The sequence below is a fragment of the Corythoichthys intestinalis genome, chromosome 10, assembly GCF_030265065.1.
Source record: "Corythoichthys intestinalis isolate RoL2023-P3 chromosome 10, ASM3026506v1, whole genome shotgun sequence".
NCBI classification, from domain to species: domain Eukaryota; kingdom Metazoa; phylum Chordata; class Actinopteri; order Syngnathiformes; family Syngnathidae; genus Corythoichthys; species Corythoichthys intestinalis.
Window position 1 is genome coordinate 17473 of NC_080404.1, and position 144179 is coordinate 161651.

The window sequence follows — 144179 nt, forward strand, 5'->3', positions numbered from 1 at the left end:
AAGAAAATTGAAATCGACCTCGATTTGGGCCTAAATTCGCACCTGACCCCATGACCTTTGGCCCTTGAGAAGGTCGCACAGGTCTGTCTTTCGGTTCCCTTATTCCTGGGATACTCCTATTGCGTAATACCGAAAATCAAACGGCTAACACAAACTTACCCTCCAAAATTGAGCAACAGGCTGTAAATTGAGGCCTAAGGCTATAACCGAGGGAATGGCCGAAATCGCTCATTTCTGACGGAATAAATAAGTAACGTTGACAACTAACAAATGCAGGTGCCTTTCTTTTGACCTACTGATCCATAATTTTTGGGTGAAAATTGAAAATGGCCTCGGATTGGGCCTAAATTCACACCTGACCCCGTGACCTCTGACCTTTAGCAGGGTCGTACAGGTCTGTCCTTTCACACATGTGATCATGGACCACTTCTGTTACGGAATACCAAATTTCAGCCGCCTAGCGCCTGGGCAACTCCCGGTGTGGCCGCAAATGGAGTGGAAATAGCGTTAGTGACCCATTTTTTCACCAAGTGTGTTTTATATGGCCCAGTCACATGATGTGGATACTCTTTCAAACCGTCTCGCGATGACGAATTCGGGGATCATGGTTTTATAACACTCGGACCTTCCTGTCCCGAGTTATCGACGAAAATAGTTGATTGGTCGGGGAGTTAAAGGGACGACCATTTTAATTTCTTACTCAAGCTTCCGTTTGGTGGATCGCCATGAGGAGGCCACTACTGGATGCGGAAGGCTATACTTTTGTGCTAAATCATTTGCCCGATCGCTTCTGCGATCTCGGGAATAGGAGTTATTGTGGATAAACTCCTGATTGGCTACGAGTTTAAAGGGACGAGCCCTTTAAATTTCTAATTCGGCTTCCGATTGGTCCTTTGTTATATAACTTACATCGTTGGATGCGGAAGGGTATACTTTTGTGCGAAATCATTTCTCCGATCGCTTCTACGTCCCCGAGAATTTGAATTATGAGGAAAAATCGCCTGATTGGCCGGGGATTTAAAGGGACGACACTTTGCATCTCTAACTCGACTTCCGATTGGCCGTTCGTGATGATTTATATATCAACGGATGCGGAAGGGTATACTTTTATGCGAGATTGCTCGTCCGATCGCTTCTACGACCTAGGGAATTTGAATTATTAGGGGAAAACGTCTGATTGGCTGAGCGGGAATCATGGGACTTTCTGTCTGCGACCTTCGTCGTGCGTTTATAGCACTTTAATTTATCAAAAACTCGCATGTGATACCTTTTTCGGATAGTGCTTTCAATAAGGAAACCGAATTTAGGGGTTTTGGACTGATGTAAATTTTCACGACCGTAATGATAGAAGGCGTCGATAGTTATGACCTCGGCGAAATTTTACTGGGAAATTCAATTCGACGACGAAGAATCCTCTTCCTGCTCTGGGTGAGTGACTCCTCCTCCTTCATGCTACAAGTTTCTTCGAGAGGCAAGTTTCCTTCATCGTTGGACCGGACCGGATCTTCATGAAAAGCCCTTTTGAGGGCTCCTGCACATGAAGACCACCGTCGATTCGACTTCCAGCATTTGGACGCTGGAGAAGACGGCTCCGAGAGGCATCGGGATGGGCGACAACGCAGAACGGCATGCAGCTAGCGCGACCAGACCCTCTTCCACCTGGTAGGGAGTACGAAATCGCTGGCTTTACGCCACCGAAAGTACTCTCCCTATCCGGGGCGCCTCGGGAAGACGGCCACCGGTCTCCGGACCACCGGCCGCCAGTACCGGGTCCGCTCTGTGGGCCCCGAGTACGCTCGACGCCAGCCGTTGGGCCGCTCGGTCTCCCTAGGTCAGAGGAGCAGGAGCAGGAGTTGGGCGAGATCCCTTCTCTCTCCTGGCCAGCCCGAAATTCCGACGGCCTCGGTGGAGTGGGACGGCGTCACCCTTCGGGGCGGCGACGGTACCGCTTTCACCCAGAGCGCACACGAAAAGCGGCGTCCGATCTCTGACCGGACGACGACGAATAGTGGATAGCTCTGAATGTTCCTGTTGCTCGTGGACCTTCTGGTCCTCTGAACACTGGAACTTAAGGCGGGATCTGAGGATGGTCCAGTACCTGGACATCCTAAGCGGCTTGCTCTGGGAGTTAGATGCCTCCTGCCACTACCCGCGTCCTCCTTCCCCTTCGGGCGGCGGGGAACTCGGATTCCCTTCGGGGAGCCGACAGTACCTTCCCCCGTCTGGGAGTGCCTTCTCGTGGGTTCGGCTTCCGACATTGCTAGGATGGGCGCCTGGTGGACGCCGTCGGTCCGCGACACACCGCGACCGCCGGGTCCGGGTCCATCGGCTCGCGATCGTCCGCCTCGTCGGACCGGGAGGACGTCGTCCCGAGGGGGACAGCGTTAGTACCGTTCCGACCGGGGACGTCCGGGAAAGCGTCGGCAGGTCTACGGGCTCGCCGCCGTGAGTACGGGACCGTTCTCCGTGGGCGACGGGAACACGGCGGTCTGAGGACCGTCGGTATTACCGTCTCCCTGAGCGCGACGCCGCGATTCGGTGCCCGGCCGGTCGGACGCCGGTCCCTGCCGCGCCGACGATCGCCCGCCTGACCTACGGTTTCCGAGAAAGCGGCCGCCCTCGCGGTGGTCGATAGTATCGGAATCCGGGGAGGCGTTCGGGCTCCGGTCCGCCGTTCGGTCGGGGACCCGAGGACTGGCCTGGTCTGGGCGGTCTTTGGTTTCCTCTTGCCGAGTAACGGTCCGGTTCCCTCTCCCGTCGATAGCGTCACCTGCGGTCCCTGACCCGTTGTGGGCTTAGCCCCCTCGGGACCCAAACCGCCTCGCCTCTACCGCTCCGAACCTGGATCCGTCGCTGAAATACGCACGGTCTTTACGGAAGGTGGGGGAAGGTGACGACCTAGGCTAGGCCGTTTCAGCTCTCCGGTCCGGCCCACTGCGCTTCGGCGCGACGACGACCTTCACTTCAAGCCTATCCGGGCTGGCCGGGGTAACCTTGCGGTGTTAACAAACGGCCATGTCCTGTGTAGGCGGTACGTATGCGGCCCCCCTGGGTCCCGCCTATAGGGACAGCACGCAGGGTGTGGTGGTCCGGGGCATCAGGACCTTGATCGTAGCCCAGTCTTCTACCGAGGGTTAGCCTCAACCATGCACCCAGCCCATTTGCACCACACTTGCACCACACGCGCTGAAATTTCGACTCGGCCAACCGAAATGAAAATTGGACTCCTTCAAATTACCACCTTCCCTCAAATTTACGTCCCCCGGTCCGTTTAGGGACCAGGCCGCGGACGCACCGGGACCTAGGCGCCTTTCATTCCGACCGTTACCGTAGTGACATTTTTTGTTTTCATGGTAAGTACCCGTAGTTATGGACCTAATTAGAATCCCGCTTAAGTCGGGTCCTCGCTACGGCGGGGGTGTAATATAGCAAACGTGGGGACACGTCCTCATCAAAATAACTTTTAAATTAGAGGCCATCAGGAATTAAAAATTGACACAAAAATTCGGTGACGACGACTCATGTGACTTAGCTTGACTGACGCTCACTAAAAACTTCGCTAAAAAATTCTCGAGGCTCTAAAATAGGCTTAAATGATCAATTGGACACTGGACACACACTGGAGCATGATCACTCCGGTGGGCCGTCCTTGGGTGAGGGTGTATAGACGTAATGGCCGAAACACTCTGTGAACCCGAGGTTTTCTACTGATGATGTGTCCAGAAAAGCGTAATAGGGCCAGATTTCAGCTCAGGGACCTAAAAATGAGACCCAAAATTAGATGGCTGAATGGTCTCCCAAAATCATGAGTATAGCAAAAATCAAATAGGCACTAGCTTCAAAAATCATTGGACCGGTAGCCACGTAGTAAGCCGTGCAGCACCGCTACGCGGCGCACCGTCGCTCCGCGACGACCGCCGCTGCGCGGCGGCTTGCGGTCGTAATTTCCTACGTATTTCGACATTAATAACTCATTATAACTTAATGTTAAATTGCACGACACATTGTGCTAGCCCGCATAGTCAAAATGAGGGGGTTCTGGGAAGTGTCGGGAAAGAGACGAAGAGGAAGTGATGAATTGGTTTAATTAGTTAATTACTTATTTAATTAATTAATGATTACCCTGTTGGGGAGGAGTCAATGAAAAAGAACTCTCAGGGAGATCACAGGGATTGTAAAAATCCGGTCCGTAATTGAGATTAGTCAAAAGCTTTAATGGCGCGCATTCCGATTTTTGGACAAAAGTAATGACCGTTTGGTTGTTTGCCATTGAAATTTATTCTCGGAATAAGCACAAGGATTGTATAAACCCGGAAAGTGATTGATAGATGTCAAAATGTACGGACGAGATAATTACCTGTTGACGGTCTTATCATTAAAAATTTGTATTCCTGGAGGTCACGAGGATTGTAAAAATCCAGTTCGTGATTGACGGTAGTCAAATGATTTAGTGGCGCATATTCCAAGGGTTGGACAGAATAATGGCCGTTTGGTTGTTTGCCATGGAAATTTATTCTCGGAATGTGCACAAGGATTGTAAAAATCCAGAAAGTGATTGACGGAGGTCAAAAGGTGCGTAAATCCAATGTTTTGGACGAAATAATTGCCTTTTGGCGGTTTTGCCGTTAAAATTTGTATTCCTGGTGATCACGAGGATTGTAAAGATCCGGTCCGTGATTTAGTGGCGCGTATTCCGATGTTTGGACAGGGTGAGGACCTGTTGGTAGTTTGCCATTGAAATTTATTCTCGGAATGTGCACAAGGATTGTAAAAATCCAGAATGTGATTGACAGATGTCAAAATGTGCGTAAATCCAATGTTTTGGACGAAATAATTGCCTTTTGGCGGTTTTACCATTAAAATTTGTAATCTTGAGTTCACGAGGATTGTAAAAATCCAGTCCGTGATTGACGTTCGTCAAACGATTAGTGGCGCGTATTCCGATCTTGGACAGAATGAGGGCCTGTTGGTCATTTGCCGTAGAAATCCATTATTGGAATAGGAACGAGGATTGTATAAATCAAGTCGATGATTGACATATGTCGAAACACTCGGATAGGCGTAATCCAATTCTTGGACATAACAATGACCGTTTGGGTCGTCCGCCATCGAGTTTAAATCTCATAGGCGCTTTGCCTGCAAAAAATATCCCGTGAAGGATTGAGTATATCCGTTTGGATGCTTGGGACATACAGGACCCAATTGTTGGACAGTGCATTGCCTTTGGTACCTACTCCAAACTATGTTCTGGGACATGGGGGTATCTATGAGTACCTACTCCAAACTGTGTCCTCAGGCATAGGGGTACCATCGAGATAGAATTCCCAAACCTAACCCAGCCCGTGCCCGTTGGTAACGTGTGTCCCGATAATACCGATAGGTCTGACACAAGTCTCAATCTCTCGCAGGGGGTGAACATGGCCGGCCGGACCAACTTTCAACGTCTTACGAGACTGTTCCTGAAGCTTATAAAAGCATCCCACCACATGGAATTTACCAAAAAAACAGAAATGCCAAGAGGCATCAAGAATTTGGAAAGAACTGTGACCGTGGGAGTTCTTCCAGCATTGAAATCCGATAAAACGGATCTTCTGAAATCTGGAAACGCCAAGAACTGGTCATACAACACAATGCTAATACTCAAGGATCATTACTCGGACATACGCACGGAAATAGTCAACCAAATCCCGACAATAGCCATGTCCGATTGGTCTGCGGCCTTTGACGTAGCATCTATATGGGCGAAGCAAAAAATTCCATCTCTCTCCAGAGAAACCACCGAAATGGTGAGGAAGGAAATTAAGAACCTCCTGGGAAAGTCTGTCTTAAGAAATCACGAGGAATCGGATCAAAATTCAACGTCATCAAGTACTGAGAAACAGTCTTCAGTTCCAACACGAACGGAAAATGCTCTGAATAACGATCCGCCACTGGGGAATCTACCGGGCATAAGACCTGTATTGGGCACTGATCCGGATCCGCAACCGACACAAACGGGGATTATTCCGTCTATGAGCTTACCACGGATGGCTCTCCCGGATAAAAACCTCGAGTTAAACACGAGCCCAAGGCCGCATGCGGCACAGGCGGAAAAGACCCCAACTAAAAGCCTACCAGGGTGGGTTCATCCAGTTAAGTGTCCTGAATTAAACATTGAACAGAGACCAAAAACGGTTAGGTCAGAAGGGGTTCCGATTGCAAGGGATCCGTTAAAGATTCTCCCCAACATGAGGCCGGTCTCAAACATTGCTTCTGGGACACGACCGTCCGAACCAACAGTGGTGATCGAATCTATTTCTCAACAAACGAAAGCTCAACCTATGATGGAAGAGTGTGGCAATATCCCTAAAAATAGTCGACTGGAGGTACAATATGAAGGCCAATCGACAACCAAAAAACCTAGGATTACTATGTCGACGTCTATAACCCCGGCCGGGTCAGACAAAACCGGAAATGGAGAAACCCCCGCATCAGCACTGCAACGGAAGAAACCTCAAAGCTCGGAATCCTTTCAAATTACACCAGGGACAACAACTTTGGTTCAAGGACCGATGGAAATGCCGAATTTGATGCAGAAACGGACGCAATCCGCGGTGGAAAAGTCACCAAACTCCAAAGAATTGGAGGCATTCTTGGCAAAACACAGGTACGGATCTGTCAAAGAAAACATGGGACCCTGCAGTACGGGGACTTCCATCACCTTGCCAACACAGGACCTATTGGAGTCAAGACCTAATCCTAATATACTAATTGAAGGCCGCAGTAACAACTTCTCACGCCATGAGCATAAAGGGGATAAATATGGTCAATGGAACATGAAGGCAACTAAACCCTTCATTGTTATGGGGGACTCAAATATCCAAGGTTTCTCTGCCTGGAACTACAGGGACTTTCAGTTTGATTGTTTTCCGGGTGCTAAATTGATCCACGCTGCCCACATTCTATCAAAGGTGACCCCATCGAATGACGTAGCTAGGGTTGTATTGGCATTTGGTCTCAATGATAAAGAACAGGGCAATACTTCCATATTGGAGACCAATCTGAGAAAAATGTACAATGCAGCAAAACGGGCTTTTCCCCATGCTTTGGTGCACATACCCCTAATTTCGTATTCTAAATTCTTACCAGACAAATATAAAACTAACGTGGAGGTATTGAATGACCTCATTGTGAAGATATGTGACAACCACATTCCAAAACTAAGGGACAGCCTGTTTTGGACCAAATCGGATAATATTCATTGGTCCACGGACACCTCCGGGATGATGCTAACTCATTGGCGGCGTTTTTTAGGGTAGAGTCTCCGGGGTCTACCCCGGAGGACCGAACGACCGATAAAGATATCATTAACCTGTCGCAATACCTTACACTGACCACCCCGCAAACGACTCTTTTGAAAAAGGGACTGTCTTTCGTCCCAACCCCATCTGATACCGGGGAGTTGAGATCATCCTGGAAGTTCCACTTAGCGGAATACCACCGCAGAGTAAAATTGAACGCTTATTTTGGCCCAACGAGATTAAAATTTGAAAAGCGATTTGTTCAAAGGTCAAACTGGGAACCCGATCCTTCTAAAGTTCCCGAACCGATTCTAAATTTGATAGATGAGGATCTGGTAATTTCGCCAAATTTCGGAATAAGGGATGTTCGGAACAATCTAACGCCGGAAGAACGTCAGGCTCTTTCAGAGTTGAGAAAGAATCACTCGATAGTTATTAAACCGGCGGACAAGGGAAGCGCGACGGTTATTATGGACCGCATTGATTATGTCAAGGAGGCATTACGCCAATTAAACGATGTCAATTATTACACCCCCCTGCAGAAACCCATTTTTATGCACACTGCTAAACTGATCAGCGACATATTGTGTAGATTGAGACAACAAGGCAAATTGTCAAGCAAACAGGTCGCTTACTTGAAGGGTGCGCCAGATCCGAGACCGAGGTACTTCTATTTACTACCAAAGATCCATAAGGCGCCGGACACCTGGACGGTCCCTTATAGGATCCCACCGGGAAGACCAATTGTCTCAGATTGCGGTAGTGAAAGTTACGAGGTAGCCGAATTTATCGATTCCTTCCTGACCCCGATTTCAGTAAAACATCCTAGCTATATTAAAAACACGCCGGACTTTGTCGATAAAATCAGGGCCTTGTCTGTCCAGGAACCGTGTTTGCTCTTCACCATGGATGTGACCAGCTTGTATACGAATATTGACACGGACCTAGGACTACAGGCTGTGAAAAAATTCTTCGACAAATATCCGGATGAGGGTCGACCGGATAGGGAAATTCTCAACTTATTACGCATCAGCCTGACAAGGAACGATTTTCAATTTGACGGGAAATCTTACCTTCAATTAAAAGGAACGGCAATGGGGAAGAGGTTTGCTCCCGCATACGCCAATATTTATATGGCGGAGTGGGAGGAAACCGTTTTCCTAAAATGCCCCAAACTACCTACTCAATACGTCAGATATCTGGATGATGTCTGGGGTATTTGGCCCTATTCCATGAATGATTTTAACGATTTTGTGCGAATTTTGAATGATCACCACGCCCTGATCAAATTGAAACCAACAACCAATGATAGGGAAATTGAATTCCTGGATACAGTGGTTTATAAGGACGTAGATTTCCAGGAGACAGGTCGGCTTAAGACAAGGGTGTATTTCAAACCCACGGACACCCATACGCTTTTGCATAAATCGAGCTTCCATCCGCCACACACCTTCCGTGGTCTGATTAAGTCCCAATTGATGCGATTCGAAAGAATTTGTTCGGAGTCAAAAGATAGGGATAAGGCGGCATTTACTCTTTTCAATTCCCTGAAAAAAAGAGGATACGGCAGGTCCTTCCTGAGGAAGATTTGGAGAGAAACCTTTAAGGGACCCCGAAACCCAAATTCGGTGGACGAAAAAATTGCAATCCCTCTTACTTCCCTTTATTCAAAACAAACCGTGAACGCAGTTCGACGGATCAGAGAGAATTTCAATAGGATATTGACGAACACACCAATGGCGGGCCAATATAGGATGATCGCGGCCTTCAAGCGAAATCCGAATCTGACGGATATATTGATATCAGCTAAATTGGGGAACCCGAGAACATCCAACACTGTGAGAAAAAGGAGACTTGATACCGCCAAGGACCCAGTGTCAGGTAGAATATATGCTCTGCCTAAAAACATTCCGTTACGTAGTAGTAACTGTGTTTACTTGATTCGCTGTAGGAAATGTGAAAAATTGTATGTGGGGCAGACTAAAAACTCCATAGCTTCCCGTCTGAGTCAACATCGGTACAACATTTCTACGGGGAGAAAAAGCAATACGTACCTAGTTCAACATTTCCGTGACCATGGAATTAGGTTTCTGACAATCAGGGGATTAGAACAGAACGATATATGGTCAACGGCACAACGGTTGAGGGCAGAGAAACTTTGGATAGAGAGACTTCATTCCGTTTTCCCCCTGGGACTGAATCAGCAATCCGGATCAACGGAACAGCAAGGTCGCGTTATGGACACTTGATTTTCGGTTTCGACTTGTGATTTGAGTTTCATTCCTGTTCTTCGATTTCTATGGTTCATCTGTGTGAATTGTTGACAATAAAAAATGAGTGGGGAACGAAAATGAAGCCGAACTGATTCTTCCCAATTATCACTCATTAAAAATCGGATGGAAAATAGGGAGGGAATGGTTGTGTAACCACTGAGGGGGCTGATTCCTTATATGGACTAACCCTCGGACCTCCTTAGTCCGTCCTAGGTAGGCCCTCTGGAAGTCCCTGGATTCCAAATAATGAAGAATTACTTTTTATCCTCTCCCGGTGACGGGAGCAGGGTGGCTGGTACGGTTGTATCACAGCGGTAATCCAGGCTTGGTTTGAGTCGGACCCGTTGAGCCCACCCTTTTCCTCTTTTCCTCTATGAGGGTTTCACTCACCTGGAGGTAGATTACGAGCTTGTTATGCGATTGACGGATCACTGGTTTAATAGTTACAACGACATTCATGCGTTTGTTGTGCACGCACCTCAAAATAACCCCCCCCCCCCCCCCCCCCCCAAAATAATACCATTCATTTTTTACACACGCACATACCCGCATCCTAACATATTCTTATCTCAACTTTCTCTCTTACACGCGCGCACACACACACACGCACACTAACCCATTCTGATCTTAACCCTCTCTTTGACACACACACACACACCCAGACGCATACTAATCTCAACACATTCTCTCTCTTACACACACATACGTGCACACACACACGCGCACACACACACACCCTAAATCGTCCTAATCTCAACCCTCTCTCTTACACACGTTCACTCGCACACACACACACACACACACACTATCGCATCCTAATCTCAACCCTCTCTCTTGCGCACGCGCACACACACGCACGCACACGCACACACACGCACACACCCTAACGCATCCTAATCTCAACCCTCACTCTTACGCACGCACACTCACACACACACACGCACACTCACACCCTAACGCATTCTAAACCCCCTCTCTTACACACTCACGCACACACACCCTAGCAAACTCTAATCTCAACCCTCACTCTTACACACACATACACACGCACACACAAAAAAACACACACACACGCACACCCTAACACATTCTAATCTCAGCCCCCTCTCTTACACAAACACACACACACACCCTAACACATTCTAATCTCAACCCCCCTTCTCTCTTACACACACACATGCACACACACGTCATACCCTGAACCCTAACCCTAGACCCTAACACACTGACCCTGACGTTCATTAACCCTAGCACGAACACACATTTCCCCTAACCCCAAGGACGTCACTCCCTGATTCACGCACCTACTCACTCGCCCTATCACGTCCTAACCACAATTCTCACGTTCTTTGTCACGCACACACTCTCTCACACACATATACACACGTTTTCCCTATACACCTCTCTCTAAACCTAACCCACGCACTCTTTCACGCACACACATTTGCACTCACACACTTACCCAACACATTCTAACCCTAACACATTCTAACCCTAACACACTTGCACACACACATACACATACACACACGCGCACGCACTTACCCTGACTATTCCTACCCCTGACCTATTCTTTCTCTTCCTCTTTCATATGAGTTCATGCACATAATGCTTTTTGACTTGACACGCATTCTAAACTCGACGCACGCACACACGTTGAATAACGCACTCGTGAACGCCGCTAAACAGGTCATGCGCTTTAATGAATAAGTAATGAAGTCGGCTCACAAATGTGGGTGCCTTTATTTTGACCTCCTGACCCTTAATTTCTGGAGGAAAATTGATATCGACCTCGATTTGGGCCTAAATTCGCACCTGACCCCGTGACCTCTGGCATTTATGAAGGTCGCACAGGTCTGTCTTTTGGTACCCTTATTCCTAGGATACTCCTATTGCGTAATACCGAAAATCAGCCGGTTAACACAAACTTACCCTTTTAAATTGAGCAACAGGCTGAAAATTGAGACCGAAGGCTTTAACCGTGGGTATGGCCGAAATCGCTCATTTCTGGCGTAGTAAATAAGTAACAACGACAACTAACAAAGGCAGGTGCCCTCTTTAGACCTCCCGTTCCATTAATTTTGGAGGAAAATTGAAAAAGGCCTCGATGTGGGCCTAAATTTGCACCTGACCCCGTGACCTATGACCTTTAGGAAGGTCGCACAGGTCTGTCTTTTGGTACCCTTATTCTTGGATTACTCCTATTGCGTAATACCGAAAATCTGCCAGTTGGCACAATCTTACCCTCCAAAATAGAGCAACTGGCAGTAGATTAAGGCCTGAGGCCATAACCGTGCGAATGGCCAAGCTTCGTTTGTTTCTGACGGGATAAATAAGTCATATTGTCGGCTTACTTATGTAGATGACTTTATTTTGACCTCCTGACCCATAATTTCTGGAAGAAAATTGAAATCGACCTCGATTTGGGCCTAAATTCGCACCTGACCCCATGACCTTTGGCCCTTGAGAAGGTCGCACAGGTCTGTCTTTCGGTTCCCTTATTCCTGGGATACTCCTATTGCGTAATACCGAAAATCAAACGGCTAACACAAACTTACCCTCCAAAATTGAGCAACAGGCTGTAAATTGAGGCCTAAGGCTATAACCGAGGGAATGGCCGAAATCGCTCATTTCTGACGGAATAAATAAGTAACGTTGACAACTAACAAATGCAGGTGCCTTTCTTTTGACCTACTGATCCATAATTTTTGGGTGAAAATTGAAAATGGCCTCGGATTGGGCCTAAATTCACACCTGACCCCGTGACCTCTGACCTTTAGCAGGGTCGTACAGGTCTGTCCTTTCACACATGTGATCATGGACCACTTCTGTTACGGAATACCAAATTTCAGCCGCCTAGCGCCTGGGCAACTCCCGGTGTGGCCGCAAATGGAGTGGAAATAGCGTTAGTGACCCATTTTTTCACCAAGTGTGTTTTATATGGCCCAGTCACATGATGTGGATACTCTTTCAAACCGTCTCGCGATGACGAATTCGGGGATCATGGTTTTATAACACTCGGACCTTCCTGTCCCGAGTTATCGACGAAAATAGTTGATTGGTCGGGGAGTTAAAGGGACGACCATTTTAATTTCTTACTCAAGCTTCCGTTTGGTGGATCGCCATGAGGAGGCCACTACTGGATGCGGAAGGCTATACTTTTGTGCTAAATCATTTGCCCGATCGCTTCTGCGATCTCGGGAATAGGAGTTATTGTGGATAAACTCCTGATTGGCTACGAGTTTAAAGGGACGAGCCCTTTAAATTTCTAATTCGGCTTCCGATTGGTCCTTTGTTATATAACTTACATCGTTGGATGCGGAAGGGTATACTTTTGTGCGAAATCATTTCTCCGATCGCTTCTACGTCCCCGAGAATTTGAATTATGAGGAAAAATCGCCTGATTGGCCGGGGATTTAAAGGGACGACACTTTGCATCTCTAACTCGACTTCCGATTGGCCGTTCGTGATGATTTATATATCAACGGATGCGGAAGGGTATACTTTTATGCGAGATTGCTCGTCCGATCGCTTCTACGACCTAGGGAATTTGAATTATTAGGGGAAAACGTCTGATTGGCTGAGCGGGAATCATGGGACTTTCTGTCTGCGACCTTCGTCGTGCGTTTATAGCACTTTAATTTATCAAAAACTCGCATGTGATACCTTTTTCGGATAGTGCTTTCAATAAGGAAACCGAATTTAGGGGTTTTGGACTGATGTAAATTTTCACGACCGTAATGATAGAAGGCGTCGATAGTTATGACCTCGGCGAAATTTTACTGGGAAATTCAATTCGACGACGAAGAATCCTCTTCCTGCTCTGGGTGAGTGACTCCTCCTCCTTCATGCTACAAGTTTCTTCGAGAGGCAAGTTTCCTTCATCGTTGGACCGGACCGGATCTTCATGAAAAGCCCTTTTGAGGGCTCCTGCACATGAAGACCACCGTCGATTCGACTTCCAGCATTTGGACGCTGGAGAAGACGGCTCCGAGAGGCATCGGGATGGGCGACAACGCAGAACGGCATGCAGCTAGCGCGACCAGACCCTCTTCCACCTGGTAGGGAGTACGAAATCGCTGGCTTTACGCCACCGAAAGTACTCTCCCTATCCGGGGCGCCTCGGGAAGACGGCCACCGGTCTCCGGACCACCGGCCGCCAGTACCGGGTCCGCTCTGTGGGCCCCGAGTACGCTCGACGCCAGCCGTTGGGCCGCTCGGTCTCCCTAGGTCAGAGGAGCAGGAGCAGGAGTTGGGCGAGATCCCTTCTCTCTCCTGGCCAGCCCGAAATTCCGACGGCCTCGGTGGAGTGGGACGGCGTCACCCTTCGGGGCGGCGACGGTACCGCTTTCACCCAGAGCGCACACGAAAAGCGGCGTCCGATCTCTGACCGGACGACGACGAGTAGTGGATAGCTCTGAATGTTCCTGTTGCTCGTGGACCTTCTGGTCCTCTGAACACTGGAACTTAAGGCGGGATCTGAGGATGGTCCAGTACCTGGACATCCTAAGCGGCTTGCTCTGGGAGTTAGATGCCTCCTGCCACTACCCGCGTCCTCCTTCCCCTTCGGGCGGCGGGGAACTCGGATTCCCTTCGGGGAGCCGACAGTACCTTCCCCCGTCTGGGAGTGCCTTCTCGTGGGTTCGGCTTCCGACATTGCTAGGATGGGCGCCTGGTGGACGCCGTCGGTCCGCGACACACCGCGACCGCCGGGTCCGGGTCCATCGGCTCGCGATCGTCCGCCTCGTCGGACCGGGAGGACGTCGTCCCGAGGGGGACAGCGTTAGTACCGTTCCGACCGGGGACGTCCGGGAAAGCGTCGGCAGGTCTACGGGCTCGCCGCCGTGAGTACGGGACCGTTCTCCGTGGGCGACGGGAACACGGCGGTCTGAGGACCGTCGGTATTACCGTCTCCCTGAGCGCGACGCCGCGATTCGGTGCCCGGCCGGTCGGACGCCGGTCCCTGCCGCGCCGACGATCGCCCGCCTGACCTACGGTTTCCGAGAAAGCGGCCGCCCTCGCGGTGGTCGATAGTATCGGAATCCGGGGAGGCGTTCGGGCTCCGGTCCGCCGTTCGGTCGGGGACCCGAGGACTGGCCTGGTCTGGGCGGTCTTTGGTTTCCTCTTGCCGAGTAACGGTCCGGTTCCCTCTCCCGTCGATAGCGTCACCTGCGGTCCCTGACCCGTTGTGGGCTTAGCCCCCTCGGGACCCAAACCGCCTCGCCTCTACCGCTCCGAACCTGGATCCGTCGCTGAAATACGCACGGTCTTTACGGAAGGTGGGGGAAGGTGACGACCTAGGCTAGGCCGTTTCAGCTCTCCGGTCCGGCCCACTGCGCTTCGGCGCGACGACGACCTTCACTTCAAGCCTATCCGGGCTGGCCGGGGTAACCTTGCGGTGTTAACAAACGGCCATGTCCTGTGTAGGCGGTACGTATGCGGCCCCCCTGGGTCCCGCCTATAGGGACAGCACGCAGGGTGTGGTGGTCCGGGGCATCAGGACCTTGATCGTAGCCCAGTCTTCTACCGAGGGTTAGCCTCAACCATGCACCCAGCCCATTTGCACCACACTTGCACCACACGCGCTGAAATTTCGACTCGGCCAACCGAAATGAAAATTGGACTCCTTCAAATTACCACCTTCCCTCAAATTTACGTCCCCCGGTCCGTTTAGGGACCAGGCCGCGGACGCACCGGGACCTAGGCGCCTTTCATTCCGACCGTTACCGTAGTGACATTTTTTGTTTTCATGGTAAGTACCCGTAGTTATGGACCTAATTAGAATCCCGCTTAAGTCGGGTCCTCGCTACGGCGGGGGTGTAATATAGCAAACGTGGGGACACGTCCTCATCAAAATAACTTTTAAATTAGAGGCCATCAGGAATTAAAAATTGACACAAAAATTCGGTGACGACGACTCATGTGACTTAGCTTGACTGACGCTCACTAAAAACTTCGCTAAAAAATTCTCGAGGCTCTAAAATAGGCTTAAATGATCAATTGGACACTGGACACACACTGGAGCATGATCACTCCGGTGGGCCGTCCTTGGGTGAGGGTGTATAGACGTAATGGCCGAAACACTCTGTGAACCCGAGGTTTTCTACTGATGATGTGTCCAGAAAAGCGTAATAGGGCCAGATTTCAGCTCAGGGACCTAAAAATGAGACCCAAAATTAGATGGCTGAATGGTCTCCCAAAATCATGAGTATAGCAAAAATCAAATAGGCACTAGCTTCAAAAATCATTGGACCGGTAGCCACGTAGTAAGCCGTGCAGCACCGCTACGCGGCGCACCGTCGCTCCGCGACGACCGCCGCTGCGCGGCGGCTTGCGGTCGTAATTTCCTACGTATTTCGACATTAATAACTCATTATAACTTAATGTTAAATTGCACGACACATTGTGCTAGCCCGCATAGTCAAAATGAGGGGGTTCTGGGAAGTGTCGGGAAAGAGACGAAGAGGAAGTGATGAATTGGTTTAATTAGTTAATTACTTATTTAATTAATTAATGATTACCCTGTTGGGGAGGAGTCAATGAAAAAGAACTCTCAGGGAGATCACAGGGATTGTAAAAATCCGGTCCGTAATTGAGATTAGTCAAAAGCTTTAATGGCGCGCATTCCGATTTTTGGACAAAAGTAATGACCGTTTGGTTGTTTGCCATTGAAATTTATTCTCGGAATAAGCACAAGGATTGTATAAACCCGGAAAGTGATTGATAGATGTCAAAATGTACGGACGAGATAATTACCTGTTGACGGTCTTATCATTAAAAATTTGTATTCCTGGAGGTCACGAGGATTGTAAAAATCCAGTTCGTGATTGACGGTAGTCAAATGATTTAGTGGCGCATATTCCAAGGGTTGGACAGAATAATGGCCGTTTGGTTGTTTGCCATGGAAATTTATTCTCGGAATGTGCACAAGGATTGTAAAAATCCAGAAAGTGATTGACGGAGGTCAAAAGGTGCGTAAATCCAATGTTTTGGACGAAATAATTGCCTTTTGGCGGTTTTGCCGTTAAAATTTGTATTCCTGGTGATCACGAGGATTGTAAAGATCCGGTCCGTGATTTAGTGGCGCGTATTCCGATGTTTGGACAGGGTGAGGACCTGTTGGTAGTTTGCCATTGAAATTTATTCTCGGAATGTGCACAAGGATTGTAAAAATCCAGAATGTGATTGACAGATGTCAAAATGTGCGTAAATCCAATGTTTTGGACGAAATAATTGCCTTTTGGCGGTTTTACCATTAAAATTTGTAATCTTGAGTTCACGAGGATTGTAAAAATCCAGTCCGTGATTGACGTTCGTCAAACGATTAGTGGCGCGTATTCCGATCTTGGACAGAATGAGGGCCTGTTGGTCATTTGCCGTAGAAATCCATTATTGGAATAGGAACGAGGATTGTATAAATCAAGTCGATGATTGACATATGTCGAAACACTCGGATAGGCGTAATCCAATTCTTGGACATAACAATGACCGTTTGGGTCGTCCGCCATCGAGTTTAAATCTCATAGGCGCTTTGCCTGCAAAAAATATCCCGTGAAGGATTGAGTATATCCGTTTGGATGCTTGGGACATACAGGACCCAATTGTTGGACAGTGCATTGCCTTTGGTACCTACTCCAAACTATGTTCTGGGACATGGGGGTATCTATGAGTACCTACTCCAAACTGTGTCCTCAGGCATAGGGGTACCATCGAGATAGAATTCCCAAACCTAACCCAGCCCGTGCCCGTTGGTAACGTGTGTCCCGATAATACCGATAGGTCTGACACAAGTCTCAATCTCTCGCAGGGGGTGAACATGGCCGGCCGGACCAACTTTCAACGTCTTACGAGACTGTTCCTGAAGCTTATAAAAGCATCCCACCACATGGAATTTACCAAAAAAACAGAAATGCCAAGAGGCATCAAGAATTTGGAAAGAACTGTGACCGTGGGAGTTCTTCCAGCATTGAAATCCGATAAAACGGATCTTCTGATATCTGGAAACGCCAAGAACTGGTCATACAACACAATGCTAATACTCAAGGATCATTACTCGGACATACGCACGGAAATAGTCAACCAAATCCCGACAATAGCCATGTCCGATTGGTCTGCGGCCTTTGACGTAGCATCTATATGGGCGAAGCAAAAAATTCCATCTCTCTCCAGAGAAACCACCGAAATGGTGAGGAAGGAAATTAAGAACCTCCTGGGAAAGTCTGTCTTAAGAAATCACGAGGAATCGGATCAAAATTCAACGTCATCAAGTACTGAGAAACAGTCTTCAGTTCCAACACGAACGGAAAATGCTCTGAATAACGATCCGCCACTGGGGAATCTACCGGGCATAAGACCTGTATTGGGCACTGATCCGGATCCGCAACCGACACAAACGGGGATTATTCCGTCTATGAGCTTACCACGGATGGCTCTCCCGGATAAAAACCTCGAGTTAAACACGAGCCCAAGGCCGCATGCGGCACAGGCGGAAAAGACCCCAACTAAAAGCCTACCAGGGTGGGTTCATCCAGTTAAGTGTCCTGAATTAAACATTGAACAGAGACCAAAAACGGTTAGGTCAGAAGGGGTTCCGATTGCAAGGGATCCGTTAAAGATTCTCCCCAACATGAGGCCGGTCTCAAACATTGCTTCTGGGACACGACCGTCCGAACCAACAGTGGTGATCGAATCTATTTCTCAACAAACGAAAGCTCAACCTATGATGGAAGAGTGTGGCAATATCCCTAAAAATAGTCGACTGGAGGTACAATATGAAGGCCAATCGACAACCAAAAAACCTAGGATTACTATGTCGACGTCTATAACCCCGGCCGGGTCAGACAAAACCGGAAATGGAGAAACCCCCGCATCAGCACTGCAACGGAAGAAACCTCAAAGCTCGGAATCCTTTCAAATTACACCAGGGACAACAACTTTGGTTCAAGGACCGATGGAAATGCCGAATTTGATGCAGAAACGGACGCAATCCGCGGTGGAAAAGTCACCAAACTCCAAAGAATTGGAGGCATTCTTGGCAAAACACAGGTACGGATCTGTCAAAGAAAACATGGGACCCTGCAGTACGGGGACTTCCATCACCTTGCCAACACAGGACCTATTGGAGTCAAGACCTAATCCTAATATACTAATTGAAGGCCGCAGTAACAACTTCTCACGCCATGAGCATAAAGGGGATAAATATGGTCAATGGAACATGAAGGCAACTAAACCCTTCATTGTTATGGGGGACTCAAATATCCAAGGTTTCTCTGCCTGGAACTACAGGGACTTTCAGTTTGATTGTTTTCCGGGTGCTAAATTGATCCACGCTGCCCACATTCTATCAAAGGTGACCCCATCGAATGACGTAGCTAGGGTTGTATTGGCATTTGGTCTCAATGATAAAGAACAGGGCAATACTTCCATATTGGAGACCAATCTGAGAAAAATGTACAATGCAGCAAAACGGGCTTTTCCCCATGCTTTGGTGCACATACCCCTAATTTCGTATTCTAAATTCTTACCAGACAAATATAAAACTAACGTGGAGGTATTGAATGACCTCATTGTGAAGATATGTGACAACCACATTCCAAAACTAAGGGACAGCCTGTTTTGGACCAAATCGGATAATATTCATTGGTCCACGGACACCTCCGGGATGATGCTAACTCATTGGCGGCGTTTTTTAGGGTAGAGTCTCCGGGGTCTACCCCGGAGGACCGAACGACCGATAAAGATATCATTAACCTGTCGCAATACCTTACACTGACCACCCCGCAAACGACTCTTTTGAAAAAGGGACTGTCTTTCGTCCCAACCCCATCTGATACCGGGGAGTTGAGATCATCCTGGAAGTTCCACTTAGCGGAATACCACCGCAGAGTAAAATTGAACGCTTATTTTGGCCCAACGAGATTAAAATTTGAAAAGCGATTTGTTCAAAGGTCAAACTGGGAACCCGATCCTTCTAAAGTTCCCGAACCGATTCTAAATTTGATAGATGAGGATCTGGTAATTTCGCCAAATTTCGGAATAAGGGATGTTCAGAACAATCTAACGCCGGAAGAACGTCAGGCTCTTTCAGAGTTGAGAAAGAATCACTCGATAGTTATTAAACCGGCGGACAAGGGAAGCGCGACGGTTATTATGGACCGCATTGATTATGTCAAGGAGGCATTACGCCAATTAAACGATGTCAATTATTACACCCCCCTGCAGAAACCCATTTTTATGCACACTGCTAAACTGATCAGCGACATATTGTGTAGATTGAGACAACAAGGCAAATTGTCAAGCAAACAGGTCGCTTACTTGAAGGGTGCGCCAGATCCGAGACCGAGGTACTTCTATTTACTACCAAAGATCCATAAGGCGCCGGACACCTGGACGGTCCCTTATAGGATCCCACCGGGAAGACCAATTGTCTCAGATTGCGGTAGTGAAAGTTACGAGGTAGCCGAATTTATCGATTCCTTCCTGACCCCGATTTCAGTAAAACATCCTAGCTATATTAAAAACACGCCGGACTTTGTCGATAAAATCAGGGCCTTGTCTGTCCAGGAACCGTGTTTGCTCTTCACCATGGATGTGACCAGCTTGTATACGAATATTGACACGGACCTAGGACTACAGGCTGTGAAAAAATTCTTCGACAAATATCCGGATGAGGGTCGACCGGATAGGGAAATTCTCAACTTATTACGCATCAGCCTGACAAGGAACGATTTTCAATTTGACGGGAAATCTTACCTTCAATTAAAAGGAACGGCAATGGGGAAGAGGTTTGCTCCCGCATACGCCAATATTTATATGGCGGAGTGGGAGGAAACCGTTTTCCTAAAATGCCCCAAACTACCTACTCAATACGTCAGATATCTGGATGATGTCTGGGGTATTTGGCCCTATTCCATGAATGATTTTAACGATTTTGTGCGAATTTTGAATGATCACCACGCCCTGATCAAATTGAAACCAACAACCAATGATAGGGAAATTGAATTCCTGGATACAGTGGTTTATAAGGACGTAGATTTCCAGGAGACAGGTCGGCTTAAGACAAGGGTGTATTTCAAACCCACGGACACCCATACGCTTTTGCATAAATCGAGCTTCCATCCGCCACACACCTTCCGTGGTCTGATTAAGTCCCAATTGATGCGATTCGAAAGAATTTGTTCGGAGTCAAAAGATAGGGATAAGGCGGCATTTACTCTTTTCAATTCCCTGAAAAAAAGAGGATACGGCAGGTCCTTCCTGAGGAAGATTTGGAGAGAAACCTTTAAGGGACCCCGAAACCCAAATTCGGTGGACGAAAAAATTGCAATCCCTCTTACTTCCCTTTATTCAAAACAAACCGTGAACGCAGTTCGACGGATCAGAGAGAATTTCAATAGGATATTGACGAACACACCAATGGCTGGCCAATATAGGATGATCGCGGCCTTCAAGCGAAATCCGAATCTGACGGATATATTGATATCAGCTAAATTGGGGAACCCGAGAACATCCAACACTGTGAGAAAAAGGAGACTTGATACCGCCAAGGACCCAGTGTCAGGTAGAATATATGCTCTGCCTAAAAACATTCCGTTACGTAGTAGTAACTGTGTTTACTTGATTCGCTGTAGGAAATGTGAAAAATTGTATGTGGGGCAGACTAAAAACTCCATAGCTTCCCGTCTGAGTCAACATCGGTACAACATTTCTACGGGGAGAAAAAGCAATACGTACCTAGTTCAACATTTCCGTGACCATGGAATTAGGTTTCTGACAATCAGGGGATTAGAACAGAACGATATATGGTCAACGGCACAACGGTTGAGGGCAGAGAAACTTTGGATAGAGAGACTTCATTCCGTTTTCCCCCTGGGACTGAATCAGCAATCCGGATCAACGGAACAGCAAGGTCGCGTTATGGACACTTGATTTTCGGTTTCGACTTGTGATTTGAGTTTCATTCCTGTTCTTCGATTTCTATGGTTCATCTGTGTGAATTGTTGACAATAAAAAATGAGTGGGGAACGAAAATGAAGCCGAACTGATTCTTCCCAATTATCACTCATTAAAAATCGGATGGAAAATAGGGAGGGAATGGTTGTGTAACCACTGAGGGGGCTGATTCCTTATATGGACTAACCCTCGGACCTCCTTAGTCCGTCCTAGGTAGGCCCTCTGGAAGTCCCTGGATTCCAAATAATGAAGAATTACTTTTTATCCTCTCCCGGTGACGGGAGCAGGGTGGCTGGTACGGTTGTATCACAGCGGTAATCCAGGCTTGGTTTGAGTCGGACCCGTTGAGCCCACCCTTTTCCTCTTTTCCTCTATGAGGGTTTCACTCACCTGGAGGTAGATTACGAGCTTGTTATGCGATTGACGGATCACTGGTTTAATAGTTACAACGACATTCATGCGTTTGTTGTGCACGCACCTCAAAATAACCCCCCCCCCCCCCCCCCCCCAAAATAATACCATTCATTTTTTACACACGCACATACCCGCATCCTAACATATTCTTATCTCAACTTTCTCTCTTACACGCGCGCACACACACACACGCACACTAACCCATTCTGATCTTAACCCTCTCTTTGACACACACACACACACCCAGACGCATACTAATCTCAACACATTCTCTCTCTTACACACACATACGTGCACACACACACGCGCACACACACACACCCTAAATCGTCCTAATCTCAACCCTCTCTCTTACACACGTTCACTCGCACACACACACACACACACACACTATCGCATCCTAATCTCAACCCTCTCTCTTGCGCACGCGCACACACACGCACGCACACGCACACACACGCACACACCCTAACGCATCCTAATCTCAACCCTCACTCTTACGCACGCACACTCACACACACACACGCACACTCACACCCTAACGCATTCTAAACCCCCTCTCTTACACACTCACGCACACACACCCTAGCAAACTCTAATCTCAACCCTCACTCTTACACACACATACACACGCACACACAAAAAAACACACACACACGCACACCCTAACACATTCTAATCTCAGCCCCCTCTCTTACACAAACACACACACACACCCTAACACATTCTAATCTCAACCCCCCTTCTCTCTTACACACACACATGCACACACACGTCATACCCTGAACCCTAACCCTAGACCCTAACACACTGACCCTGACGTTCATTAACCCTAGCACGAACACACATTTCCCCTAACCCCAAGGACGTCACTCCCTGATTCACGCACCTACTCACTCGCCCTATCACGTCCTAACCACAATTCTCACGTTCTTTGTCACGCACACACTCTCTCACACACATATACACACGTTTTCCCTATACACCTCTCTCTAAACCTAACCCACGCACTCTTTCACGCACACACATTTGCACTCACACACTTACCCAACACATTCTAACCCTAACACATTCTAACCCTAACACACTTGCACACACACATACACATACACACACGCGCACGCACTTACCCTGACTATTCCTACCCCTGACCTATTCTTTCTCTTCCTCTTTCATATGAGTTCATGCACATAATGCTTTTTGACTTGACACGCATTCTAAACTCGACGCACGCACACACGTTGAATAACGCACTCGTGAACGCCGCTAAACAGGTCATGCGCTTTAATGAATAAGTAATGAAGTCGGCTCACAAATGTGGGTGCCTTTATTTTGACCTCCTGACCCTTAATTTCTGGAGGAAAATTGATATCGACCTCGATTTGGGCCTAAATTCGCACCTGACCCCGTGACCTCTGGCATTTATGAAGGTCGCACAGGTCTGTCTTTTGGTACCCTTATTCCTAGGATACTCCTATTGCGTAATACCGAAAATCAGCCGGTTAACACAAACTTACCCTTTTAAATTGAGCAACAGGCTGAAAATTGAGACCGAAGGCTTTAACCGTGGGTATGGCCGAAATCGCTCATTTCTGGCGTAGTAAATAAGTAACAACGACAACTAACAAAGGCAGGTGCCCTCTTTAGACCTCCCGTTCCATTAATTTTGGAGGAAAATTGAAAAAGGCCTCGATGTGGGCCTAAATTTGCACCTGACCCCGTGACCTATGACCTTTAGGAAGGTCGCACAGGTCTGTCTTTTGGTACCCTTATTCTTGGATTACTCCTATTGCGTAATACCGAAAATCTGCCAGTTGGCACAATCTTACCCTCCAAAATAGAGCAACTGGCAGTAGATTAAGGCCTGAGGCCATAACCGTGCGAATGGCCAAGCTTCGTTTGTTTCTGACGGGATAAATAAGTCATATTGTCGGCTTACTTATGTAGATGACTTTATTTTGACCTCCTGACCCATAATTTCTGGAAGAAAATTGAAATCGACCTCGATTTGGGCCTAAATTCGCACCTGACCCCATGACCTTTGGCCCTTGAGAAGGTCGCACAGGTCTGTCTTTCGGTTCCCTTATTCCTGGGATACTCCTATTGCGTAATACCGAAAATCAAACGGCTAACACAAACTTACCCTCCAAAATTGAGCAACAGGCTGTAAATTGAGGCCTAAGGCTATAACCGAGGGAATGGCCGAAATCGCTCATTTCTGACGGAATAAATAAGTAACGTTGACAACTAACAAATGCAGGTGCCTTTCTTTTGACCTACTGATCCATAATTTTTGGGTGAAAATTGAAAATGGCCTCGGATTGGGCCTAAATTCACACCTGACCCCGTGACCTCTGACCTTTAGCAGGGTCGTACAGGTCTGTCCTTTCACACATGTGATCATGGACCACTTCTGTTACGGAATACCAAATTTCAGCCGCCTAGCGCCTGGGCAACTCCCGGTGTGGCCGCAAATGGAGTGGAAATAGCGTTAGTGACCCATTTTTTCACCAAGTGTGTTTTATATGGCCCAGTCACATGATGTGGATACTCTTTCAAACCGTCTCGCGATGACGAATTCGGGGATCATGGTTTTATAACACTCGGACCTTCCTGTCCCGAGTTATCGACGAAAATAGTTGATTGGTCGGGGAGTTAAAGGGACGACCATTTTAATTTCTTACTCAAGCTTCCGTTTGGTGGATCGCCATGAGGAGGCCACTACTGGATGCGGAAGGCTATACTTTTGTGCTAAATCATTTGCCCGATCGCTTCTGCGATCTCGGGAATAGGAGTTATTGTGGATAAACTCCTGATTGGCTACGAGTTTAAAGGGACGAGCCCTTTAAATTTCTAATTCGGCTTCCGATTGGTCCTTTGTTATATAACTTACATCGTTGGATGCGGAAGGGTATACTTTTGTGCGAAATCATTTCTCCGATCGCTTCTACGTCCCCGAGAATTTGAATTATGAGGAAAAATCGCCTGATTGGCCGGGGATTTAAAGGGACGACACTTTGCATCTCTAACTCGACTTCCGATTGGCCGTTCGTGATGATTTATATATCAACGGATGCGGAAGGGTATACTTTTATGCGAGATTGCTCGTCCGATCGCTTCTACGACCTAGGGAATTTGAATTATTAGGGGAAAACGTCTGATTGGCTGAGCGGGAATCATGGGACTTTCTGTCTGCGACCTTCGTCGTGCGTTTATAGCACTTTAATTTATCAAAAACTCGCATGTGATACCTTTTTCGGATAGTGCTTTCAATAAGGAAACCGAATTTAGGGGTTTTGGACTGATGTAAATTTTCACGACCGTAATGATAGAAGGCGTCGATAGTTATGACCTCGGCGAAATTTTACTGGGAAATTCAATTCGACGACGAAGAATCCTCTTCCTGCTCTGGGTGAGTGACTCCTCCTCCTTCATGCTACAAGTTTCTTCGAGAGGCAAGTTTCCTTCATCGTTGGACCGGACCGGATCTTCATGAAAAGCCCTTTTGAGGGCTCCTGCACATGAAGACCACCGTCGATTCGACTTCCAGCATTTGGACGCTGGAGAAGACGGCTCCGAGAGGCATCGGGATGGGCGACAACGCAGAACGGCATGCAGCTAGCGCGACCAGACCCTCTTCCACCTGGTAGGGAGTACGAAATCGCTGGCTTTACGCCACCGAAAGTACTCTCCCTATCCGGGGCGCCTCGGGAAGACGGCCACCGGTCTCCGGACCACCGGCCGCCAGTACCGGGTCCGCTCTGTGGGCCCCGAGTACGCTCGACGCCAGCCGTTGGGCCGCTCGGTCTCCCTAGGTCAGAGGAGCAGGAGCAGGAGTTGGGCGAGATCCCTTCTCTCTCCTGGCCAGCCCGAAATTCCGACGGCCTCGGTGGAGTGGGACGGCGTCACCCTTCGGGGCGGCGACGGTACCGCTTTCACCCAGAGCGCACACGAAAAGCGGCGTCCGATCTCTGACCGGACGACGACGAGTAGTGGATAGCTCTGAATGTTCCTGTTGCTCGTGGACCTTCTGGTCCTCTGAACACTGGAACTTAAGGCGGGATCTGAGGATGGTCCAGTACCTGGACATCCTAAGCGGCTTGCTCTGGGAGTTAGATGCCTCCTGCCACTACCCGCGTCCTCCTTCCCCTTCGGGCGGCGGGGAACTCGGATTCCCTTCGGGGAGCCGACAGTACCTTCCCCCGTCTGGGAGTGCCTTCTCGTGGGTTCGGCTTCCGACATTGCTAGGATGGGCGCCTGGTGGACGCCGTCGGTCCGCGACACACCGCGACCGCCGGGTCCGGGTCCATCGGCTCGCGATCGTCCGCCTCGTCGGACCGGGAGGACGTCGTCCCGAGGGGGACAGCGTTAGTACCGTTCCGACCGGGGACGTCCGGGAAAGCGTCGGCAGGTCTACGGGCTCGCCGCCGTGAGTACGGGACCGTTCTCCGTGGGCGACGGGAACACGGCGGTCTGAGGACCGTCGGTATTACCGTCTCCCTGAGCGCGACGCCGCGATTCGGTGCCCGGCCGGTCGGACGCCGGTCCCTGCCGCGCCGACGATCGCCCGCCTGACCTACGGTTTCCGAGAAAGCGGCCGCCCTCGCGGTGGTCGATAGTATCGGAATCCGGGGAGGCGTTCGGGCTCCGGTCCGCCGTTCGGTCGGGGACCCGAGGACTGGCCTGGTCTGGGCGGTCTTTGGTTTCCTCTTGCCGAGTAACGGTCCGGTTCCCTCTCCCGTCGATAGCGTCACCTGCGGTCCCTGACCCGTTGTGGGCTTAGCCCCCTCGGGACCCAAACCGCCTCGCCTCTACCGCTCCGAACCTGGATCCGTCGCTGAAATACGCACGGTCTTTACGGAAGGTGGGGGAAGGTGACGACCTAGGCTAGGCCGTTTCAGCTCTCCGGTCCGGCCCACTGCGCTTCGGCGCGACGACGACCTTCACTTCAAGCCTATCCGGGCTGGCCGGGGTAACCTTGCGGTGTTAACAAACGGCCATGTCCTGTGTAGGCGGTACGTATGCGGCCCCCCTGGGTCCCGCCTATAGGGACAGCACGCAGGGTGTGGTGGTCCGGGGCATCAGGACCTTGATCGTAGCCCAGTCTTCTACCGAGGGTTAGCCTCAACCATGCACCCAGCCCATTTGCACCACACTTGCACCACACGCGCTGAAATTTCGACTCGGCCAACCGAAATGAAAATTGGACTCCTTCAAATTACCACCTTCCCTCAAATTTACGTCCCCCGGTCCGTTTAGGGACCAGGCCGCGGACGCACCGGGACCTAGGCGCCTTTCATTCCGACCGTTACCGTAGTGACATTTTTTGTTTTCATGGTAAGTACCCGTAGTTATGGACCTAATTAGAATCCCGCTTAAGTCGGGTCCTCGCTACGGCGGGGGTGTAATATAGCAAACGTGGGGACACGTCCTCATCAAAATAACTTTTAAATTAGAGGCCATCAGGAATTAAAAATTGACACAAAAATTCGGTGACGACGACTCATGTGACTTAGCTTGACTGACGCTCACTAAAAACTTCGCTAAAAAATTCTCGAGGCTCTAAAATAGGCTTAAATGATCAATTGGACACTGGACACACACTGGAGCATGATCACTCCGGTGGGCCGTCCTTGGGTGAGGGTGTATAGACGTAATGGCCGAAACACTCTGTGAACCCGAGGTTTTCTACTGATGATGTGTCCAGAAAAGCGTAATAGGGCCAGATTTCAGCTCAGGGACCTAAAAATGAGACCCAAAATTAGATGGCTGAATGGTCTCCCAAAATCATGAGTATAGCAAAAATCAAATAGGCACTAGCTTCAAAAATCATTGGACCGGTAGCCACGTAGTAAGCCGTGCAGCACCGCTACGCGGCGCACCGTCGCTCCGCGACGACCGCCGCTGCGCGGCGGCTTGCGGTCGTAATTTCCTACGTATTTCGACATTAATAACTCATTATAACTTAATGTTAAATTGCACGACACATTGTGCTAGCCCGCATAGTCAAAATGAGGGGGTTCTGGGAAGTGTCGGGAAAGAGACGAAGAGGAAGTGATGAATTGGTTTAATTAGTTAATTACTTATTTAATTAATTAATGATTACCCTGTTGGGGAGGAGTCAATGAAAAAGAACTCTCAGGGAGATCACAGGGATTGTAAAAATCCGGTCCGTAATTGAGATTAGTCAAAAGCTTTAATGGCGCGCATTCCGATTTTTGGACAAAAGTAATGACCGTTTGGTTGTTTGCCATTGAAATTTATTCTCGGAATAAGCACAAGGATTGTATAAACCCGGAAAGTGATTGATAGATGTCAAAATGTACGGACGAGATAATTACCTGTTGACGGTCTTATCATTAAAAATTTGTATTCCTGGAGGTCACGAGGATTGTAAAAATCCAGTTCGTGATTGACGGTAGTCAAATGATTTAGTGGCGCATATTCCAAGGGTTGGACAGAATAATGGCCGTTTGGTTGTTTGCCATGGAAATTTATTCTCGGAATGTGCACAAGGATTGTAAAAATCCAGAAAGTGATTGACGGAGGTCAAAAGGTGCGTAAATCCAATGTTTTGGACGAAATAATTGCCTTTTGGCGGTTTTGCCGTTAAAATTTGTATTCCTGGTGATCACGAGGATTGTAAAGATCCGGTCCGTGATTTAGTGGCGCGTATTCCGATGTTTGGACAGGGTGAGGACCTGTTGGTAGTTTGCCATTGAAATTTATTCTCGGAATGTGCACAAGGATTGTAAAAATCCAGAATGTGATTGACAGATGTCAAAATGTGCGTAAATCCAATGTTTTGGACGAAATAATTGCCTTTTGGCGGTTTTACCATTAAAATTTGTAATCTTGAGTTCACGAGGATTGTAAAAATCCAGTCCGTGATTGACGTTCGTCAAACGATTAGTGGCGCGTATTCCGATCTTGGACAGAATGAGGGCCTGTTGGTCATTTGCCGTAGAAATCCATTATTGGAATAGGAACGAGGATTGTATAAATCAAGTCGATGATTGACATATGTCGAAACACTCGGATAGGCGTAATCCAATTCTTGGACATAACAATGACCGTTTGGGTCGTCCGCCATCGAGTTTAAATCTCATAGGCGCTTTGCCTGCAAAAAATATCCCGTGAAGGATTGAGTATATCCGTTTGGATGCTTGGGACATACAGGACCCAATTGTTGGACAGTGCATTGCCTTTGGTACCTACTCCAAACTATGTTCTGGGACATGGGGGTATCTATGAGTACCTACTCCAAACTGTGTCCTCAGGCATAGGGGTACCATCGAGATAGAATTCCCAAACCTAACCCAGCCCGTGCCCGTTGGTAACGTGTGTCCCGATAATACCGATAGGTCTGACACAAGTCTCAATCTCTCGCAGGGGGTGAACATGGCCGGCCGGACCAACTTTCAACGTCTTACGAGACTGTTCCTGAAGCTTATAAAAGCATCCCACCACATGGAATTTACCAAAAAAACAGAAATGCCAAGAGGCATCAAGAATTTGGAAAGAACTGTGACCGTGGGAGTTCTTCCAGCATTGAAATCCGATAAAACGGATCTTCTGAAATCTGGAAACGCCAAGAACTGGTCATACAACACAATGCTAATACTCAAGGATCATTACTCGGACATACGCACGGAAATAGTCAACCAAATCCCGACAATAGCCATGTCCGATTGGTCTGCGGCCTTTGACGTAGCATCTATATGGGCGAAGCAAAAAATTCCATCTCTCTCCAGAGAAACCACCGAAATGGTGAGGAAGGAAATTAAGAACCTCCTGGGAAAGTCTGTCTTAAGAAATCACGAGGAATCGGATCAAAATTCAACGTCATCAAGTACTGAGAAACAGTCTTCAGTTCCAACACGAACGGAAAATGCTCTGAATAACGATCCGCCACTGGGGAATCTACCGGGCATAAGACCTGTATTGGGCACTGATCCGGATCCGCAACCGACACAAACGGGGATTATTCCGTCTATGAGCTTACCACGGATGGCTCTCCCGGATAAAAACCTCGAGTTAAACACGAGCCCAAGGCCGCATGCGGCACAGGCGGAAAAGACCCCAACTAAAAGCCTACCAGGGTGGGTTCATCCAGTTAAGTGTCCTGAATTAAACATTGAACAGAGACCAAAAACGGTTAGGTCAGAAGGGGTTCCGATTGCAAGGGATCCGTTAAAGATTCTCCCCAACATGAGGCCGGTCTCAAACATTGCTTCTGGGACACGACCGTCCGAACCAACAGTGGTGATCGAATCTATTTCTCAACAAACGAAAGCTCAACCTATGATGGAAGAGTGTGGCAATATCCCTAAAAATAGTCGACTGGAGGTACAATATGAAGGCCAATCGACAACCAAAAAACCTAGGATTACTATGTCGACGTCTATAACCCCGGCCGGGTCAGACAAAACCGGAAATGGAGAAACCCCCGCATCAGCACTGCAACGGAAGAAACCTCAAAGCTCGGAATCCTTTCAAATTACACCAGGGACAACAACTTTGGTTCAAGGACCGATGGAAATGCCGAATTTGATGCAGAAACGGACGCAATCCGCGGTGGAAAAGTCACCAAACTCCAAAGAATTGGAGGCATTCTTGGCAAAACACAGGTACGGATCTGTCAAAGAAAACATGGGACCCTGCAGTACGGGGACTTCCATCACCTTGCCAACACAGGACCTATTGGAGTCAAGACCTAATCCTAATATACTAATTGAAGGCCGCAGTAACAACTTCTCACGCCATGAGCATAAAGGGGATAAATATGGTCAATGGAACATGAAGGCAACTAAACCCTTCATTGTTATGGGGGACTCAAATATCCAAGGTTTCTCTGCCTGGAACTACAGGGACTTTCAGTTTGATTGTTTTCCGGGTGCTAAATTGATCCACGCTGCCCACATTCTATCAAAGGTGACCCCATCGAATGACGTAGCTAGGGTTGTATTGGCATTTGGTCTCAATGATAAAGAACAGGGCAATACTTCCATATTGGAGACCAATCTGAGAAAAATGTACAATGCAGCAAAACGGGCTTTTCCCCATGCTTTGGTGCACATACCCCTAATTTCGTATTCTAAATTCTTACCAGACAAATATAAAACTAACGTGGAGGTATTGAATGACCTCATTGTGAAGATATGTGACAACCACATTCCAAAACTAAGGGACAGCCTGTTTTGGACCAAATCGGATAATATTCATTGGTCCACGGACACCTCCGGGATGATGCTAACTCATTGGCGGCGTTTTTTAGGGTAGAGTCTCCGGGGTCTACCCCGGAGGACCGAACGACCGATAAAGATATCATTAACCTGTCGCAATACCTTACACTGACCACCCCGCAAACGACTCTTTTGAAAAAGGGACTGTCTTTCGTCCCAACCCCATCTGATACCGGGGAGTTGAGATCATCCTGGAAGTTCCACTTAGCGGAATACCACCGCAGAGTAAAATTGAACGCTTATTTTGGCCCAACGAGATTAAAATTTGAAAAGCGATTTGTTCAAAGGTCAAACTGGGAACCCGATCCTTCTAAAGTTCCCGAACCGATTCTAAATTTGATAGATGAGGATCTGGTAATTTCGCCAAATTTCGGAATAAGGGATGTTCAGAACAATCTAACGCCGGAAGAACGTCAGGCTCTTTCAGAGTTGAGAAAGAATCACTCGATAGTTATTAAACCGGCGGACAAGGGAAGCGCGACGGTTATTATGGACCGCATTGATTATGTCAAGGAGGCATTACGCCAATTAAACGATGTCAATTATTACACCCCCCTGCAGAAACCCATTTTTATGCACACTGCTAAACTGATCAGCGACATATTGTGTAGATTGAGACAACAAGGCAAATTGTCAAGCAAACAGGTCGCTTACTTGAAGGGTGCGCCAGATCCGAGACCGAGGTACTTCTATTTACTACCAAAGATCCATAAGGCGCCGGACACCTGGACGGTCCCTTATAGGATCCCACCGGGAAGACCAATTGTCTCAGATTGCGGTAGTGAAAGTTACGAGGTAGCCGAATTTATCGATTCCTTCCTGACCCCGATTTCAGTAAAACATCCTAGCTATATTAAAAACACGCCGGACTTTGTCGATAAAATCAGGGCCTTGTCTGTCCAGGAACCGTGTTTGCTCTTCACCATGGATGTGACCAGCTTGTATACGAATATTGACACGGACCTAGGACTACAGGCTGTGAAAAAATTCTTCGACAAATATCCGGATGAGGGTCGACCGGATAGGGAAATTCTCAACTTATTACGCATCAGCCTGACAAGGAACGATTTTCAATTTGACGGGAAATCTTACCTTCAATTAAAAGGAACGGCAATGGGGAAGAGGTTTGCTCCCGCATACGCCAATATTTATATGGCGGAGTGGGAGGAAACCGTTTTCCTAAAATGCCCCAAACTACCTACTCAATACGTCAGATATCTGGATGATGTCTGGGGTATTTGGCCCTATTCCATGAATGATTTTAACGATTTTGTGCGAATTTTGAATGATCACCACGCCCTGATCAAATTGAAACCAACAACCAATGATAGGGAAATTGAATTCCTGGATACAGTGGTTTATAAGGACGTAGATTTCCAGGAGACAGGTCGGCTTAAGACAAGGGTGTATTTCAAACCCACGGACACCCATACGCTTTTGCATAAATCGAGCTTCCATCCGCCACACACCTTCCGTGGTCTGATTAAGTCCCAATTGATGCGATTCGAAAGAATTTGTTCGGAGTCAAAAGATAGGGATAAGGCGGCATTTACTCTTTTCAATTCCCTGAAAAAAAGAGGATACGGCAGGTCCTTCCTGAGGAAGATTTGGAGAGAAACCTTTAAGGGACCCCGAAACCCAAATTCGGTGGACGAAAAAATTGCAATCCCTCTTACTTCCCTTTATTCAAAACAAACCGTGAACGCAGTTCGACGGATCAGAGAGAATTTCAATAGGATATTGACGAACACACCAATGGCTGGCCAATATAGGATGATCGCGGCCTTCAAGCGAAATCCGAATCTGACGGATATATTGATATCAGCTAAATTGGGGAACCCGAGAACATCCAACACTGTGAGAAAAAGGAGACTTGATACCGCCAAGGACCCAGTGTCAGGTAGAATATATGCTCTGCCTAAAAACATTCCGTTACGTAGTAGTAACTGTGTTTACTTGATTCGCTGTAGGAAATGTGAAAAATTGTATGTGGGGCAGACTAAAAACTCCATAGCTTCCCGTCTGAGTCAACATCGGTACAACATTTCTACGGGGAGAAAAAGCAATACGTACCTAGTTCAACATTTCCGTGACCATGGAATTAGGTTTCTGACAATCAGGGGATTAGAACAGAACGATATATGGTCAACGGCACAACGGTTGAGGGCAGAGAAACTTTGGATAGAGAGACTTCATTCCGTTTTCCCCCTGGGACTGAATCAGCAATCCGGATCAACGGAACAGCAAGGTCGCGTTATGGACACTTGATTTTCGGTTTCGACTTGTGATTTGAGTTTCATTCCTGTTCTTCGATTTCTATGGTTCATCTGTGTGAATTGTTGACAATAAAAAATGAGTGGGGAACGAAAATGAAGCCGAACTGATTCTTCCCAATTATCACTCATTAAAAATCGGATGGAAAATAGGGAGGGAATGGTTGTGTAACCACTGAGGGGGCTGATTCCTTATATGGACTAACCCTCGGACCTCCTTAGTCCGTCCTAGGTAGGCCCTCTGGAAGTCCCTGGATTCCAAATAATGAAGAATTACTTTTTATCCTCTCCCGGTGACGGGAGCAGGGTGGCTGGTACGGTTGTATCACAGCGGTAATCCAGGCTTGGTTTGAGTCGGACCCGTTGAGCCCACCCTTTTCCTCTTTTCCTCTATGAGGGTTTCACTCACCTGGAGGTAGATTACGAGCTTGTTATGCGATTGACGGATCACTGGTTTAATAGTTACAACGACATTCATGCGTTTGTTGTGCACGCACCTCAAAATAACCCCCCCCCCCCCCCCCCCCAAAATAATACCATTCATTTTTTACACACGCACATACCCGCATCCTAACATATTCTTATCTCAACTTTCTCTCTTACACGCGCGCACACACACACACGCACACTAACCCATTCTGATCTTAACCCTCTCTTTGACACACACACACACACCCAGACGCATACTAATCTCAACACATTCTCTCTCTTACACACACATACGTGCACACACACACGCGCACACACACACACCCTAAATCGTCCTAATCTCAACCCTCTCTCTTACACACGTTCACTCGCACACACACACACACACACACACTATCGCATCCTAATCTCAACCCTCTCTCTTGCGCACGCGCACACACACGCACGCACACGCACACACACGCACACACCCTAACGCATCCTAATCTCAACCCTCACTCTTACGCACGCACACTCACACACACACACGCACACTCACACCCTAACGCATTCTAAACCCCCTCTCTTACACACTCACGCACACACACCCTAGCAAACTCTAATCTCAACCCTCACTCTTACACACACATACACACGCACACACAAAAAAACACACACACACGCACACCCTAACACATTCTAATCTCAGCCCCCTCTCTTACACAAACACACACACACACCCTAACACATTCTAATCTCAACCCCCCTTCTCTCTTACACACACACATGCACACACACGTCATACCCTGAACCCTAACCCTAGACCCTAACACACTGACCCTGACGTTCATTAACCCTAGCACGAACACACATTTCCCCTAACCCCAAGGACGTCACTCCCTGATTCACGCACCTACTCACTCGCCCTATCACGTCCTAACCACAATTCTCACGTTCTTTGTCACGCACACACTCTCTCACACACATATACACACGTTTTCCCTATACACCTCTCTCTAAACCTAACCCACGCACTCTTTCACGCACACACATTTGCACTCACACACTTACCCAACACATTCTAACCCTAACACATTCTAACCCTAACACACTTGCACACACACATACACATACACACACGCGCACGCACTTACCCTGACTATTCCTACCCCTGACCTATTCTTTCTCTTCCTCTTTCATATGAGTTCATGCACATAATGCTTTTTGACTTGACACGCATTCTAAACTCGACGCACGCACACACGTTGAATAACGCACTCGTGAACGCCGCTAAACAGGTCATGCGCTTTAATGAATAAGTAATGAAGTCGGCTCACAAATGTGGGTGCCTTTATTTTGACCTCCTGACCCTTAATTTCTGGAGGAAAATTGATATCGACCTCGATTTGGGCCTAAATTCGCACCTGACCCCGTGACCTCTGGCATTTATGAAGGTCGCACAGGTCTGTCTTTTGGTACCCTTATTCCTAGGATACTCCTATTGCGTAATACCGAAAATCAGCCGGTTAACACAAACTTACCCTTTTAAATTGAGCAACAGGCTGAAAATTGAGACCGAAGGCTTTAACCGTGGGTATGGCCGAAATCGCTCATTTCTGGCGTAGTAAATAAGTAACAACGACAACTAACAAAGGCAGGTGCCCTCTTTAGACCTCCCGTTCCATTAATTTTGGAGGAAAATTGAAAAAGGCCTCGATGTGGGCCTAAATTTGCACCTGACCCCGTGACCTATGACCTTTAGGAAGGTCGCACAGGTCTGTCTTTTGGTACCCTTATTCTTGGATTACTCCTATTGCGTAATACCGAAAATCTGCCAGTTGGCACAATCTTACCCTCCAAAATAGAGCAACTGGCAGTAGATTAAGGCCTGAGGCCATAACCGTGCGAATGGCCAAGCTTCGTTTGTTTCTGACGGGATAAATAAGTCATATTGTCGGCTTACTTATGTAGATGACTTTATTTTGACCTCCTGACCCATAATTTCTGGAAGAAAATTGAAATCGACCTCGATTTGGGCCTAAATTCGCACCTGACCCCATGACCTTTGGCCCTTGAGAAGGTCGCACAGGTCTGTCTTTCGGTTCCCTTATTCCTGGGATACTCCTATTGCGTAATACCGAAAATCAAACGGCTAACACAAACTTACCCTCCAAAATTGAGCAACAGGCTGTAAATTGAGGCCTAAGGCTATAACCGAGGGAATGGCCGAAATCGCTCATTTCTGACGGAATAAATAAGTAACGTTGACAACTAACAAATGCAGGTGCCTTTCTTTTGACCTACTGATCCATAATTTTTGGGTGAAAATTGAAAATGGCCTCGGATTGGGCCTAAATTCACACCTGACCCCGTGACCTCTGACCTTTAGCAGGGTCGTACAGGTCTGTCCTTTCACACATGTGATCATGGACCACTTCTGTTACGGAATACCAAATTTCAGCCGCCTAGCGCCTGGGCAACTCCCGGTGTGGCCGCAAATGGAGTGGAAATAGCGTTAGTGACCCATTTTTTCACCAAGTGTGTTTTATATGGCCCAGTCACATGATGTGGATACTCTTTCAAACCGTCTCGCGATGACGAATTCGGGGATCATGGTTTTATAACACTCGGACCTTCCTGTCCCGAGTTATCGACGAAAATAGTTGATTGGTCGGGGAGTTAAAGGGACGACCATTTTAATTTCTTACTCAAGCTTCCGTTTGGTGGATCGCCATGAGGAGGCCACTACTGGATGCGGAAGGCTATACTTTTGTGCTAAATCATTTGCCCGATCGCTTCTGCGATCTCGGGAATAGGAGTTATTGTGGATAAACTCCTGATTGGCTACGAGTTTAAAGGGACGAGCCCTTTAAATTTCTAATTCGGCTTCCGATTGGTCCTTTGTTATATAACTTACATCGTTGGATGCGGAAGGGTATACTTTTGTGCGAAATCATTTCTCCGATCGCTTCTACGTCCCCGAGAATTTGAATTATGAGGAAAAATCGCCTGATTGGCCGGGGATTTAAAGGGACGACACTTTGCATCTCTAACTCGACTTCCGATTGGCCGTTCGTGATGATTTATATATCAACGGATGCGGAAGGGTATACTTTTATGCGAGATTGCTCGTCCGATCGCTTCTACGACCTAGGGAATTTGAATTATTAGGGGAAAACGTCTGATTGGCTGAGCGGGAATCATGGGACTTTCTGTCTGCGACCTTCGTCGTGCGTTTATAGCACTTTAATTTATCAAAAACTCGCATGTGATACCTTTTTCGGATAGTGCTTTCAATAAGGAAACCGAATTTAGGGGTTTTGGACTGATGTAAATTTTCACGACCGTAATGATAGAAGGCGTCGATAGTTATGACCTCGGCGAAATTTTACTGGGAAATTCAATTCGACGACGAAGAATCCTCTTCCTGCTCTGGGTGAGTGACTCCTCCTCCTTCATGCTACAAGTTTCTTCGAGAGGCAAGTTTCCTTCATCGTTGGACCGGACCGGATCTTCATGAAAAGCCCTTTTGAGGGCTCCTGCACATGAAGACCACCGTCGATTCGACTTCCAGCATTTGGACGCTGGAGAAGACGGCTCCGAGAGGCATCGGGATGGGCGACAACGCAGAACGGCATGCAGCTAGCGCGACCAGACCCTCTTCCACCTGGTAGGGAGTACGAAATCGCTGGCTTTACGCCACCGAAAGTACTCTCCCTATCCGGGGCGCCTCGGGAAGACGGCCACCGGTCTCCGGACCACCGGCCGCCAGTACCGGGTCCGCTCTGTGGGCCCCGAGTACGCTCGACGCCAGCCGTTGGGCCGCTCGGTCTCCCTAGGTCAGAGGAGCAGGAGCAGGAGTTGGGCGAGATCCCTTCTCTCTCCTGGCCAGCCCGAAATTCCGACGGCCTCGGTGGAGTGGGACGGCGTCACCCTTCGGGGCGGCGACGGTACCGCTTTCACCCAGAGCGCACACGAAAAGCGGCGTCCGATCTCTGACCGGACGACGACGAGTAGTGGATAGCTCTGAATGTTCCTGTTGCTCGTGGACCTTCTGGTCCTCTGAACACTGGAACTTAAGGCGGGATCTGAGGATGGTCCAGTACCTGGACATCCTAAGCGGCTTGCTCTGGGAGTTAGATGCCTCCTGCCACTACCCGCGTCCTCCTTCCCCTTCGGGCGGCGGGGAACTCGGATTCCCTTCGGGGAGCCGACAGTACCTTCCCCCGTCTGGGAGTGCCTTCTCGTGGGTTCGGCTTCCGACATTGCTAGGATGGGCGCCTGGTGGACGCCGTCGGTCCGCGACACACCGCGACCGCCGGGTCCGGGTCCATCGGCTCGCGATCGTCCGCCTCGTCGGACCGGGAGGACGTCGTCCCGAGGGGGACAGCGTTAGTACCGTTCCGACCGGGGACGTCCGGGAAAGCGTCGGCAGGTCTACGGGCTCGCCGCCGTGAGTACGGGACCGTTCTCCGTGGGCGACGGGAACACGGCGGTCTGAGGACCGTCGGTATTACCGTCTCCCTGAGCGCGACGCCGCGATTCGGTGCCCGGCCGGTCGGACGCCGGTCCCTGCCGCGCCGACGATCGCCCGCCTGACCTACGGTTTCCGAGAAAGCGGCCGCCCTCGCGGTGGTCGATAGTATCGGAATCCGGGGAGGCGTTCGGGCTCCGGTCCGCCGTTCGGTCGGGGACCCGAGGACTGGCCTGGTCTGGGCGGTCTTTGGTTTCCTCTTGCCGAGTAACGGTCCGGTTCCCTCTCCCGTCGATAGCGTCACCTGCGGTCCCTGACCCGTTGTGGGCTTAGCCCCCTCGGGACCCAAACCGCCTCGCCTCTACCGCTCCGAACCTGGATCCGTCGCTGAAATACGCACGGTCTTTACGGAAGGTGGGGGAAGGTGACGACCTAGGCTAGGCCGTTTCAGCTCTCCGGTCCGGCCCACTGCGCTTCGGCGCGACGACGACCTTCACTTCAAGCCTATCCGGGCTGGCCGGGGTAACCTTGCGGTGTTAACAAACGGCCATGTCCTGTGTAGGCGGTACGTATGCGGCCCCCCTGGGTCCCGCCTATAGGGACAGCACGCAGGGTGTGGTGGTCCGGGGCATCAGGACCTTGATCGTAGCCCAGTCTTCTACCGAGGGTTAGCCTCAACCATGCACCCAGCCCATTTGCACCACACTTGCACCACACGCGCTGAAATTTCGACTCGGCCAACCGAAATGAAAATTGGACTCCTTCAAATTACCACCTTCCCTCAAATTTACGTCCCCCGGTCCGTTTAGGGACCAGGCCGCGGACGCACCGGGACCTAGGCGCCTTTCATTCCGACCGTTACCGTAGTGACATTTTTTGTTTTCATGGTAAGTACCCGTAGTTATGGACCTAATTAGAATCCCGCTTAAGTCGGGTCCTCGCTACGGCGGGGGTGTAATATAGCAAACGTGGGGACACGTCCTCATCAAAATAACTTTTAAATTAGAGGCCATCAGGAATTAAAAATTGACACAAAAATTCGGTGACGACGACTCATGTGACTTAGCTTGACTGACGCTCACTAAAAACTTCGCTAAAAAATTCTCGAGGCTCTAAAATAGGCTTAAATGATCAATTGGACACTGGACACACACTGGAGCATGATCACTCCGGTGGGCCGTCCTTGGGTGAGGGTGTATAGACGTAATGGCCGAAACACTCTGTGAACCCGAGGTTTTCTACTGATGATGTGTCCAGAAAAGCGTAATAGGGCCAGATTTCAGCTCAGGGACCTAAAAATGAGACCCAAAATTAGATGGCTGAATGGTCTCCCAAAATCATGAGTATAGCAAAAATCAAATAGGCACTAGCTTCAAAAATCATTGGACCGGTAGCCACGTAGTAAGCCGTGCAGCACCGCTACGCGGCGCACCGTCGCTCCGCGACGACCGCCGCTGCGCGGCGGCTTGCGGTCGTAATTTCCTACGTATTTCGACATTAATAACTCATTATAACTTAATGTTAAATTGCACGACACATTGTGCTAGCCCGCATAGTCAAAATGAGGGGGTTCTGGGAAGTGTCGGGAAAGAGACGAAGAGGAAGTGATGAATTGGTTTAATTAGTTAATTACTTATTTAATTAATTAATGATTACCCTGTTGGGGAGGAGTCAATGAAAAAGAACTCTCAGGGAGATCACAGGGATTGTAAAAATCCGGTCCGTAATTGAGATTAGTCAAAAGCTTTAATGGCGCGCATTCCGATTTTTGGACAAAAGTAATGACCGTTTGGTTGTTTGCCATTGAAATTTATTCTCGGAATAAGCACAAGGATTGTATAAACCCGGAAAGTGATTGATAGATGTCAAAATGTACGGACGAGATAATTACCTGTTGACGGTCTTATCATTAAAAATTTGTATTCCTGGAGGTCACGAGGATTGTAAAAATCCAGTTCGTGATTGACGGTAGTCAAATGATTTAGTGGCGCATATTCCAAGGGTTGGACAGAATAATGGCCGTTTGGTTGTTTGCCATGGAAATTTATTCTCGGAATGTGCACAAGGATTGTAAAAATCCAGAAAGTGATTGACGGAGGTCAAAAGGTGCGTAAATCCAATGTTTTGGACGAAATAATTGCCTTTTGGCGGTTTTGCCGTTAAAATTTGTATTCCTGGTGATCACGAGGATTGTAAAGATCCGGTCCGTGATTTAGTGGCGCGTATTCCGATGTTTGGACAGGGTGAGGACCTGTTGGTAGTTTGCCATTGAAATTTATTCTCGGAATGTGCACAAGGATTGTAAAAATCCAGAATGTGATTGACAGATGTCAAAATGTGCGTAAATCCAATGTTTTGGACGAAATAATTGCCTTTTGGCGGTTTTACCATTAAAATTTGTAATCTTGAGTTCACGAGGATTGTAAAAATCCAGTCCGTGATTGACGTTCGTCAAACGATTAGTGGCGCGTATTCCGATCTTGGACAGAATGAGGGCCTGTTGGTCATTTGCCGTAGAAATCCATTATTGGAATAGGAACGAGGATTGTATAAATCAAGTCGATGATTGACATATGTCGAAACACTCGGATAGGCGTAATCCAATTCTTGGACATAACAATGACCGTTTGGGTCGTCCGCCATCGAGTTTAAATCTCATAGGCGCTTTGCCTGCAAAAAATATCCCGTGAAGGATTGAGTATATCCGTTTGGATGCTTGGGACATACAGGACCCAATTGTTGGACAGTGCATTGCCTTTGGTACCTACTCCAAACTATGTTCTGGGACATGGGGGTATCTATGAGTACCTACTCCAAACTGTGTCCTCAGGCATAGGGGTACCATCGAGATAGAATTCCCAAACCTAACCCAGCCCGTGCCCGTTGGTAACGTGTGTCCCGATAATACCGATAGGTCTGACACAAGTCTCAATCTCTCGCAGGGGGTGAACATGGCCGGCCGGACCAACTTTCAACGTCTTACGAGACTGTTCCTGAAGCTTATAAAAGCATCCCACCACATGGAATTTACCAAAAAAACAGAAATGCCAAGAGGCATCAAGAATTTGGAAAGAACTGTGACCGTGGGAGTTCTTCCAGCATTGAAATCCGATAAAACGGATCTTCTGAAATCTGGAAACGCCAAGAACTGGTCATACAACACAATGCTAATACTCAAGGATCATTACTCGGACATACGCACGGAAATAGTCAACCAAATCCCGACAATAGCCATGTCCGATTGGTCTGCGGCCTTTGACGTAGCATCTATATGGGCGAAGCAAAAAATTCCATCTCTCTCCAGAGAAACCACCGAAATGGTGAGGAAGGAAATTAAGAACCTCCTGGGAAAGTCTGTCTTAAGAAATCACGAGGAATCGGATCAAAATTCAACGTCATCAAGTACTGAGAAACAGTCTTCAGTTCCAACACGAACGGAAAATGCTCTGAATAACGATCCGCCACTGGGGAATCTACCGGGCATAAGACCTGTATTGGGCACTGATCCGGATCCGCAACCGACACAAACGGGGATTATTCCGTCTATGAGCTTACCACGGATGGCTCTCCCGGATAAAAACCTCGAGTTAAACACGAGCCCAAGGCCGCATGCGGCACAGGCGGAAAAGACCCCAACTAAAAGCCTACCAGGGTGGGTTCATCCAGTTAAGTGTCCTGAATTAAACATTGAACAGAGACCAAAAACGGTTAGGTCAGAAGGGGTTCCGATTGCAAGGGATCCGTTAAAGATTCTCCCCAACATGAGGCCGGTCTCAAACATTGCTTCTGGGACACGACCGTCCGAACCAACAGTGGTGATCGAATCTATTTCTCAACAAACGAAAGCTCAACCTATGATGGAAGAGTGTGGCAATATCCCTAAAAATAGTCGACTGGAGGTACAATATGAAGGCCAATCGACAACCAAAAAACCTAGGATTACTATGTCGACGTCTATAACCCCGGCCGGGTCAGACAAAACCGGAAATGGAGAAACCCCCGCATCAGCACTGCAACGGAAGAAACCTCAAAGCTCGGAATCCTTTCAAATTACACCAGGGACAACAACTTTGGTTCAAGGACCGATGGAAATGCCGAATTTGATGCAGAAACGGACGCAATCCGCGGTGGAAAAGTCACCAAACTCCAAAGAATTGGAGGCATTCTTGGCAAAACACAGGTACGGATCTGTCAAAGAAAACATGGGACCCTGCAGTACGGGGACTTCCATCACCTTGCCAACACAGGACCTATTGGAGTCAAGACCTAATCCTAATATACTAATTGAAGGCCGCAGTAACAACTTCTCACGCCATGAGCATAAAGGGGATAAATATGGTCAATGGAACATGAAGGCAACTAAACCCTTCATTGTTATGGGGGACTCAAATATCCAAGGTTTCTCTGCCTGGAACTACAGGGACTTTCAGTTTGATTGTTTTCCGGGTGCTAAATTGATCCACGCTGCCCACATTCTATCAAAGGTGACCCCATCGAATGACGTAGCTAGGGTTGTATTGGCATTTGGTCTCAATGATAAAGAACAGGGCAATACTTCCATATTGGAGACCAATCTGAGAAAAATGTACAATGCAGCAAAACGGGCTTTTCCCCATGCTTTGGTGCACATACCCCTAATTTCGTATTCTAAATTCTTACCAGACAAATATAAAACTAACGTGGAGGTATTGAATGACCTCATTGTGAAGATATGTGACAACCACATTCCAAAACTAAGGGACAGCCTGTTTTGGACCAAATCGGATAATATTCATTGGTCCACGGACACCTCCGGGATGATGCTAACTCATTGGCGGCGTTTTTTAGGGTAGAGTCTCCGGGGTCTACCCCGGAGGACCGAACGACCGATAAAGATATCATTAACCTGTCGCAATACCTTACACTGACCACCCCGCAAACGACTCTTTTGAAAAAGGGACTGTCTTTCGTCCCAACCCCATCTGATACCGGGGAGTTGAGATCATCCTGGAAGTTCCACTTAGCGGAATACCACCGCAGAGTAAAATTGAACGCTTATTTTGGCCCAACGAGATTAAAATTTGAAAAGCGATTTGTTCAAAGGTCAAACTGGGAACCCGATCCTTCTAAAGTTCCCGAACCGATTCTAAATTTGATAGATGAGGATCTGGTAATTTCGCCAAATTTCGGAATAAGGGATGTTCAGAACAATCTAACGCCGGAAGAACGTCAGGCTCTTTCAGAGTTGAGAAAGAATCACTCGATAGTTATTAAACCGGCGGACAAGGGAAGCGCGACGGTTATTATGGACCGCATTGATTATGTCAAGGAGGCATTACGCCAATTAAACGATGTCAATTATTACACCCCCCTGCAGAAACCCATTTTTATGCACACTGCTAAACTGATCAGCGACATATTGTGTAGATTGAGACAACAAGGCAAATTGTCAAGCAAACAGGTCGCTTACTTGAAGGGTGCGCCAGATCCGAGACCGAGGTACTTCTATTTACTACCAAAGATCCATAAGGCGCCGGACACCTGGACGGTCCCTTATAGGATCCCACCGGGAAGACCAATTGTCTCAGATTGCGGTAGTGAAAGTTACGAGGTAGCCGAATTTATCGATTCCTTCCTGACCCCGATTTCAGTAAAACATCCTAGCTATATTAAAAACACGCCGGACTTTGTCGATAAAATCAGGGCCTTGTCTGTCCAGGAACCGTGTTTGCTCTTCACCATGGATGTGACCAGCTTGTATACGAATATTGACACGGACCTAGGACTACAGGCTGTGAAAAAATTCTTCGACAAATATCCGGATGAGGGTCGACCGGATAGGGAAATTCTCAACTTATTACGCATCAGCCTGACAAGGAACGATTTTCAATTTGACGGGAAATCTTACCTTCAATTAAAAGGAACGGCAATGGGGAAGAGGTTTGCTCCCGCATACGCCAATATTTATATGGCGGAGTGGGAGGAAACCGTTTTCCTAAAATGCCCCAAACTACCTACTCAATACGTCAGATATCTGGATGATGTCTGGGGTATTTGGCCCTATTCCATGAATGATTTTAACGATTTTGTGCGAATTTTGAATGATCACCACGCCCTGATCAAATTGAAACCAACAACCAATGATAGGGAAATTGAATTCCTGGATACAGTGGTTTATAAGGACGTAGATTTCCAGGAGACAGGTCGGCTTAAGACAAGGGTGTATTTCAAACCCACGGACACCCATACGCTTTTGCATAAATCGAGCTTCCATCCGCCACACACCTTCCGTGGTCTGATTAAGTCCCAATTGATGCGATTCGAAAGAATTTGTTCGGAGTCAAAAGATAGGGATAAGGCGGCATTTACTCTTTTCAATTCCCTGAAAAAAAGAGGATACGGCAGGTCCTTCCTGAGGAAGATTTGGAGAGAAACCTTTAAGGGACCCCGAAACCCAAATTCGGTGGACGAAAAAATTGCAATCCCTCTTACTTCCCTTTATTCAAAACAAACCGTGAACGCAGTTCGACGGATCAGAGAGAATTTCAATAGGATATTGACGAACACACCAATGGCTGGCCAATATAGGATGATCGCGGCCTTCAAGCGAAATCCGAATCTGACGGATATATTGATATCAGCTAAATTGGGGAACCCGAGAACATCCAACACTGTGAGAAAAAGGAGACTTGATACCGCCAAGGACCCAGTGTCAGGTAGAATATATGCTCTGCCTAAAAACATTCCGTTACGTAGTAGTAACTGTGTTTACTTGATTCGCTGTAGGAAATGTGAAAAATTGTATGTGGGGCAGACTAAAAACTCCATAGCTTCCCGTCTGAGTCAACATCGGTACAACATTTCTACGGGGAGAAAAAGCAATACGTACCTAGTTCAACATTTCCGTGACCATGGAATTAGGTTTCTGACAATCAGGGGATTAGAACAGAACGATATATGGTCAACGGCACAACGGTTGAGGGCAGAGAAACTTTGGATAGAGAGACTTCATTCCGTTTTCCCCCTGGGACTGAATCAGCAATCCGGATCAACGGAACAGCAAGGTCGCGTTATGGACACTTGATTTTCGGTTTCGACTTGTGATTTGAGTTTCATTCCTGTTCTTCGATTTCTATGGTTCATCTGTGTGAATTGTTGACAATAAAAAATGAGTGGGGAACGAAAATGAAGCCGAACTGATTCTTCCCAATTATCACTCATTAAAAATCGGATGGAAAATAGGGAGGGAATGGTTGTGTAACCACTGAGGGGGCTGATTCCTTATATGGACTAACCCTCGGACCTCCTTAGTCCGTCCTAGGTAGGCCCTCTGGAAGTCCCTGGATTCCAAATAATGAAGAATTACTTTTTATCCTCTCCCGGTGACGGGAGCAGGGTGGCTGGTACGGTTGTATCACAGCGGTAATCCAGGCTTGGTTTGAGTCGGACCCGTTGAGCCCACCCTTTTCCTCTTTTCCTCTATGAGGGTTTCACTCACCTGGAGGTAGATTACGAGCTTGTTATGCGATTGACGGATCACTGGTTTAATAGTTACAACGACATTCATGCGTTTGTTGTGCACGCACCTCAAAATAACCCCCCCCCCCCCCCCCCCCAAAATAATACCATTCATTTTTTACACACGCACATACCCGCATCCTAACATATTCTTATCTCAACTTTCTCTCTTACACGCGCGCACACACACACACGCACACTAACCCATTCTGATCTTAACCCTCTCTTTGACACACACACACACACCCAGACGCATACTAATCTCAACACATTCTCTCTCTTACACACACATACGTGCACACACACACGCGCACACACACACACCCTAAATCGTCCTAATCTCAACCCTCTCTCTTACACACGTTCACTCGCACACACACACACACACACACACTATCGCATCCTAATCTCAACCCTCTCTCTTGCGCACGCGCACACACACGCACGCACACGCACACACACGCACACACCCTAACGCATCCTAATCTCAACCCTCACTCTTACGCACGCACACTCACACACACACACGCACACTCACACCCTAACGCATTCTAAACCCCCTCTCTTACACACTCACGCACACACACCCTAGCAAACTCTAATCTCAACCCTCACTCTTACACACACATACACACGCACACACAAAAAAACACACACACACGCACACCCTAACACATTCTAATCTCAGCCCCCTCTCTTACACAAACACACACACACACCCTAACACATTCTAATCTCAACCCCCCTTCTCTCTTACACACACACATGCACACACACGTCATACCCTGAACCCTAACCCTAGACCCTAACACACTGACCCTGACGTTCATTAACCCTAGCACGAACACACATTTCCCCTAACCCCAAGGACGTCACTCCCTGATTCACGCACCTACTCACTCGCCCTATCACGTCCTAACCACAATTCTCACGTTCTTTGTCACGCACACACTCTCTCACACACATATACACACGTTTTCCCTATACACCTCTCTCTAAACCTAACCCACGCACTCTTTCACGCACACACATTTGCACTCACACACTTACCCAACACATTCTAACCCTAACACATTCTAACCCTAACACACTTGCACACACACATACACATACACACACGCGCACGCACTTACCCTGACTATTCCTACCCCTGACCTATTCTTTCTCTTCCTCTTTCATATGAGTTCATGCACATAATGCTTTTTGACTTGACACGCATTCTAAACTCGACGCACGCACACACGTTGAATAACGCACTCGTGAACGCCGCTAAACAGGTCATGCGCTTTAATGAATAAGTAATGAAGTCGGCTCACAAATGTGGGTGCCTTTATTTTGACCTCCTGACCCTTAATTTCTGGAGGAAAATTGATATCGACCTCGATTTGGGCCTAAATTCGCACCTGACCCCGTGACCTCTGGCATTTATGAAGGTCGCACAGGTCTGTCTTTTGGTACCCTTATTCCTAGGATACTCCTATTGCGTAATACCGAAAATCAGCCGGTTAACACAAACTTACCCTTTTAAATTGAGCAACAGGCTGAAAATTGAGACCGAAGGCTTTAACCGTGGGTATGGCCGAAATCGCTCATTTCTGGCGTAGTAAATAAGTAACAACGACAACTAACAAAGGCAGGTGCCCTCTTTAGACCTCCCGTTCCATTAATTTTGGAGGAAAATTGAAAAAGGCCTCGATGTGGGCCTAAATTTGCACCTGACCCCGTGACCTATGACCTTTAGGAAGGTCGCACAGGTCTGTCTTTTGGTACCCTTATTCTTGGATTACTCCTATTGCGTAATACCGAAAATCTGCCAGTTGGCACAATCTTACCCTCCAAAATAGAGCAACTGGCAGTAGATTAAGGCCTGAGGCCATAACCGTGCGAATGGCCAAGCTTCGTTTGTTTCTGACGGGATAAATAAGTCATATTGTCGGCTTACTTATGTAGATGACTTTATTTTGACCTCCTGACCCATAATTTCTGGAAGAAAATTGAAATCGACCTCGATTTGGGCCTAAATTCGCACCTGACCCCATGACCTTTGGCCCTTGAGAAGGTCGCACAGGTCTGTCTTTCGGTTCCCTTATTCCTGGGATACTCCTATTGCGTAATACCGAAAATCAAACGGCTAACACAAACTTACCCTCCAAAATTGAGCAACAGGCTGTAAATTGAGGCCTAAGGCTATAACCGAGGGAATGGCCGAAATCGCTCATTTCTGACGGAATAAATAAGTAACGTTGACAACTAACAAATGCAGGTGCCTTTCTTTTGACCTACTGATCCATAATTTTTGGGTGAAAATTGAAAATGGCCTCGGATTGGGCCTAAATTCACACCTGACCCCGTGACCTCTGACCTTTAGCAGGGTCGTACAGGTCTGTCCTTTCACACATGTGATCATGGACCACTTCTGTTACGGAATACCAAATTTCAGCCGCCTAGCGCCTGGGCAACTCCCGGTGTGGCCGCAAATGGAGTGGAAATAGCGTTAGTGACCCATTTTTTCACCAAGTGTGTTTTATATGGCCCAGTCACATGATGTGGATACTCTTTCAAACCGTCTCGCGATGACGAATTCGGGGATCATGGTTTTATAACACTCGGACCTTCCTGTCCCGAGTTATCGACGAAAATAGTTGATTGGTCGGGGAGTTAAAGGGACGACCATTTTAATTTCTTACTCAAGCTTCCGTTTGGTGGATCGCCATGAGGAGGCCACTACTGGATGCGGAAGGCTATACTTTTGTGCTAAATCATTTGCCCGATCGCTTCTGCGATCTCGGGAATAGGAGTTATTGTGGATAAACTCCTGATTGGCTACGAGTTTAAAGGGACGAGCCCTTTAAATTTCTAATTCGGCTTCCGATTGGTCCTTTGTTATATAACTTACATCGTTGGATGCGGAAGGGTATACTTTTGTGCGAAATCATTTCTCCGATCGCTTCTACGTCCCCGAGAATTTGAATTATGAGGAAAAATCGCCTGATTGGCCGGGGATTTAAAGGGACGACACTTTGCATCTCTAACTCGACTTCCGATTGGCCGTTCGTGATGATTTATATATCAACGGATGCGGAAGGGTATACTTTTATGCGAGATTGCTCGTCCGATCGCTTCTACGACCTAGGGAATTTGAATTATTAGGGGAAAACGTCTGATTGGCTGAGCGGGAATCATGGGACTTTCTGTCTGCGACCTTCGTCGTGCGTTTATAGCACTTTAATTTATCAAAAACTCGCATGTGATACCTTTTTCGGATAGTGCTTTCAATAAGGAAACCGAATTTAGGGGTTTTGGACTGATGTAAATTTTCACGACCGTAATGATAGAAGGCGTCGATAGTTATGACCTCGGCGAAATTTTACTGGGAAATTCAATTCGACGACGAAGAATCCTCTTCCTGCTCTGGGTGAGTGACTCCTCCTCCTTCATGCTACAAGTTTCTTCGAGAGGCAAGTTTCCTTCATCGTTGGACCGGACCGGATCTTCATGAAAAGCCCTTTTGAGGGCTCCTGCACATGAAGACCACCGTCGATTCGACTTCCAGCATTTGGACGCTGGAGAAGACGGCTCCGAGAGGCATCGGGATGGGCGACAACGCAGAACGGCATGCAGCTAGCGCGACCAGACCCTCTTCCACCTGGTAGGGAGTACGAAATCGCTGGCTTTACGCCACCGAAAGTACTCTCCCTATCCGGGGCGCCTCGGGAAGACGGCCACCGGTCTCCGGACCACCGGCCGCCAGTACCGGGTCCGCTCTGTGGGCCCCGAGTACGCTCGACGCCAGCCGTTGGGCCGCTCGGTCTCCCTAGGTCAGAGGAGCAGGAGCAGGAGTTGGGCGAGATCCCTTCTCTCTCCTGGCCAGCCCGAAATTCCGACGGCCTCGGTGGAGTGGGACGGCGTCACCCTTCGGGGCGGCGACGGTACCGCTTTCACCCAGAGCGCACACGAAAAGCGGCGTCCGATCTCTGACCGGACGACGACGAATAGTGGATAGCTCTGAATGTTCCTGTTGCTCGTGGACCTTCTGGTCCTCTGAACACTGGAACTTAAGGCGGGATCTGAGGATGGTCCAGTACCTGGACATCCTAAGCGGCTTGCTCTGGGAGTTAGATGCCTCCTGCCACTACCCGCGTCCTCCTTCCCCTTCGGGCGGCGGGGAACTCGGATTCCCTTCGGGGAGCCGACAGTACCTTCCCCCGTCTGGGAGTGCCTTCTCGTGGGTTCGGCTTCCGACATTGCTAGGATGGGCGCCTGGTGGACGCCGTCGGTCCGCGACACACCGCGACCGCCGGGTCCGGGTCCATCGGCTCGCGATCGTCCGCCTCGTCGGACCGGGAGGACGTCGTCCCGAGGGGGACAGCGTTAGTACCGTTCCGACCGGGGACGTCCGGGAAAGCGTCGGCAGGTCTACGGGCTCGCCGCCGTGAGTACGGGACCGTTCTCCGTGGGCGACGGGAACACGGCGGTCTGAGGACCGTCGGTATTACCGTCTCCCTGAGCGCGACGCCGCGATTCGGTGCCCGGCCGGTCGGACGCCGGTCCCTGCCGCGCCGACGATCGCCCGCCTGACCTACGGTTTCCGAGAAAGCGGCCGCCCTCGCGGTGGTCGATAGTATCGGAATCCGGGGAGGCGTTCGGGCTCCGGTCCGCCGTTCGGTCGGGGACCCGAGGACTGGCCTGGTCTGGGCGGTCTTTGGTTTCCTCTTGCCGAGTAACGGTCCGGTTCCCTCTCCCGTCGATAGCGTCACCTGCGGTCCCTGACCCGTTGTGGGCTTAGCCCCCTCGGGACCCAAACCGCCTCGCCTCTACCGCTCCGAACCTGGATCCGTCGCTGAAATACGCACGGTCTTTACGGAAGGTGGGGGAAGGTGACGACCTAGGCTAGGCCGTTTCAGCTCTCCGGTCCGGCCCACTGCGCTTCGGCGCGACGACGACCTTCACTTCAAGCCTATCCGGGCTGGCCGGGGTAACCTTGCGGTGTTAACAAACGGCCATGTCCTGTGTAGGCGGTACGTATGCGGCCCCCCTGGGTCCCGCCTATAGGGACAGCACGCAGGGTGTGGTGGTCCGGGGCATCAGGACCTTGATCGTAGCCCAGTCTTCTACCGAGGGTTAGCCTCAACCATGCACCCAGCCCATTTGCACCACACTTGCACCACACGCGCTGAAATTTCGACTCGGCCAACCGAAATGAAAATTGGACTCCTTCAAATTACCACCTTCCCTCAAATTTACGTCCCCCGGTCCGTTTAGGGACCAGGCCGCGGACGCACCGGGACCTAGGCGCCTTTCATTCCGACCGTTACCGTAGTGACATTTTTTGTTTTCATGGTAAGTACCCGTAGTTATGGACCTAATTAGAATCCCGCTTAAGTCGGGTCCTCGCTACGGCGGGGGTGTAATATAGCAAACGTGGGGACACGTCCTCATCAAAATAACTTTTAAATTAGAGGCCATCAGGAATTAAAAATTGACACAAAAATTCGGTGACGACGACTCATGTGACTTAGCTTGACTGACGCTCACTAAAAACTTCGCTAAAAAATTCTCGAGGCTCTAAAATAGGCTTAAATGATCAATTGGACACTGGACACACACTGGAGCATGATCACTCCGGTGGGCCGTCCTTGGGTGAGGGTGTATAGACGTAATGGCCGAAACACTCTGTGAACCCGAGGTTTTCTACTGATGATGTGTCCAGAAAAGCGTAATAGGGCCAGATTTCAGCTCAGGGACCTAAAAATGAGACCCAAAATTAGATGGCTGAATGGTCTCCCAAAATCATGAGTATAGCAAAAATCAAATAGGCACTAGCTTCAAAAATCATTGGACCGGTAGCCACGTAGTAAGCCGTGCAGCACCGCTACGCGGCGCACCGTCGCTCCGCGACGACCGCCGCTGCGCGGCGGCTTGCGGTCGTAATTTCCTACGTATTTCGACATTAATAACTCATTATAACTTAATGTTAAATTGCACGACACATTGTGCTAGCCCGCATAGTCAAAATGAGGGGGTTCTGGGAAGTGTCGGGAAAGAGACGAAGAGGAAGTGATGAATTGGTTTAATTAGTTAATTACTTATTTAATTAATTAATGATTACCCTGTTGGGGAGGAGTCAATGAAAAAGAACTCTCAGGGAGATCACAGGGATTGTAAAAATCCGGTCCGTAATTGAGATTAGTCAAAAGCTTTAATGGCGCGCATTCCGATTTTTGGACAAAAGTAATGACCGTTTGGTTGTTTGCCATTGAAATTTATTCTCGGAATAAGCACAAGGATTGTATAAACCCGGAAAGTGATTGATAGATGTCAAAATGTACGGACGAGATAATTACCTGTTGACGGTCTTATCATTAAAAATTTGTATTCCTGGAGGTCACGAGGATTGTAAAAATCCAGTTCGTGATTGACGGTAGTCAAATGATTTAGTGGCGCATATTCCAAGGGTTGGACAGAATAATGGCCGTTTGGTTGTTTGCCATGGAAATTTATTCTCGGAATGTGCACAAGGATTGTAAAAATCCAGAAAGTGATTGACGGAGGTCAAAAGGTGCGTAAATCCAATGTTTTGGACGAAATAATTGCCTTTTGGCGGTTTTGCCGTTAAAATTTGTATTCCTGGTGATCACGAGGATTGTAAAGATCCGGTCCGTGATTTAGTGGCGCGTATTCCGATGTTTGGACAGGGTGAGGACCTGTTGGTAGTTTGCCATTGAAATTTATTCTCGGAATGTGCACAAGGATTGTAAAAATCCAGAATGTGATTGACAGATGTCAAAATGTGCGTAAATCCAATGTTTTGGACGAAATAATTGCCTTTTGGCGGTTTTACCATTAAAATTTGTAATCTTGAGTTCACGAGGATTGTAAAAATCCAGTCCGTGATTGACGTTCGTCAAACGATTAGTGGCGCGTATTCCGATCTTGGACAGAATGAGGGCCTGTTGGTCATTTGCCGTAGAAATCCATTATTGGAATAGGAACGAGGATTGTATAAATCAAGTCGATGATTGACATATGTCGAAACACTCGGATAGGCGTAATCCAATTCTTGGACATAACAATGACCGTTTGGGTCGTCCGCCATCGAGTTTAAATCTCATAGGCGCTTTGCCTGCAAAAAATATCCCGTGAAGGATTGAGTATATCCGTTTGGATGCTTGGGACATACAGGACCCAATTGTTGGACAGTGCATTGCCTTTGGTACCTACTCCAAACTATGTTCTGGGACATGGGGGTATCTATGAGTACCTACTCCAAACTGTGTCCTCAGGCATAGGGGTACCATCGAGATAGAATTCCCAAACCTAACCCAGCCCGTGCCCGTTGGTAACGTGTGTCCCGATAATACCGATAGGTCTGACACAAGTCTCAATCTCTCGCAGGGGGTGAACATGGCCGGCCGGACCAACTTTCAACGTCTTACGAGACTGTTCCTGAAGCTTATAAAAGCATCCCACCACATGGAATTTACCAAAAAAACAGAAATGCCAAGAGGCATCAAGAATTTGGAAAGAACTGTGACCGTGGGAGTTCTTCCAGCATTGAAATCCGATAAAACGGATCTTCTGAAATCTGGAAACGCCAAGAACTGGTCATACAACACAATGCTAATACTCAAGGATCATTACTCGGACATACGCACGGAAATAGTCAACCAAATCCCGACAATAGCCATGTCCGATTGGTCTGCGGCCTTTGACGTAGCATCTATATGGGCGAAGCAAAAAATTCCATCTCTCTCCAGAGAAACCACCGAAATGGTGAGGAAGGAAATTAAGAACCTCCTGGGAAAGTCTGTCTTAAGAAATCACGAGGAATCGGATCAAAATTCAACGTCATCAAGTACTGAGAAACAGTCTTCAGTTCCAACACGAACGGAAAATGCTCTGAATAACGATCCGCCACTGGGGAATCTACCGGGCATAAGACCTGTATTGGGCACTGATCCGGATCCGCAACCGACACAAACGGGGATTATTCCGTCTATGAGCTTACCACGGATGGCTCTCCCGGATAAAAACCTCGAGTTAAACACGAGCCCAAGGCCGCATGCGGCACAGGCGGAAAAGACCCCAACTAAAAGCCTACCAGGGTGGGTTCATCCAGTTAAGTGTCCTGAATTAAACATTGAACAGAGACCAAAAACGGTTAGGTCAGAAGGGGTTCCGATTGCAAGGGATCCGTTAAAGATTCTCCCCAACATGAGGCCGGTCTCAAACATTGCTTCTGGGACACGACCGTCCGAACCAACAGTGGTGATCGAATCTATTTCTCAACAAACGAAAGCTCAACCTATGATGGAAGAGTGTGGCAATATCCCTAAAAATAGTCGACTGGAGGTACAATATGAAGGCCAATCGACAACCAAAAAACCTAGGATTACTATGTCGACGTCTATAACCCCGGCCGGGTCAGACAAAACCGGAAATGGAGAAACCCCCGCATCAGCACTGCAACGGAAGAAACCTCAAAGCTCGGAATCCTTTCAAATTACACCAGGGACAACAACTTTGGTTCAAGGACCGATGGAAATGCCGAATTTGATGCAGAAACGGACGCAATCCGCGGTGGAAAAGTCACCAAACTCCAAAGAATTGGAGGCATTCTTGGCAAAACACAGGTACGGATCTGTCAAAGAAAACATGGGACCCTGCAGTACGGGGACTTCCATCACCTTGCCAACACAGGACCTATTGGAGTCAAGACCTAATCCTAATATACTAATTGAAGGCCGCAGTAACAACTTCTCACGCCATGAGCATAAAGGGGATAAATATGGTCAATGGAACATGAAGGCAACTAAACCCTTCATTGTTATGGGGGACTCAAATATCCAAGGTTTCTCTGCCTGGAACTACAGGGACTTTCAGTTTGATTGTTTTCCGGGTGCTAAATTGATCCACGCTGCCCACATTCTATCAAAGGTGACCCCATCGAATGACGTAGCTAGGGTTGTATTGGCATTTGGTCTCAATGATAAAGAACAGGGCAATACTTCCATATTGGAGACCAATCTGAGAAAAATGTACAATGCAGCAAAACGGGCTTTTCCCCATGCTTTGGTGCACATACCCCTAATTTCGTATTCTAAATTCTTACCAGACAAATATAAAACTAACGTGGAGGTATTGAATGACCTCATTGTGAAGATATGTGACAACCACATTCCAAAACTAAGGGACAGCCTGTTTTGGACCAAATCGGATAATATTCATTGGTCCACGGACACCTCCGGGATGATGCTAACTCATTGGCGGCGTTTTTTAGGGTAGAGTCTCCGGGGTCTACCCCGGAGGACCGAACGACCGATAAAGATATCATTAACCTGTCGCAATACCTTACACTGACCACCCCGCAAACGACTCTTTTGAAAAAGGGACTGTCTTTCGTCCCAACCCCATCTGATACCGGGGAGTTGAGATCATCCTGGAAGTTCCACTTAGCGGAATACCACCGCAGAGTAAAATTGAACGCTTATTTTGGCCCAACGAGATTAAAATTTGAAAAGCGATTTGTTCAAAGGTCAAACTGGGAACCCGATCCTTCTAAAGTTCCCGAACCGATTCTAAATTTGATAGATGAGGATCTGGTAATTTCGCCAAATTTCGGAATAAGGGATGTTCAGAACAATCTAACGCCGGAAGAACGTCAGGCTCTTTCAGAGTTGAGAAAGAATCACTCGATAGTTATTAAACCGGCGGACAAGGGAAGCGCGACGGTTATTATGGACCGCATTGATTATGTCAAGGAGGCATTACGCCAATTAAACGATGTCAATTATTACACCCCCCTGCAGAAACCCATTTTTATGCACACTGCTAAACTGATCAGCGACATATTGTGTAGATTGAGACAACAAGGCAAATTGTCAAGCAAACAGGTCGCTTACTTGAAGGGTGCGCCAGATCCGAGACCGAGGTACTTCTATTTACTACCAAAGATCCATAAGGCGCCGGACACCTGGACGGTCCCTTATAGGATCCCACCGGGAAGACCAATTGTCTCAGATTGCGGTAGTGAAAGTTACGAGGTAGCCGAATTTATCGATTCCTTCCTGACCCCGATTTCAGTAAAACATCCTAGCTATATTAAAAACACGCCGGACTTTGTCGATAAAATCAGGGCCTTGTCTGTCCAGGAACCGTGTTTGCTCTTCACCATGGATGTGACCAGCTTGTATACGAATATTGACACGGACCTAGGACTACAGGCTGTGAAAAAATTCTTCGACAAATATCCGGATGAGGGTCGACCGGATAGGGAAATTCTCAACTTATTACGCATCAGCCTGACAAGGAACGATTTTCAATTTGACGGGAAATCTTACCTTCAATTAAAAGGAACGGCAATGGGGAAGAGGTTTGCTCCCGCATACGCCAATATTTATATGGCGGAGTGGGAGGAAACCGTTTTCCTAAAATGCCCCAAACTACCTACTCAATACGTCAGATATCTGGATGATGTCTGGGGTATTTGGCCCTATTCCATGAATGATTTTAACGATTTTGTGCGAATTTTGAATGATCACCACGCCCTGATCAAATTGAAACCAACAACCAATGATAGGGAAATTGAATTCCTGGATACAGTGGTTTATAAGGACGTAGATTTCCAGGAGACAGGTCGGCTTAAGACAAGGGTGTATTTCAAACCCACGGACACCCATACGCTTTTGCATAAATCGAGCTTCCATCCGCCACACACCTTCCGTGGTCTGATTAAGTCCCAATTGATGCGATTCGAAAGAATTTGTTCGGAGTCAAAAGATAGGGATAAGGCGGCATTTACTCTTTTCAATTCCCTGAAAAAAAGAGGATACGGCAGGTCCTTCCTGAGGAAGATTTGGAGAGAAACCTTTAAGGGACCCCGAAACCCAAATTCGGTGGACGAAAAAATTGCAATCCCTCTTACTTCCCTTTATTCAAAACAAACCGTGAACGCAGTTCGACGGATCAGAGAGAATTTCAATAGGATATTGACGAACACACCAATGGCTGGCCAATATAGGATGATCGCGGCCTTCAAGCGAAATCCGAATCTGACGGATATATTGATATCAGCTAAATTGGGGAACCCGAGAACATCCAACACTGTGAGAAAAAGGAGACTTGATACCGCCAAGGACCCAGTGTCAGGTAGAATATATGCTCTGCCTAAAAACATTCCGTTACGTAGTAGTAACTGTGTTTACTTGATTCGCTGTAGGAAATGTGAAAAATTGTATGTGGGGCAGACTAAAAACTCCATAGCTTCCCGTCTGAGTCAACATCGGTACAACATTTCTACGGGGAGAAAAAGCAATACGTACCTAGTTCAACATTTCCGTGACCATGGAATTAGGTTTCTGACAATCAGGGGATTAGAACAGAACGATATATGGTCAACGGCACAACGGTTGAGGGCAGAGAAACTTTGGATAGAGAGACTTCATTCCGTTTTCCCCCTGGGACTGAATCAGCAATCCGGATCAACGGAACAGCAAGGTCGCGTTATGGACACTTGATTTTCGGTTTCGACTTGTGATTTGAGTTTCATTCCTGTTCTTCGATTTCTATGGTTCATCTGTGTGAATTGTTGACAATAAAAAATGAGTGGGGAACGAAAATGAAGCCGAACTGATTCTTCCCAATTATCACTCATTAAAAATCGGATGGAAAATAGGGAGGGAATGGTTGTGTAACCACTGAGGGGGCTGATTCCTTATATGGACTAACCCTCGGACCTCCTTAGTCCGTCCTAGGTAGGCCCTCTGGAAGTCCCTGGATTCCAAATAATGAAGAATTACTTTTTATCCTCTCCCGGTGACGGGAGCAGGGTGGCTGGTACGGTTGTATCACAGCGGTAATCCAGGCTTGGTTTGAGTCGGACCCGTTGAGCCCACCCTTTTCCTCTTTTCCTCTATGAGGGTTTCACTCACCTGGAGGTAGATTACGAGCTTGTTATGCGATTGACGGATCACTGGTTTAATAGTTACAACGACATTCATGCGTTTGTTGTGCACGCACCTCAAAATAACCCCCCCCCCCCCCCCCCCCCAAAATAATACCATTCATTTTTTACACACGCACATACCCGCATCCTAACATATTCTTATCTCAACTTTCTCTCTTACACGCGCGCACACACACACACGCACACTAACCCATTCTGATCTTAACCCTCTCTTTGACACACACACACACACCCAGACGCATACTAATCTCAACACATTCTCTCTCTTACACACACATACGTGCACACACACACGCGCACACACACACACCCTAAATCGTCCTAATCTCAACCCTCTCTCTTACACACGTTCACTCGCACACACACACACACACACACACTATCGCATCCTAATCTCAACCCTCTCTCTTGCGCACGCGCACACACACGCACGCACACGCACACACACGCACACACCCTAACGCATCCTAATCTCAACCCTCACTCTTACGCACGCACACTCACACACACACACGCACACTCACACCCTAACGCATTCTAAACCCCCTCTCTTACACACTCACGCACACACACCCTAGCAAACTCTAATCTCAACCCTCACTCTTACACACACATACACACGCACACACAAAAAAACACACACACACGCACACCCTAACACATTCTAATCTCAGCCCCCTCTCTTACACAAACACACACACACACCCTAACACATTCTAATCTCAACCCCCCTTCTCTCTTACACACACACATGCACACACACGTCATACCCTGAACCCTAACCCTAGACCCTAACACACTGACCCTGACGTTCATTAACCCTAGCACGAACACACATTTCCCCTAACCCCAAGGACGTCACTCCCTGATTCACGCACCTACTCACTCGCCCTATCACGTCCTAACCACAATTCTCACGTTCTTTGTCACGCACACACTCTCTCACACACATATACACACGTTTTCCCTATACACCTCTCTCTAAACCTAACCCACGCACTCTTTCACGCACACACATTTGCACTCACACACTTACCCAACACATTCTAACCCTAACACATTCTAACCCTAACACACTTGCACACACACATACACATACACACACGCGCACGCACTTACCCTGACTATTCCTACCCCTGACCTATTCTTTCTCTTCCTCTTTCATATGAGTTCATGCACATAATGCTTTTTGACTTGACACGCATTCTAAACTCGACGCACGCACACACGTTGAATAACGCACTCGTGAACGCCGCTAAACAGGTCATGCGCTTTAATGAATAAGTAATGAAGTCGGCTCACAAATGTGGGTGCCTTTATTTTGACCTCCTGACCCTTAATTTCTGGAGGAAAATTGATATCGACCTCGATTTGGGCCTAAATTCGCACCTGACCCCGTGACCTCTGGCATTTATGAAGGTCGCACAGGTCTGTCTTTTGGTACCCTTATTCCTAGGATACTCCTATTGCGTAATACCGAAAATCAGCCGGTTAACACAAACTTACCCTTTTAAATTGAGCAACAGGCTGAAAATTGAGACCGAAGGCTTTAACCGTGGGTATGGCCGAAATCGCTCATTTCTGGCGTAGTAAATAAGTAACAACGACAACTAACAAAGGCAGGTGCCCTCTTTAGACCTCCCGTTCCATTAATTTTGGAGGAAAATTGAAAAAGGCCTCGATGTGGGCCTAAATTTGCACCTGACCCCGTGACCTATGACCTTTAGGAAGGTCGCACAGGTCTGTCTTTTGGTACCCTTATTCTTGGATTACTCCTATTGCGTAATACCGAAAATCTGCCAGTTGGCACAATCTTACCCTCCAAAATAGAGCAACTGGCAGTAGATTAAGGCCTGAGGCCATAACCGTGCGAATGGCCAAGCTTCGTTTGTTTCTGACGGGATAAATAAGTCATATTGTCGGCTTACTTATGTAGATGACTTTATTTTGACCTCCTGACCCATAATTTCTGGAAGAAAATTGAAATCGACCTCGATTTGGGCCTAAATTCGCACCTGACCCCATGACCTTTGGCCCTTGAGAAGGTCGCACAGGTCTGTCTTTCGGTTCCCTTATTCCTGGGATACTCCTATTGCGTAATACCGAAAATCAAACGGCTAACACAAACTTACCCTCCAAAATTGAGCAACAGGCTGTAAATTGAGGCCTAAGGCTATAACCGAGGGAATGGCCGAAATCGCTCATTTCTGACGGAATAAATAAGTAACGTTGACAACTAACAAATGCAGGTGCCTTTCTTTTGACCTACTGATCCATAATTTTTGGGTGAAAATTGAAAATGGCCTCGGATTGGGCCTAAATTCACACCTGACCCCGTGACCTCTGACCTTTAGCAGGGTCGTACAGGTCTGTCCTTTCACACATGTGATCATGGACCACTTCTGTTACGGAATACCAAATTTCAGCCGCCTAGCGCCTGGGCAACTCCCGGTGTGGCCGCAAATGGAGTGGAAATAGCGTTAGGGACCCATTTTTTCACCAAGTGTGTTTTATATGGCCCAGTCACATGATGTGGATACTCTTTCAAACCGTCTCGCGATGACGAATTCGGGGATCATGGTTTTATAACACTCGGACCTTCCTGTCCCGAGTTATCGACGAAAATAGTTGATTGGTCGGGGAGTTAAAGGGACGACCATTTTAATTTCTTACTCAAGCTTCCGTTTGGTGGATCGCCATGAGGAGGCCACTACTGGATGCGGAAGGCTATACTTTTGTGCTAAATCATTTGCCCGATCGCTTCTGCGATCTCGGGAATAGGAGTTATTGTGGATAAACTCCTGATTGGCTACGAGTTTAAAGGGACGAGCCCTTTAAATTTCTAATTCGGCTTCCGATTGGTCCTTTGTTATATAACTTACATCGTTGGATGCGGAAGGGTATACTTTTGTGCGAAATCATTTCTCCGATCGCTTCTACGTCCCCGAGAATTTGAATTATGAGGAAAAATCGCCTGATTGGCCGGGGATTTAAAGGGACGACACTTTGCATCTCTAACTCGACTTCCGATTGGCCGTTCGTGATGATTTATATATCAACGGATGCGGAAGGGTATACTTTTATGCGAGATTGCTCGTCCGATCGCTTCTACGACCTAGGGAATTTGAATTATTAGGGGAAAACGTCTGATTGGCTGAGCGGGAATCATGGGACTTTCTGTCTGCGACCTTCGTCGTGCGTTTATAGCACTTTAATTTATCAAAAACTCGCATGTGATACCTTTTTCGGATAGTGCTTTCAATAAGGAAACCGAATTTAGGGGTTTTGGACTGATGTAAATTTTCACGACCGTAATGATAGAAGGCGTCGATAGTTATGACCTCGGCGAAATTTTACTGGGAAATTCAATTCGACGACGAAGAATCCTCTTCCTGCTCTGGGTGAGTGACTCCTCCTCCTTCATGCTACAAGTTTCTTCGAGAGGCAAGTTTCCTTCATCGTTGGACCGGACCGGATCTTCATGAAAAGCCCTTTTGAGGGCTCCTGCACATGAAGACCACCGTCGATTCGACTTCCAGCATTTGGACGCTGGAGAAGACGGCTCCGAGAGGCATCGGGATGGGCGACAACGCAGAACGGCATGCAGCTAGCGCGACCAGACCCTCTTCCACCTGGTAGGGAGTACGAAATCGCTGGCTTTACGCCACCGAAAGTACTCTCCCTATCCGGGGCGCCTCGGGAAGACGGCCACCGGTCTCCGGACCACCGGCCGCCAGTACCGGGTCCGCTCTGTGGGCCCCGAGTACGCTCGACGCCAGCCGTTGGGCCGCTCGGTCTCCCTAGGTCAGAGGAGCAGGAGCAGGAGTTGGGCGAGATCCCTTCTCTCTCCTGGCCAGCCCGAAATTCCGACGGCCTCGGTGGAGTGGGACGGCGTCACCCTTCGGGGCGGCGACGGTACCGCTTTCACCCAGAGCGCACACGAAAAGCGGCGTCCGATCTCTGACCGGACGACGACGAGTAGTGGATAGCTCTGAATGTTCCTGTTGCTCGTGGACCTTCTGGTCCTCTGAACACTGGAACTTAAGGCGGGATCTGAGGATGGTCCAGTACCTGGACATCCTAAGCGGCTTGCTCTGGGAGTTAGATGCCTCCTGCCACTACCCGCGTCCTCCTTCCCCTTCGGGCGGCGGGGAACTCGGATTCCCTTCGGGGAGCCGACAGTACCTTCCCCCGTCTGGGAGTGCCTTCTCGTGGGTTCGGCTTCCGACATTGCTAGGATGGGCGCCTGGTGGACGCCGTCGGTCCGCGACACACCGCGACCGCCGGGTCCGGGTCCATCGGCTCGCGATCGTCCGCCTCGTCGGACCGGGAGGACGTCGTCCCGAGGGGGACAGCGTTAGTACCGTTCCGACCGGGGACGTCCGGGAAAGCGTCGGCAGGTCTACGGGCTCGCCGCCGTGAGTACGGGACCGTTCTCCGTGGGCGACGGGAACACGGCGGTCTGAGGACCGTCGGTATTACCGTCTCCCTGAGCGCGACGCCGCGATTCGGTGCCCGGCCGGTCGGACGCCGGTCCCTGCCGCGCCGACGATCGCCCGCCTGACCTACGGTTTCCGAGAAAGCGGCCGCCCTCGCGGTGGTCGATAGTATCGGAATCCGGGGAGGCGTTCGGGCTCCGGTCCGCCGTTCGGTCGGGGACCCGAGGACTGGCCTGGTCTGGGCGGTCTTTGGTTTCCTCTTGCCGAGTAACGGTCCGGTTCCCTCTCCCGTCGATAGCGTCACCTGCGGTCCCTGACCCGTTGTGGGCTTAGCCCCCTCGGGACCCAAACCGCCTCGCCTCTACCGCTCCGAACCTGGATCCGTCGCTGAAATACGCACGGTCTTTACGGAAGGTGGGGGAAGGTGACGACCTAGGCTAGGCCGTTTCAGCTCTCCGGTCCGGCCCACTGCGCTTCGGCGCGACGACGACCTTCACTTCAAGCCTATCCGGGCTGGCCGGGGTAACCTTGCGGTGTTAACAAACGGCCATGTCCTGTGTAGGCGGTACGTATGCGGCCCCCCTGGGTCCCGCCTATAGGGACAGCACGCAGGGTGTGGTGGTCCGGGGCATCAGGACCTTGATCGTAGCCCAGTCTTCTACCGAGGGTTAGCCTCAACCATGCACCCAGCCCATTTGCACCACACTTGCACCACACGCGCTGAAATTTCGACTCGGCCAACCGAAATGAAAATTGGACTCCTTCAAATTACCACCTTCCCTCAAATTTACGTCCCCCGGTCCGTTTAGGGACCAGGCCGCGGACGCACCGGGACCTAGGCGCCTTTCATTCCGACCGTTACCGTAGTGACATTTTTTGTTTTCATGGTAAGTACCCGTAGTTATGGACCTAATTAGAATCCCGCTTAAGTCGGGTCCTCGCTACGGCGGGGGTGTAATATAGCAAACGTGGGGACACGTCCTCATCAAAATAACTTTTAAATTAGAGGCCATCAGGAATTAAAAATTGACACAAAAATTCGGTGACGACGACTCATGTGACTTAGCTTGACTGACGCTCACTAAAAACTTCGCTAAAAAATTCTCGAGGCTCTAAAATAGGCTTAAATGATCAATTGGACACTGGACACACACTGGAGCATGATCACTCCGGTGGGCCGTCCTTGGGTGAGGGTGTATAGACGTAATGGCCGAAACACTCTGTGAACCCGAGGTTTTCTACTGATGATGTGTCCAGAAAAGCGTAATAGGGCCAGATTTCAGCTCAGGGACCTAAAAATGAGACCCAAAATTAGATGGCTGAATGGTCTCCCAAAATCATGAGTATAGCAAAAATCAAATAGGCACTAGCTTCAAAAATCATTGGACCGGTAGCCACGTAGTAAGCCGTGCAGCACCGCTACGCGGCGCACCGTCGCTCCGCGACGACCGCCGCTGCGCGGCGGCTTGCGGTCGTAATTTCCTACGTATTTCGACATTAATAACTCATTATAACTTAATGTTAAATTGCACGACACATTGTGCTAGCCCGCATAGTCAAAATGAGGGGGTTCTGGGAAGTGTCGGGAAAGAGACGAAGAGGAAGTGATGAATTGGTTTAATTAGTTAATTACTTATTTAATTAATTAATGATTACCCTGTTGGGGAGGAGTCAATGAAAAAGAACTCTCAGGGAGATCACAGGGATTGTAAAAATCCGGTCCGTAATTGAGATTAGTCAAAAGCTTTAATGGCGCGCATTCCGATTTTTGGACAAAAGTAATGACCGTTTGGTTGTTTGCCATTGAAATTTATTCTCGGAATAAGCACAAGGATTGTATAAACCCGGAAAGTGATTGATAGATGTCAAAATGTACGGACGAGATAATTACCTGTTGACGGTCTTATCATTAAAAATTTGTATTCCTGGAGGTCACGAGGATTGTAAAAATCCAGTTCGTGATTGACGGTAGTCAAATGATTTAGTGGCGCATATTCCAAGGGTTGGACAGAATAATGGCCGTTTGGTTGTTTGCCATGGAAATTTATTCTCGGAATGTGCACAAGGATTGTAAAAATCCAGAAAGTGATTGACGGAGGTCAAAAGGTGCGTAAATCCAATGTTTTGGACGAAATAATTGCCTTTTGGCGGTTTTGCCGTTAAAATTTGTATTCCTGGTGATCACGAGGATTGTAAAGATCCGGTCCGTGATTTAGTGGCGCGTATTCCGATGTTTGGACAGGGTGAGGACCTGTTGGTAGTTTGCCATTGAAATTTATTCTCGGAATGTGCACAAGGATTGTAAAAATCCAGAATGTGATTGACAGATGTCAAAATGTGCGTAAATCCAATGTTTTGGACGAAATAATTGCCTTTTGGCGGTTTTACCATTAAAATTTGTAATCTTGAGTTCACGAGGATTGTAAAAATCCAGTCCGTGATTGACGTTCGTCAAACGATTAGTGGCGCGTATTCCGATCTTGGACAGAATGAGGGCCTGTTGGTCATTTGCCGTAGAAATCCATTATTGGAATAGGAACGAGGATTGTATAAATCAAGTCGATGATTGACATATGTCGAAACACTCGGATAGGCGTAATCCAATTCTTGGACATAACAATGACCGTTTGGGTCGTCCGCCATCGAGTTTAAATCTCATAGGCGCTTTGCCTGCAAAAAATATCCCGTGAAGGATTGAGTATATCCGTTTGGATGCTTGGGACATACAGGACCCAATTGTTGGACAGTGCATTGCCTTTGGTACCTACTCCGAACTATGTTCTGGGACATGGGGGTATCTATGAGTACCTACTCCAAACTGTGTCCTCAGGCATAGGGGTACCATCGAGATAGAATTCCCAAACCTAACCTAAACCCTAACCCTAACCTAACCTAAACCCTAACCCTAACCCTAACCTAACCCTAACCCTAACCCTAACCCTAACCCTAACCCTAACCCTAACCCTAACCCTAACCCTAACCCTAACCCTAACCCTAACCTAACCCTAAACCCTAACCCTAACCTAACCCTAACCCTAACCTAACCCTAACCCTAACCCTAACCCTAACCCTAACCTAACCTCACCTCCTTTGCCTCCGGGCTTATCCTACGCGACTTCTTTATGTATTTCGTTGACGGGGGTGGACGTGGTCGAAGAGCTGCTAAATTTTCGTTGCTGGCGAGGGTAGTTGGGATTGTTTGAATTCGGAGTGTTGGACAGACGCCCCCTGGTGCCGGTTTTCGATCCCCCTCATTAACCTACTCTAATCCCAAAACTTCCTTCTTAAACGCTAGTTTATTCCCTAGCATGAGCTAAACCTAGAAAACTTAACCCTAAACCGCCCACGAAATCGTGAACCCTAAACGAACCCCAAAACTCTACTCTAAACTTAAAACTTCCCTATTTGGCGCTAAATTTAGCCCTAGCGTAATTTAACCCTAAAACGCCTAACCCTAAAACCGCCCACGCGTTCGTGGACGCTAACATGCCCTACCCAAAAACTTTATTCTAAGCCCAAAACTCTCTCTTGGGCGCTAATCTTAGCCCTAGCATAATTTAACCCTAAAACGCCTAACCCTAAAACCGCCCACGCGTTCGTAGACGCTAACATGCCCTACCCCAATAACTTTATTCTAAGCCCAAAACTCCCTCTTGGGCGCTAACTTTAGCCCTAGCGTATTGTAACCCTAAAATAACGGATCAGGTCGTAATATTAGGGACCCCTAATTCTGGGTCCGATCGTGACTAAAAGTTCGTCACGTGATGCGGAAGGTCTTAATTTTTGTCAAAACTGTCCTCGGTTTTGACCTACGACCTTTTGATCGCACGCTATTGGCTATAAACCTTATTTGACAAGTCGGGTCATAATATTAGGGACCCCTAATTCTGGGTCCGATCGCGTTAAAAAGTACACCGCGTGTTGCGGAAGGTCTTACTCTTTGTCAAAACTGTCCGCGGTTTTGACCTGCGACCTTTAGATCACGTGCTATTGGCTAAAAACCTTAGGTGGATAGGTCATGGTATTAGGGACCCTTATTCTGGGTCCGATCGCGATAAAATGTACACCACGTGATGCGGTAGGCCTTACTTTTTGTCAAAACTGTTCTCGGTCTTGACCTGCGTCCTCTGGATCACGTGCTAGTGGCTAAAAACCTAATTTTGACAGGTTGAGTCATAATATTAGGGACCCTTAATTCTGGTTCCGATCGCGATAAGATGTACGTCACGTGATGCGGATGGTCTTAGTTTGGATCGAAACTATCTTTGGTTTTGGCCTACGACCTTTTGATCGCGAGTAGTAGTCGAAAATGAGCCTGGTTTTGACAGGTCGTAACAGTAGGGACCCTTAATTTCTGGGCCTGATCGCGATACAAAGTACGTCACGTGATGCGGAATAATAAGCTCTCGTCAAAACTGTCCTTGGTTTTGACCTGCGACCTTTTGATCACACACTATGAGCCGAAAATCTGAATTTGACAGCTCATTCTATTAAAGGTCACAAAGTGAGTGTCTCCTTCCCGTGGGAAGCACAGGTCAACGGCAGGTTACTCCGTTTGAAGCTCGCCGCGCTTAACTAGCGCCTGGCTGTGATTGGCCGAGCTCTCCCCGTCTCGGCTGGTTCCCACGGCTTGTTTAAGTCGGCGTGATCTTTGAAGTAGTTTAGTTTCGTTTTCCAGTCGGCGCAATTAAGAGTGCTGGCTTGTGATTGGCCGAGCTTTTCTCGTCTCAGCTAGTTCCCACGTGGGGCGTGGGTCGGCGCGGTTTTTTGAAGTAGTCTGGGTTTCGTTTCCCAGGCAACGCAATTAGGAGTGCTGGCTTGTGATTGGCCGGCGCTTCCTCGAATCGGCGAATTTCTATCGTACTAGACGCCAGGCAGTCTGGACTTGGGGCCCTGCAGGTGTTTTCCCACCCGCCTTCTGAGAATCCGCGCCTATCTTTTGATCCGTCAAATTGCGCGCTTTTTTCTCCTTTATAACCGGACCTTCGCGAGGCGATTTCATTCGTTTTCGTCCAGAGGTGCTGTCGCTCGGGCTCGCTGTCGCTCAGGGTAAGTTTCTGCTGGTTGATTTTCACATTATTTGCTGGATTTTATTTTAGTTTGCTGTAATTTTTGCAATATCTGCTTGTTACTATTTTGTCTTCTTCCATGCATGTTTGTGAGGCTCTCGCTAGTGGTCGTGACTTATTTGGGCATGCGCCGTCTCCGCTTGTGTTCCGGCGCGCGCTTTCTTACCGCCGTGAAACGTTGGTCTTACGCCGCTTTCCAAATTACGCTAGAATGGGCACCTGGTTGACGCCTCCGGTTCGTTTCGCGCCGTGTGGCTGGGCTCGCGCTAGTGAGTAAAGTTGCCTGGGACCTCGCTCCCGTGAGGGACGGGGGATTCCCGGTCTTTGGTCGGCCGGTCATCGTCCGCTTCGGTGGTGCGCGACCGCTTCGGCGGTCCCGTTCCGCCCGGAGGCGCGCGGGGAAGCGGTAACCGGCCTTCGGGCCGACCTCCGCCGTGACCGGCGTTCTCTGTGGGTGGCGGGAGGACGGCGGCTTCGCGGCCGCCGTGAATACCGTCCCCTGGGCGTGACGCATTTGGAGTGGGGCTCGCCCTCTCTCCTTACGGCCGATTTCCAGTCCGCGACGGACGCGTTCGCGCCGCCGTGCGTCGGTCTGACCTACGCTTTCCACCGGAATCCGGGGAGGTGCTCGGGTCTCGGGGCGCCGCTCTCGGTGCGCGCGGGCGGAAGCTCTCCTCTCGGAGGCTCCTCGCGCGCCGCCCTGAATGACGTTCCGTTTCCCTCTCCCGTCGCTTAATTCAATTGTATTCATCCGACTTAATTTATATTGCGTTAGTAATTAATTTAATATAATATGATATATTATTAATTCATTTAATTCAATCGTATTTATCCGATTTAAGTCATATTGCATTACGCCGCTTTCCAAATTTCGCTAGAATGAGCACCTGGTTGACGCCTCCGGTTCGTTTCGCGCCGTGTGGCTGGGCTTGCGCTAGTGAGTAAAGATGCCTGGGACCTCGCTCCCGTGAGGGACGGGGGATTCCCGGTCTTTGGTCGGCCGGTCATCGTCCGCTTCGGTGGTGCGCGACCGCTTCGGCGGTCCCGTTCCGCCCGGAGGCGCGCGGGGAAGCGGTAACCGGCCTTCGGGCCGACCTCCGCCGTGACCGGCGTTCTCTGTGGGTGGCGGGAGGACGGCGGCTTCGCGGCCGCCGTGAATACCGTCCCCTGAGCGTGACGCATTAGGAGTGGGGCTCGCCCTCTCTCCTTGCGGCCGATTTCCAGTCCGCGACGGACGCGTTCGCGCCGCAGTGCGTCGGTCTGACCTACGCTTTCCACCGGAATCCGGGGAGGTGCTCGGGTCTCGGGGCGCCGCTCTCGGTGCGCGCGGGCGGGAGCTTTCCTCTCGGAGGCTCCTCGCGCGCCGCCCTGAGTGACGTTCCGTTTCCCTCTCCCGTCGCTTAATTCAATTGTATTCATCCGATTTAATTTATATTGCGTTAGTAATTAATGTAATATAATATGATATGTTATTAATTCATTTAATTCAATCGTATTTATCCAATTTAATTCATATTGCATTAGTAATTATTTTAATATAATATTATATACTGTTTATTGATTTAATTCAATTGGATTCATCCAATTTAATTTATACGGCTTTAGTAATTAATTTAATATAATGTTGTATATTATCAATTAATTTAGCTCAATGGTATTCGTCCAATTTAATTTACATTACATTGTTAATTACTTTAACATAATATTAGTTATTATTCGTTCATTTAAATTAATGGTATTTATCCGATTTAATTTATATTGCTTTAGTAATTAATTTAATATAATATTATATGTTATCAATTAATTTAGTTCGATTATATTCTTCCAATTTAATTCTTATTGCCTTAGTAATTATTTTAATATGTTGTCGTTTATTATTAAGTAGTTTTATTCAACTGTATTCTTCCGATTTAATTTTTATCGCATTAGTAATTATTTTAATATACTATTATATAATACTAATTAATTTAATGTCGTCCGGTTAATTTTGGATTAATTTAAAGTACTTTAATTTTAAGTTTAATTAACGCGGAGTCCGACTTGGGTTCTTTGGTCTGGCCGCCAGCGACGCGCTGAAGTTGACTTTATTTGGCTGCTGTCCTCCGCCGCGAGGAATGTTTTTATTCATGCGTTTCCCTGTTTGCACTACACATGCTCACGCTGGTTTTTTATGTGACTGTTTGCGATGCATTAAATGACTGGTTTGTGTTTTTTGTCTATTTTACAATTAATTCGCGAGGTTGCGCTGGTGACTTTTTTTTTTTTACGGGGCGGGAGGTATGTCTCCGATAGCCTGGGATGCTTTTTGAAAGTCCCGTTTAAGTCGGGTCCCCGCTTCGGCGGGTGCATAATATTGCAAATGTGAGGACGCGTCCTCATCAAAATAATGTGAAAAATTAGAGGCCATTTGAACAATAAAAATTGAAGCAATATTCTTGGCGGCTTATTTACTGACCTGGACTGACTGACTGCTCGAACGAATGCTAATACGGTCTTTAAAAAACTTTCTCGAGGCTGCAAAATAGGCTTAATGACCAATTGGGCACGGGACACAAGTTGGAGCTTGGTCTCTCCAGCTGGCCGTCCTCTGTGAGGGTGTCTAGACGTAATGGCCGAAACACCCGATGACCCAGAGGTTTTCTACTGATGATGTGTCCTGAAAAGCGTGTTAGGCAAAGTTTTTATGTCAGGGACCTAAAACGAGACCCAAAATAGTGCCTGAATGGTCTCCCAAAACTTCTCAGCGTAGGGACTAATAGAGGAAGAGGTAAAAGAATTGGACCGTTAGCCACGTAGATAACCGTAGAGCGCCACCTTGTGGCGTTTTGCGGTCGTAATACATTGAGTTGATAAGTCTTTGCTTGCTGTTTCATTTAAGCTTTTATTTGTGGTGATGTGATGTTTTCCTGAGGAGTTACGCGAATAAATAGTAGAAGGAATATGGTTGAGGTTGAACCGCAAATTTAATTTTTTTTGAAATTTGGACTTAAATGGGTTACAATTCAACTCGGATGCCCAACGGGCACCTGTCTGGTCGAATTTAAAGTCCTGATTGGCTAAATTAAATTTTTATATGGATTATTAATTTTTTGTACATAATTTGAAAGTGTTTAACCGGAGGGGACGTTGCCTGCTGGTGACTTCTGCCAGCGTTTTGCACTCAACCTGAACCGTTAACCCTTTCGTGCGCCAGTGTTCGCCGCTCGACGGCGCGCGCCGCTTCGCGGCTTGCGCCGCCTCGCGTCGACTTGGGGTCTTGCTCCAGGTGGCGTTTGACTATGTTGGCGTTGATTAGATTGGCTGTGCTGCTGAGCCGCTTTGCTGTGCTGTTGACTCCGCCTTTCGCGGTGTGCGCCGCTCGACGCCGCGCGCCGCTTCGCGGCTTGCGCCGCCTAGCGGCGACTTGGGGTCTTGCTCCAAGTGGCGTTCGACTAGATTGGTGTTGGATTGTTTTGCTAGGTTGCTGAGCCACTTTATTGTGCTGTTGGCCCCGCCGTTCGCGGTGTGCGCCGCTCGGCGCCGCGGGGCGCTTCGCGCCCCGCGCCGCCTCGCGGCGACTTGGGGTCTTGCTCCAAGTGGTGTCCGGATATGATGGGGTTGGTTCATTGACTAATTGATTTAGTATTGCTTTATCGGTCGGTATATTGTCTAGCGTCGCTTCGCGCCGCTCCGTCGCCCCGCGACGCCGCCGCTGCGCGGCGGATTGGGGTCTTGCTCCGAATGGAGTTCGGCCATATTGGAATTGGTTCAATTGACTAGATTGGTTTATACTGCAGGTAAGTATCGGTGTTGGTTTGATCGGGTCTCTGTCCAATTTACTCGGAATTCAGTCTGTTTGCGCGTTGTTTGCTATTTTGGTTTTTATTGACTTAATTTTACTGTTTAACTTTAAATTGTTAATTTTACTGATAAATACTAATTTTAATTGAGTTTGGATTAGGACAGGATAGGGCGCCCCCAAAGTCTCCCTGTACTGGAAAGGTTATTGGTTTTGTAATGGTCCAATGGATCTCACCTTTTCAGGATCACAGGCTTTGGTATCTGAATTGGTTATTGGTGATTGTTATAGTCCGGAATGGACACTACCTTCTCAGATGTCGGGCTCATGGAATTGAATGGCGTTTGCTTTTCACATTCCATGTGTGGATTTGATCCACTTGTCGGTCGTCGCGTCCGTCGAGTCTGACACACGTCATGTCCTCCGGACATGACGCGTGTCATTTTATCCTGATTTTCCCTTCTTGAAAAAAATAGTCGGAATGACTACATCCCACTTGATGACGGGTGGAGCATAGGTGCATCCAGTCCAGTGGTTGGACCGTGCATTCCTTTGGCCCCTGGTTTTACCATGTCTTGTGACGTGGGGGTGGCCATCGAGTCAATACTTCCACAACCTAACCCGCCAGTGCCCCAAGGACGGATGTATCCGTATGTGCTCCGGTGTCCTCCTCACCTCCTTTGCCTCCGGGCTTATCCTACGCGACTTCTTTATGTATTTCGTTGACGGGGGTGGACGTGGTCGAAGAGCTGCTAAATTTTCGTTGCTGGCGAGGGTAGTTGGGATTGTTTGAATTCGGAGTGTTGGACAGACGCCCCCTGGTGCCGGTTTTCGATCCCCCTCATTAACCTACTCTAATCCCAAAACTTCCTTCTTAAACGCTAGTTTATTCCCTAGCATGAGCTAAACCTAGAAAACTTAACCCTAAACCGCCCACGAAATCGTGAACCCTAAACGAACCCCAAAACTCTACTCTAAACTTAAAACTTCCCTATTTGGCGCTAAATTTAGCCCTAGCGTAATTTAACCCTAAAACGCCTAACCCTAAAACCGCCCACGCGTTCGTGGACGCTAACATGCCCTACCCAAAAACTTTATTCTAAGCCCAAAACTCTCTCTTGGGCGCTAATCTTAGCCCTAGCATAATTTAACCCTAAAACGCCTAACCCTAAAACCGCCCACGCGTTCGTAGACGCTAACATGCCCTACCCCAATAACTTTATTCTAAGCCCAAAACTCCCTCTTGGGCGCTAACTTTAGCCCTAGCGTATTGTAACCCTAAAATAACGGATCAGGTCGTAATATTAGGGACCCCTAATTCTGGGTCCGATCGTGACTAAAAGTTCGTCACGTGATGCGGAAGGTCTTAATTTTTGTCAAAACTGTCCTCGGTTTTGACCTACGACCTTTTGATCGCACGCTATTGGCTATAAACCTTATTTGACAAGTCGGGTCATAATATTAGGGACCCCTAATTCTGGGTCCGATCGCGTTAAAAAGTACACCGCGTGTTGCGGAAGGTCTTACTCTTTGTCAAAACTGTCCGCGGTTTTGACCTGCGACCTTTAGATCACGTGCTATTGGCTAAAAACCTTAGGTGGATAGGTCATGGTATTAGGGACCCTTATTCTGGGTCCGATCGCGATAAAATGTACACCACGTGATGCGGTAGGCCTTACTTTTTGTCAAAACTGTTCTCGGTCTTGACCTGCGTCCTCTGGATCACGTGCTAGTGGCTAAAAACCTAATTTTGACAGGTTGAGTCATAATATTAGGGACCCTTAATTCTGGTTCCGATCGCGATAAGATGTACGTCACGTGATGCGGATGGTCTTAGTTTGGATCGAAACTATCTTTGGTTTTGGCCTACGACCTTTTGATCGCGAGTAGTAGTCGAAAATGAGCCTGGTTTTGACAGGTCGTAACAGTAGGGACCCTTAATTTCTGGGCCTGATCGCGATACAAAGTACGTCACGTGATGCGGAATAATAAGCTCTCGTCAAAACTGTCCTTGGTTTTGACCTGCGACCTTTTGATCACACACTATGAGCCGAAAATCTGAATTTGACAGCTCATTCTATTAAAGGTCACAAAGTGAGTGTCTCCTTCCCGTGGGAAGCACAGGTCAACGGCAGGTTACTCCGTTTGAAGCTCGCCGCGCTTAACTAGCGCCTGGCTGTGATTGGCCGAGCTCTCCCCGTCTCGGCTGGTTCCCACGGCTTGTTTAAGTCGGCGTGATCTTTGAAGTAGTTTAGTTTCGTTTTCCAGTCGGCGCAATTAAGAGTGCTGGCTTGTGATTGGCCGAGCTTTTCTCGTCTCAGCTAGTTCCCACGTGGGGCGTGGGTCGGCGCGGTTTTTTGAAGTAGTCTGGGTTTCGTTTCCCAGGCAACGCAATTAGGAGTGCTGGCTTGTGATTGGCCGGCGCTTCCTCGAATCGGCGAATTTCTATCGTACTAGACGCCAGGCAGTCTGGACTTGGGGCCCTGCAGGTGTTTTCCCACCCGCCTTCTGAGAATCCGCGCCTATCTTTTGATCCGTCAAATTGCGCGCTTTTTTCTCCTTTATAACCGGACCTTCGCGAGGCGATTTCATTCGTTTTCGTCCAGAGGTGCTGTCGCTCGGGCTCGCTGTCGCTCAGGGTAAGTTTCTGCTGGTTGATTTTCACATTATTTGCTGGATTTTATTTTAGTTTGCTGTAATTTTTGCAATATCTGCTTGTTACTATTTTGTCTTCTTCCATGCATGTTTGTGAGGCTCTCGCTAGTGGTCGTGACTTATTTGGGCATGCGCCGTCTCCGCTTGTGTTCCGGCGCGCGCTTTCTTACCGCCGTGAAACGTTGGTCTTACGCCGCTTTCCAAATTACGCTAGAATGGGCACCTGGTTGACGCCTCCGGTTCGTTTCGCGCCGTGTGGCTGGGCTCGCGCTAGTGAGTAAAGTTGCCTGGGACCTCGCTCCCGTGAGGGACGGGGGATTCCCGGTCTTTGGTCGGCCGGTCATCGTCCGCTTCGGTGGTGCGCGACCGCTTCGGCGGTCCCGTTCCGCCCGGAGGCGCGCGGGGAAGCGGTAACCGGCCTTCGGGCCGACCTCCGCCGTGACCGGCGTTCTCTGTGGGTGGCGGGAGGACGGCGGCTTCGCGGCCGCCGTGAATACCGTCCCCTGGGCGTGACGCATTTGGAGTGGGGCTCGCCCTCTCTCCTTACGGCCGATTTCCAGTCCGCGACGGACGCGTTCGCGCCGCCGTGCGTCGGTCTGACCTACGCTTTCCACCGGAATCCGGGGAGGTGCTCGGGTCTCGGGGCGCCGCTCTCGGTGCGCGCGGGCGGAAGCTCTCCTCTCGGAGGCTCCTCGCGCGCCGCCCTGAATGACGTTCCGTTTCCCTCTCCCGTCGCTTAATTCAATTGTATTCATCCGACTTAATTTATATTGCGTTAGTAATTAATTTAATATAATATGATATATTATTAATTCATTTAATTCAATCGTATTTATCCGATTTAAGTCATATTGCATTACGCCGCTTTCCAAATTTCGCTAGAATGAGCACCTGGTTGACGCCTCCGGTTCGTTTCGCGCCGTGTGGCTGGGCTTGCGCTAGTGAGTAAAGATGCCTGGGACCTCGCTCCCGTGAGGGACGGGGGATTCCCGGTCTTTGGTCGGCCGGTCATCGTCCGCTTCGGTGGTGCGCGACCGCTTCGGCGGTCCCGTTCCGCCCGGAGGCGCGCGGGGAAGCGGTAACCGGCCTTCGGGCCGACCTCCGCCGTGACCGGCGTTCTCTGTGGGTGGCGGGAGGACGGCGGCTTCGCGGCCGCCGTGAATACCGTCCCCTGAGCGTGACGCATTAGGAGTGGGGCTCGCCCTCTCTCCTTGCGGCCGATTTCCAGTCCGCGACGGACGCGTTCGCGCCGCAGTGCGTCGGTCTGACCTACGCTTTCCACCGGAATCCGGGGAGGTGCTCGGGTCTCGGGGCGCCGCTCTCGGTGCGCGCGGGCGGGAGCTTTCCTCTCGGAGGCTCCTCGCGCGCCGCCCTGAGTGACGTTCCGTTTCCCTCTCCCGTCGCTTAATTCAATTGTATTCATCCGATTTAATTTATATTGCGTTAGTAATTAATGTAATATAATATGATATGTTATTAATTCATTTAATTCAATCGTATTTATCCAATTTAATTCATATTGCATTAGTAATTATTTTAATATAATATTATATACTGTTTATTGATTTAATTCAATTGGATTCATCCAATTTAATTTATACGGCTTTAGTAATTAATTTAATATAATGTTGTATATTATCAATTAATTTAGCTCAATGGTATTCGTCCAATTTAATTTACATTACATTGTTAATTACTTTAACATAATATTAGTTATTATTCGTTCATTTAAATTAATGGTATTTATCCGATTTAATTTATATTGCTTTAGTAATTAATTTAATATAATATTATATGTTATCAATTAATTTAGTTCGATTATATTCTTCCAATTTAATTCTTATTGCCTTAGTAATTATTTTAATATGTTGTCGTTTATTATTAAGTAGTTTTATTCAACTGTATTCTTCCGATTTAATTTTTATCGCATTAGTAATTATTTTAATATACTATTATATAATACTAATTAATTTAATGTCGTCCGGTTAATTTTGGATTAATTTAAAGTACTTTAATTTTAAGTTTAATTAACGCGGAGTCCGACTTGGGTTCTTTGGTCTGGCCGCCAGCGACGCGCTGAAGTTGACTTTATTTGGCTGCTGTCCTCCGCCGCGAGGAATGTTTTTATTCATGCGTTTCCCTGTTTGCACTACACATGCTCACGCTGGTTTTTTATGTGACTGTTTGCGATGCATTAAATGACTGGTTTGTGTTTTTTGTCTATTTTACAATTAATTCGCGAGGTTGCGCTGGTGACTTTTTTTTTTTACGGGGCGGGAGGTATGTCTCCGATAGCCTGGGATGCTTTTTGAAAGTCCCGTTTAAGTCGGGTCCCCGCTTCGGCGGGTGCATAATATTGCAAATGTGAGGACGCGTCCTCATCAAAATAATGTGAAAAATTAGAGGCCATTTGAACAATAAAAATTGAAGCAATATTCTTGGCGGCTTATTTACTGACCTGGACTGACTGACTGCTCGAACGAATGCTAATACGGTCTTTAAAAAACTTTCTCGAGGCTGCAAAATAGGCTTAATGACCAATTGGGCACGGGACACAAGTTGGAGCTTGGTCTCTCCAGCTGGCCGTCCTCTGTGAGGGTGTCTAGACGTAATGGCCGAAACACCCGATGACCCAGAGGTTTTCTACTGATGATGTGTCCTGAAAAGCGTGTTAGGCAAAGTTTTTATGTCAGGGACCTAAAACGAGACCCAAAATAGTGCCTGAATGGTCTCCCAAAACTTCTCAGCGTAGGGACTAATAGAGGAAGAGGTAAAAGAATTGGACCGTTAGCCACGTAGATAACCGTAGAGCGCCACCTTGTGGCGTTTTGCGGTCGTAATACATTGAGTTGATAAGTCTTTGCTTGCTGTTTCATTTAAGCTTTTATTTGTGGTGATGTGATGTTTTCCTGAGGAGTTACGCGAATAAATAGTAGAAGGAATATGGTTGAGGTTGAACCGCAAATTTAATTTTTTTTGAAATTTGGACTTAAATGGGTTACAATTCAACTCGGATGCCCAACGGGCACCTGTCTGGTCGAATTTAAAGTCCTGATTGGCTAAATTAAATTTTTATATGGATTATTAATTTTTTGTACATAATTTGAAAGTGTTTAACCGGAGGGGACGTTGCCTGCTGGTGACTTCTGCCAGCGTTTTGCACTCAACCTGAACCGTTAACCCTTTCGTGCGCCAGTGTTCGCCGCTCGACGGCGCGCGCCGCTTCGCGGCTTGCGCCGCCTCGCGTCGACTTGGGGTCTTGCTCCAGGTGGCGTTTGACTATGTTGGCGTTGATTAGATTGGCTGTGCTGCTGAGCCGCTTTGCTGTGCTGTTGACTCCGCCTTTCGCGGTGTGCGCCGCTCGACGCCGCGCGCCGCTTCGCGGCTTGCGCCGCCTAGCGGCGACTTGGGGTCTTGCTCCAAGTGGCGTTCGACTAGATTGGTGTTGGATTGTTTTGCTAGGTTGCTGAGCCACTTTATTGTGCTGTTGGCCCCGCCGTTCGCGGTGTGCGCCGCTCGGCGCCGCGGGGCGCTTCGCGCCCCGCGCCGCCTCGCGGCGACTTGGGGTCTTGCTCCAAGTGGTGTCCGGATATGATGGGGTTGGTTCATTGACTAATTGATTTAGTATTGCTTTATCGGTCGGTATATTGTCTAGCGTCGCTTCGCGCCGCTCCGTCGCCCCGCGACGCCGCCGCTGCGCGGCGGATTGGGGTCTTGCTCCGAATGGAGTTCGGCCATATTGGAATTGGTTCAATTGACTAGATTGGTTTATACTGCAGGTAAGTATCGGTGTTGGTTTGATCGGGTCTCTGTCCAATTTACTCGGAATTCAGTCTGTTTGCGCGTTGTTTGCTATTTTGGTTTTTATTGACTTAATTTTACTGTTTAACTTTAAATTGTTAATTTTACTGATAAATACTAATTTTAATTGAGTTTGGATTAGGACAGGATAGGGCGCCCCCAAAGTCTCCCTGTACTGGAAAGGTTATTGGTTTTGTAATGGTCCAATGGATCTCACCTTTTCAGGATCACAGGCTTTGGTATCTGAATTGGTTATTGGTGATTGTTATAGTCCGGAATGGACACTACCTTCTCAGATGTCGGGCTCATGGAATTGAATGGCGTTTGCTTTTCACATTCCATGTGTGGATTTGATCCACTTGTCGGTCGTCGCGTCCGTCGAGTCTGACACACGTCATGTCCTCCGGACATGACGCGTGTCATTTTATCCTGATTTTCCCTTCTTGAAAAAAATAGTCGGAATGACTACATCCCACTTGATGACGGGTGGAGCATAGGTGCATCCAGTCCAGTGGTTGGACCGTGCATTCCTTTGGCCCCTGGTTTTACCATGTCTTGTGACGTGGGGGTGGCCATCGAGTCAATACTTCCACAACCTAACCCGCCAGTGCCCCAAGGACGGATGTATCCGTATGTGCTCCGGTGTCCTCCTCACCTCCTTTGCCTCCGGGCTTATCCTACGCGACTTCTTTATGTATTTCGTTGACGGGGGTGGACGTGGTCGAAGAGCTGCTAAATTTTCGTTGCTGGCGAGGGTAGTTGGGATTGTTTGAATTCGGAGTGTTGGACAGACGCCCCCTGGTGCCGGTTTTCGATCCCCCTCATTAACCTACTCTAATCCCAAAACTTCCTTCTTAAACGCTAGTTTATTCCCTAGCATGAGCTAAACCTAGAAAACTTAACCCTAAACCGCCCACGAAATCGTGAACCCTAAACGAACCCCAAAACTCTACTCTAAACTTAAAACTTCCCTATTTGGCGCTAAATTTAGCCCTAGCGTAATTTAACCCTAAAACGCCTAACCCTAAAACCGCCCACGCGTTCGTGGACGCTAACATGCCCTACCCAAAAACTTTATTCTAAGCCCAAAACTCTCTCTTGGGCGCTAATCTTAGCCCTAGCATAATTTAACCCTAAAACGCCTAACCCTAAAACCGCCCACGCGTTCGTAGACGCTAACATGCCCTACCCCAATAACTTTATTCTAAGCCCAAAACTCCCTCTTGGGCGCTAACTTTAGCCCTAGCGTATTGTAACCCTAAAATAACGGATCAGGTCGTAATATTAGGGACCCCTAATTCTGGGTCCGATCGTGACTAAAAGTTCGTCACGTGATGCGGAAGGTCTTAATTTTTGTCAAAACTGTCCTCGGTTTTGACCTACGACCTTTTGATCGCACGCTATTGGCTATAAACCTTATTTGACAAGTCGGGTCATAATATTAGGGACCCCTAATTCTGGGTCCGATCGCGTTAAAAAGTACACCGCGTGTTGCGGAAGGTCTTACTCTTTGTCAAAACTGTCCGCGGTTTTGACCTGCGACCTTTAGATCACGTGCTATTGGCTAAAAACCTTAGGTGGATAGGTCATGGTATTAGGGACCCTTATTCTGGGTCCGATCGCGATAAAATGTACACCACGTGATGCGGTAGGCCTTACTTTTTGTCAAAACTGTTCTCGGTCTTGACCTGCGTCCTCTGGATCACGTGCTAGTGGCTAAAAACCTAATTTTGACAGGTTGAGTCATAATATTAGGGACCCTTAATTCTGGTTCCGATCGCGATAAGATGTACGTCACGTGATGCGGATGGTCTTAGTTTGGATCGAAACTATCTTTGGTTTTGGCCTACGACCTTTTGATCGCGAGTAGTAGTCGAAAATGAGCCTGGTTTTGACAGGTCGTAACAGTAGGGACCCTTAATTTCTGGGCCTGATCGCGATACAAAGTACGTCACGTGATGCGGAATAATAAGCTCTCGTCAAAACTGTCCTTGGTTTTGACCTGCGACCTTTTGATCACACACTATGAGCCGAAAATCTGAATTTGACAGCTCATTCTATTAAAGGTCACAAAGTGAGTGTCTCCTTCCCGTGGGAAGCACAGGTCAACGGCAGGTTACTCCGTTTGAAGCTCGCCGCGCTTAACTAGCGCCTGGCTGTGATTGGCCGAGCTCTCCCCGTCTCGGCTGGTTCCCACGGCTTGTTTAAGTCGGCGTGATCTTTGAAGTAGTTTAGTTTCGTTTTCCAGTCGGCGCAATTAAGAGTGCTGGCTTGTGATTGGCCGAGCTTTTCTCGTCTCAGCTAGTTCCCACGTGGGGCGTGGGTCGGCGCGGTTTTTTGAAGTAGTCTGGGTTTCGTTTCCCAGGCAACGCAATTAGGAGTGCTGGCTTGTGATTGGCCGGCGCTTCCTCGAATCGGCGAATTTCTATCGTACTAGACGCCAGGCAGTCTGGACTTGGGGCCCTGCAGGTGTTTTCCCACCCGCCTTCTGAGAATCCGCGCCTATCTTTTGATCCGTCAAATTGCGCGCTTTTTTCTCCTTTATAACCGGACCTTCGCGAGGCGATTTCATTCGTTTTCGTCCAGAGGTGCTGTCGCTCGGGCTCGCTGTCGCTCAGGGTAAGTTTCTGCTGGTTGATTTTCACATTATTTGCTGGATTTTATTTTAGTTTGCTGTAATTTTTGCAATATCTGCTTGTTACTATTTTGTCTTCTTCCATGCATGTTTGTGAGGCTCTCGCTAGTGGTCGTGACTTATTTGGGCATGCGCCGTCTCCGCTTGTGTTCCGGCGCGCGCTTTCTTACCGCCGTGAAACGTTGGTCTTACGCCGCTTTCCAAATTACGCTAGAATGGGCACCTGGTTGACGCCTCCGGTTCGTTTCGCGCCGTGTGGCTGGGCTCGCGCTAGTGAGTAAAGTTGCCTGGGACCTCGCTCCCGTGAGGGACGGGGGATTCCCGGTCTTTGGTCGGCCGGTCATCGTCCGCTTCGGTGGTGCGCGACCGCTTCGGCGGTCCCGTTCCGCCCGGAGGCGCGCGGGGAAGCGGTAACCGGCCTTCGGGCCGACCTCCGCCGTGACCGGCGTTCTCTGTGGGTGGCGGGAGGACGGCGGCTTCGCGGCCGCCGTGAATACCGTCCCCTGGGCGTGACGCATTTGGAGTGGGGCTCGCCCTCTCTCCTTACGGCCGATTTCCAGTCCGCGACGGACGCGTTCGCGCCGCCGTGCGTCGGTCTGACCTACGCTTTCCACCGGAATCCGGGGAGGTGCTCGGGTCTCGGGGCGCCGCTCTCGGTGCGCGCGGGCGGAAGCTCTCCTCTCGGAGGCTCCTCGCGCGCCGCCCTGAATGACGTTCCGTTTCCCTCTCCCGTCGCTTAATTCAATTGTATTCATCCGACTTAATTTATATTGCGTTAGTAATTAATTTAATATAATATGATATATTATTAATTCATTTAATTCAATCGTATTTATCCGATTTAAGTCATATTGCATTACGCCGCTTTCCAAATTTCGCTAGAATGAGCACCTGGTTGACGCCTCCGGTTCGTTTCGCGCCGTGTGGCTGGGCTTGCGCTAGTGAGTAAAGATGCCTGGGACCTCGCTCCCGTGAGGGACGGGGGATTCCCGGTCTTTGGTCGGCCGGTCATCGTCCGCTTCGGTGGTGCGCGACCGCTTCGGCGGTCCCGTTCCGCCCGGAGGCGCGCGGGGAAGCGGTAACCGGCCTTCGGGCCGACCTCCGCCGTGACCGGCGTTCTCTGTGGGTGGCGGGAGGACGGCGGCTTCGCGGCCGCCGTGAATACCGTCCCCTGAGCGTGACGCATTAGGAGTGGGGCTCGCCCTCTCTCCTTGCGGCCGATTTCCAGTCCGCGACGGACGCGTTCGCGCCGCAGTGCGTCGGTCTGACCTACGCTTTCCACCGGAATCCGGGGAGGTGCTCGGGTCTCGGGGCGCCGCTCTCGGTGCGCGCGGGCGGGAGCTTTCCTCTCGGAGGCTCCTCGCGCGCCGCCCTGAGTGACGTTCCGTTTCCCTCTCCCGTCGCTTAATTCAATTGTATTCATCCGATTTAATTTATATTGCGTTAGTAATTAATGTAATATAATATGATATGTTATTAATTCATTTAATTCAATCGTATTTATCCAATTTAATTCATATTGCATTAGTAATTATTTTAATATAATATTATATACTGTTTATTGATTTAATTCAATTGGATTCATCCAATTTAATTTATACGGCTTTAGTAATTAATTTAATATAATGTTGTATATTATCAATTAATTTAGCTCAATGGTATTCGTCCAATTTAATTTACATTACATTGTTAATTACTTTAACATAATATTAGTTATTATTCGTTCATTTAAATTAATGGTATTTATCCGATTTAATTTATATTGCTTTAGTAATTAATTTAATATAATATTATATGTTATCAATTAATTTAGTTCGATTATATTCTTCCAATTTAATTCTTATTGCCTTAGTAATTATTTTAATATGTTGTCGTTTATTATTAAGTAGTTTTATTCAACTGTATTCTTCCGATTTAATTTTTATCGCATTAGTAATTATTTTAATATACTATTATATAATACTAATTAATTTAATGTCGTCCGGTTAATTTTGGATTAATTTAAAGTACTTTAATTTTAAGTTTAATTAACGCGGAGTCCGACTTGGGTTCTTTGGTCTGGCCGCCAGCGACGCGCTGAAGTTGACTTTATTTGGCTGCTGTCCTCCGCCGCGAGGAATGTTTTTATTCATGCGTTTCCCTGTTTGCACTACACATGCTCACGCTGGTTTTTTATGTGACTGTTTGCGATGCATTAAATGACTGGTTTGTGTTTTTTGTCTATTTTACAATTAATTCGCGAGGTTGCGCTGGTGACTTTTTTTTTTTACGGGGCGGGAGGTATGTCTCCGATAGCCTGGGATGCTTTTTGAAAGTCCCGTTTAAGTCGGGTCCCCGCTTCGGCGGGTGCATAATATTGCAAATGTGAGGACGCGTCCTCATCAAAATAATGTGAAAAATTAGAGGCCATTTGAACAATAAAAATTGAAGCAATATTCTTGGCGGCTTATTTACTGACCTGGACTGACTGACTGCTCGAACGAATGCTAATACGGTCTTTAAAAAACTTTCTCGAGGCTGCAAAATAGGCTTAATGACCAATTGGGCACGGGACACAAGTTGGAGCTTGGTCTCTCCAGCTGGCCGTCCTCTGTGAGGGTGTCTAGACGTAATGGCCGAAACACCCGATGACCCAGAGGTTTTCTACTGATGATGTGTCCTGAAAAGCGTGTTAGGCAAAGTTTTTATGTCAGGGACCTAAAACGAGACCCAAAATAGTGCCTGAATGGTCTCCCAAAACTTCTCAGCGTAGGGACTAATAGAGGAAGAGGTAAAAGAATTGGACCGTTAGCCACGTAGATAACCGTAGAGCGCCACCTTGTGGCGTTTTGCGGTCGTAATACATTGAGTTGATAAGTCTTTGCTTGCTGTTTCATTTAAGCTTTTATTTGTGGTGATGTGATGTTTTCCTGAGGAGTTACGCGAATAAATAGTAGAAGGAATATGGTTGAGGTTGAACCGCAAATTTAATTTTTTTTGAAATTTGGACTTAAATGGGTTACAATTCAACTCGGATGCCCAACGGGCACCTGTTTGGTCAAATTTAAAGTCCTGATTGGCTAAATTAAATTTTTATATGGATTATTAATTTTTTGTACATAATTTGAAAGTGTTTAACCGGAGGGGACGTTGCCTGCTGGTGACTTCTGCCAGCGTTTTGCACTCAACCTGAACCGTTAACCCTTTCGTGCGCCAGTGTTCGCCGCTCGACGGCGCGCGCCGCTTCGCGGCTTGCGCCGCCTCGCGTCGACTTGGGGTCTTGCTCCAGGTGGCGTTTGACTATGTTGGCGTTGATTAGATTGGCTGTGCTGCTGAGCCGCTTTGCTGTGCTGTTGACTCCGCCTTTCGCGGTGTGCGCCGCTCGACGCCGCGCGCCGCTTCGCGGCTTGCGCCGCCTAGCGGCGACTTGGGGTCTTGCTCCAAGTGGCGTTCGACTAGATTGGTGTTGGATTGTTTCGCCAGGTTGCTGAGCCACTTTATTGTGCTGTTGGCCCCGCCGTTCGCGGTGTGCGCCGCTCGGCGCCGCGGAGCGCTTCGCGCCCCGCGCCGCCTCGCGGCGACTTGGGGTCTTGCTCCAAGTGGTGTCCGGATATGATGGTGTTGGTTCATTGACTAATTGATTTAGTATTGCTTTATCGGTCGGTATATTGTCTAGCGTCGCTTCGCGCCGCTCCGTCGCCCCGCGACGCCGCCGCTGCGCGGCGGATTGGGGTCTTGCTCCGAATGGAGTTCGGCCATATTGGAATTGGTTCAATTGACTAGATTGGTTTATACTACAGGTAAGTATCGGTGTTGGTTTGATCGGGTCTCTGTCCAATTTACTCGGAATTCAGTCTGTTTACGCGTTGTTTGCTATTTTGGTTTTTATTGACTTAATTTTAATGTTTAACTTTAAATTGTTAATTTTACTGATAAATACTAATTTTAATTGAGTTTGGATTAGGACAGGATAGGGCGCCCCCAAAGTCTCCCTGTACTGGAAAGGTTATTGGTTTTGTAATGGTCCAATGGATCTCACCTTTTCAGGATCACAGGCTTTGGTATCTGAATTGGTTATTGGTGATTGTTATAGTCCGGAATGGACACTACCTTCTCAGATGTCGGGCTCATGGAATTGAATGGCGTTTGCTTTTCACATTCCATGTGTGGATTTGATCCACTTGTCGGTCGTCGCGTCCGTCGAGTCTAACACACGTCATGTCCTCCGGACATGACGCGTGTCATTTTATCCTGATTTTCCCTTCTTGAAAAAATAGTCGGAATGACTACATCCCACTTGATGACGGGTGGAGCATAGGTGCATCCAGTCCAGTGGTTGGACCGTGCATTCCTTTGGCCCCTGGTTTTACCATGTCTTGTGACGTGGGGGTGGCCATCGAGTCAATACTTCCACAACCTAACCCTAACCTAACCCTAACCCTAACCCTAACCCTAACCCTAACCCTAATAACACAAAGAAGGGCAGAAGAGCAATGTGGGTAGAGGAAAGAATAGGGGAAGTGAGGAGAAATTTCAAATGAGAACCTGACTATCCCTGAACACTAATCCTATTACTAATCTGACCCATTGTCTCTATACTAATCCTAACTGTAGTCTCTATACTACTCCTAGTCTCTATACTAACCCTAACGAAGGTGTCTTTATTAACCCTAACCCTAGTCTCTACACTAAGCCTAACTATAGTCTCTATATTAACCCTAACCCTAGTCTCTATACTAACCCTAACTATAGTTTCTATAAGAACCCTAACCCTAGTCTCTATACTAACCCTAACTAGTCTTTCTATAAGAACCCTAACCCTAGTCTCTAGACTAACCCTAAACCTAGGACTTGCACTAACCCTAAGTCTAATACTTACCTCATACTTACCTGAAGAAATATGAAAAACCTGTAAAAAGACAAAAAAAATTTCATTACAAATTAAAACTCAATAAAACATATAAATTATCATTTAAAACTATAAGAAGTTTAATTCATATACAATTGCATCCATTAAAACCATTAAAATGCATTGATTCAATTGAAAACATTAAAAACTAAAAAGAGGTAAAAATAAAATAAGAGTAAAATACATGACATTTAATCAGACTCAACACACAGTATAAAAGGAAGACAATTAGTTGCGACCAACATACAGAGCTGAAACCACAGACAGTTAACATCATTAAAACAGATACTTACCATATGCACTAGTCCTGAAGAAGGCTTCATTAGGCCGAAACGTCGACGGAAGTGCATTGGAGAACCTAGGATAAATAAAATTCATTAAAAAACATAAATTGAAATTGATTAAAAAGTAAATTAAAACTGAACTAAAAATAATTCTTGGGGATGAAGGGGAGTGACATTGATGAAAAATTATAAAAACAAATAGGAAATACAGAAACAACAAATAATAGAAAACCGGAAAACAAATAAGACAGCGGAAAAGGAAGAAGGATAGGGTGAAGGAGAAGACGGTCGGTCCAGTGCAACCGCCCCTCTTATATAGAGGGGACCCCTCTCAAATTGGGGGGATCTTTTCCTAACCTAACCCTAACCCTAACCCTAACAACACTAAGAAAGGCAGAAGAGCATTGGGAATAGGGGAAAGAGTAGGGGAAGTGAGAAGGAACTTCAAATGAGAACCTGACTAGCCCTAATTCTCTACACTAACCATAACCCTAGTCTCTATACTAACTCTAACCCTAGTCTTTATACTAAACATAACTTTGGTCTCTATATTAACCCTAAACCTAGACTCTCTACTAACCCTAACTATAGTAACCCTAACCCTGGTTTCTATACTAACCCTAACTAGTCTCTCTATGCTAAGCCTAACCCTAATTCCTATACTAACCCTAACACTAGGACTTACACTAACCCTAACCACAATACTTACCTCATACTTACCTTAAGAAATATAAAAAACCTGTAAAAAGACAAAAAATGTTATTAAAAATTAAAGCTCAATAAAACATCAAATTAATCATTAAAAACTTTTAGACACTTAATTCATATACAATTACATTAATTAAAACCATTAAAATGCATTGAATCAATTAAAAACACTAAAGTCTAAAAATTGGTAAAAATAAAATAAGAGTAAAATACATTACAGAAAATCAGACTCAACAGATAGTATAAAAGGAAGACAATTAAATGCAAGTAACATACTGAACTAAAACCATAGACAGTGAACAACATTAAAACATATTGAATTGTGACTTACCTGATGCACTAGTCCTGAAGAAGGCTGACAGCGGCCGAAACGTCGACGGTAGTGCATTGGATAATCTAGGACAAATAAAATACATTAAAAAACATAAATTGAAATTGATTGAAAAGTAACTTAAAACTGGACTAAAAATAACTCTTGGGGACGAAGGGGAGTGACATTGATGAAAAATTAGAAAACCAAATTGGAACTACAGAAACAACAAATAATAGAAAAACTGAAAACCAAAAAGACAGCGGAAAAGGAAGGAGGATAGGGTTAAGGAGAAGACGGTCGGTCCCGTGCAACCAGCCCTCCAATATTGGAGGGTCCCCTCTCAAATCGAGGGGATCTTTTCCTAACCTAAACCTGCCAGTGCCCTGGATTCTCCTGGCCCTAATCTTTTCTTCTAAACCTAACTAAACAACCCTAGCTATTAACTTACACTAACTAAGAGAAACCCTAACTTACTGTTAACCCTAACTAGGAGAAAACCTAACCCTAACTAGAAGTAAACCTAACTGACTTACAATTAAAAACTGTCTAAAATTCATAGAAACAATTCATTACAAACCTAAAAATGAGTGAATGGACGATGGTCGGACGACGCCGTCAAAAAATTAACTTAAACGGATGGACCCAGGGGAGGGGCAACGGGATGACCCGTGCCTTAATCAGGCCTATGCCTCCCGCACCAACTGCTCCATACCCTGTTCCACATCAGGACATTCGGCGCGAACCTGCAGATCCAGATTTTGGGAAACTGGTTCGTAAATTGTATGGGGTCATTAAAGTGGTACATCACTTACAGAATGTGGACCCAATTGATGAAAGACCGAAACCAAGGGGAATTACAAGGATGGTGGAGGTATTGACAAACTTGATCAAACCTGCTTTCCCCAATAGCAAAGCAAGAGACCTAATTTTGGGCAATGCTATGAATTGGGGAACCACCACTTGTATGTTGTTACAGGATCATTATCAAGAATGCCTGGCAAAATTGATGGATGAATTGAAGGGTGAACTGACCCCAGACTGGATTAAGGCCTATGAGGTGGCTACCAGATGGGCCAAGAAAAATTTGCCTCGGGTGACAAAAGGGGTGATTGATCATGTAGAAGCACTGATGGTGATTAAGTTTGAAGACGAAAGGAACAAGAAAGAAGAAAGGAAGACCAAGACAGAAGAAAGAAAGACCAAGACAGATACCCAAGACATCCAGAAAGAATTGAAATATCAGAAGAAGGAAAAAGAAAAGACAGAGAAGAAGGAAAAACAGAAAGATGAAAAACCAAAGAAGAAAGGAGAACCTCAGGAACACATTGAGGAAATAAAAACACAGATGACACCAGAGAAACCTAAAACACAGAGAGAGAAAAGAAGGATATGCAATGAACAGAAAGGAAAGCCAAAGAAAACAAAGACAAATGATAAATTGATGAAAAAGGAAGAGGATAATGAGAAATTGAAGACAATAGGAACACCAACACAAAAGAAGAAGACAGGACGACCAAACAGGTTTAGTCCAAGTGAGGAAGAAATGGAAAGTTCAACTGAGGAAGAAATGGAGGGAAATGAAAGCTCAATGTCTGAGGATTTAGAATCAGAAGACGTGCACAACTATACATTTAGTGATGAGGAATTACTAGGAGGCATGTCATATAATGAAAGAATAGTGAGGGACAGACAATTAAGGGAACAGGAAAGTCTATTGAAAGAAGAACAAGACAGACAAAGGAAAGGAGGAACAAGACAGAAGACAGATGACCAAGAAAGTAACAACACTAAGAAAGGCAGAAGAGCATTGGGAATAGGGGAAAGAGTAGGGGAAGTGAGAAGGAACTTCAAATGAGAACCTGACTAGCCCTAATTCTCTACACTAACCATAACCCTAGTCTCTATACTAACTCTAACCCTAGTCTTTATACTAAACATAACTTTGGTCTCTATATTAACCCTAAACCTAGACTCTCTACTAACCCTAACTATAGTAACCCTAACCCTGGTTTCTATACTAACCCTAACTAGTCTCTCTATGCTAAGCCTAACCCTAATTCCTATACTAACCCTAACACTAGGACTTACACTAACCCTAACCACAATACTTACCTCATACTTACCTTAAGAAATATAAAAAACCTGTAAAAAGACAAAAAATGTTATTAAAAATTAAAGCTCAATAAAACATCAAATTAATCATTAAAAACTTTTAGACACTTAATTCATATACAATTACATTAATTAAAACCATTAAAATGCATTGAATCAATTAAAAACACTAAAGTCTAAAAATTGGTAAAAATAAAATAAGAGTAAAATACATTACAGAAAATCAGACTCAACAGATAGTATAAAAGGAAGACAATTAAATGCAAGTAACATACTGAACTAAAACCATAGACAGTGAACAACATTAAAACATATTGAATTGTGACTTACCTGATGCACTAGTCCTGAAGAAGGCTGACAGCGGCCGAAACGTCGACGGTAGTGCATTGGATAATCTAGGACAAATAAAATACATTAAAAAACATAAATTGAAATTGATTGAAAAGTAACTTAAAACTGGACTAAAAATAACTCTTGGGGACGAAGGGGAGTGACATTGATGAAAAATTAGAAAACCAAATTGGAACTACAGAAACAACAAATAATAGAAAAACTGAAAACCAAAAAGACAGCGGAAAAGGAAGGAGGATAGGGTTAAGGAGAAGACGGTCGGTCCCGTGCAACCAGCCCTCCAATATTGGAGGGTCCCCTCTCAAATCGAGGGGATCTTTTCCTAACCTAACCCTAATCAGACTACTAACTAACCCTACACACTACACTAACCCTACACACTACACTAACCCTAAACTATGGACTAAACCTAAAACATATACTTACCTTAATTATAAACCTAAAAAACTACATACTTACCATAAAAAAACTACATACTTACCATAAAAAACTATATACTTACCATACAGTTAAAAATATTAAATATTAAGAAATACAATACATTCCATATTGGATAAAACACATAGAAACACAATATAACACATTACACTTAAATGCAACACATAAAAAGCAATCTGAAAAACAAGTTAAAATAAAGTCAAAAAGTGAAGATAAGAGAATGAACAAAGACAAGTAACAGTCATTTCTACAGAAAACACCAAATAGGAAAGAACTCAAACAGAAGACATCACAACACAAATAGACAATACAACTTATAGAAAAACCTGTGCTACGTCCTGAGGAAGGCCTTATTAAGGCCGAAACGTCGACGGGAAGCACAGTAATTTTGGATTTTTTGACATTTAACAAAACAAACAAGGACAAACAGATACAAACAGACAAACAAAGACAAACACGGACAAACAGATATAAATAGACAAACAAAGACAAACATTTAAAACAAAGATAAATAAAATCACATTGATAAACACAACAAAACTTTGACAGGACAGAGACTTCAAAATGAACACACAAAGACAGTATGGGAAGCTGTGGGTGGACAGAGCATCTCTCCATTCTGGGAGGTTTACACCTCCCAGAAGGAGAATCTTTCCCAAACCTAACCTAACCCTAACCCTAACCCTAACCCTATACGCCCGACCCTAGAGCCGCGCACTCGTTCGCGAACCCTAATATGCCCTACCCTGATCGCTTTACTCTAAGCCCAAAATTCCCTCCTAAGCGCTAAAATTAGCCCTAGCGTAATTTAACCCTAAAACGCCTGACCTTGAAACCGCCCGCACGTTTTGGAACCTTAATATGCCCTACCCTGAAAACTTTACTCTAAGCCCAAAGTCCCCTCCTGGGCGCTAATTTTAGCCCTAACATATTTTAACCCTTGAAAAGACCTAACCCTAAGACCGCCCACGGGATCGTGGACCCTAACATGCCCTACCCCGAAAACCTTACTCTAAGCCCAAAATTCCCCTTTGTGCGCTAAATTTAGCCCTGGCGTATTTTAACCCTAAAATCGCCCGTTCCTAACATACACTAACCCTAGCTGACGTGCACGCGCGCCTTAAGCTGGCCTGCGACCTTCCGATCGTCAACTGCTAACAATAGCCTATTTTGTCAGGTTAGGTCACAATATTAGGGACCCCTAATTTGGGTCCGATCGCAATGTAGAGTACATCACGTGACGCGAAATATCTTGATTTTTGTCAAAACTGTCCTCGGTTTTGACCTGCGACCTTTTGACCGCACACGGATGGCTTAACACATGTGTGACAGGTCGATTCGTAATATTAATGACCCCTGATTCTGAACCCGATCGCGATAGAATGTTCATCACGTGATGCGGACTATATTATGTTTGTCAAAACTGTCCTCGGTTTTGACCTGCGACCTTTTGATCGCGCGCTAATGGCTAAATTCATGCTTTTGACAGGTCAGGTCATAATATTAGGGACCCCTAATTCGGAGTCCGATCACGATAAAATGTGCACCACGTGATGCGGACTATCTTAAGTTTGTCAAAACTGTCCTCGGTTTTGACCCGCGACCTTTTGATCGCGCGCTATTGGCTAAAAACATAATTTTGACAGGACAGGTCGTAATATTAGGGACCCCTGTTTCTGAGTCCGATGGCGATAAAAAGTTCTTCACGTGATGCGAACTATCTTAAGTTTGTCAAAACTGTCCTCGGTTTTGACCTGCGTCCTTTTGATCGCGCGCTAATGGCTAAAAACATAATTTTGACAGGTCGGGTCATAATATTAGGGACCCCCGTTTCTGAGTCCGATCGCGATAAAGTGTACATCACGTGATGCGGACTATCTTAAGTATGTCAAAACTGTCCTCGGTTTTGACCTGCGACCTTTTGATCGCGCGCTAACGGCTAATAACGTGAGTTTGACAGGTCGGGTCATATTAATAGGGACCCCTAATTCTGGATCCGATCGCGTTAAATAATACGTCACGTGATGCGACGTGTCTTAGTTTTTGTCAAAACTGTCCTCGGTTTTGGCCCATGACCTTTTGATCGCACGCTATTGACTGTAAAATTCTCGCTTGAACAAGGTCATGTTATTAGGGACCCTTAATTGCCGGGTTTCCTTCCCGGGGGTCATGTGACAATTCACTACACATCATTCGGACGTGAAGGAACACGGTCTGGAGCCAAATCTGTAGTCGGATTGGCCCTACGACCTTTGGATCGCGTGTTGGTATTGAAAAAAGCTTAATTTGACGACTCGGGGTATTAGGGACCCCTAATTTCTAAGTCCCTTCGCGATAAAGAGTCCACCGCGTGATGCGGGATAGTCGAATTCTTGTTAAACCGGTCCTTGGCTTTGACCCGCGACCTTTTGACCGTAGGCTGTTGGCTAAAATACCCTGCTTTAATTGATCATGTTGCTAGGAACCCTTAATGCTGGTTTCTTCCCACGGATGGCTCCGTTTGAAGCTCACTGCGCTTAACGAGCGCCAGGCCGTGATTGGCCGAGCTTTTTCTCGTCTATTACTAGGGCCCCTTAATGCTGGTCTCTTCCCACGAATAGCTCCGTTTGAAGCTCACCGCGCTTAACTAGCGCCTGGCCGTGATTGGCCGAGCTTTCCTCGTCCGTTGCTAGGGACCCTTAGTGCTGGTCTCTTCCCACGAATAGCCCCGTTTGAAGCTCACCGCGCTTAACGAGCGCCTGGCCGTGATTGGCCGAGCTTTACTCGTCCGTTGCTAGGGACCCTTAATGCTGGTCCTTTCCCACGAATAGCCCCGTTTGAAGCTCACCGCGCTTAACTAGCGCCTGGCCGTGATTGGCCGAGCTTTCCTCGTCTCAGCTAGTCCCCACGTGGGGCGTGGGTCGGCGCGGTCTTTTGAAGTAGTCTGGGTTTCGTTTCCCAGGCAACGCAATTAGGAGTGCTGGCTTGTGATTGGCCGGCGCTTCCGCGAATCGGCGAACTTCTATCGTACTAGGCGCCAGGCAGTCTGGACTTGGGGCCCTGCAGGTGTTTTCCCACCCGTCCTCAGAGAATCCGCGCCTATCTTTTGATCCGTCAAATTGCGCGCTTTTTTCTCCTTTATAACCGGGCCTTCGCGTGGCGAATTTATTCGTTTTCTTCCGGAGATGCTGTCGCTCGGGTCTGCTGCCGCTCAAAGTAAGTCTCTGCTGGTTATTCTTACATTAATTGTTGGTTGTTATTTCGTTTGCTAGTTATTATTTTTTGCACTAATCTGTTGGTTATTTTTTGGTCCTTTCTCGTGCATTTTTGTACGGCTCTCGCTGGTGCTCGTGACTCATTGGGGCATGCGCCGTCTCCGTCTGACGTGCCGGCGCGCGCTTTTTGCCGCCGGAGAGAGCCGGTTTTACGCCGCTCTCCGAAATTCGCTAGAATGAGCACCTGGTCGTCACGGCTGGTTAAAGTTGCGCCTTCACACTGTGAGGCCGGGCTTGCGCTGCGTTCGGTGTGTGCCGCGAAAGGGCGAAAGCCTGAGGTACCGACTCACACCCCGGGGGGAGTTCCGGAACACGGCCCCGCCGTAAGTACGGGCTTCGCTCGGCGGGCGGCTTGCTTGCGCGCGTCTGACGTGCGCACGCTTGTCGCTCGGGGGTACGCGAGTAAGGGCGCCTGGGACCTCGCTCCCGTGAGGGAGGGGGATTCCCGGTCCTTGGTCGGCTGGTCATCGTCTGCTTCGGTGGCTCGGGGCCGCTTCGGCGGTGTTCGTTCCACCCGGAGGCGCGCGGGGAAGCGGTAACCGGCCTTCGGGCCGACCTCCGCCGTGACCGGCGCTTTCCGTGGGTGACGGGAGGACGGCGGCTTCGCGGCCGCCGTGAATACCGTCCCCTGGGCATGACGCACTAGGAGTGGGGCTCGCCCTCTCTCCTTGCAGCAGGCTTCCGGTCCGTGGGCGGGCGCGCTCGCGCCGCCGTGCGATAACCTGACCTACGCTTTCCACTGGAATCCGGGGAGGTGCTCGGGTTTCGGGGCGCCGCTCTCGGCGCGCGCGGGAGTTTTCCTTTTGGAGGCTCGTCGCGCGCCGCCTTGGGCGACGTTCGGTTTCCCGCTCCCGCCGCTTAATTCGATTAATTTAATTTATATTGCATTAGTAATTAATTTAATATAATGTTATATGTTATTAATTTATTTAATTCCATTTTACTCGGCTAAATTTAATTTATATTGCATTATTAATTAATTTAATATAGTTCGGTTAATTTTGAATTATTTTACTGTACTTTAAATTCTGGTTTAATTTGCTCTGGGTCCGGATTGGGCTCCTGGGTCTGGCCGCCAGCGAGGCGCGGACGTTGATTTTCGTTTGGCTGCTGTCCTCCGCCGCGGGGAATGATCTTATTCATGCATTTCTCTGTTTGCACCACACACGCTCACGCTGGTTTTTTATGAGACTGTTTGCAATGTATTCTATGACTGGTTGGTGTTTTGGTCTAAATTACAATTACTTCGCGAGGTTGCGCTGGTGACTTTTTAACGAAAATAGGGACCCGTCGTTCCCGCCGCTTAATTCGATTGTACTCATCCGATTTAATTGTTATGGCATGAGTAATTAATTTAATATAATTTTTTATGTTATTAATTAATTTAATTCGATTGCGTTCATCTAATTTAATTTTTATTGCATTAGTAATTAATTTAATATAATATCATACATTATTACTTAATTTAATTCAATCGCATCCATCCGATTTAATTTATATTGCATTAGTAATTAATTTTATATCATATTATGTATAATTAATTAATTTGGTTCAATTGTATTTATCCAAATTAATTTATATTGCTTTAGCAATTAATTTAATATAATATTATATGGTATTAATTTATTTAATTCAATTGCATTCTTCCAATTTAATTTAGATTGCGTCAGTAATTCGTTTAATATAAGAATATGTATTGTTAATTCTTTTAATTCAATTGTATCCATCCAATTTAATTTATATTGCATTAGTAATTAATTTTATATAATACTATACATTATTAATTAACTTGATTCAATTGTATTCATCCAATTTAATTTATATTGCTTTGGTAATTAATTTAATATAATATTATATATTATTAATTTATTTAATTCAATTGTCTTCTTCCAATTTAATTTAGATTGCGTTAGTAATTCGTTTGATATGAGATTATGTATTACTAATTGTTTTAATTCGTTTATTTTCTTCTAATTTAATTTTTACTGCATTAGTAATTAATTTAATGTAAGTTTATGTATCATTAATTACTTTAATATAGTTCAGTTAATTTTGGATCAATTTTAGGTACTCTAATTCTAGCTTAATTAACGCGGGGTCCGAATCGGGTTCTTGGATCTGGCCGCCAGCGACGCGCTGACGTTGAGTTTGGTTTTGCTGCTGTCCTCCGCCGCGAGGAATGTTCTTATTCACGCATTGCTCTGTTTGCACCACACATGCTCACGCTGGTTTTTTATGTGACTGTTTGCAATGTATTGTGTGACTGGTTTGTGTTTTTGTTTATTTTGCGATTAATTCGCGAGGTCGCGCTGGTGACTTTTTAACGGGGCGGGGGGTATGTCTCCGATAGCCTGGGATGCTGTTTGAAAGTCCCGTGTAAGTCGGGCCCCCGCTTCGGCGGGTGAATAAAATAGCAATAAAATGGGGATGCGTCCCCATCAAAGTAACGAGCAAAATTAGAGGCCATTTGAACAATAAAATTGAAGCAATATTCTTGGCGGCTTATTTACTGACCTGGACTGACTGACTGATCGAACGAATATGAAATCGTTCTTTAAAAACTTTCTCGAGGCTGCAAAATAGGCTTAACGACCGATTGGGCACGGGACACAGGTTGGAGCGTGGTCTCTCCAGCTGGCCGTCCTCTGTGAGGGTGTATAGACGTAATGGCCGAAACACCCAATGACCCAGAGGTTTTCTACTGATGATGTGTCCTGAAAAGCGTGTTAGGCAAAGTTTTTATGTCAGGGACCTAAAATGAGACCCAAAATAGTGCCTGAATGGTCTCCCAAAACCTTCTCAGCGTAGGGACTAAAATGAGGATGAGGTAAAAAATTGGACCGTTAGCCACGTAGTTAACCGCGGAACGCCACCGTGTGGCGGTTTGCGGTCGTAATACGTTGAGATGATAAAGCTTTGCTTGCTGTTTGATTTAAGCTATTATTTGTGGTGATAGGATGTTTTCCTGGAGAGTTGCGCAAATAAAAAGGCGGGCGAATATGGTTGAGGTTGAACCGCAAATTTAATTTCTTTTGAAATTTGGACTTAATTGGGTCGGAATTCAACTCGGGAGCCCACCGGGCACCTGTTTGGTCAAAATTTAGGTCCTGATTGGCTATTTTAAATTTTACATGGATTATTAACTTTTCCGGAAAAGTTTAGTATTGTGTAACCGGGGGGACGTTGCCTGCTGGCGATTTCTTCCAGCGTCTTGCACTCAACCTGAACCGTTAACCCTTTGGTGCGCCAGTGTTCGCCGCCTCGCGCCGACTTGGGGTCTTGCTCCAAGTGGAGTTCGACTATGTTGGTGTTGATCTGATTTGCTATGCTTCTGAACCGCTTTACTGTGCTGTTGACTCCGCCGTTCGCGGTGTGCGCCGCTCAGCGTCGCGCGGCGCTTCGCGCCCCGCGCCGCTTCGCGGCGACTTGGGGTCTTGCTCCAAGTGACGTTCGGCTAGATTGGTGAGGGCTGGTTTTGCTGGGCGGCTGAGCCCTTTTACTGTGCTGTTGGCCCCTCCGTTCGCGGTGTGCGCCGCTCAGCGTCGCGCGGCGCTTCGCGCCCCGCGCCGCTTCGCGGCGACTTGGGGTCTTGCTCCAAGTGGCGTTCGGCTGTGAAGGTGTTGGTTCATTGACTGAGTGGTTTTGGTTTGCCTTGTTGATTGATATGTTGCTTAGCGTCGCTTCGCGCCGCCCCGTCGCCCCGCGACGCCGCCGCTGCGCGGCGGCTGGGGGTCTTGCTCCAATAGGCTGGTTGTATTGTCTCGGGATTTGATCGTCTTTCGTGGGGACCTAATTCGGATCGGCCGCGTCGATGTCTGCGCGTCGCGTTCTTACTACGTTGTGCGCTTCTATATTTCTCTTCGGGTTACGGTGATCGTGGAAATGGGAGTGTCCATAAATTGTTTTTATTTCGTCTTACGTGTAGACTCATCTGCGTTTGGCGTAAGTCTACTTAAATCGATTGGCGTGTCCCTCTGGACACGCTGAGCGGAACTCGCGCGGATCAGGATGACCGCGTACTACTTCGCTAATTCGTGTATTTATTCCGGTCCCGCTATACCGACTGTTATGATTGTTGGTCTAAAGCTAATTTTGATCCGCTTATGCCTTTCATGACACGCCGAACGTAACTTGCGCTGATCATGGGGGCCGCGTACGTATTCGTCAAAAGCTAATGATGTCCCTGCCCTTTGGCTCGGCGCCGTGTCCTGCAAATCCGGCCTTGCCACGGTTGCATGTGTGAGACACAAATTTGAGATGTGCATGACGGACTTGTAAAACCGGCTTTACTATCTGGCCTTGAGTTTTAACTTCGTTCCCGTCTCGCAATATCGACTGTCGTATTTGTCGGTTTGGGACTAATTTCGACTTTATCCGATTTATGCCTCTCATGACGCGCCGAACGTAACTTGCGCTGATCATGATGGCCGCGTACGTATTCGTAAAATGCTAATGATGTCCTTGCCCTTTGGCTCGGCGCCGTGTCCTGCAAATCCGGCCTTGCCACGGTTGCATGTGTAAGACACAAATTAAAGATGTGCATGACGGACTTGTAAAACCGGCTACAAGATCTGGCCTTTTTTAACTCGCTCTCGTCTCGCGACGCCGATTATCGTAGTTGTCGGTCTAAGACTAATTTCGATATTGTTCCGATTTATGCCTTTCATGACACGCTGAACGTAACTTGCGCTGATCATGATGGCCGCGTACGTATTCGCTAAAAGCTAATGATGTCCCTGCCCTTTGGCTCGGCGCCGTGTCCTGCAAATCCGGCCTTGCCACGGTTGCATGTGTATGACACAAATTAAAGATGTGCATGACGGACTTGTAAAACCGGCTTTGATGTTTGGCCTCGAGTTTTACCTTCACTCCCGTTTCACGATGTTGTCCGTCGTGTTTACTGGTCTGAAACTAATCTCGGTTTTTCTTCCGATTTTTGCCTCTCATGACACGCTGCACGTAACTCGCGCTGTTCATGGTGGCCGCGTACGAACTGGTTGACGCTAATGTTGTCCTTGCCCTTTGGCTCGGCGCCGTGTCCTGCAAATCCGGTTTTGCCACGGTTGCATGTGTGAGACACAAATTAAAGATGCGCATGACGGACTTGTAACACCGGCTTTGAATTTCAACCTCGTTCCCGTCTCGCGAGGTTGACGGTCGTATTTCTCGGTCTGGGACTACCTCCCATTTTTTAACCCATTTTTATATCCGATTTATGCCTTTCATGACACGCTGAACGTAACTTGCGCTGATCATGATGGCCGCGTACTGATTGGTTAATAATGTCCTTGCCCTTTGGCTCGGCGCCGTGTCCTGCAAATCCGGCCTTGCCACGGTTGCATGTGTGAGACACAAATTAAAGATGTGCATGACGGACTTGTAAAACCGGCTTCAATGCGCATGGCGCGTTGCTCAATTCTACAACGCGCATGGCGTGTTGTTCAAATTTGGCGTTATTGTTTGATATAACGCGAGTCCGCGAATAGTTTAATTTACCCTTCCCTTTTTATAGGCAAAATGGGGGTGTCCCGCGTTTCGTGTTCGTGTTTTGGATTTATTGAGACTTAATTTTAATTACTTTATTCACACGCCATGTCCTGCGGACATGGCGCGTGACATTCCTTTGAGGGACGGTGAGAAATATGATCCGATGGATCACCCATATGACGTGTTTTTTGGGCCGAGACAATTTCATTCCGAGTGACGGACCGTGCATTGCCTTTGAACCCCCCTTCGGGGCGTGGTTCATCGAGATAATTCTGACACAAACCTAACCCTAACCCTAACCCTAACCCTAACCCTAACCCTAACCCAGCAAATTACTTGCTTGGCCCTGGTAGGTAGACAGGCCTTCCCAAGCCTATTCTGTAATAGTCCCAGCAAATTACTTGCTTGTCCCTGGTAGGTAGACAGGCCTTCCCAAGCCTATTCTGTAATAGCCCCAGCAAATTACTTGCTTGCCCCTGGTAGGTAGACAGGCCTTCCCAAGCCTATTCTGTAATAGCCACAGCAAATTACTTGCCTGCCCCTGGTAGGCAGACAGGCTTTCCCAAGCCTATACTGTAATCGTCCCAGCAAATTACTTGCTTGCCCCTGGTAGGTAGACAGGCCTTCCCAAAGCAATTCTCTTATAGCCCAAGCCAATTCTCGAATAGCCCCAGCATATTACTTGCTTGCCCCTGGTAGGTAGACAGGCCTTCCCAAACCAATTCTCTTATAGCCCAAGCCAATTCTCGGATAGCCCCAGCACATTATTTTCTTGCCCCTGGTAGGTAGACAGGCCTTCCCAAGCCAATTCTCTAATAGCCCCTGCACATTACTTGCTTGCCCCTGGTAGGTCGACAGGCTTTCCCAAGCCAATTCTCTAATAGCCGCTGCAAATTACTTGCTTGCCCCTGGTAGGTAGACTGCCCTTCCCAAGCCTTTTCTCTCATTACCTCAGCCCATAACTTACTTCTCCCTGGTAGGTCCACTGGCCTTCCCGAGCCAATTCTCTAATAGCCCCTGCACATTACTTGCTTGCCCCTGGTAGGTAGACACGCCTTCCCAAGCCTATTCTCTCATCGCCTCAGCCCATGACTTATTTCTCCCTGGTAGGTAGACAGGCCTTCCCAAGCCTATTCTGTAATAGCCCCAGCAAATTACTTGCCTGCCCCTGGTAGGCAGACAGGCTTTCCCAAGCCTATACTGTAATAGCCCCTGCAAATTACTTGCTTGCCCCTGGTCGGTAGACAGGCCTTCCCAAGCCTATTCTGTAATAGCCGCTGCAAATTACTTGCTTGCCCCTGGTAGGTAGACACGACTTCCCAAGCCTATTCTCTCATTGCCTCAGCCCATGACTTATTTCTCCCTGGTAGGTAGACAGTCCTTCCCAAGCCTATTCTGTAATAGCCCCAGCAAATTACTTGCGTGTCCCTGGTAGGTAGACAGGCCTTCCCATGCCTATTCTGTAATAGCCCCAGCAAATTACTTGCTTGCCCCTGGTAGGTAGACAGGCCTTCCCAAGCCAATTCTCTCATCGCCTCAGCCCATGACTTATTTCTCCCTGGTAGGTAGACAGGCCTTCCCAAGCTTATTCTGTAATAGTCCCAGCAAATTACTTGCTTGTCCCTGGTAGGTAGACTGGCCTTCCCAAGCCTATTCTGTAATAGCCCCAGCAAATTACTTGCTTGCCCCTGGTAGGTAGACAGGCCTTCCAAAACCAATTCTGTAATAGTCCCAGCAAATTACTTGCTTGTCCCTGGTAGGTAGACAGGCCTTCCCATGCCTATTCTGTAATAGCCCCAGCAAATTACTTGCTTGCCCCTGGTAGGGAGACAGGCCTTCCCAAGCCAATTCTCTCATCGCCTCAGCCCATGACTTATTTCTCCCTGGTAGGTAGACAGGCCTTCCCAAGCCTATTCTGTAATAGTCCCAGCAAATTACTTGCTTGTCCCTGGTAGGTAGACAGGCCTTCCCAAGCCTATTCTGTAATAGCCCCAGCAAATTACTTGCTTGCCCCTGGTAGGTAGACAGGCCTTCCCAAGCCTATTCTGTAATAGCCACAGCAAATTACTTGCCTGCCCCTGGTAGGCAGACAGGCTTTCCCAAGCCTATACTGTAATAGCCCCTGCAAATTACTTGCTTGCCCCTGGTAGGTAGACAGGCCTTCCCAAGCCTATTCTGTAATAGCCCCAGCAAATTACTTGTTTGCCCCTGGTAGGTAGACAGGCCTTCCCAATGCAATTCTCTTATAGCCCAAGCCAATTCTCGAATAGCCCCAGCATATTATTTGCTTGCCCCTGGTAGGTAGACAGGCCTTCCCAAGCCAATTCTCTAATAGCCCCTGCACTTTACTTGCTTGCCCCTGGTAGGTAGACAGGCTTTCCCGAGCCAATTCTCTTATATCCCAAGCCAATTCTCGGATAGCCCCAGCACATTATTTTCTTGCCCCTGGTAGGTAGACAGGCCTTCCCAAGCCAATTCTCTAAAAGCCCCTGCAAATTACTTGCTTGCCCCTGGTCGGTAGACAGGCCTTCCCAAGCCTATTCTGTAATAGCCGCTGCAAATTACTTGCTTGCCCCTGGTAGGTAGACACGACTTCCCAAGCCTATTCTCTCATCGCCTCAGCCCATGACTTATTTCTCCCTGGTAGGTAGACAGTCCTTCCCAAGCCTATTCTGTAATAGCCCCAGCAAATTACTTGCTTGTCCCTGGTAGGTAGACAGGCCTTCCCATGCCTATTCTGTAATAGCCCCAGCAAATTACTTGCTTGCCCCTGGTAGGTAGACAGGCCTTCCCAAGCCAATTCTCTCATCGCCTCAGCCCATGACTTATTTCTCCCTGGTAGGTAGACAGGCCTTCCCAAGCTTATTCTGTAATAGTCCCAGCAAATTACTTGCTTGTCCCTGGTAGGTAGACTGGCCTTCCCAAGCCTATTCTGTAATAGCCCCAGCAAATTACTTGCTTGCCCCTGGTAGGTAGACAGGCCTTCCAAAACCAATTCTGTAATAGTCCCAGCAAATTACTTGCTTGTCCCTGGTAGGTAGACAGGCCTTCCCATGCCTATTCTGTAATAGCCCCAGCAAATTACTTGCTTGCCCCTGGTAGGGAGACAGGCCTTCCCAAGCCAATTGTCTCATCGCCTCAGCCCATGACTTATTTCTCCCTGGTAGGTAGACAGTCCTTCCCAAGCCTATTCTGTAATAGTCCCAGCAAATTACTTGCTTGTCCCTGGTAGGTAGACTGGCCTTCCCAAGCCAATTCTCTAATAGTCCCTGCACATTACTTGCTTGCCGCTGGTAGGTAGACATGCCTTCCCAAGCCTATTCTGTAATAGCCCCAGCAAATTATTTGCTTGCCCCTGGTAGGTAGACAGGCCTTCCCAAGCCTATTCTGTAATAATCCCAGCAAATTACTTGCTTGTCCCTGGTAGGTAGACAGGCCTTCCCATGCCTATTCTGTAATAGCCCCAGCAAATTACTTGCTTGCCCCTGGTAGGTAGACAGTCCTTCCCAAGCCTATTCTGTAATAGCCCCAGCAAATTACTTGCTTGCCCCTGGTCGGTAGACTGGCTTCCCAAGCCAATTCTCTAATAGCCCCTGCAAATTACTTGCTTGCCCCTGGTAGGTAGACAGGCTTTCCCAAGCCTAATCTGTAATAGCCGCTGCAAATTACTTGCTTGCCCCTGGTAGGTAGACACGCCTTCCCAAGCCTATTCTCTCATCGCCTCAGCCCATGACTTATTTCTCCCTGGTAGGTAGACAGGCCTTATCAAGCCTATTCTGTAATAGGCGCTGCAAATTACTTGCTTGCCCCTGGTAGGTAGACAGGCTTTCCCAAGCCTATTCTGTAATAGTCCCTGCAAATTACTTGCTTGCCCCTGGTAGGTAGACAGGACTTCCCAAGCCAATTCTCTAATAGCCCCTGCACAGTACTTGCTTGCCCCTGGTAGGTAGACAGGCTTTCCCAAGCCAATTCTCTAATAGCCGCTGCAAATTACTTGCTTGCCCCTGGTAGGTAGACAGGCCTTCCCAAACCTATTCTGTAATAGGCACTGCAAATTACTTGTTTGTCCCTGGTAGGTGGACAGGCCTTCCCAAACCTATTCTGTAATAGCCCCAGCAAATTACTTGCTTCCCCCGGTAGGTAGACAGGCCTTCCCAAGCCTATTCTGTAATAGCCCCAGCAAATTACTTGCTTGCCCCTGGTTGGTAGACAGGCCTTCCTAAGCCTATTCTGTAATCGTCCCAGCAAATTACTTGCCTGCCCCTGGTAGGCAGACAGGCTTTCCCAAGCCTATACTGTAATAGCCCCTGCAAATTACTTGCTTGCCCCTGGTCGGTAGACAGGCCTTCCCAAGCCTATTCTGTAATAGCCTCAGCAAAATACTTGCTTGCCCCTGGTAGGTAGACGGGCCTTATCAAACCTATTCTGTAATAGGCGCTGCAAATTACTTGCTTGCCCCTGGTAGGTAGACAGGCTTTCCCAAGCCTATTCTGTAATAGTCACAGCAAATTACTTGTTTGTCCCTGGTAGGTGGACAGGCCTTCCCAAACCTATTCTGTAATAGCCCCAGCAAATTACTTGCTTCCCCCTGGTAGGTAGACAGGCCTTCCCAAGCCTATTCTGTAATAGCCCCAGCAAATTACTTGCTTGCCCCTGGTTGGTAGACAGGCCTTCCTAAGCCTATTCTGTAATCGTCCCAGCAAATTACTTGCTTGCCCCTGGTAGGTAGACAGGCCTTCCCAAACCAATTCTCTTATAGCCCAAGCCAATTCTCGAATAGCACCAGCATATTATTTGCTTGCCCCTGGTAGGTAGACAGGCCTTCCCAAGCCAATTCTCTAATAGCCCCTGCACTTTACTTGCTTGCCCCTGGTAGGTAGACAGGCCTTCCCAAACCAATTCTCTTATAGCCCAAGCCAATTCTCGGATAGCCCCAGCACATTATTTTCTTGCCCCTGGTAGGTAGACAGGCCTTCCCAAGCCAATTCTCTAATAGCCCCTGCACATTACTTGCTTGCCCCTGGTAGGTCGAAAGGCTTTCCCAAGCAAATTCTCTAATAGCCGCTGCAAATTACTTGCTTGCCCCTGGTAGGTAGACACGCCTTCCCAAGCCTATTCTGTAATAGTCCCAGCAAATTACTTGCTTGGCCCTGGTAGGTAGACAGGCCTTCCCAAGCCTATTCTGTAATAGTCCCAGCAAATTACTTGCTTGTCCCTGGTAGGTAGACAGGCCTTCCCAAGCCTATTCTGTAATAGCCCCAGCAAATTACTTGCTTGCCCCTGGTAGGTAGACAGGCCTTCCCAAGCCTATTCTGTAATAGCCACAGCAAATTACTTGCCTGCCCCTGGTAGGCAGACAGGCTTTCCCAAGCCTATACTGTAATAGCCCCTGCAAATTACTTGCTTGCCCCTGGTAGGTAGACAGGCCTTCCCAAGCCTATTCTGTAATAGCCCCAGCAAATTACTTGTTTGCCCCTGGTAGGTAGACAGGCCTTCCCAAGCCTATTTTGTAATAGTCCCAGCAAATTACTTGCTTGTCCCTGGTAGGTAGACAGGCCTTCCCAAGCCTATTCTCTAATAGCCCCTGCACTTTACTTGCTTGCCCCTGGTAGGTAGACAGGCCTTCCCAAACCAATTCTCTTATAGCCCAAGCCAATTCTCGGATAGCCCCAGCACATTATTTTCTTGCCCCTGGTAGGTAGACAGGCCTTCCCAAGCCAATTCTCTAATAGCCCCTGCACATTACTTGCTTGCCCCTGGTAGGTCGAAAGGCTTTCCCAAGCAAATTCTCTAATAGCCGCTGCAAATTACTTGCTTGCCCCTGGTAGGTAGACACGCCTTCCCAAGCCTATTCTGTAATAGTCCCAGCAAATTACTTGCTTGGCCCTGGTAGGTAGACAGGCCTTCCCAAGCCTATTCTGTAATAGTCCCAGCAAATTACTTGCTTGTCCCTGGTAGGTAGACAGGCCTTCCCAAGCCTATTCTGTAATAGCCCCAGCAAATTACTTGCTTGCCCCTGGTAGGTAGACAGGCCTTCCCAAGCCTATTCTGTAATAGCCACAGCAAATTACTTGCCTGCCCCTGGTAGGCAGACAGGCTTTCCCAAGCCTATACTGTAATAGCCCCTGCAAATTACTTGCTTGCCCCTGGTAGGTAGACAGGCCTTCCCAAGCCTATTCTGTAATAGCCCCAGCAAATTACTTGTTTGCCCCTGGTAGGTAGACAGGCCTTCCCAAGCCTATTTTGTAATAGTCCCAGCAAATTACTTGCTTGTCCCTGGTAGGTAGACAGGCCTTCCCAAGCCTATTCTGTAATAGCCCCAGCAAATTACTTGCTTGCCCCTGGTTGGTAGACAGGCCTTCCTAAGCCTATTCTGTAATCGTCCCAGCAAATTACTTGCTTGCCCCTGGTAGGTAGACAGGCCTTCCCAAAGCAATTCTCTTATAGCCCAAGCCAATTCTCGAATAGCCCCAGCATATTACTTGCTTGCCCCTGGTAGGTAGACAGGCCTTCCCAAACCAATTCTCTTATAGCCCAAGCCAATTCTCGGATAGCCCCAGCACATTATTTTCTTGCCCCTGGTAGGTAGACAGGCCTTCCCAAGCCAATTCTCTAATAGCCCCTGCACATTACTTGCTTGCCCCTGGTAGGTCGACAGGCTTTCCCAAGCCAATTCTCTAATAGCCGCTGCAAATTACTTGCTTGCCCCTGGTAGGTAGACTGCCCTTCCCAAGCCTTTTCTCTCATTACCTCAGCCCATAACTTACTTCTCCCTGGTAGGTCCACTGGCCTTCCCGAGCCAATTCTCTAATAGCCCCTGCACATTACTTGCTTGCCCCTGGTAGGTAGACACGCCTTCCCAAGCCTATTCTCTCATCGCCTCAGCCCATGACTTATTTCTCCCTGGTAGGTAGACAGGCCTTCCCAAGCCTATTCTGTAATAGCCCCAGCAAATTACTTGCCTGCCCCTGGTAGGCAGACAGGCTTTCCCAAGCCTATACTGTAATAGCCCCTGCAAATTACTTGCTTGCCCCTGGTCGGTAGACAGGCCTTCCCAAGCCTATTCTGTAATAGCCGCTGCAAATTACTTGCTTGCCCCTGGTAGGTAGACACGACTTCCCAAGCCTATTCTCTCATCGCCTCAGCCCATGACTTATTTCTCCCTGGTAGGTAGACAGTCCTTCCCAAGCCTATTCTGTAATAGCCCCAGCAAATTACTTGCGTGTCCCTGGTAGGTAGACAGGCCTTCCCATGCCTATTCTGTAATAGCCCCAGCAAATTACTTGCTTGCCCCTGGTAGGTAGACAGGCCTTCCCAAGCCAATTCTCTCATCGCCTCAGCCCATGACTTATTTCTCCCTGGTAGGTAGACAGGCCTTCCCAAGCCTATTCTGTAATAGCCCCAGCAAATTACTTGCCTGCCCCTGGTAGGCAGACAGGCTTTCCCAAGCCTATACTGTAATAGCCCCTGCAAATTACTTGCTTGCCCCTGGTCGGTAGACGGGCCTTCCCAAGCCTATTCTGTAATAGCCACTGCAAATTACTTGCTTTCCCCTGGTAGGTAGACACGACTTCCCAAGCCTATTCTCTCATCGCCTCAGCCCATGACTTATTTCTCCCTGGTAGGTAGACAGTCCTTCCCAAGCCTATTCTGTAATAGCCCCAGCAAATTACTTGCTTGTCCCTGGTAGGTAGACAGGCCTTCCCATGCCTATTCTGTAATAGCCCCAGCAAATTACTTGCTTGCCCCTGGTAGGTAGACAGGCCTTCCAAAACCAATTCTGTAATAGTCCCAGCAAATTACTTGCTTGTCCCTGGTAGGTAGACAGGCCTTCCCATGCCTATTCTGTAATAGCCCCAGCAAATTACTTGCTTGCCCCTGGTAGGGAGACAGGCCTTCCCAAGCCAATTCTCTCATCGCCTCAGCCCATGACTTATTTCTCCCTGGTAGGTAGACAGGCCTTCCCAAGCCTATTCTGTAATAGTCCCAGCAAATTACTTGCTTGTCCCTGGTAGGTAGACTGGCCTTCCCAAGCCAATTCTCTAATAGTCCCTGCACATTACTTGCTTGCCCCTGGTAGGTAGACAGGCTTTCCCGAGCCAATTCTCTTATATCCCAAGCCAATTCTCTAATACCCCCTGCACATTACTTGCTTGCCTCTGGTAGGTAGACAGGCCTTCCCAAGCCTATTCTGTAATAGTCCTAGCAAATTACTTGCTTGCCGCTGGTAGGTAGACATGCCTTCCCAAGCCTATTCTGTAATAGCCCCAGCAAATTATTTGCTTGCCCCTGGTAGGTAGACAGGCCTTCCCAAGCCTATTCTGTAATAATCCCAGCAAATTACTTGCTTGTCCCTGGTAGGTAGACAGGCCTTCCCATGCCTATTCTGTAATAGCCCCAGCAAATTACTTGCTTGCCCCTGGTAGGTAGACAGGCCTTCCCAAGCCTATTCTGTAATAGTCCCAGCAAATTACTTGCTTGTCCCTGGTAGGTAGACAGGCCTTCCCAAGCCTATTCTGTAATAGCCCCAGCAAATTACTTGCTTGCCCCTGGTTGGTAGACAGGCCTTCCTAAGCCTATTCTGTAATCGTCCCAGCAAATTACTTGCTTGCCCCTGGTAGGTAGACAGGCCTTCCCAAACCAATTCTCTTATAGCCCAAGCCAATTCTCGAATAGCCCCAGCATATTATTTGCTTGCCCCTGGTAGGTAGACAGGCCTTCCCAAGCCAATTCTCTAATAGCCCCTGCACTTTACTTGCTTGCCCCTGGTAGGTAGACAGGCCTTCCCAAACCAATTCTCTTATAGCCCAAGCCAATTCTCGGATAGCCCCAGCACATTATTTTCTTGCCCCTGGTAGGTAGACAGGCCTTCCCAAGCCAATTCTCTAATAGCCCCTGCACATTACTTGCTTGCCCCTGGTAGGTCGACAGGCTTTCCCAAGCCAATTCTCTAATAGGCGCTGCAAATTACTTGCTTGCCCCTGGTAGGTAGACTGCCCTTCCCAAGCCTTTTCTCTCATTACCTCAGCCCATAACTTACTTCTCCCTGGTAGGTCCACTGGCCTTCCCGAGCCAATTCTCTAATAGCCCCTGCACATTACTTGCTTGCCCCTGGTAGGTAGACACGCCTTCCGAAGCCTATTCTCTCATCGCCTCAGCCCATGACTTATTTCTCCCTGGTAGGTAGACAGGCCTTCCCAAGCCTATTCTGTAATAGTCCCAGCAAATTACTTGCTTGTCCCTGGTAGGTAGACAGGCCTTCCCAAGCCTATTCTGTAATAGCCCCAGCAAATTACTTGCTTGCCCCTGGTTGGTAGACAGGCCTTCCTAAGCCTATTCTGTAATCGTCCCAGCAAATTACTTGCTTGCCCCTGGTAGGTAGACAGGCCTTCCCAAACCAATTCTCTTATAGCCCAAGCCAATTCTCGAATAGCCCCAGCATATTATTTGCTTGCCCCTGGTAGGTAGACAGGCCTTCCCAAGCCAATTCTCTAATAGCCCCTGCACTTTACTTGCTTGCCCCTAGTAGGTAGACAGGCCTTCCCAAACCAATTCTCTTATAGCCCAAGCCAATTCTCGGATAGCCCCAGCACATTATTTTCTTGCCCCTGGTAGGTAGACAGGCCTTCCCAAGCCAATTCTCTAATAGCCCCTGCACATTACTTGCTTGCCCCTGGTAGGTCGACAGGCTTTCCCAAGCCAATTCTCTAATAGCCGCTGCAAATTACTTGCTTGCCCCTGGTAGGTAGACTGCCCTTCCCAAGCCTTTTCTCTCATTACCTCAGCCCATAACTTACTTCTCCCTGGTAGGTCCACTGGCCTTCCCGAGCCAATTCTCTAATAGCCCCTGCACATTACTTGCTTGCCCCTGGTAGGTAGACACGCCTTCCCAAGCCTATTCTCTCATCGCCTCAGCCCATGACTTATTTCTCCCTGGTAGGTAGACAGGCCTTCCCAAGCCTATTCTGTAATAGCCCCAGCAAATTACTTGCCTGCCCCTGGTAGGCAGACAGGCTTTCCCAAGCCTATACTGTAATAGCCCCTGCAAATTACTTGCTTGCCCCTGGTCGGTAGACGGGCCTTCCCAAGCCTATTCTGTAATAGCCGCTGCAAATTACTTGCTTTCCCCTGGTAGGTAGACACGACTTCCCAAGCCTATTCTCTCATCGCCTCAGCCCATGACTTATTTCTCCCTGGTAGGTAGACAGTCCTTCCCAAGCCTATTCTGTAATAGCCCCAGCAAATTACTTGCTTGTCCCTGGTAGGTAGACAGGCCTTCCCATGCCTATTCTGTAATAGCCCCAGCAAATTACTTGCTTGCCCCTGGTAGGTAGACAGGCCTTCCCAAGCCAATTCTCTCATCGCCTCAGCCCATGACTTATTTCTCCCTGGTAGGTAGACAGGCCTTCCCAAGCTTATTCTGTAATAGTCCCAGCAAATTACTTGCTTGTCCCTGGTAGGTAGACTGGCCTTCCCAAGCCTATTCTGTAATAGCCCCAGCAAATTACTTGCTTGCCCCTGGTAGGTAGACAGGCCTTCCCAAACCAATTCTGTAATAGTCCCAGCAAATTACTTGCTTGTCCCTGGTAGGTAGACAGGCCTTCCCATGCCTATTCTGTAACAGCCCCAGCAAATTACTTGCTTGCCCCTGGTAGGGAGACAGGCCTTCCCAAGCCAATTATCTCATCGCCTCAGCCCATGACTTATTTCTCCCTGGTAGGTAGACAGGCTTTCCCAAGCCTATTCTGTAATAGTCCCAGCAAATTACTTGCTTGCCCCAGGTAGGTAGACAGGCCTTCCCGAGCCAATTCTCTTATATCCCAAGCCAATTCTCTAATAGCCCCTGCACATTACTTGCTTGCCCCTGGTAGGTAGACAGGCCTTCCCGAGCCAATTCTCTATTATCCCAAGCCAATTCTCTAATACCCCCTGCACATTACATGCTTGCCTCTGGTAGGTAGACAGGCCTTCCCAAGCCTATTCTGTAATAGTCCTAGCAAATTACTTGCTTGCCGCTGGTAGGTAGACATGCCTTCCCAAGCCTATTCTGTAATAGCCCGTGCACATTACTTGCTTGCCCCTGGTAGGTAGAAAGGCCTTCCCATGCCTATTCTGTAATAGCCCCAGCAAATTACTTGCTTGCCCCTGGTAGGTAGACAGGCCTTCCCGAGCCAATTCTCTTATATCCCAAGCCAATTCTCTAATAGCCCCTGCACATTACTTGCTTGCCCCTGGTAGGTAGACAGGCTTTCCCAAGCCTATTCTGTAATAGTCCCAGCAAATTACTTTCTTGCCCCTGGTAGGTAGACAGGCCTTCCCGAGCCAATTCTGTAATAGTCCCAGCAAATTACTTTCTTGACCCTGGTAGGTAGACAGGCCTTCCCAAACCAATTCTCTTATAGCCCAAGCCAATTCTCGAATAGCCCCAGCACATTACTTGCTTGCCCCTGGTAGGTAGACAGGCCTTCCCAAGTCTATTCTGTAATAGTCCCAGCAAATTACTTTCTTGACCCTGGTAGGTAGACAGGCCTTCCCGAGCCAATTCTCTTATATCCCAAGCCAATTCTCTAATAGCCCCTGCACATTACTTGCTTGCCCCTGGTAGGTAGACAGGCTTTCCCAAGCCTATTCTGTAATAGTCCCAGCAAATTACTTTCTTGCCCCTGGTAGGTAGACAGGCCTTCCCGAGCCAATTCTCTTATATCCCAAGCCAATTCTCTAATACCCCCTGCACATTACTTGCTTGCCCCTGGTAGGTAGACAGGCCTTCCCGAGCCAATTCTCTATTATCCCAAGCCAATTCTCTAATACCCCCTGCACATTACATGCTTGCCTCTGGTAGGTAGACAGGCCTTCCCAAGCCTATTCTGTAATAGTCCTAGCAAATTACTTGCTTGCCGCTGGTAGGTAGACATGCCTTCCCAAGCCTATTCTGTAATAGCCCGTGCACATTACTTGCTTGCCCCTGGTAGGTAGAAAGGCCTTCCCATGCCTATTCTGTAATAGCCCCAGCAAATTACTTTCTTGACCCTGGTAGGTAGACAGGCCTTCCCGAGCCAATTCTCTCATCGCCTCAGCCCATGACTTATTTCTCCCTGGTAGGTAGACAGGCCTTCCCAAGCTTATTCTGTAATAGTCCCAGCAAATTACTTGCTTGTCCCTGGTAGGTAGACTGGCCTTCCCAAGCCTATTCTGTAATAGCCCCAGCAAATTACTTGCTTGCCCCTGGTAGGTAGACAGGCCTTCCCAAACCAATTCTGTAATAGTCCCAGCAAATTACTTGCTTGTCCCTGGTAGGTAGACAGGCCTTCCCATGACTATTCTGTAATAGCCCCAGCAAATTACTTGCTTGCCCCTGGTAGGGAGACAGGCCTCCCCAAGCCAATTCTCTCATCGCCTCAGCCCATGACTTATTTCTCCCTGGTAGGTAGACAGGCCTTCCCAAGCCTACTCTGTAATAGTCCCAGCAAATTACTTGCTTGTCCCTGGTAGGTAGACTGGCCTTCCCAAGCCAATTCTCTAATAGTCCCTGCACATTACTTGCTTGCCCCTGGTAGGTAGACAGGCTTTCCCGAGCCAATTCTCTTATATCCCAAGCCAATTCTCTAATACCCCCTGCACATTACTTGCTTGCCCCTGGTAGGTAGACAGGCCTTCCCAAGCCAATTCTCTTATATCCCAAGCCAATTCTCTAATAGACCCTGCACATTACTTGCTTGCCCCTGGTAAGTAGACAGGCCTTCCCAAACCAATTCTCTTATAGCCCAAGCCAATTCTCGAATAGCCCCAGCACATTACTTGCTTGCCCCTGGTAGGTAGACAGGCCTTCCCAAGCCTATTCTCTCATCGCCTCAGCACATGACTTATTTCTCCCTGGTAGGTAAACAGGCCTTCCCAAGCCTATTCTGTAATAGTCCCAGCAAATTACTTGCTTATCCCTGGTAGGTAGACACGACTTCCCAAGCCTATTCTCTCATCGCCTCAGCCCATGACTTATTTCTCCCTGGTAGGTAGACAGTCCTTCCCAAGCCTATTCTGTAATAGTCCCAGCAAATTACTTGCTTATCCCTGGTAGGTAGACTGGCCTTCCCAAGCCTATTCTGTAATATTCCCAGCAAATTATTTGCTTGCCCCTGGTAGGTAGACAAGCCTTCCCAAGCCAATTCTCTAATAGTCCCTGCACATTACTTGCTTGCCCCTGGTAGGTAGACAGGCTTTCCCGAGCCAATTCTCTTATATCCCAAGCCAATTCTCTAATACCCCCTGCACATTACTTGCTTGCCTCTGGTAGGTAGACAGGCCTTCCCAAGCCTATTCTGTAATAGTCCTAGCAAATTACTTGCTTGCCGCTGGTAGGTAGACATGCCTTCCCAAGCCTATTCTGTAATAGCCCCAGCAAATTACTTGCTTGCCCCTGGTAGGTAGACAGGCCTTCCCAAGCCTATTCTGTACTAGTCCCAGCAAATTACTTGCTTGTCCCTGGTAGGTAGACAGGCTTTCCCATGCCTATTCTGTAATAGCCCCAGCAAATTACTTGCTTGCCCCTGGTAGGTAGACAGGCCTTCCCGAGCCAATTCTCTTATATCCCAAGCCAATTCTCTAATAGCCCCTGCACATTACTTGCTTGCCCCTGGTAAGTAGACAGGCCTTCCCAAACCAATTCTCTTATAGCCCAAGCCAATTCTCGAATAGCCCCAGCACATTACTTGCTTGCCCCTGGTAGGTAGACAGGCCTTCCCAAGCCTATTCTCTCATCGCCTCAGCACATGACTTATTTCTCCCTGGTAGGTAGACAGGCCTTCCCAAGCCTATTCTGTAATAGTCCCAGCAAATTACTTGCTTATCCCTGGTAGGTAGACACGACTTCCCAAGCCTATTCTCTCATCGCCTCAGCCCATGACTTATTTCTCCCTGGTAGGTAGACAGTGCTTCCCAAGCCTATTCTGTAATAGTCCCAGCAAATTACTTGCTTATCCCTGGTAGGTAGACTGGCCTTCCCAAGCCTATTCTGTAATAGCCCCAGCAAATTATTTGCTTGCCCCTGGTAGGTAGACAGGCCTTCCCAAGCCAATTCTCTAATAGTCCCTGCACATTACTTGCTTGCCCCTGGTAGGTAGACAGGCTTTCCCAAGCCTATTCTGTAATAGTCCTAGCAAATTACTTGCTTGCCGCTGGTAGGTAGACATGCCTTCCCAAGCCTATTCTGTAATAGCCCCAGCAAATTACTTGCTTGCCCCTGGTAGGTAGACAGGCCTTCCCAAGCCTATTCTGTAATAGTCCCAGCAAATTACTTGCTTGTCCCTGGTAGGTAGACAGGCCTTCCCATGCCTATTCTGTAATAGCCCCAGCAAATTACTTGCTTGCCCCTGTTAGGGAGACAGGCCTTCCCAAGCCAATTCTCTCATCGCCTCAGCCCATGACTTATTTCTACCTGGTAGGTAGACAGGCCTTCCCAAGCCTATTCTGTAATAGTCCCAGCAAATTACTTGCTTGTCCATGGTAGGTAGACTGGCCTTCCCAAGCCTATTCTGTAATAGCCCCAGCAAATTACTTGCTTGTCCGTGGTAGGTAGACAGGCCGTCCCAAGCCTATTCTAAAAAAGCCTCAGCAAAATACTTGCTTGCCCCTGGTAGGTAGACTGCTCTTCCCAAGCCTTTTCTCTCATTACCTCAGCCCATAACTTACTTCTCCCTGGTAGGTCCACTGGCCTTCCCGAGCCAATTCTCTAATAGCCCCTGCACATTACTTGCTTGCCCCTGGAAGGTAGACACGCCTTCCCAAGCCTATTCTCTCATCGCCTCAGCCCATGACTTATTTCTCCCTGGTAGGTAGACAGGCCTTCCCAAGCCTATTCTGTAATAGCCCGTGCACATTACTTGCTTGCCCCTGGTAGGTAGACAGGCTTTACCAAGCCTATTCTGTAATAGTCCCAGCAAATTACTTGCTTGCCCCTGGTCGGTAGACAGGCTTTCCCAAGCCTATTCTGTAATAGTCCCAGCAAATTACTTGCTTGCCCCTGGTCGGTAGACTGGCTTCCCATGCCAATTCTCTAATAGCCCCTGCACATTACTTGCTTGCCCCTGGTAGGTAGACAGGCTTTCCCAAGCCTAATCTGTAATAGCCGCTGCAAATTACTTGCTTGCCCCTGGTAGGTAGACACGCCTTCCCAAGCCTATTCTCTCATCGCCTCAGCCCATGACTTATTTCTCCCTGGTAGGTAGACAGGCCTTATCAAGCCTATTCTGTAATAGGCGCTGCAAATTACTTGCTTGCCCCTGGTAGGTAGACAGGCTTTCCCAAGCCTATTCTGTAATAGTCCCTGCAAATTACTTGCTTGCCCCTGGTAGGTAGACAGGACTTCCCAAGCCAATTCTCTAATAGCCCCTGCACAGTACTTGCTTGCCCCTGGTAGGTAGACAGGCTTTCCCAAGCCAATTCTCTAATAGCCGCTGCAAATTACTTGCTTGCCCCTGGTAGGTAGACAGGCCTTCCCAAACCTATTCTGTAATAGGCACAGCAAATTACTTGTTTGTCCCTGGTAGGTGGACAGGCCTTCCCAAACCTATTCTGTAATAGCCCCAGCAAATTACTTGCTTCCCCCGGTAGGTAGACAGGCCTTCCCAAGCCTATTCTGTAATAGCCCCAGCAAATTACTTGCTTGCCCCTGGTTGGTAGACAGGCCTTCCTAAGCCTATTCTGTAATCGTCCCAGCAAATTACTTGCCTGCCCCTGGTAGGCAGACAGGCTTTCCCAAGCCTATACTGTAATAGCCCCTGCAAATTACTTGCTTGCCCCTGGTCGGTAGACAGGCCTTCCCAAGCCTATTCTGTAATAGCCTCAGCAAAATACTTGCTTGCCCCTGGTAGGTAGACGGGCCTTATCAAACCTATTCTGTAATAGGCGCTGCAAATTACTTGCTTGCCCCTGGTAGGTAGACAGGCTTTCCCAAGCCTATTCTGTAATAGTCACAGCAAATTACTTGTTTGTCCCTGGTAGGTGGACAGGCCTTCCCAAACCTATTCTGTAATAGCCCCAGCAAATTACTTGCTTCCCCCTGGTAGGTAGACAGGCCTTCCCAAGCCTATTCTGTAATAGCCCCAGCAAATTACTTGCTTGCCCCTGGTTGGTAGACAGGCTTTCCTAAGCCTATTCTGTAATCGTCCCAGCAAATTACTTGCTTGCCCCTGGTAGGTAGACAGGCCTTCCCAAACCAATTCTCTTATAGCCCAAGCCAATTCTCGAATAGCACCAGCATATTATTTGCTTGCCCCTGGTAGGTAGACAGGCCTTCCCAAGCCAATTCTCTAATAGCCCCTGCACTTTACTTGCTTGCCCCTGGTAGGTAGACAGGCCTTCCCAAACCAATTCTCTTATAGCCCAAGCCAATTCTCGGATAGCCCCAGCACATTATTTTCTTGCCCCTGGTAGGTAGACAGGCCTTCCCAAGCCAATTCTCTAATAGCCCCTGCACATTACTTGCTTGCCCCTGGTAGGTCGAAAGGCTTTCCCAAGCAAATTCTCTAATAGCCGCTGCAAATTACTTGCTTGCCCCTGGTAGGTAGACACGCCTTCCCAAGCCTATTCTGTAATAGTCCCAGCAAATTACTTGCTTGGCCCTGGTAGGTAGACAGGCCTTCCCAAACCAATTCTCTTATAGCCCAAGCCAATTCTCGAATAGCACCAGCATATTATTTGCTTGCCCCTGGTAGGTAGACAGGCCTTCCCAAGCCAATTCTCTAATAGCCCCTGCACTTTACTTGCTTGCCCCTGGTAGGTAGACAGGCCTTCCCAAACCAATTCTCTTATAGCCCAAGCCAATTCTCGGATAGCCCCAGCACATTATTTTCTTGCCCCTGGTAGGTAGACAGGCCTTCCCAAGCCAATTCTCTAATAGCCCCTGCACATTACTTGCTTGCCCCTGGTAGGTCGAAAGGCTTTCCCAAGCAAATTCTCTAATAGCCGGTGCAAATTACTTGCTTGCCCCTGGTAGGTAGACAGGCCTTCCCAAGCCAATTCTCTAATAGCCCCTGCACATTACTTGCTTGCCCCTGGTAGGTCGAAAGGCTTTCCCAAGCAAATTCTCTAATAGCCGCTGCAAATTACTTGCTTGCCCCTGGTAGGTAGACACGCCTTCCCAAGCCTATTCTGTAATAGTCCCAGCAAATTACTTGCTTGGCCCTGGTAGGTAGACAGGCCTTCCCAAGCCTATTCTGTAATAGTCCCAGCAAATTACTTGCTTGTCCCTGGTAGGTAGACAGGCCTTCCCAAGCCTATTCTGTAATAGCCCCAGCAAATTACTTGCTTGCCCCTGGTAGGTAGACAGGCCTTCCCAAGCCTATTCTGTAATAGCCACAGCAAATTACTTGCCTGCCCCTGGTAGGCAGACAGGCTTTCCCAAGCCTATACTATAATAGCCCCTGCAAATTACTTGCTTGCCCCTGGTAGGTAGACAGGCCTTCCCAAGCCTATTCTGTAATAGCCCCAGCAAATTACTTGTTTGACCCTGGTAGGTAGACAGGCCTTCCCAAGCCTATTTTGTAATAGTCCCAGCAAATTACTTGCTTGTCTCTGGTAGGTAGACAGGCCTTCCCAAGCCTATTCTGTAATAGCCCCAGCAAATTACTTGCTTGCCCCTGGTTGGTAGACAGGCCTTCCTAAGCCTATTCTGTAATCGTCCCAGCAAATTACTTGCTTGCCCCTGGTAGGTAGACAGGCCTTCCCAATGCAATTCTCTTATAGCCCAAGCCAATTCTCGAATAGCCCCAGCATATTATTTGCTTGCCCCTTGTAGGTAGACAGGCCTTCCCAAGCCAATTCTCTAATAGCCCCTGCACTTTACTTGCTTGCCCCTGGTAGGTAGACAGGCTTTCCCGAGCCAATTCTCTTATATCCCAAGCCAATTCTCGGATAGCCCCAGCACATTATTTTCTTGCCCCTGGTAGGTAGACAGGCCTTCCCAAGCCAATTCTCTAATAGCCCCTGCAAATTACTTGCTTGCCCCTGGTCGGTAGACAGGCCTTCCCAAGCCTATTCTGTAATAGCCGCTGCAAATTACTTGGTTGCCCCTGGTAGGTAGACACGACTTCCCAAGCCTATTCTCTCATCGCCTCAGCCCATGACTTATTTCTCCCTGGTAGGTAGACAGTCCTTCCCAAGCCTATTCTGTAATAGCCCCAGCAAATTACTTGCTTGTCCCTGGTAGGTAGACAGGCCTTCCCATGCCTATTCTGTAATAGCCCCAGCAAATTACTTGCTTGCCCCTGGTAGGTAGACAGGCCTTCCCAAGCCAATTCTCTCATCGCCTCAGCCCATGACTTATTTCTCCCTGGTAGGTAGACAGGCCTTCCCAAGCTTATTCTGTAATAGTCCCAGCAAATTACTTGCTTGTCCCTGGTAGGTAGACTGGCCTTCCCAAGCCTATTCTGTAATAGCCCCAGCAAATTACTTGCTTGCCCCTGGTAGGTAGACAGGCCTTCCAAAACCAATTCTGTAATAGTCCCAGCAAATTACTTGCTTGTCCCTGGTAGGTAGACAGGCCTTCCCATGCCTATTCTGTAATAGCCCCAGCAAATTACTTGCTTGCCCCTGGTAGGGAGACAGGCCTTCCCAAGCCAATTGTCTCATCGCCTCAGCCCATGACTTATTTCTCCCTGGTAGGTAGACAGGCCTTCCCAAGCCTATTCTGTAATAGTCCCAGCAAATTACTTGCTTGTCCCTGGTAGGTAGACTGGCCTTCCCAAGCCAATTCTCTAATAGTCCCTGCACATTACTTGCTTGCCCCTGGTAGGTAGACAGGCTTTCCCGAGCCAATTCTCTTATATCCCAAGCCAATTCTCTAATACCCCCTGCACATTACTTGCTTGCCTCTGGTAGGTAGACAGGCCTTCCCAAGCCTATTCTGTAATAGTCCTAGCAAATTACTTGCTTGCCGCTGGTAGGTAGACATGCCTTCCCAAGCCTATTCTGTAATAGCCCCAGCAAATTATTTGCTTGCCCCTGGTAGGTAGACAGGCCTTCCCAAGCCAATTCTCTAATAGCCCCTGCACTTTACTTGCTTGCCCCTGGTAGGTAGACAGGCCTTCCCAAACCAATTCTCTTATAGCCCAAGCCAATTCTCGGATAGCCCCAGCACATTATTTTCTTGCCCCTGGTAGGTAGACAGGCCTTCCCAAGCCAATTCTCTAATAGCCCCTGCACATTACTTGCTTGCCCCTGGTAGGTCGACAGGCTTTCCCAAGCCAATTCTCTAATAGCCGCTGCAAATTACTTGCTTGCCCCTGGTAGGTAGACTGCCCTTCCCAAGCCTTTTCTCTCATTACCTCAGCCCATAACTTACTTCTCCCTGGTAGGTCCACTGGCCTTCCCGAGCCAATTCTCTAATAGCCCCTGCACATTACTTGCTTGCCCCTGGTAGGTAGACACGCTTTCCCAAGCCTATTCTCTCATCGCCTCAGCCCATGACTTATTTCTCCCTGGTAGGTAGACAGGCCTTCCCAAGCCTATTCTGTAATAGTCCCAGCAAATTACTTGCTTGTCCCTGGTAGGTAGACAGGCCTTCCCAAGCCTATTCTGTACTAGTCCCAGCAAATTACTTGCTTGTCCCTGGTAGGTAGACAGGCTTTCCCATGCCTATTCTGTAATAGCCCCAGCAAATTACTTGCTTGCCCCTGGTAGGTAGACAGGCCTTCCCGAGCCAATTCTCTTATATCCCAAGCCAATTCTCTAATAGCCCCTGCACATTACTTGCTTGCCCCTGGTAAGTAGACAGGCCTTCCCAAACCAATTCTCTTATAGCCCAAGCCAATTCTCGAATAGCCCCAGCACATTACTTGCTTGCCCCTGGTAGGTAGACAGGCCTTCCCAAGCCTATTCTCTCATCGCCTCAGCACATGACTTATTTCTCCCTGGTAGGTAGACAGGCCTTCCCAAGCCTATTCTGTAATAGTCCCAGCAAATTACTTGCTTATCCCTGGTAGGTAGACACGACTTCCCAAGCCTATTCTCTCATCGCCTCAGCCCATGACTTATTTCTCCCTGGTAGGTAGACAGTGCTTCCCAAGCCTATTCTGTAATAGTCCCAGCAAATTACTTGCTTATCCCTGGTAGGTAGACTGGCCTTCCCAAGCCTATTCTGTAATAGCCCCAGCAAATTATTTGCTTGCCCCTGGTAGGTAGACAGGCCTTCCCAAGCCAATTCTCTAATAGTCCCTGCACATTACTTGCTTGCCCCTGGTAGGTAGACAGGCTTTCCCAAGCCTATTCTGTAATAGTCCTAGCAAATTACTTGCTTGCCGCTGGTAGGTAGACATGCCTTCCCAAGCCTATTCTGTAATAGCCCCAGCAAATTACTTGCTTGCCCCTGGTAGGTAGACAGGCCTTCCCAAGCCTATTCTGTAATAGTCCCAGCAAATTACTTGCTTGTCCCTGGTAGGTAGACAGGCCTTCCCATGCCTATTCTGTAATAGCCCCAGCAAATTACTTGCTTGCCCCTGTTAGGGAGACAGGCCTTCCCAAGCCAATTCTCTCATCGCCTCAGCCCATGACTTATTTCTACCTGGTAGGTAGACAGGCCTTCCCAAGCCTATTCTGTAATAGTCCCAGCAAATTACTTGCTTGTCCATGGTAGGTAGACTGGCCTTCCCAAGCCTATTCTGTAATAGCCCCAGCAAATTACTTGCTTGTCCGTGGTAGGTAGACAGGCCGTCCCAAGCCTATTCTAAAATAGCCTCAGCAAAATACTTGCTTGCCCCTGGTAGGTAGACTGCTCTTCCCAAGCCTTTTCTCTCATTACCTCAGCCCATAACTTACTTCTCCCTGGTAGGTCCACTGGCCTTCCCGAGCCAATTCTCTAATAGCCCCTGCACATTACTTGCTTGCCCCTGGAAGGTAGACACGCCTTCCCAAGCCTATTCTCTCATCGCCTCAGCCCATGACTTATTTCTCCCTGGTAGGTAGACAGGCCTTCCCAAGCCTATTCTGTAATAGCCCGTGCACATTACTTGCTTGCCCCTGGTAGGTAGACAGGCTTTACCAAGCCTATTCTGTAATAGTCCCAGCAAATTACTTGCTTGCCCCTGGTCGGTAGACAGGCTTTCCCAAGCCTATTCTGTAATAGTCCCAGCAAATTACTTGCTTGCCCCTGGTCGGTAGACTGGCTTCCCATGCCAATTCTCTAATAGCCCCTGCACATTACTTGCTTGCCCCTGGTAGGTAGACAGGCTTTCCCAAGCCTAATCTGTAATAGCCGCTGCAAATTACTTGCTTGCCCCTGGTAGGTAGACACGCCTTCCCAAGCCTATTCTCTCATCGCCTCAGCCCATGACTTATTTCTCCCTGGTAGGTAGACAGGCCTTATCAAGCCTATTCTGTAATAGGCGCTGCAAATTACTTGCTTGCCCCTGGTAGGTAGACAGGCTTTCCCAAGCCTATTCTGTAATAGTCCCTGCAAATTACTTGCTTGCCCCTGGTAGGTAGACAGGACTTCCCAAGCCAATTCTCTAATAGCCCCTGCACAGTACTTGCTTGCCCCTGGTAGGTAGACAGGCTTTCCCAAGCCAATTCTCTAATAGCCGCTGCAAATTACTTGCTTGCCCCTGGTAGGTAGACAGGCCTTCCCAAACCTATTCTGTAATAGGCACAGCAAATTACTTGTTTGTCCCTGGTAGGTGGACAGGCCTTCCCAAACCTATTCTGTAATAGCCCCAGCAAATTACTTGCTTCCCCCGGTAGGTAGACAGGCCTTCCCAAGCCTATTCTGTAATAGCCCCAGCAAATTACTTGCTTGCCCCTGGTTGGTAGACAGGCCTTCCTAAGCCTATTCTGTAATCGTCCCAGCAAATTACTTGCCTGCCCCTGGTAGGCAGACAGGCTTTCCCAAGCCTATACTGTAATAGCCCCTGCAAATTACTTGCTTGCCCCTGGTCGGTAGACAGGCCTTCCCAAGCCTATTCTGTAATAGCCTCAGCAAAATACTTGCTTGCCCCTGGTAGGTAGACGGGCCTTATCAAACCTATTCTGTAATAGGCGCTGCAAATTACTTGCTTGCCCCTGGTAGGTAGACAGGCTTTCCCAAGCCTATTCTGTAATAGTCACAGCAAATTACTTGTTTGTCCCTGGTAGGTGGACAGGCCTTCCCAAACCTATTCTGTAATAGCCCCAGCAAATTACTTGCTTCCCCCTGGTAGGTAGACAGGCCTTCCCAAGCCTATTCTGTAATAGCCCCAGCAAATTACTTGCTTGCCCCTGGTTGGTAGACAGGCTTTCCTAAGCCTATTCTGTAATCGTCCCAGCAAATTACTTGCTTGCCCCTGGTAGGTAGACAGGCCTTCCCAAACCAATTCTCTTATAGCCCAAGCCAATTCTCGAATAGCACCAGCATATTATTTGCTTGCCCCTGGTAGGTAGACAGGCCTTCCCAAGCCAATTCTCTAATAGCCCCTGCACTTTACTTGCTTGCCCCTGGTAGGTAGACAGGCCTTCCCAAACCAATTCTCTTATAGCCCAAGCCAATTCTCGGATAGCCCCAGCACATTATTTTCTTGCCCCTGGTAGGTAGACAGGCCTTCCCAAGCCAATTCTCTAATAGCCCCTGCACATTACTTGCTTGCCCCTGGTAGGTCGAAAGGCTTTCCCAAGCAAATTCTCTAATAGCCGCTGCAAATTACTTGCTTGCCCCTGGTAGGTAGACACGCCTTCCCAAGCCTATTCTGTAATAGTCCCAGCAAATTACTTGCTTGGCCCTGGTAGGTAGACAGGCCTTCCCATGCCTATACTGTAATAGCCCCTGCAAATTACTTGCTTGCCCCTGGTAGGTAGACAGGCCTTCCCAAGCCTATTCTGTAATAGCCCCAGCAAATTACTTGTTTGCCCCTGGTAGGTAGACAGGCCTTCCCAAGCCTATTTTGTAATAGTCCCAGCAAATTACTTGCTTGTCTCTGGTAGGTAGACAGGCCTTCCCAAGCCTATTCTGTAATAGCCCCAGCAAATTACTTGCTTGCCCCTGGTTGGTAGACAGGCCTTCCTAAGCCTATTCTGTAATCGTCCCAGCAAATTACTTGCTTGCCCCTGGTAGGTAGACAGGCCTTCCCAATGCAATTCTCTTATAGCCCAAGCCAATTCTCGAATAGCCCCAGCATATTATTTGCTTGCCCCTTGTAGGTAGACAGGCCTTCCCAAGCCAATTCTCTAATAGCCCCTGCACTTTACTTGCTTGCCCCTGGTAGGTAGACAGGCTTTCCCGAGCCAATTCTCTTATATCCCAAGCCAATTCTCGGATAGCCCCAGCACATTATTTTCTTGCCCCTGGTAGGTAGACAGGCCTTCCCAAGCCAATTCTCTAATAGCCCCTGCAAATTACTTGCTTGCCCCTGGTCGGTAGACAGGCCTTCCCAAGCCTATTCTGTAATAGCCGCTGCAAATTACTTGGTTGCCCCTGGTAGGTAGACACGACTTCCCAAGCCTATTCTCTCATCGCCTCAGCCCATGACTTATTTCTCCCTGGTAGGTAGACAGTCCTTCCCAAGCCTATTCTGTAATAGCCCCAGCAAATTACTTGCTTGTCCCTGGTAGGTAGACAGGCCTTCCCATGCCTATTCTGTAATAGCCCCAGCAAATTACTTGCTTGCCCCTGGTAGGTAGACAGGCCTTCCCAAGCCAATTCTCTCATCGCCTCAGCCCATGACTTATTTCTCCCTGGTAGGTAGACAGGCCTTCCCAAGCTTATTCTGTAATAGTCCCAGCAAATTACTTGCTTGTCCCTGGTAGGTAGACTGGCCTTCCCAAGCCTATTCTGTAATAGCCCCAGCAAATTACTTGCTTGCCCCTGGTAGGTAGACACGCCTTCCCAAGCCTATTCTCTCATCGCCTCAGCCCATGACTTATTTCTCCCTGGTAGGTAGACAGGCCTTCCCAAGCCTATTCTGTAATAGCCCCAGCAAATTACTTGCCTGCCCCTGGTAGGCAGACAGGCTTTCCCAAGCCTATACTGTAATAGCCCCTGCAAATTACTTGCTTGCCCCTGGTCGGTAGACAGGCCTTCCCAAGCCTATTCTGTAATAGCCGCTGCAAATTACTTGCTTTCCCCTGGTAGGTAGACACGACTTCCCAAGCCTATTCTCTCATCGCCTCAGCCCATGACTTATTTCTCCCTGGTAGGTAGACAGTCCTTCCCAAACTTATTCTGTAATAGCCCCAGCAAATTACTTGCTTGTCCCTGGTAGGTAGACAGGCCTTCCCAAACCAATTCTGTAATAGTCCCAGCAAATTACTTGCTTGTCCCTGGTAGGTAGACAGGCCTTCCCATGCCTATTCTGTAATAGCCCCAGCAAATTACTTGCTTGCCCCTGGTAGGGAGACAGGCCTTCCCAAGCCAATTCTCTCATCGCCTCAGCCCATGACTTATTTCTCCCTGGTAGGAAGACAGGCTTTCCCAAGCCTATTCTGTAATAGTCCCAGCAAATTACTTGCTTGCCCCAGGTAGGTAGACAGGCCTTCCCAAACCAATTCTCTTATAGCCCAAGCCAATTCTCGAATAGCCCCAGCACATTACTTGCTTGCCCCTGGTAGGTAGACAGGCCTTCCCAAGCCAATTCTCTCATCGCCTCAGCCCATGACTTATTTCTCCCTGGTAGGTAGACAGGCCTTCCCAAGCCTATTCTGTAATAGTCCCAGCAAATTACTTGCTTGTCCATGGTAGGTAGACTGGCCTTCCCAAGCCTATTCTGTAATAGCCCCAGCAAATTACTTGCTTGTCCCTGGTAGGTAGACACGACTTCCCAAGCCTATTCTCTCATCGCCTCAGCCCATGACTTATTTCTCCCTGGTAGGTAGACAGGCCTTATCAAGCCTATTCTGTAATAGGCGCTGCAAATTACTTGCTTGCCCCTGGTAGGTAGACAGGCTTTCCCAAGCCTATTCTGTAATAGTCCCTGCAAATTACTTGCTTGCCCCTGGTAGGTAGACAGGACTTCCCAAGCCAATTCTCTAATAGCCCCTGCACAGTACTTGCTTGCCCCTGGTAGGTAGACAGGCTTTCCCAAGCCAATTCTCTAATAGCCGCTGCAAATTACTTGCTTGCCCCTGGTAGGTAGACAGGCCTTCCCAAACCTATTCTGTAATAGGCACAGCAAATTACTTGTTTGTCCCTGGTAGGTGGACAGGCCTTCCCAAACCTATTCTGTAATAGCCCCAGCAAATTACTTGCTTCCCCCGGTAGGTAGACAGGCCTTCCCAAGCCTATTCTGTAATAGCCCCAGCAAATTACTTGCTTGCCCCTGGTTGGTAGACAGGCCTTCCTAAGCCTATTCTGTAATCGTCCCAGCAAATTACTTGCTTGCCCCTGGTAGGTAGACAGGCCTTCCCAAACCAATTCTCTTATAGCCCAAGCCAATTCTCGAATAGCACCAGCATATTATTTGCTTGCCCCTGGTAGGTAGACAGGCCTTCCCAAGCCAATTCTCTAATAGCCCCTGCACTTTACTTGCTTGCCCCTGGTAGGTAGACAGGCCTTCCCAAACCAATTCTCTTATAGCCCAAGCCAATTCTCGAATAGCCCCAGCATATTATTTGCTTGCCCCTGGTAGGTAGACAGGCCTTCCCAAGCCAATTCTCTAATAGCCCCTGCACTTTACTTGCTTGCCCCTGGTAGGTAGACAGGCCTTCCCAAACCAATTCTCTTATAGCCCAAGCCAATTCTCGGATAGCCCCAGCACATTATTTTCTTGCCCCTGGTAGGTAGACAGGCCTTCCCAAGCCAATTCTCTAATAGCCCCTGCACATTACTTGCTTGCCCCTGGTAGGTCGACAGGCTTTCCCAAGCCAATTCTCTAATAGCCGCTGCAAATTACTTGCTTGCCCCTGGTAGGTAGACTGCCCTTCCCAAGCCTTTTCTCTCATTACCTCAGCCCATAACTTACTTCTCCCTGGTAGGTCCACTGGCCTTCCCGAGCCAATTCTCTAATAGCCCCTGCACATTACTTGCTTGCCCCTGGTAGGTAGACACGCCTTCCCAAGCCTATTCTCTCATCGCCTCAGCCCATGACTTATTTCTCCCTGGTAGGTAGACAGGCCTTCCCAAGCCTATTCTGTAATAGCCCCAGCAAATTACTTGCCTGCCCCTGGTAGGCAGACAGGCTTTCCCAAGCCTATACTGTAATAGCCCCTGCAAATTACTTGCTTGCCCCTGGTCGGTAGACAGGCCTTCCCAAGCCTATTCTGTAATAGCCGCTGCAAATTACTTGCTTTCCCCTGGTAGGTAGACACGACTTCCCAAGCCTATTCTCTCATCGCCTCAGCCCATGACTTATTTCTCCCTGGTAGGTAGACAGTCCTTCCCAAACTTATTCTGTAATAGCCCCAGCAAATTACTTGCTTGTCCCTGGTAGGTAGACAGGCCTTCCCAAACCAATTCTGTAATAGTCCCAGCAAATTACTTGCTTGTCCCTGGTAGGTAGACAGGCCTTCCCATGCCTATTCTGTAATAGCCCCAGCAAATTACTTGCTTGCCCCTGGTAGGGAGACAGGCCTTCCCAAGCCAATTCTCTCATCGCCTCAGCCCATGACTTATTTCTCCCTGGTAGGAAGACAGGCTTTCCCAAGCCTATTCTGTAATAGTCCCAGCAAATTACTTGCTTGCCCCAGGTAGGTAGACAGGCCTTCCCAAACCAATTCTCTTATAGCCCAAGCCAATTCTCGAATAGCCCCAGCACATTACTTGCTTGCCCCTGGTAGGTAGACAGGCCTTCCCAAGCCAATTCTCTCATCGCCTCAGCCCATGACTTATTTCTCCCTGGTAGGTAGACAGGCCTTCCCAAGCCTATTCTGTAATAGTCCCAGCAAATTACTTGCTTGTCCATGGTAGGTAGACTGGCCTTCCCAAGCCTATTCTGTAATAGCCCCAGCAAATTACTTGCTTGTCCCTGGTAGGTAGACACGACTTCCCAAGCCTATTCTCTCATCGCCTCAGCCCATGACTTATTTCTCCCTGGTAGGTAGACAGGCCTTATCAAGCCTATTCTGTAATAGGCGCTGCAAATTACTTGCTTGCCCCTGGTAGGTAGACAGGCTTTCCCAAGCCTATTCTGTAATAGTCCCTGCAAATTACTTGCTTGCCCCTGGTAGGTAGACAGGACTTCCCAAGCCAATTCTCTAATAGCCCCTGCACAGTACTTGCTTGCCCCTGGTAGGTAGACAGGCTTTCCCAAGCCAATTCTCTAATAGCCGCTGCAAATTACTTGCTTGCCCCTGGTAGGTAGACAGGCCTTTCCAAACCTATTCTGTAATAGGCACAGCAAATTACTTGTTTTATCCCTGGTAGGTGGACAGGCCTTCCCAAACCTATTCTGTAATAGCCCCAGCAAATTACTTGCTTCCCCCGGTAGGTAGACAGGCCTTCCCAAGCCTATTCTGTAATAGCCCCAGCAAATTACTTGCTTGCCCCGGTTGGTAGACAGGCCTTCCTAAGCCTATTCTGTAATCGTCCCAGCAAATTACTTGCTTGCCCCTGGTAGGTAGACAGGCCTTCCCAAACCAATTCTCTTATAGCCCAAGCCAATTCTCGAATAGCACCAGCATATTATTTGCTTGCCCCTGGTAGGTAGACAGGCCTTCCCAAGCCAATTCTCTAATAGCCCCTGCACTTTACTTGCTTGCCCCTGGTAGGTAGACAGGCCTTCCCAAACCAATTCTCTTATAGCCCAAGCCAATTCTCGGATAGCCCCAGCACATTATTTTCTTGCCCCTGGTAGGTAGACAGGCCTTCCCAAGCCAATTCTCTAATAGCCCCTGCACATTACTTGCTTGCCCCTGGTAGGTCGAAAGGCTTTCCCAAGCAAATTCTCTAATAGCCGCTGCAAATTACTTGCTTGCCCCTGGTAGGTAGACACGCCTTCCCAAGCCTATTCTGTAATAGTCCCAGCAAATTACTTGCTTGGCCCTGGTAGGTAGACAGGCCTTCCCAAGCCTATTCTGTAATAGTCCCAGCAAATTACTTGCTTGTCCCTGGTAGGTAGACAGGCCTTCCCAAGCCTATTCTGTAATAGCCCCAGCAAATTACTTGCTTGCCCCTGGTAGGTAGACAGGCCTTCCCAAGCCTATTCTGTAATAGCCACAGCAAATTACTTGCCTGACCCTGGTAGGCAGACAGGCTTTCCCAAGCCTATACTGTAATAGCCCCTGCAAATTACTTGCTTGCCCCTGGTAGGTAGACAGGCCTTCCCAAGCCTATTCTGTAATAGCCCCAGCAAATTACTTGTTTGCCCCTGGTAGGTAGACAGGCCTTCCCAAGCCTATTTTGTAATAGTCCCAGCAAATTACTTGCTTGTCTCTGGTAGGTAGACAGGCCTTCCCAAGCCTATTCTGTAATAGCCCCAGCAAATTACTTGCTTTCCCCTGGTAGGTAGACACGACTTCCCAAGCCTATTCTCTCATCGCCTCAGCCCATGACTTATTTCTCCCTGGTAGGTAGACAGTCCTTCCCAAGCCTATTCTGTAATAGCCCCAGCAAATTACTTGCTTGTCCCTGGTAGGTAGACAGGCCTTCCCATGCCTATTCTGTAATAGCCCCAGCAAATTACTTGCTTGCCCCTGGTAGGTAGACAGGCCTTCCCAAGCCAATTCTCTCATCGCCTCAGCCCATGACTTATTTCTCCCTGGTAGGTAGACAGGCCTTCCCAAGCTTATTCTGTAATAGTCCCAGCAAATTACTTGCTTGTCCCTGGTAGGTAGACTGGCCTTCCCAAGCCTATTCTGTAATAGCCCCAGCAAATTACTTGCTTGCCCCTGGTAGGTAGACAGGCCTTCCCAAACCAATTCTGTAATAGTCCCAGCAAATTACTTGCTTGTCCCTGGTAGGTAGACAGGCCTTCCCATGCCTATTCTGTAATAGCCCCAGCAAATTACTTGCTTGCCCCTGGTAGGTAGACATGCCTTCCCAAGCCTATTCTGTAATAGCCCCAGCAAATTACTTGCTTGCCCCAGGTAGGTAGACAGGCCTTCCCAAACCAATTCTCTTATAGCCCAAGCCAATTCTCGAATAGCCCCAGCACATTACTTGCTTGCCCCTGGTAGGTAGACAGGCCTTCCCAAGTCTATTCTGTAATAGTCCCAGCAAATTACTTTCTTGACCCTGGTAGGTAGACAGGCCTTCCCGAGCCAATTCTCTTATATCCCAAGCCAATTCTCTAATAGCCCCTGCACATTACTTGCTTGCCCCTGGTAGGTAGACAGGCTTTCCCAAGCCTATTCTGTAATAGTCCCAGCAAATTACTTTCTTGCCCCTGGTAGGTAGACAGGCCTTCCCGAGCCAATTCTCTTATATCCCAAGCCAATTCTCTAATACCCCCTGCACATTACTTGCTTGCCCCTGGTAGGTAGACAGGCCTTCCCGAGCCAATTCTCTATTATCCCAAGCCAATTCTCTAATACCCCCTGCACATTACATGCTTGCCCCTGGTAGGTAGACAGGCCTTCCCGAGCCAATTCTCTTATATCCCAAGCCAATTCTCTAATACCCCCTGCACATTACTTGCTTGCCCCTGGTAGGTAGACAGGCCTTCCCGAGCCAATTCTCTATTATCCCAAGCCAATTCTCTAATACCCCCTGCACATTACATGCTTGCCCCTGGTAGGTAGACAGGCCTTCCCAAGCCAATTCTCTCATCGCCTCAGCCCATGACTTATTTCTCCCTGGTAGGTAGACAGGCCTTCCCAAGCTTATTCTGTAATAGTCCCAGCAAATTACTTGCTTGTCCCTGGTAGGTAGACTGGCCTTCCCAAGCCTATTCTGTAATAGCCCCAGCAAATTACTTGCTTGCCCCTGGTAGGTAGACAGGCCTTCCAAAACCAATTCTGTAATAGTCCCAGCAAATTACTTGCTTGTCCCTGGTAGGTAGACAGGCCTTCCCATGCCTATTCTGTAATAGCCCCAGCAAATTACTTGCTTGCCCCTGGTAGGGAGACAGGCCTTCCCAAGCCAATTGTCTCATCGCCTCAGCCCATGACTTATTTCTCCCTGGTAGGTAGACAGGCCTTCCCAAGCCTATTCTGTAATAGTCCCAGCAAATTACTTGCTTGTCCCTGGTAGGTAGACTGGCCTTCCCAAGCCAATTCTCTAATAGTCCCTGCACATTACTTGCTTGCCCCTGGTAGGTAGACAGGCTTTCCCGAGCCAATTCTCTTATATCCCAAGCCAATTCTCTAATACCCCCTGCACATTACTTGCTTGCCTCTGGTAGGTAGACAGGCCTTCCCAAGCCTATTCTGTAATAGTCCTAGCAAATTACTTGCTTGCCGCTGGTAGGTAGACATGCCTTCCCAAGCCTATTCTGTAATAGCCCCAGCAAATTATTTGCTTGCCCCTGGTAGGTAGACAGGCCTTCCCAAGCCTATTCTGTAATAATCCCAGCAAATTACTTGCTTGTCCCTGGTAGGTAGACAGGCCTTCCCATGCCTATTCTGTAATAGCCCCAGCAAATTACTTGCTTGCCCCTGGTAGGTAGACAGGCCTTCCCAAGCCTATTCTGTAATAGTCCCAGCAAATTACTTGCTTGTCCCTGGTAGGTAGACAGGCCTTCCCAAGCCTATTCTGTAATAGCCCCAGCAAATTACTTGCTTGCCCCTGGTTGGTAGACAGGCCTTCCTAAGCCTATTCTGTAATCGTCCCAGCAAATTACTTGCTTGCCCCTGGTAGGTAGACAGGCCTTCCCAAACCAATTCTCTTATAGCCCAAGCCAATTCTCGAATAGCCCCAGCATATTATTTGCTTGCCCCTGGTAGGTAGACAGGCCTTCCCAAGCCAATTCTCTAATAGCCCCTGCACTTTACTTGCTTGCCCCTGGTAGGTAGACAGGCCTTCCCAAACCAATTCTCTTATAGCCCAAGCCAATTCTCGGATAGCCCCAGCACATTATTTTCTTGCCCCTGGTAGGTAGACAGGCCTTCCCAAGCCAATTCTCTAATAGCCCCTGCACATTACTTGCTTGCCCCTGGTAGGTCGACAGGCTTTCCCAAGCCAATTCTCTAATAGCCGCTGCAAATTACTTGCTTGCCCCTGGTAGGTAGACTGCCCTTCCCAAGCCTTTTCTCTCATTACCTCAGCCCATAACTTACTTCTCCCTGGTAGGTCCACTGGCCTTCCCGAGCCAATTCTCTAATAGCCCCTGCACATTACTTGCTTGCCCCTGGTAGGTAGACACGCCTTCCCAAGCCTATTCTCTCATCGCCTCAGCCCATGACTTATTTCTCCCTGGTAGGTAGACAGGCCTTCCCAAGCCTATTCTGTAATAGTCCCAGCAAATTACTTGCTTGTCCCTGGTAGGTAGACAGGCCTTCCCAAGCCTATTCTGTAATAGCCCCAGCAAATTACTTGCTTGCCCCTGGTTGGTAGACAGGCCTTCCTAAGCCTATTCTGTAATCGTCCCAGCAAATTACTTGCTTGCCCCTGGTAGGTAGACAGGCCTTCCCAAACCAATTCTCTTATAGCCCAAGCCAATTCTCGAATAGCCCCAGCACATTACTTGCTTGCCCCTGGTAGGTAGACAGGCCTTCCCAAGCCAATTCTCTCATCGCCTCAGCCCATGACTTATTTCTCCCTGGTAGGTAGACAGGCCTTCCCAAGCCTATTCTGTAATAGTCCCAGCAAATTACTTGCTTGTCCATGGTAGGTAGACTGGCCTTCCCAAGCCTATTCTGTAATAGCCCCAGCAAATTACTTGCTTGTCCCTGGTAGGTAGACACGACTTCCCAAGCCTATTCTCTCATCGCCTCAGCCCATGACTTATTTCTCCCTGGTAGGTAGACAGGCCTTATCAAGCCTATTCTGTAATAGGCGCTGCAAATTACTTGCTTGCCCCTGGTAGGTAGACAGGCTTTCCCAAGCCTATTCTGTAATAGTCCCTGCAAATTACTTGCTTGCCCCTGGTAGGTAGACAGGACTTCCCAAGCCAATTCTCTAATAGCCCCTGCACAGTACTTGCTTGCCCCTGGTAGGTAGACAGGCTTTCCCAAGCCAATTCTCTAATAGCCGCTGCAAATTACTTGCTTGCCCCTGGTAGGTAGACAGGCCTTTCCAAACCTATTCTGTAATAGGCACAGCAAATTACTTGTTTTATCCCTGGTAGGTGGACAGGCCTTCCCAAACCTATTCTGTAATAGCCCCAGCAAATTACTTGCTTCCCCCGGTAGGTAGACAGGCCTTCCCAAGCCTATTCTGTAATAGCCCCAGCAAATTACTTGCTTGCCCCTGGTTGGTAGACAGGCCTTCCTAAGCCTATTCTGTAATCGTCCCAGCAAATTACTTGCTTGCCCCTGGTAGGTAGACAGGCCTTCCCAAACCAATTCTCTTATAGCCCAAGCCAATTCTCGAATAGCACCAGCATATTATTTGCTTGCCCCTGGTAGGTAGACAGGCCTTCCCAAGCCAATTCTCTAATAGCCCCTGCACTTTACTTGCTTGCCCCTGGTAGGTAGACAGGCCTTCCCAAACCAATTCTCTTATAGCCCAAGCCAATTCTCGGATAGCCCCAGCACATTATTTTCTTGCCCCTGGTAGGTAGACAGGCCTTCCCAAGCCAATTCTCTAATAGCCCCTGCACATTACTTGCTTGCCCCTGGTAGGTCGAAAGGCTTTCCCAAGCAAATTCTCTAATAGCCGCTGCAAATTACTTGCTTGCCCCTGGTAGGTAGACACGCCTTCCCAAGCCTATTCTGTAATAGTCCCAGCAAATTACTTGCTTGGCCCTGGTAGGTAGACAGGCCTTCCCAAGCCTATTCTGTAATAGTCCCAGCAAATTACTTGCTTGTCCCTGGTAGGTAGACAGGCCTTCCCAAGCCTATTCTGTAATAGCCCCAGCAAATTACTTGCTTGCCCCTGGTAGGTAGACAGGCCTTCCCAAGCCTATTCTGTAATAGCCACAGCAAATTACTTGCCTGCCCCTGGTAGGCAGACAGGCTTTCCCAAGCCTATACTGTAATAGCCCCTGCAAATTACTTGCTTGCCCCTGGTAGGTAGACAGGCCTTCCCAAGCCTATTCTGTAATAGCCCCAGCAAATTACTTGTTTGCCCCTGGTAGGTAGACAGGCCTTCCCAAGCCTATTTTGTAATAGTCCCAGCAAATTACTTGCTTGTCTCTGGTAGGTAGACAGGCCTTCCCAAGCCTATTCTGTAATAGCCCCAGCAAATTACTTGCTTTCCCCTGGTAGGTAGACACGACTTCCCAAGCCTATTCTCTCATCGCCTCAGCCCATGACTTATTTCTCCCTGGTAGGTAGACAGTCCTTCCCAAGCCTATTCTGTAATAGCCCCAGCAAATTACTTGCTTGTCCCTGGTAGGTAGACAGGCCTTCCCATGCCTATTCTGTAATAGCCCCAGCAAATTACTTGCTTGCCCCTGGTAGGTAGACAGGCCTTCCCAAGCCAATTCTCTCATCGCCTCAGCCCATGACTTATTTCTCCCTGGTAGGTAGACAGGCCTTCCCAAGCTTATTCTGTAATAGTCCCAGCAAATTACTTGCTTGTCCCTGGTAGGTAGACTGGCCTTCCCAAGCCTATTCTGTAATAGCCCCAGCAAATTACTTGCTTGCCCCTGGTAGGTAGACAGGCCTTCCCAAACCAATTCTGTAATAGTCCCAGCAAATTACTTGCTTGTCCCTGGTAGGTAGACAGGCCTTCCCATGCCTATTCTGTAATAGCCCCAGCAAATTACTTGCTTGCCCCTGGTAGGTAGACATGCCTTCCCAAGCCTATTCTGTAATAGCCCCAGCAAATTACTTGCTTGCCCCAGGTAGGTAGACAGGCCTTCCCAAACCAATTCTCTTATAGCCCAAGCCAATTCTCGAATAGCCCCAGCACATTACTTGCTTGCCCCTGGTAGGTAGACAGGCCTTCCCAAGTCTATTCTGTAATAGTCCCAGCAAATTACTTTCTTGACCCTGGTAGGTAGACAGGCCTTCCCGAGCCAATTCTCTTATATCCCAAGCCAATTCTCTAATAGCCCCTGCACATTACTTGCTTGCCCCTGGTAGGTAGACAGGCTTTCCCAAGCCTATTCTGTAATAGTCCCAGCAAATTACTTTCTTGCCCCTGGTAGGTAGACAGGCCTTCCCGAGCCAATTCTCTTATATCCCAAGCCAATTCTCTAATACCCCCTGCACATTACTTGCTTGCCCCTGGTAGGTAGACAGGCCTTCCCGAGCCAATTCTCTATTATCCCAAGCCAATTCTCTAATACCCCCTGCACATTACATGCTTGCCCCTGGTAGGTAGACAGGCCTTCCCGAGCCAATTCTCTTATATCCCAAGCCAATTCTCTAATACCCCCTGCACATTACTTGCTTGCCCCTGGTAGGTAGACAGGCCTTCCCGAGCCAATTCTCTATTATCCCAAGCCAATTCTCTAATACCCCCTGCACATTACATGCTTGCCCCTGGTAGGTAGACAGGCCTTCCAAAACCAATTCTGTAATAGTCCCAGCAAATTACTTGCTTGTCCCTGGTAGGTAGACAGGCCTTCCCATGCCTATTCTGTAATAGCCCCAGCAAATTACTTGCTTGCCCCTGGTAGGGAGACAGGCCTTCCCAAGCCAATTGTCTCATCGCCTCAGCCCATGACTTATTTCTCCCTGGTAGGTAGACAGGCCTTCCCAAGCCTATTCTGTAATAGTCCCAGCAAATTACTTGCTTGTCCCTGGTAGGTAGACTGGCCTTCCCAAGCCAATTCTCTAATAGTCCCTGCACATTACTTGCTTGCCCCTGGTAGGTAGACAGGCTTTCCCGAGCCAATTCTCTTATATCCCAAGCCAATTCTCTAATACCCCCTGCACATTACTTGCTTGCCTCTGGTAGGTAGACAGGCCTTCCCAAGCCTATTCTGTAATAGTCCTAGCAAATTACTTGCTTGCCGCTGGTAGGTAGACATGCCTTCCCAAGCCTATTCTGTAATAGCCCCAGCAAATTATTTGCTTGCCCCTGGTAGGTAGACAGGCCTTCCCAAGCCTATTCTGTAATAATCCCAGCAAATTACTTGCTTGTCCCTGGTAGGTAGACAGGCCTTCCCATGCCTATTCTGTAATAGCCCCAGCAAATTACTTGCTTGCCCCTGGTAGGTAGACAGGCCTTCCCAAGCCTATTCTGTAATAGTCCCAGCAAATTACTTGCTTGTCCCTGGTAGGTAGACAGGCCTTCCCAAGCCTATTCTGTAATAGCCCCAGCAAATTACTTGCTTGCCCCTGGTTGGTAGACAGGCCTTCCTAAGCCTATTCTGTAATCGTCCCAGCAAATTACTTGCTTGCCCCTGGTAGGTAGACAGGCCTTCCCAAACCAATTCTCTTATAGCCCAAGCCAATTCTCGAATAGCCCCAGCATATTATTTGCTTGCCCCTGGTAGGTAGACAGGCCTTCCCAAGCCAATTCTCTAATAGCCCCTGCACTTTACTTGCTTGCCCCTGGTAGGTAGACAGGCCTTCCCAAACCAATTCTCTTATAGCCCAAGCCAATTCTCGGATAGCCCCAGCACATTATTTTCTTGCCCCTGGTAGGTAGACAGGCCTTCCCAAGCCAATTCTCTAATAGCCCCTGCACATTACTTGCTTGCCCCTGGTAGGTCGACAGGCTTTCCCAAGCCAATTCTCTAATAGCCGCTGCAAATTACTTGCTTGCCCCTGGTAGGTAGACTGCCCTTCCCAAGCCTTTTCTCTCATTACCTCAGCCCATAACTTACTTCTCCCTGGTAGGTCCACTGGCCTTCCCGAGCCAATTCTCTAATAGCCCCTGCACATTACTTGCTTGCCCCTGGTAGGTAGACACGCCTTCCCAAGCCTATTCTCTCATCGCCTCAGCCCATGACTTATTTCTCCCTGGTAGGTAGACAGGCCTTCCCAAGCCTATTCTGTAATAGTCCCAGCAAATTACTTGCTTGTCCCTGGTAGGTAGACAGGCCTTCCCAAGCCTATTCTGTAATAGCCCCAGCAAATTACTTGCTTGCCCCTGGTTGGTAGACAGGCCTTCCTAAGCGTATTCTGTAATCGTCCCAGCAAATTACTTGCTTGCCCCTGGTAGGTAGACAGGCCTTCCCAAACCAATTCTCTTATAGCCCAAGCCAATTCTCGAATAGCCCCAGCATATTATTTGCTTGCCCCTGGTAGGTAGACAGGCCTTCCCAAGCCAATTCTCTAATAGCCCCTGCACTTTACTTGCTTGCCCCTGGTAGGTAGACAGGCCTTCCCAAACCAATTCTCTTATAGCCCAAGCCAATTCTCGGATAGCCCCAGCACATTATTTTCTTGCCCCTGGTAGGTAGACAGGCCTTCCCAAGCCAATTCTCTAATAGCCCCTGCACATTACTTGCTTGCCCCTGGTAGGTCGACAGGCTTTCCCAAGCCAATTCTCTAATAGCCGCTGCAAATTACTTGCTTGCCCCTGGTAGGTAGACTGCCCTTCCCAAGCCTTTTCTCTCATTACCTCAGCCCATAACTTACTTCTCCCTGGTAGGTCTACTGGCCTTCCCGAGCCAATTCTCTAATAGCCCCTGCACATTACTTGCTTGCCCCTGGTAGGTAGACACGCCTTCCCAAGCCTATTCTCTCATCGCCTCAGCCCATGACTTATTTCTCCCTGGTAGGTAGACAGGCCTTCCCAAGCCTATTCTGTAATAGCCCCAGCAAATTACTTGCCTGCCCCTGGTAGGCAGACAGGCTTTCCCAAGCCTATACTGTAATAGCCCCTGCAAATTACTTGCTTGCCCCTGGTCGGTAGACAGGCCTTCCCAAGCCTATTCTGTAATAGCCGCTGCAAATTACTTGCTTTCCCCTGGTAGGTAGACACGACTTCCCAAGCCTATTCTCTCATCGCCTCAGCCCATGACTTATTTCTCCCTGGTAGGTAGACAGTCCTTCCCAAGCCTATTCTGTAATAGCCCCAGCAAATTACTTGCTTGTCCCTGGTAGGTAGACAGGCCTTCCCATGCCTATTCTGTAATAGCCCCAGCAAATTACTTGCTTGCCCCTGGTAGGTAGACAGGCCTTCCCAAGCCAATTCTCTCATCGCCTCAGCCCATGACTTATTTCTCCCTGGTAGGTAGACAGGCCTTCCCAAGCTTATTCTGTAATAGTCCCAGCAAATTACTTGCTTGTCCCTGGTTGGTAGACTGGCCTTCCCAAGCCTATTCTGTAATAGCCCCAGCAAATTACTTGCTTGCCCCTGGTAGGTAGACAGGCCTTCCCAAACCAATTCTGTAATAGTCCCAGCAAATTACTTGCTTGTCCCTGGTAGGTAGACAGGCCTTCCCATGCCTATTCTGTAATAGCCCCAGCAAATTACTTGCTTGCCCCTGGTAGGTAGACAGGCCTTCCCAAGCCTATTCTGTACTAGTCCCAGCAAATTACTTGCTTGTCCCTGGTAGGTAGACAGGCCTTCCCATGCCTATTCTGTAATAGCCCCAGCAAATTACTTGCTTGCCCCTGGTAGGTAGACAGGCCTTCCCAAGCCAATTCTCTTATATCCCAAGCCAATTCTCTAATAGACCCTGCACATTACTTGCTTGCCCCTGGTAAGTAGACAGGCCTTCCCAAACCAATTCTCTTATAGCCCAAGCCAATTCTCGAATAGCCCCAGCACATTACTTGCTTGCCCCTGGTAGGTAGACAGGCCTTCCCAAGCCTATTCTCTCATCGCCTCAGCACATGACTTATTTCTCCCTGGTAGGTAGACAGGCCTTACCAAGCCTATTCTGTAATAGTCCCAGCAAATTACTTGCTTATCCCTGGTAGGTAGACAGGCCTTCCCAAGCCTATTCTCTCATCGCCTCAGCACATGACTTATTTCTCCCTGGTAGGTAGACAGGCCTTACCAAGCCTATTCTGTAATAGTCCCAGCAAATTACTTGCTTGCCCCTGGTAGGTAGACAGGCCTTCCCAAGCCTATTCTGTAATAGCCGCTGCAAATTACTTGCTTGCCCCTGGTAGGTAGACAGGCCTTCCCAAGCCAATTCTCTAATAGTCCCTGCACATTACTTGCTTGCCCCTGGTAGGTAGACAGGCTTTCCCGAGCCAATTCTCTTATATCCCAAGCCAATTCTCTAATACCCCCTGCACATTACTTGCTTGCCTCTGGTAGGTAGACAGGCCTTCCCAAGCCTATTCTGTAATAGTCCTAGCAAATTACTTGCTTGCCGCTGGTAGGTAGACATGCCTTCCCAAGCCTATTCTGTAATAGCCCCAGCAAATTACTTGCTTGCCCCTGGTAGGTAGACAGGCCTTCCCAAGCCTATTCTGTAATAGTCCCAGCAAATTACTTGCTTGTCCCTGGTAGGTAGACAGGCCTTCCCATGCCTATTCTGTAATAGCCCCAGCAAATTACTTGCTTGCCCCTGGTAGGGAGACAGGCCTTCCCAAGCCAATTCTCTAATAGCCGCTGCAAATTACTTGCTTGCCCCTGGTAGGTAGACTGCCCTTCCCAAGCCTTTTCTCTCATTACCTCAGCCCATAACTTACTTCTCCCTGGTAGGTCCACTGGCCTTCCCGAGCCAATTCTCTAATAGCCCCTGCACATTACTTGCTTGCCCCTGGTAGGTAGACACGCCTTCCCAAGCCTATTCTCTCATCGCCTCAGCCCATGACTTATTTCTCCCTGGTAGGTAGACAGGCCTTCCCAAGCCTATTCTGTAATAGCCCCAGCAAATTACTTGCCTGCCCCTGGTAGGCAGACAGGCTTTCCCAAGCCTATACTGTAATAGCCCCTGCAAATTACTTGCTTGCCCCTGGTCGGTAGACAGGCCTTCAGAAGCCTATTCTGTAATAGCCGCTGCAAATTACTTGCTTTCCCCTGGTAGGTAGACACGACTTCCCAAGCCTATTCTCTCATCGCCTCAGCCCATGACTTATTTCTCCCTGGTAGGTAGACAGTCCTTCCCAAGCCTATTCTGTAATAGCCCCAGCAAATTACTTGCTTGTCCCTGGTAGGTAGACAGGCCTTCCCATGCCTATTCTGTAATAGCCCCAGCAAATTACTTGCTTGCCCCTGGTAGGTAGACAGGCCTTCCCAAGCCAATTCTCTCATCGCCTCAGCCCATGACTTATTTCTCCCTGGTAGGTAGACAGGCCTTCCCAAGCTTATTCTGTAATAGTCCCAGCAAATTACTTGCTTGTCCCTGGTAGGTAGACTGGCCTTCCCAAGCCTATTCTGTAATAGCCCCAGCAAATTACTTGCTTGCCCCTGGTAGGTAGACAGGCCTTCCCAAACCAATTCTGTAATAGTCCCAGCAAATTACTTGCTTGTCCCTGGTAGGTAGACAGGCCTTCCCATGCCTATTCTGTAATAGCCCCAGCAAATTACTTGCTTGCCCCTGGTAGGGAGACAGGCCTTCCCAAGCCAATTCTCTCATCGCCTCAGCCCATGACTTATTTCTCCCTGGTAGGTAGACAGGCTTTCCCAAGCCTATTCTGTAATAGTCCCAGCAAATTACTTGCTTGCCCCAGGTAGGTAGACAGGCCTTCCCAAACCAATTCTCTTATAGCCCAAGCCAATTCTCGAATAGCCCCAGCACATTACTTGCTTGCCCCTGGTAGGTAGACAGGCCTTCCCAAGTCTATTCTGTAATAGTCCCAGCAAATTACTTTCTTGACCCTGGTAGGTAGACAGGCCTTCCCGAGCCAATTCTCTTATATCCCAAGCCAATTCTCTAATAGCCCCTGCACATTACTTGCTTGCCCCTGGTAGGTAGACAGGCTTTCCCAAGCCTATTCTGTAATAGTCCCAGCAAATTACTTTCTTGCCCCTGGTAGGTAGACAGGCCTTCCCGAGCCAATTCTCTTATATCCCAAGCCAAATCTCTAATACCCCCTGCACATTACTTGCTTGCCCCTGGTAGGTAGACAGGCCTTCCCGAGCCAATTCTCTATTATCCCAAGCCAATTCTCTAATACCCCCTGCACATTACATGCTTGCCTCTGGTAGGTAGACACGACTTCCCAAGCCTATTCTCTCATCGCCTCAGCCCATGACTTATTTCTCCCTGGTAGGTAGACAGTCCTTCCCAAGCCTATTCTGTAATAGCCCCAGCAAATTACTTGCTTGTCCCTGGTAGGTAGACAGGCCTTCCCATGCCTATTCTGTAATAGCCCCAGCAAATTACTTGCTTGCCCCTGGTAGGTAGACAGGCCTTCCCAAGCCAATTCTCTCATCGCCTCAGCCCATGACTTATTTCTCCCTGGTAGGTAGACAGGCCTTCCCAAGCTTATTCTGTAATAGTCCCAGCAAATTACTTGCTTGTCCCTGGTAGGTAGACTGGCCTTCCCAAGCCTATTCTGTAATAGCCCCAGCAAATTACTTGCTTGCCCCTGGTAGGTAGACAGGCCTTCCCAAACCAATTCTGTAATAGTCCCAGCAAATTACTTGCTTGTCCCTGGTAGGTAGACAGGCCTTCCCATGCCTATTCTGTAATAGCCCCAGCAAATTACTTGCTTGCCCCTGGTAGGTAGACATGCCTTCCCAAGCCTATTCTGTAATAGCCCCAGCAAATTACTTGCTTGCCCCAGGTAGGTAGACAGGCCTTCCCAAACCAATTCTCTTATAGCCCAAGCCAATTCTCGAATAGCCCCAGCACATTACTTGCTTGCCCCTGGTAGGTAGACAGGCCTTCCCAAGTCTATTCTGTAATAGTCCCAGCAAATTACTTTCTTGACCCTGGTAGGTAGACAGGCCTTCCCGAGCCAATTCTCTTATATCCCAAGCCAATTCTCTAATAGCCCCTGCACATTACTTGCTTGCCCCTGGTAGGTAGACAGGCTTTCCCAAGCCTATTCTGTAATAGTCCCAGCAAATTACTTTCTTGCCCCTGGTAGGTAGACAGGCCTTCCCGAGCCAATTCTCTTATATCCCAAGCCAATTCTCTAATACCCCCTGCACATTACTTGCTTGCCCCTGGTAGGTAGACAGGCCTTCCCGAGCCAATTCTCTATTATCCCAAGCCAATTCTCTAATACCCCCTGCACATTACATGCTTGCCTCTGGTAGGTAGACAGGCCTTCCCAAGCCTATTCTGTAATAGTCCTAGCAAATTACTTGCTTGCCGCTGGTAGGTAGACATGCCTTCCCAAGCCTATTCTGTAATAGCCCGTGCACATTACTTGCTTGCCCCTGGTAGGTAGAAAGGCCTTCCCATGCCTATTCTGTAATAGCCCCAGCAAATTACTTGCTTGCCCCTGGTAGGTAGACAGGCCTTCCCAAGCCAATTCTCTCATCGCCTCAGCCCATGACTTATTTCTCCCTGGTAGGTAGACAGGCCTTCCCAAGCTTATTCTGTAATAGTCCCAGCAAATTACTTGCTTGTCCCTGGTAGGTAGACTGGCCTTCCCAAGCCTATTCTGTAATAGCCACAGCAAATTACTTGCTTGCCCCTGGTAGGTAGACAGGCCTTCCCAAACCAATTCTGTAATAGTCCCAGCAAATTACTTGCTTGTCCCTGGTAGGTAGACAGGCCTTCCCATGACTATTCTGTAATAGCCCCAGCAAATTACTTGCTTGCCCCTGGTAGGTAGACAGGCCTTCCCAAACCAATTCTCTTATAGCCCAAGCCAATTCTCGAATAGCCCCAGCATATTATTTGCTTGCCCCTGGTAGGTAGACAGGCCTTCCCAAGCCAATTCTCTAATAGCCCCTGCACTTTACTTGCTTGCCCCTGGTAGGTAGACAGGCCTTCCCAAACCAATTCTCTTATAGCCCAAGCCAATTCTCGGATAGCCCCAGCACATTATTTTCTTGCCCCTGGTAGGTAGACAGGCCTTCCCAAGCCAATTCTCTAATAGCCCCTGCACATTACTTGCTTGCCCCTGGTAGGTCGACAGGCTTTCCCAAGCCAATTCTCTAATAGCCGCTGCAAATTACTTGCTTGCCCCTGGTAGGTAGACTGCCCTTCCCAAGCCTTTTCTCTCATTACCTCAGCCCATAACTTACTTCTCCCTGGTAGGTCCACTGGCCTTCCCGAGCCAATTCTCTAATAGCCCCTGCACATTACTTGCTTGCCCCTGGTAGGTAGACACGCCTTCCCAAGCCTATTCTCTCATCGCCTCAGCCCATGACTTATTTCTCCCTGGTAGGTAGACAGGCCTTCCCAAGCCTATTCTGTAATAGTCCCAGCAAATTACTTGCTTGTCCCTGGTAGGTAGACAGGCCTTCCCAAGCCTATTCTGTAATAGCCCCAGCAAATTACTTGCTTGCCCCTGGTTGGTAGACAGGCCTTCCTAAGCCTATTCTGTAATCGTCCCAGCAAATTACTTGCTTGCCCCTGGTAGGTAGACAGGTTTTCCTAAATCAATTCTCTTATAGCCCAAGCCAATTCTCGAATAGCCCCAGCATATTATTTGCTTGCCCCTGGTAGGTAGACAGGCCTTCCCAAGCCAATTCTCTAATAGCCCCTGCACTTTACTTGCTTGCCCCTGGTAGGTAGACAGGCCTTCCCAAACCAATTCTCTTATATCCCAAGCCAATTCTCGGATAGCCCCAGCACATTATTTTCTTGCCCCTGGTAGGTAGACAGGCCTTCCCAAGCCAATTCTCTAATAGCCCCTGCACATTACTTGCTTGCCCCTGGTAGGTCGACAGGCTTTCCCAAGCCAATTCTCTAATAGCCGCTGCAAATTACTTGCTTGCCCCTGGTAGGTAGACTGCCCTTCCCAAGCCTTTTCTCTCATTACCTCAGCCCATAACTTACTTCTCCCTGGTAGGTCCACTGGCCTTCCCGAGCCAATTCTCTAATAGCCCCTGCACATTACTTGCTTGCCCCTGGTAGGTAGACACGCCTTCCCAAGCCTATTCTCTCATCGCCTCAGCCCATGACTTATTTCTCCCTGGTAGGTAGACAGGCCTTCCCAAGCCTATTCTGTAATAGCCCCAGCAAATTACTTGCCTGCCCCTGGTAGGCAGACAGGCTTTCCCAAGCCTATACTGTAATAGCCCCTGCAAATTACTTGCTTGCCCCTGGTCGGTAGACAGGCCTTCCCAAGCCTATTCTGTAATAGCCGCTGCAAATTACTTGCTTTCCCCTGGTAGGTAGACACGACTTCCCAAGCCTATTCTCTCATCGCCTCAGCCCATGACTTATTTCTCCCTGGTAGGTAGACAGTCCTTCCCAAGCCTATTCTGTAATAGCCCCAGCAAATTACTTGCTTGTCCCTGGTAGGTAGACAGGCCTTCCCATGCCTATTCTGTAATAGCCCCAGCAAATTACTTGCTTGCCCCTGGTAGGTAGACAGGCCTTCCCAAGCCAATTCTCTCATCGCCTCAGCCCATGACTTATTTCTCCCTGGTAGGTAGACAGGCCTTCCCAAGCTTTTTCTGTAATAGTCCCAGCAAATTACTTGCTTGTCCCTGGTAGGTAGACTGGCCTTCCCAAGCCTATTCTGTAATAGCCCCAGCAAATTACTTGCTTGCCCCTGGTAGGTAGACAGGCCTTCCCAAACCAATTCTGTAATAGTCCCAGCAAATTACTTGCTTGTCCCTGGTAGGTAGACAGGCCTTCCCATGCCTATTCTGTAATAGCCCCAGCAAATTACTTGCTTGCCCCTGGTAGGGAGACAGGCCATCCCGAGCCAATTCTCTATTATCCCAAGCCAATTCTCTAATACCCCCTGCACATTACATGCTTGCCTCTGGTAGGTAGACAGGCCTTCCCAAGCCTATTCTGTAATAGTCCTAGCAAATTACTTGCTTGCCGCTTGTAGGTAGACATGCCTTCCCAAGCCTATTCTGTAATAGCCCGTGCACATTACTTGCTTGCCCCTGGTAGGTAGAAAGGCCTTCCCATGCCTATTCTGTAATAGCCCCAGCAAATTACTTGCTTGCCCCTGGTAGGTAGACAGGCCTTCCCAAGCCAATTCTCTCATCGCCTCAGCCCATGACTTATTTCTCCCTGGTAGGTAGACAGGCCTTCCCAAGCCTATTCTGTAATAGCCCCAGCAAATTACTTGCTTGCCCCTGGTAGGTAGACAGGCCTTCCCAAACCAATTCTGTAATAGTCCCAGCAAATTACTTGCTTGTCCCTGGTAGGTAGACAGGCCTTCCCATGACTATTCTGTAATAGCCCCAGCAAATTACTTGCTTGCCCCTGGTAGGGAGACAGGCCTCCCCAAGCCAATTCTCTCATCGCCTCAGCCCATGACTTATTTCTCCCTGGTAGGTAGACAGGCCTTCCCAAGCCTATTCTGTAATAGTCCCAGCAAATTACTTGCTTGTCCCTGGTAGGTAGACTGGCCTTCCCAAGCCAATTCTCTAATAGTCCCTGCACATTACTTGCTTGCCCCTGGTAGGTAGACAGGCTTTCCCGAGCCAATTCTCTTATATCCCAAGCCAATTCTCTAATACCCCCTGCACATTACTTGCTTGCCTCTGGTAGGTAGACAGGCCTTCCCAAGCCTATTCTGTAATAGTCCTAGCAAATTACTTGCTTGCCGCTGGTAGGTAGACATGCCTTCCCAAGCCTATTCTGTAATAGCCCCAGCAAATTACTTGCTTGCCCCTGGTAGGTAGACAGGCCTTCCCAAGCCTATTCTGTACTAGTCCCAGCAAATTACTTGCTTGTCCCTGGTAGGTAGACAGGCCTTCCCATGCCTATTCTGTAATAGCCCCAGCAAATTACTTGCTTGCCCCTGGTAGGTAGACAGGCCTTCCCAAGCCAATTCTCTTATATCCCAAGCCAATTCTCTAATAGACCCTGCACATTACTTGCTTGCCCCTGGTAAGTAGACAGGCCTTCCCAAACCAATTCTCTTATAGCCCAAGCCAATTCTCGAATAGCCCCAGCACATTACTTGCTTGCCCCTGGTAGGTAGACAGGCCTTCCCAAGCCTATTCTCTCATCGCCTCAGCACATGACTTATTTCTCCCTGGTAGGTAGACAGGCCTTACCAAGCCTATTCTGTAATAGTCCCAGCAAATTACTTGCTTATCCCTGGTAGGTAGACACGACTTCCCAAGCCTATTCTCTCATCGCCTCAGCCCATGACTTATTTCTCTCTGGTAGGTAGACAGTCCTTCCCAAGCCTATTCTGTAATAGTCCCAGCAAATTACTTGCTTATCCCTGGTAGGTAGACTGGCCTTCCCAAGCCTATTCTGTAATATTCCCAGCAAATTATTTGCTTGCCCCTGGTAGGTAGACAAGCCTTCCCAAGCCAATTCTCTAATAGTCCCTGCACATTACTTGCTTGCCCCTGGTAGGTAGACAGGCTTTCCCGAGCCAATTCTCTTATATCCCAAGCCAATTCTCTAATAGCCCATGCACATTACTTGCTTGCCCCTGGTAGGTAGACAGACCTTCCCAAGCCTATTCTCTCATCGCCTCAGCCCATGACTTATTTCTCCCTGGTAGGTAGAAAGGCCTTCCCAAGCCTATTCTGTAATAGCCGCTGCAAATTACTTGCTTGCCCCTGGTAGGTAGACAGGCCTTCCCAAGCCTATTCTGTAATAGCCGCTGCAAATTACTTGCTTGCCCCTGGTAGGTAGACAGGCTTTCCCGAGCCAATTCTCTTATATCCCAAGCCAATTCTCTAATACCCCCTGCACATTACTTGCTTGCCTCTGGTAGGTAGACAGGCCTTCCCAAGCCTATTCTGTAATAGTCCTAGCAAATTACTTGCTTGCCGCTGGTAGGTAGACATGCCTTCCCAAGCCTATTCTGTAATAGCCCCAGCAAATTACTTGCTTGCCCCTGGTAGGTAGACAGGCCTTCCCAAGCCTATTCTGTAATAGTCCCAGCAAATTACTTGCTTGTCCCTGGTAGGTAGACAGGCCTTCCCATGCCTATTCTGTAATAGCCCCAGCAAATTACTTGCTTGCCCCTGGTAGGGAGACAGGCCTTCCCAAGCCAATTCTCTAATAGCCGCTGCAAATTACTTGCTTGCCCCTGGTAGGTAGACTGCCCTTCCCAAGCCTTTTCTCTCATTACCTCAGCCCATAACTTACTTCTCCCTGGTAGGTCCACTGGCCTTCCCGAGCCAATTCTCTAATAGCCCCTGCACATTACTTGCTTGCCCCTGGTAGGTAGACACGCCTTCCCAAGCCTATTCTCTCATCGCCTCAGCCCATGACTTATTTCTCCCTGGTAGGTAGACAGGCCTTCCCAAGCCTATTCTGTAATAGCCCCAGCAAATTACTTGCCTGCCCCTGGTAGGCAGACAGGCTTTCCCAAGCCTATACTGTAATAG